General features: G+C 48.8%; 4 protein-coding genes across 7 annotated transcripts; 1 reads left to right on the forward strand and 3 right to left on the reverse strand.

Annotated features, from left to right (window-relative positions):
- Positions 1-4,168: 4,168 nt before the first annotated feature.
- Bcl7b (BAF chromatin remodeling complex subunit BCL7B) lies at positions 4,169-22,078 on the reverse strand. The gene is made up of 6 exons (XM_075976948.1): positions 21,854-22,078; positions 17,616-17,691; positions 10,052-10,148; positions 5,803-5,973; positions 5,385-5,464; positions 4,169-5,159 (listed from the first exon to the last, which is right to left on the reverse strand). The coding sequence occupies exons 1-6, from the start codon at positions 21,943-21,945 to the stop codon at positions 5,067-5,069; spliced, it is 609 nt and encodes a 202-aa protein (XP_075833063.1). The 5' UTR covers positions 21,946-22,078; the 3' UTR covers positions 4,169-5,066.
- Positions 22,079-32,239: 10,161 nt separating this feature from the next.
- Tbl2 (transducin beta like 2) lies at positions 32,240-44,684 on the reverse strand. 2 transcript variants are annotated; one of them, XM_075976961.1, is made up of 7 exons: positions 44,398-44,684; positions 41,354-41,475; positions 40,562-40,746; positions 38,401-38,552; positions 37,705-37,831; positions 36,139-36,291; positions 32,240-35,697 (listed from the first exon to the last, which is right to left on the reverse strand). In XM_075976961.1, exons 1-7 carry the CDS (start codon positions 44,525-44,527, stop codon positions 35,235-35,237), a joined length of 1,332 nt encoding a protein of 443 aa, XP_075833076.1. In that variant the 5' UTR covers positions 44,528-44,684; the 3' UTR covers positions 32,240-35,234. The 2 variants fall into 2 exon arrangements, with proteins under 2 accessions (XP_075833076.1, XP_075833087.1); XM_075976972.1 differs by lacking the exon at positions 41,354-41,475 and having other exon boundaries at positions 44,398-44,528.
- A 9,913-nt stretch (positions 44,685-54,597) lies between these two features.
- On the reverse strand, positions 54,598-86,941 carry Mlxipl (MLX interacting protein like). Of its 2 annotated transcripts, none has more exons than XM_075977001.1 (17): positions 86,613-86,941; positions 79,276-79,382; positions 70,431-70,513; positions 70,205-70,294; positions 69,931-69,975; positions 68,316-68,517; positions 68,153-68,233; positions 62,777-62,961; positions 58,654-59,203; positions 58,352-58,419; positions 58,120-58,276; positions 57,855-57,970; positions 57,646-57,765; positions 57,398-57,525; positions 56,601-56,724; positions 55,739-55,868; positions 54,598-55,279 (listed from the first exon to the last, which is right to left on the reverse strand). In XM_075977001.1, exons 1-17 carry the CDS (start codon positions 86,903-86,905, stop codon positions 55,161-55,163), a joined length of 2,598 nt encoding a protein of 865 aa, XP_075833116.1. In that variant the 5' UTR covers positions 86,906-86,941; the 3' UTR covers positions 54,598-55,160. The 2 variants fall into 2 exon arrangements, with proteins under 2 accessions (XP_075833116.1, XP_075833125.1); XM_075977010.1 differs by having other exon boundaries at positions 55,018-55,279; positions 58,120-58,273; positions 86,613-86,924.
- A 30,734-nt stretch (positions 86,942-117,675) lies between these two features.
- Positions 117,676-123,141, forward strand: Vps37d (VPS37D subunit of ESCRT-I). Of its 2 annotated transcripts, XM_075977026.1 has the most exons (4): positions 117,682-117,937; positions 119,367-119,538; positions 121,509-121,591; positions 122,042-123,141. In XM_075977026.1, exons 1-4 carry the CDS (start codon positions 117,800-117,802, stop codon positions 122,429-122,431), a joined length of 783 nt encoding a protein of 260 aa, XP_075833141.1. In that variant the 5' UTR covers positions 117,682-117,799; the 3' UTR covers positions 122,432-123,141. The 2 variants fall into 2 exon arrangements, with proteins under 2 accessions (XP_075833151.1, XP_075833141.1); XM_075977036.1 differs by lacking the exons at positions 119,367-119,538; positions 121,509-121,591 and having other exon boundaries at positions 117,676-117,937.
- Positions 123,142-127,573: the final 4,432 nt, after the last annotated feature.

Consider the following 127,573-nt stretch of genomic DNA (forward strand, 5'->3'; position numbering starts at 1 on the left):
AATAATAAATTTAAACTTAATGGCTGGAGAGATGGCTCGAAGTTAGGAGTACCGACAGCTCTTCCAGGGAACCAGGGTTTGAGTCCCAGTACCCACATTGTGGGTAAAGTCACAAAAGTCTGTAACTCCAATCCCAGGGGATATGACCCCTTCTCTTCTGGTCGCCATGGGCATTGCACACATATGGGGCACACACAGGCAAAACGTATATACCTGTAAAATAAAATAATAGGGATAAAAAGATAAGGATTTGACACTTAATGTTCATGGAAATCAGAATCCCAGCGCTAGGGTAGAGAAATAGGTAGATCCTTGTGAGTTTGAAGCCAAGCAGGACTATGGGGGGGGGGGGCAGGGAGAGAGAGAAGGAGAGGAGAAATTAAAGCAAACAAGGAAAAGTAAAGAAAAGGGTTCTTGCTGGGTGGTAGTGGCACACACCTTTAATCCCAGCACTTGGGAGGCAGAGGCAGGTGGATCTAAGTTTGAGGCCAGCCTGGTCTACAGAGCAAGTTGCAGGAAATGCTCCAAAGCTACAGAGAAACCCTGTCTTGAAAACAAACAAACAAAAGTTCTTCCTTGGCCAGGGCAAAATTTTGCTACCTTGCCTCAGACTCACGGGTGTTGCTGCCTCCGTCTCCCCAGCTGTGCCGACTTCACCTCTGTGCCTCCGATCACGTCATTCATTGCCTTCTGAATCCCATGTTTTAATGGTTCCAAGCACACCCCGTTTCACCCAATTATCAGGCCTTTTGATCAGTGCTTACTGTTAGCATATATTATTTACCCGTAATCACATAATAATGGGTTTCATCGTAACATTTAATATGTTTGTCATGTTTTTATATTTATGATTTCTTTACTTGTCGGGGGAGCATGGGTGCCACTGTGCACACGGGAAGGTCAGAGGGCAATTTGGCAGGAGTCAGTGCTCTCCTTCCACCACGTGGATCCTGGGGCTTGAACTCAGGTCCCGCTGAGCCAACTTGCAGGCTCATAGTATTTATTTCGGCCATATTCCTTCCCCTTCCCCTCTCTCGTCCTCCTCTGGCTCCCTCTGATTCTTCCTTCTGGACTAAAACCATTAACCACGCCTTTCGACTTTCGTGTTGGATTTTGTGTTGTTGTCGTCATCTCTGATTTTTTTTGTTTTTCGTGTTTCTGTGTGGTTTTTAATGCGTACGACACAATGAGGTTCATAATGGCTGCTTTCAGAAGCATGGAGAACTTACCAGTCACTGTATGTACCACTGAAGGTGCCTCTGGCTCACCCCAGCAGCCATGGACTCTCATAGATCCTCAGGGAGGGGCAGGGTCTTTGAGTCCCTCCCATCCATGACAAAAACACTGATGAATCCAGTCTTTTGAAGGTCTTATGCAGACAGCCACGACTCAAGGTTTGCTTTTGTTTTTGAGACTGGGATTCTTTTAAGTCAGGCTAGCCTCTAACTTACCAAGAGAACGACCTTGAACCTCTGGTCATCACCACCCAGAGCTGTGCCGTGCTCCGTTTCTGTTGTTCAGGGGTTCAGACACTCCACTTCATGCATGTTAGGTAAGCTTTCCACCAGCTGAGCTACACCCCCGGGCAAGACTTTTTTTTAAATCATAATTTTAGCATGATTACTCATGCAATGTATCCTCTCTCCCATTTAAATAAACAGATTAATAAAGGACAAAATTAAAGTTGGCAGTTCCCAGGCAGCCTCTTCAGACATCCTCCTGTGTCTACTCCAAGGCAGCAGTACCTGGTTTTCTGCTGGGAAAAGCACCATTTAGAGATGTCCATCCATTGGCTTCCTCATGCAGCCTCCTATAGGACATGGACCCAGCCTAGGGCTTGCCTTGTGCCCTGCCCCATGGAGTGGTCCTGTCACCCACTCATTCCGCATAGGTCCCTTCACGGATCCCTTCACAAACCTTCACCCAAACAGTTCACCTTCCACCTGGTCTTTTCAGTCTGTCCCATTGGTATCTCAGACTCAAAACATCGCAAACCTGGAGCTTGGTGGTGAGACGCTATACTCCCAGAACTTGGGACATGGAAGAAAGAAGATGAAGGAGTTCAAGCTTATCCTAAACTCTATTGCAAGTTGGCAGCCAGCCTGGCCTACCTGAGAATCTGTCTTAAACACAGCCAGGTGAAATGCACACACCTTTCACCCAGGACTCAGGAAACAGAGGCAGGCAGATCTCTGAGAGTTCCGGGCCACCAGGACTATACAGTAACTAGCCCAGCCAGGACTAGATAGTGAGACCTTGCCTCAGAAAAACCCAAATAGGACAAAAAGAACAAGACTGGGGGTAGTGAGGTAGCTCAGAGGTAAAGCGTTCTTGCCAACCCCAAGGTCTTGCATTCGCTTCAGTCCTTGGGACCCGCATATTAGAAAGAGAACCAGCTCTTTAAGCTGTCTTCTGTCACACACACACACACACACACACACACTAATGAACGATGAAACAAACCCCTTCCCATAGTCTATAATCTTTTATGCCTCTGCCCACCTTCCTCTTGATTCTATGGAAACAACACTGACCTCTTTCTTATGTAGTAGTTAGCAGTCGGGACAACCAGATGATGTCAGATGATGTCAAATCTACAGCCTTAAAATCTTGCAGCTAGCTCCTTTTCTTGCCTTCCCTACAGGCTCCTACTTGGGGCTGTTATTATTTCTGTATTAAACTATATTATAATGACTTTCTGCTCTAAGTTTTCTTTGGTGAGGGGCAGCAAAATGGCACAGCAGGTAAAGGCACTTGCTATGGAGCCTGAGGCCCTGAGCTTGATTCCTGGACCCACAAGGCAGAAAGAAAGCTGACTTTTGCAGGTTGTCCTCTGACTTCCACCATCACACTGTGTTTCATGTAAACACACATAAAAAATGTTATTATTATTACTTTTTATTTTTTGAGACAAGATTTCTCTGTGCAACAGTCCTGGCAATCACTTGCTCTGTAGACCAGGCTGGCCTTGAACTCAAGAGATCCTCCTGCTCCTGCCTCCTGAATGCTGGTGTACACCACCACTCAGGAAAACAACTACCTCTGAGAGAGCCTCATGTAGTCCAGACTGACTTTGATTTGACTCTGTAGCCAAAATGAAGTCTATGTTCACTTGTGTATGTGTGGGAGACCCAAGGTCAAAAAGTCCTCAGCTGATCTCCATCTCATTCAGAGGCAGAATCTCTGACTTGAACCCAGAGCTCACCAATATGGCTAGGCAGCTTGCATCAGGAATCCCTTGCCTGTGTGTGCTAAGTGCTTTTGAAGCAGAATCTCTCTTGTGTGGCCCTGGCTGTCCTGAAACCATGTAGACCAGGCCAGCCTTGAATTTACAGAAATCTTGCCTCTGCCTTCCAAGCACCGAGATTAAAGGTGTGTGTCACTATGTTAAGACTGGCCCTGAACGCCTGGTCTTCCTGCCTACACATCCAGCTCTGTGAGTACACTTGTGTGCCCTGTTTTACCTGGTGCAGAAGATAGAAGCCCTAGCTGTTGAGCTCCCGTGTGGGTGCTGGGAACTGAACTCGGGTCCTCTGCAAGAGCAGTACATGCTGCCCTTCATCAGCAAGCCCCATCTCCAACCCACAAATGTATTTAATATATATTTAGTTTATATAAATTACAAATTATATGTGTGCACGCGCATGTGTGCGTTCATGTGAGTGCCAGTACATGTGGCAGAGTTCATGTGGAGGTCAGAGGATTACCTCTTCACTTTCCACCTTGTTTTGTTCACCTGTGTGGTCCAGGCCAGCTGGCCCGTGAGCTCCGGGGAGTCTCCTGTTTCTGTCTCCCATCTCACACAGGAACACTGGAATCATGGACAGCACTCCTGCACCTGCCCACAGGTAGGGAGGGCTGCAACTCAGCTCCTCACTCTTGAGTCATTTCTGCAACCCTAATTTTTTTCTATTTTCCTAAGACAGGGCCTCCCCATGAAGCCTAACCAGGCCTTGGAAACACTGAGCAGCGCAGGCTAACCCCAAACCCAAGCTCCGCCCACCTCAGACTCCAGGCTGCCCCGACTCACACTAGTTTGTCAGAAAGGGCATCCATGGGAGTAGATGGCGGACAGGGTCAGCTCGTGAGGACTTCAAGCATGCACCATGCACCCACTCCACGTGTACTCCCACAACCTCGTAGGAAGAAGCAATCAGATACTAACAAGGCATATTTCAAATAGTTTAATTTTAAAAATACTCTATTCAGTGCTAAAATAGGTCTTCACTTGCTGTTGCCCATTTCCATTTTTTCTTAAACTTTTTTTTCAGACAAAAAATAAAATCATAAAGTTCAATTAAACATGCAGATTTGAAAGAAAAGGGAACTTTCTAGAAAGTCTGAGCTGAAGCAGGTACTGTGGTCAGAACCTCCATCCTGGCTGGGGTCTCTGCAGCAGATGCAGGGATGCTGGAATGGAATGGACAGTGAGAACCGGAAGCTGCGTGTGTGCGTGCAAGTGTGAGGAAGCAGGAGGTTCTGGCAGGCACAGGGCTGGGAGCAGCTGGGGCATCCAACAGAGAAGGCCTGCCTCAGGGACAGGGTGCCATCCCCCATGGGTCGCCTGCCCCCAGGTGGAGAGAGCCCGTCCCTCCTGGGAAAGCCTCCCCCACTGCTCTCCACATCTCTACCGATCAGCCCGTCTTCCAGCAACAGCCTGCAGGGCCCTGGCCCTGTGGCTAAGTCCATGACTCTACAGTCTCCGTTCAAGTTCAAGTAATCCTAGGCACTCTTCTCTAGGGTGCCTTCCACACCGTTCTCCTCACGGCAGCGCCAGCAGCTCCGTGCAGTGGTTCTGGAGGTGACAAATGAACCCTGATGCTCTGGCCTACTTGGGGGGCAGAAAAGCTGTGCGTGCTCCTCTGCTCAAGAGCAAGCAGACACAAGTGTCAGGGACAGGAAGATGATACAATGATCCCACGCCCTCCATCATCCTTCTAGCCCAGAGGGCTCCCCTACACAGGCTCTGGACCCTAGTGCTTGCCTGGACCCCAGCGTCAGAGCTCGGCCAGACCAGAATGCAATAAATAGAGGCAGGGGCCAGGAGGCGAGGGGCCGGGACGGTGCTAGCTTTCCAACGCGGTTTGCGGTACTGCAGGTTGGTCCACACAGAATCGCTTCAAGGGCGGGGCACCAGAGTCCTCTTCTTCCTCAGTGGTCTAGACAAAGCAGGACAGACTATGATGAGCCTCCCCTCTGAGAAGCCCTGCCCATTCATGACCCTGCAGCCTGCCCAAAGGTGATCAAACCCTGAGCCTATTTTAGAAATGGCGACTCTGTTTTGCCAGCAGACTCTACACCCTACCACAGCACAGCTGTGTGGTCCACCAAATCCCTAGGGTCTTTTTCCCTTTCTGGAAATGGGGAAAACAAGGATCTCTTACTTGTGTCTCTAATGGGACCGGTTCTTCCTTCGTGAGGGTGGGAGGTTCATCTGCAACTTCAGACGCAGGCAGTGATGGCTCTGCAACAGCAACAAGGTTAGCCCAAGGATCTAGCCTGGCCTTGCCTGGGGAGAGTTATGGCAAGAAGGTGCAGGCCTGGCTGAGGATGGACACAGTGTGACCAGCCCACAGAGGACCACCATCCCAGCCTGGGTGACAGACATGAAGCTCACCTGCCACTCCCTCCCTGTGCTACAACATTAGAGAGAACAGATGGAAGGAGCTAGAACAGCACATGGCTAACAGCACGCATGCACCCAGTATCCACACCAAAACAAGTTCAATTTTGTGGCTTACTGCTAACAGGCCAGAAGCTATCAAGGGCCAAAGATGTATATGAGGCACCCCCACAACTCACCCTCGAGGATCTCCTGGCCCAGGGTAGGTGGCTGGGAGTCATCAGTGCGGAAGTCTGAGGTGTGTGCAGGGCTCAGAGACTCGCTCTGCTCGGGGCTGGGGCTTGAGTTGGTGCTGCTGTCCACTTTGAGTTGGTAGACATCCGACACGGAACTCTGGTTGCTGTTCTCATCTGGGAACCAAACAAAGTAAAGAAACAGCTGGGACGGCACTGCCCAAGGCGCTTGGCCAGAGTCACCAACAGTTAGCACTGGTGCAGATGCCTCTAAGAAGGAAGCCTGAGTGGGGTTCCTGGTGCCCTGGGAATTATCTCGGGCCTAAGCTGATTTGTTTGTTTTGAGAGAGGCGTCACTACATAGAGGAGGCTGGCCTCCACTTACGTCAATCCTCCTGGCTCTGTTCCCCCAGTCTAATTACAGGTGTGACTCTGCACACTTGCAAGAATCACTATGAACTCTGATCTTCCTGCCTTCACCTCTTGTGTGGAGCTCAGAGGCGTACACCTGCTTTGTGTGGTGCCGAGGATGGAACCCAGGCTTCCTGTGACTGAGCGAGCACTCTACCAACTGAGCCATATTCCCAACTCCAACATTTCCTTCTTGACAATATACAGTACATGCAGCCATGTAGGAACCTATGAACACGCCGGGAGGTGGTGGCACACGCCTTTAATCCCAGCACTTGGGGAGCAGAGGCAGGTGGATCTCTGTGAGTTCGAGGCCAGCTTGGTCTATAGAGTTAGTTCCAAGCCAGTCAGTGCTGTTATAGAGAAACCCTTTCAGGAAAAACCACAAACAAAAAGCCTATGAATACACCATTTCTACCCCAGTAATGCGGAACTCTGCTTATATAACCAGGTTTTCTATTGCCTACCAATTACAGCTCAGGCCTGGTAGCTTCTCGCTGCACAGCGGGAGGTGGGGTGCCATCTGTGCTTCCCCTGGCACACAGAATGGTAGCACCACGTGTCTGGCCCTCAGGGTTCCTGAAGGAAGCTGTGGTATGTGGAGGTGGTCACCTCAGGCCCTCAGCCACCTGACTGCCCCAAGGGTGAGAGGTTACCACTTGGGGGCTCTGTCTAAAGGCTTAAAGTCACCAAGTAAACTGACAGCAGAGACGGAGGCGAGGCGTGCACAGCTCCTCCTCCAGCATCGCCTCCAGCAGTCACTGTCCTGGTCACCCGCACTTCAGACTTCTTGGTAGCCTCGCTTGATGTGACAGCCTCGAGCCTCATGGCCTCACACCAGAGACAGAGTGAGCACTTCAAGCTTGCAAGGATCCTAAGGTGGAGAGCGCTCCATGCCCGGCACTTCTTAGAGCAGACGGAAGATGATCCCATCCTCAGGCCTCACGGTCTGCCAGTCTTTAGCCTGGAGCCTGGCTCCAGCAGCTGGGAGCTTACCAAGCGTTACTCCATGAACCGTATCTCTGCCGGCCTTCCTGCTGCTAGCTGAAGACTCCTCTTCCCAGACTCCCTGGAAAGCTCCTATTCTATACATTTGCAACACTCTGTATCAGTATCACTCACTCTGTGGAGCCCCAGTGTTCCCTAGGGTGGAAAGGCATCCCATGAGCTCCGATGCTTCCACTGGCCCTTGTGCACACATTGGTCACCAGTTCTCACGCTCTATGGGCAGTTTCTGGAGCTGCCGTGTCCCCAACATCCCAGTACCAGGTACAGGAAGTACAAACAGGCTGGTGCCTCCTGCCTCTAAGAGCATTCTGATCAGTGTACATCCTTTCCCTATGTTCTCCTTCCTCTGTGACACTGACCTTGGTGGGGAGGAAAGAGAGCAGGAACAACTGCATGCTGGGTAGCTTCACATGCGGTTCCAAAGAGACAGCGTAAGCCTTCCCTCTTTCTAAGACCACTATCCTCTATACTAAAATGGCAATTTTTTTTTTCAAGACAGGGTTTCTCGGTAGCTATGGAGTCAGTCTTGAAACTCACTCTGTAGACTAGGTTGGCCTCGAACTCAGAGATCTGCCTGCCTCTGTCTCCTGAGCGCTGGGATTAAAGGTGCACCACCACCGTCCAGTGGCCATTTTTAATGAAAAAATAAAGTTCTGATCCAGGGCTGGTGGCACAGACCTATATATAATATCAGCCACTCGGGAGGCTGAGGTAGAGGGATTCAAGTTCCAGGCCAGCCTGGGAAACCTACAGAGAGCCTATCTCAAAATTAAAATTAAAACAGGGTTGCAGATATAGCTCAGAGGCAGAAGCTTGCACTCACGAAGCTGTAGATTCAGCCCCAAGTGCTGTCCCCCCAAATGCTGTCCCCCCAACAACAGCAGCAGCAGTGTTCTGTCACTGTGCACTCTGGGTCTGCGGATGCCAGGGTCTCTAATGGGGATGACAACAGCCTCACGTTTGTATCACGGACTGACAGGGTGAAAATGAGTAATCTATAATTACTTTATAGATAAGACGCTGTGTAGGTGAAAAAAGAATGAGTGGTTCTCAGCCTTCCTAACGCTGTGACCCTTATACAGTTCCTCATGTTGTGCTGACTCCCAACCATAAAATTATTTTTTTTTAAATATTTATTTATTTATTTATTATGTATACAATATTCTGTCTGTGTGTACAGCTGCAGGCCAGAAGAGGGCACCAGATCTCATTACAGATGGTTGTGAGCCACCATGTGGTTGCTGGGAATTGAACTCAGGACCTTTGGAAGAGCAGGCAATGCTCTTAACCACTGAGCCATCTCTCCAGCCCCCATAAAATTATTTTGTTGCTACTTTATAACTGTATTTTACTACTGTTGTGAATTGTAATGTAAATATCTTGCTTTCTGATAGTCTTAGGTGACCCCAGTGAAATGGTCATTCAGCCCTCAAACAGGCCAAGACCTGCAGGTTGAAAACCGACGCAAGAAGGCAGAGCTATAGGTGCAGGGGTCACTGAGGCTGGCTGTCTCAGGAGGCAGCAGCCTAGGCTGTGGGTGGCCTACTCTGAAGCATCATGATAAAACAGACACCCTAAAAAAGAGACAGCTTCTAGTGGGCAGTGGTGGCACAAGCCTTTAATCCCAGCACTTGGGAGAAAAAGGCAGGTGGATCTGAGTTAGACACAGCCTGTTCTACAGAGCGAGTTCTAGGACAGCCAGGGGTGACACCCACTGGTTACAGAACTGTAGATACCTGGTATCCTCAGCTTCTAGCCTCACTCTCCAACACTGGACAACGAGAACATTAACATCTACCTTGCAGGGTTATCATTATGATTAATGGAAAGGCTCTCTGAACTAAAAGCCAACCTATAGCACAGGACTTGACTGCTATGTGGTAGTTTTCCAGAGAAAAGAATTCACTGTGCTGGGGTTGGATCCCAGGACCTCGAACATGCAGGCAAGCACTGCTGCTGAGCCACACTGCCAGCCCAGGCATCATGTTCTTTCTTTCTTTTCTTTTTTTTTTTTTTTTTGGTTTTTCGAGACAGGGTTTCTCTGTGGTTTTGGAGCCTGTCCTGGAACTAGCTCTTGTAGACCAGGCTGGTCTCGAACTCACAGAGATCCGCCTGCCTCTGCCTCCCAAGTGCTGGGATTAAAGGCGTGCGCCACCACCGCCCGGCCTTTCTTTTCTTTTATACACACACACACACAAAAAAAAAAAACTTTTCATTGCATGTATGTGTCTGTGTGTCTGTGTGTGAATGAGTACCGGCGGCACCCAAGGAGACTAGAAGAGGTCAGATCCCCTGAGATTAGAATTTTTTCAAGTAGTTAGTTGTGAGTGAGCTGCCTGATGTGGGTACTGGGAACCAGTGAAACATTGCTCCAACCCACTTTTTAGTTTTTCCAGACAGGGTTTCTCTATATAACCCTGACTATACTGGAACTCATTCTGTAGACCAGGCTGGCCTCAAACTCAGAGATCCGTCTGCTTCTGCCTCTGGAGTGCTGGGATTAAAGGCATGCAACAACACACATGGCTCCAAGGTATGTTCTTATTCCTGTGACTTCACTAAGGTTTTCTGATTTTTTTTTAAAGATATTTTTATTTTATATGGTGAGCATTTTACTTGTGTGTTTGTATGTGTATCACTTGTGCCTGGTGCCTGAGTAACTCAGAAGGCATCAGCAGCCCTGAAGCCGGGTCATGGATGATTGTGAGCAACCACGTGGGTGCTGAAAACTGAACCTAGGACCTTGCAAGAGCAACAAGTGCTCTTAACCACTAAGCTATCTCTGTACCCCCAACTTTTCTTTTTTCTGCAAGGAAGACATATAGAATCAACTCACCCTGGAATTCAAGAAGGAGAGAGGAATTGGCTGAGGCATCAGAGGGAAAGCCATTGGTTTCCCGGGTTGCTGAACTGTTCGATTTTGACTTTTCTTTCTATAAAAGGAAAAACAAAAAAGAGGAATATGACAGAGAGCTAAGCAAGAGACTCACAAAGGACAAGGGCACTTGCTATGTGAAAGCCCTCAGAGGTCTGAGCACGAGTAATGGGGAAACTGGGAGCCCAAGAGGAGCATGACAAAGAGGGACCTCTAGAACCGAGCACTGAGCAACAGGGCATGTAACTTGGCCTCTGCTATGGCTCCATGGTTCCCTTCCGCCCTGACTGAAGCTCTCAGCCAGACCCTCTGTGTGGAGGAGTAACAAGCAAAAAAGATCCACCTGCCTCTGCCTCCTGAGTGCTGGGATTAAAGGGGTTAGAACTATTTCTTTTCTTTTTTTAAAAAGATTTATTTATTTATACAGTATCCTGCCTGTAGGCCAGAAGAGGGCACCAGATCTCATTACAGATGGTTGTGAGCCACCATGTGGTTGCTGGGAATTGAACTCAGGACCTCTGGAAGAGTAGTCAGTGCTCTTAACCTCTGAGCCATCTCTCCAGCCCATAGAACTATTTCTTTAACTGATTTAAATTACATTTAATTCTTTATTTTTTTATGTGTACATATGTGAACTTGTGTGTTGGTCAGTGGACAATTTAGGGCAGTAAGTTCTCTCCTTCCTGGGAATTGAGCCTGAGCCATCAAGGGCCTTTATCCATTAAGCCACTGCCTGCCCATGCAGACTTAAATTTACCACTTAACTATATAAACGATATTCTATATGCCATGATTCACCCCACTGTTCCCCAGCTATTGGATATTTAGCTTTAAGATAGTTACAACTATGTTTATTACTACAAAGAACAAGATCATAATAACTTCACTTTTCCTGATATTTTTATTTTGTTTTGTTTTTTGCTTTTTGAGGCAAGGTTTCTTTGTATAACAGTCCAGGCTGTCCTAGATCAATCTATCGATCGATTGATCAATCTCTCTCTCTCTCTCTCTCTATCGATCGATTGATCAATCATCAATCTCTCTCTCTCTCTCTCTCTCTCTCTCTCTCTCTCTCTCTCTCTCTCTCTCTCTGTGTGTGTGTGTGTGTGTGTGTGTGTGTGTGTAGACCAGGCTGGCCTTGAACTCACAAAGATCCTCCTATCTCTGCCTCCCAAGTGCTAGGATTAAAGGTGTGTGCCACCATTGCCCAGCTCTGAATTTTCTTTACTCAAATAATTAAAAAAACAAAAAAAAAGGAAACAAACAACCCTATTCATTTTAGGTCCAAAAGTATAACCAGACTATTACTATTTTTAGAATGTCTGTGTCCCATTTTCTTTTCTGCATTTCTGCAGCAGTGGGGCTCAAACTCGTGATCACATGAACGTTAAGCACTCAAGCACTTACCATGGCGCCAGTTGCACTATTAAAAAAAAAATTCTCAAAATCATCCCGGTAAATGAGCGTTTGAGTTAAAGAGAAAATCAAAGAACTTAAGAAAAACTTGTAACAAAAACTGTGTCAGAGGAAGTTTGACAACCATGTATGCCAAAACTTGGAGACAACTGTACTGGACAACAAAGAAATCAAATGGCTTTTTAAAAACACAAGAAAAACCCAAAAACCCTCCCTTTAAAAAATGGCTGGAGATTGGTGAAATGGTTCAGTCATATGGTGCTTGTCACACAAGCCAGAGGATATCAGTTCATATCCTAAAAGCCAGGAGTGGAGGCATCCAGGTGGTGCACAGACGTGCACACACACACACACACACACACACACACACACACACACGGTAGTTCAGTGGCAGAATGCTTGCCTAGCATTGTGATGCCCCAGCTCCATCCTCAGCACTGTGTGAAGTCAGGCGTGGACAGTGTAGGACTGGAATCCCAGCGCCTGGGAGGCAGAAGTTCAAGGTTGTCCTTGTGTTCACTTAGGAAGTTTGACACCAGCCTAGGCTACGCGAGACTATCTCAAACAATAACAAACAAAAAACAAACAGCGACTGAAGAGATAGAACAGCATTAAAAACACTGGCTTTCCTTTCATAAAACATGGGTTCAGCTGGGCGGTGGTGGTGCACGCCTTTAATCCCAGCACTCGGGAGGCAGAGGCAGGCGGATCTCTGTGAGTTCAAGACCAGCCTGGTCTATAAGAGCTAGTTCCAGGACAGGCTCCAAAACCACAGAGAAACCCTTCTCAAAAAACAAAAAAAAAAAAAACAACCAAAAACATGGGTTCAGCTCACAACCATCTGTAACTCCGCTTCTAGGGAATCTGATGCCCTCTTTTAATCTCTGCTGGCACCAAGCATGCACGTGGTACACAGGCATACACACAATCAGAATACTCAAACACAAAAAATAAAATAATTAAACAAACAAAAATGTCCCATGGGATCAAACACTCAATAAAGTAGAAAAAGAATAAAGAGTAAACAAATGAGCCGGGCGGTGTTGATGCCCTCCTTTAATCCCAGCACTTGGGAGGCAGAGGCAGGTGGATCTCTGTGAGTTCAAGGCCAGCCTGGTCTACACAGTGAGATGCCATTGCAAAATCCCCAAAATGAATAGATAACACTAAACACTTCTATTACTCAGGATACTACAGAGTATTTTTTTAAAAAGCTACAAATGTAAAGACACATGGATAGCATAATGGACAATAAGCAGAGTTCCCAAAATTCATAAGAAAAAGACTATGGGGCTGGAGAGATGTTCAGTGGTTGAGAGCACTGGCTGCTCTTCTAAAGGTCCTGAGTTCAATTCCCAGCAACCACATGGTGGCTCACAACCATCTATAATGGGATCTGATGCCCTCTTCTGTCAAGCAGGCATACATACAAATACAGCACTCATATACATAAATAAATAATTTTTTTCTGAGACAGGGTTTCTTTGTTAACAGTCCTGCCTGTTCTGGAACTTGCTTTGTAGACTTAGCTGGCCTCAAACTCACTAAGATCTGCCTGCCTCTGCCTGCTGAGTGTTGGGATTAAAGGCATGTGCTGCCCCTACCACCTGGCTATAAATCATTTTTAAAGAGAAGAAAAAAAAAAGGAAGAAAAAGACTATATAAGGAAATTGCGAAACACTCAGAAGGTGAAGGCAGGATGATCAGAAACTCAAGGCTATCCTCTGTGGGTTGGGCCAGTCTGAAACCCTGCCTCGAGAGAGAAGACAAGAAAACGACGCTGTGAGCAAACCAAAAAATGGGCAGAAGACCTACACAGGCCCTTCCCTAAAGACATCCAGATGGCGAGGAATCACTGACAGGGCTTCTGCTCCAGAGAGAAGTCACCAGGGAATTTATGCTAAGTCTGGCAACGCTGCACTCAGTCTAGGGAGCATAGCCATATTCCCACTGCAACGTGGTCCTGCTGGAAACAGAAACTGGCACTCTGGAAAACAGTTCCGTAATAGTTCCTATAAGCCAAAAACTACAGTGGGGATCCATTGTCTGGAATGCTAGGAATGCTACTAATCTCTACATTAAACATAAATGCTCTAGCGGCACTCAAACCAGGAGCAATCTAGACATCCACATGCAGGACCAGGACAGAGAGAGGAACGAGGAATGAGAAGATGGTTCTATAGATAGCATTGCCGTGTAAGCAGGAGGGAAAACTGGGCAGATGAGACAGCCCTTCCTGCCACCCTAGTGCTAGGAGACAAGCTTAATTCAGAGAGCCTACCTCAGTAAATCAGGTGGAGAGTGACAGAGACTCTTGTCATCAACCTTTGACCTCCCATGTACAAACACATACATGTACACTACACACATGATGAAGAAGGGAGCAATTATGATCAGGCCTGATGCTTGTAATTCCAGTACGCTGGAGGTACAGAAGGAATATCAAAAGGTCAACCTACAATTCAGAGGGAAATTCTTTATCAATAAAACAAAAATGTAGTCAGACATAATGACACACACCTTTATCCAAGAACTCAGGAGGCAGAGGCAGCAAATCTCTGTGAGTTCGGGGCCAGCCTGATCAATATAGCAAGTTCTAGAATATCCAGGGCTACATAGAGAGACCTTGTCTTACCCTTCACCCCCACAATAAAAAGTTGTAAACAAAGAATAGAAAGAGAGAAAAAAGAAAGTAAGCTCTATACTGCAAGAAAAAGAAAACCAGGACCAAAGGCAGCATGAACTGATATAATGTATATACAGTGCAAGGCAAACCACGAAACAAACAAAAAACAACAACAAAGAAAAATCATACACAAAAATAGACACTTTATGATTTCTTTTTTCATTTTTATTTTGTGTGTCTGGGCGCATTGCCCGCATTATGTGCTGTGTACCACACGTGTATCTGGTGTCAGCAGAGGCCAAAACAGGGTATCAGAGCTCTTGGAACTGGAGTTACAGAGGGTGGGAGCCACCATGTGGGTGCTGGGAACTAAACTCAGGTCCTCCGGAACAGCATCCAGGGCTCAAAACTGCTGAGCCATCTCTCCAGCCCTATGATTCGTTTGTATAAAGTTCAAAATCCCTAGAAATGATCAGAGTGATAGTAAGAAATACGCACCAGAGTGATCACACCTAGAGAAGAGGGCAGAGTGGCCCAGGGTCTTCAGAGTCAGTGAGGCTCTGTTCTTGGACCCCAGTGTTTCCATTCGTCCACTTAAGACAGGGACTCACACTGCAGCACAGGCTGGTGTGGCATTCCCACTCCCACTTAGAATTCCTAATCCCGCTGCGTGCAGGGATTACAGGGGAGGATCACTCACCCAGCTGTATCTAGATGTAGATTATAAGGACATTGGCCTATATGTAATTAGACTGCAGTTCTGTTTCAAAAGTTTCTATACACACACACACACACACACACACACACACACACACACACACACACACACACACTTTTTCAGTGCCAGACAAGGAACCTAGAGCCTCAAGCATTAGGAGAGACTGATCACAGAGCTACACTCAAGCTTTCTCTATGTATTTTTAAAAGGTTTGTTTATGTGCACGAGTGCTTTGCCTGCATGCATGTCTGTGCACCATGTGCATTTCTGACATTGGATCCCTGCAAGTGGAGTTAGAGGCTGTCTGTGAGTCACCAAGTGGGTGCTGGAAACTGAACCCAGGTTCTCTACAAGAGCAACAAGTGCTCTTAACCACCGAGCCATTTCTCTGGCCCCTCATCTCGTATTTTTAATACATATAAGATGGACAATATATGCAATAGGATGCATGCAGAGGTTAGAGGACAATTCTGTGGAGTAGGCTCCCTCCCTCTACCTCTACATGGGTTCCAAATACTGAAATAAGGTCGTCAGCCATATGCAGCAAGAGTCAATACTCTATGTTTGTCTTTAAAGATTTATTTACTTTTTGTTTGTTTGTTTTCGAGACAGGGTTTCTCTGTATAGCCCTGGCTATTCTGGATCTCACTCTGTAGACCAGGCTGGCCTTGAACTTAGAGAGGCCTTGGCTTCTGCTTCCTGAGTGCTGGACTTAAAGGCATGCACCACCATCACCCAGTCTAGATTTATTTTACTCTTTGTGTGTGTGTCTATATATAAGAGCATCTATGGGGACAGAAGATGGAATCAGATCTCTAGGAACGAGAGTTACAGGCATATATAAGTTGCCTAAGATGAGTTCTTGTATCTGAACTCTAGTCCTCTGGTAGAGCAGTAAGTACCCGTAACCTCTGAGCTATCTCAACCACTATATATGGTTTTCTGAGACAAGGTTTCATGCAGCCTAGGCTGACTTTGAACTAACTAAGGTAGCTGAATCTGGCTTTGAATTCCTTATTCTCCTGCCTCTACCCCCAAAGTGTGAGAATCAGATGTGCACTAAGATGTCTAGCTTGAACTTTATATTTGAATCTTAGTCTAAAGATTAGGAAAGTCTATAGACAATGAGTATTTTATCACCCTGAGAACTGTGTGACTGTGGTCACTGGAAATAAAGCAGTGTGAGACTCAAAAGCGAGAGCTCTTTCTGTAGTGATGCACACATGTGGGGTCCTCAGAAAGAGCTGAGAGAAAAACCAGGAAGGGAAAGGGGCTCATAGTCCTATGCTATATGTATTTCCCCAAAGCTGGAATTGGAATCCAAGGCCTTGGACACTCTGCAAAAGTTCTACCTCTGAATCATCCCATCCCTAGACAAAGGTTTTGCAGAGAGTCTACATATTTTTCATGAACACGTGAACACCCACATGAACCTAGGGGCAATGACTCAGACAGGCATACGGCACAATTAGATGTGTAAGTGTACTGTTTACACACTACACAGAGGGCTAACCAGATCACAGCAGGAGGCAACCAACTCTTGTTTTTAGGACGGGTCTTGCACATGTGGCCATGGCTGGCACTGACCTTCAAACACTCCTCCTGTCTCTACCCCTCAAGTGCTCAGACTAAAAGTGCATGCCAGCACATCTGGCTGCAAATTTTCTTCAATGGTCCGATAGTAAATACTGTTTAAGTTCTGTGAGCTAGTGAATCTTAAAGCAACTAACTGCTACTGCAACTCAAAACCAGTCACTGACAACGAGGGAACCATAGTGTGTCCACAAAACCAGACTGACGCTTGGCTGTCAGCTGGAATCCCTGCACTCCGGAGGATGATGAACTCAAAATCAGCCTGGGCTACACAGAGACACCTGGTATAAAAAGCAAATGTGGGACCACAGTGATGGCTAAGCACATCTGGTACTTTTCCAGAGGTCTCAAGTTTGACGAGTCCCAGCACCCATATGGTAGCTCACAACTGTCTGTAACCCCAGCTCCAGAGGGTCTGGCACCCTCTTCTGGCCTCTGCAGGCACTGCACATGTATGGTATGCAGGCAAAACATGCGTACACATAAAATGAAAATAAATAATGAATATTTTTCAAATGTGGAGAAGTTGGAAAGATGGCTCAGAGTGAAAGAGTGCTTACTGCTCTTGCAGGATATAGGTTTTTATTTGCAGGACTTAGTGATTCACAGTCACCCATGACTCCAGTTCCACGGCATCAGATGCCTTCTTCTGACCTTCCTGGGAATCAGGAAGGATATGGTGCACTTGTGTACACTTAGGTAGAACACCCAAATGGAAAACAACAACAAAACACTATGCTAAAAAATACAGGAATGGGGCCTGGCGGTGGTGGCGCACGCCTTTAATCCCAGCACTCGGGAGGCAGAGGCAGGCGGATCTCTGTGAGTTCGAGACCAGCCTGGTCTACAAGAGCTAGTGCCAGGACAGGCTCCAAAGCTGCAGAGAAACCTTGTCTCGAAAAACCAAAAAAAAAAAAAAAAATACAGGAATGGGGCTCAAGCTACAGTCTGGCCATAGAAAGAACAAAGGAGAGAAAGAACAAAGGAGAGAAAGAACAAAGGAGAGAAAGAACAAAGGAGAGAAAGAACAAAGGAAGGTCTTATGCAGACCATGACAGCGACTGAGGCATTGTCAACTCAGTGCCATTGAAATAAATTCCTTTATGATTAAAAAGAGGCAATCAATGAAAGTAAGCAAATGGTATCTTTTCTGGTTGTTTTCCCCCACTCACCTCCTTGCTATCTGTCACAGGCACCCATTTGAATATCCTCAGGGATGTGTCACCTACAGTCACCCACTTCTTCTCCCTAGAAGAGGAGCATTAAATAGAATAAAGCACATTTTTTTTTTTTGCTGTTGTTATTAACTACGATTACTGATTTTCTTTTTTTTTTCTTCCTCTTCCTCCTCCTCCTTTTTTTTTCCAAGATAGGGTTTCTCTGTAGCTTTGGAGCCTGTCCTGGAACTAGCTCTTGTAGACCAGGCTGGTCTCTAACTCACAGAGATCCTCCTGCCTCTGCCTCCTGAGTGCTAGGATTAAAGGTATGCGTCAACACCGTCCGGCACCAATTTCTGATTTTCAACAGATTGCTCCTTTGATCTGAAATGTCCTCTATATTTCTCTATCAAAATCACACCTGAAAGCCGGGCGGTGGTGGCGCACGCCTGTAATCCCAGCACTTGGGAGGCAGAGACAGGCGGATCTCTGTGAGTTCGAGGCCAGCCTGGTCTACCAAGGGAGTTCCAGGACAGGCTCCAAAGCTACAGAGAAACCCTATCTCGAAAAACCAAAAAAAAAAAAAAAAAAAAAAAATCACACCTGAAAATAGGTTTGTACGACAGGATGTAAATGTAGTGGGGGTGAAAGCCAGGCATGGTGGTGCAGGCTGTAAATCTTAGCACTTGGAAGGCTGAGGCAGGAAGACTGACACAAACTGGGGGGAAGGGGAGGCTTTGAAAGGAAGTGAGTGTGGCTCAGTCTTAAAGGGCTCCCTTAGCATGCACAGATCCTGATTTTGATCTCCAGCAAGCAAAAGTCAAAGAGGACCGTGGAGATAACTTCTAAGCCTCTCCAGACTGGTTTTGTGCATCTTCCAGTTAAGGGTCCCTCCAAAGATAGACAATCGCAGGAAAGGAAAAAGCAGCAGTTGCATGCTGAGTAGTCAAGGCTATTCACAGCCAAAAACTACACTGAAGAAATTTGCAGATTTCAATCTTGAAGTTCAAAGCTTTGTAGCTACCTGTGTGACTGGGAATACAAGACAGTGGGAGGCACCAGTATAGCAAGGCCAAGGCTATGAGCTCCATCCCCAGCATATGAACAAAATCAATCCTCTCCCCAACAGTCTTCTCTGTCCTGGTAAGGTAGAAATGGCAGAATTCCCACCATTCTAGCAAAGCAAGGTCACTTAAGTCAAACTATTAAGGCCTCACATGTATCTAGATTCAACTGAACCAGGTGAACCAATCAACTTTCAGCATTACTCTTATTGGGCAGCAGGGATGGGGACAGGGAGTGTGGGGGGGGATAGAAGAAGGAAGGAGGGAATCTAGGCTTTGGTCAAGTGCTCTACCATCAAGCAATATCCCTAGTCATTCAAAATGCTTCTTTTGTTTTGGTGTGTGTGTGTATGTTGGGACTCTTAAAATTGCCTAGACTGGCCTTAAATTTGTGAACCTCCTATAGTTGGAATAACATGTCTATCATAGACATCAGGCCCATTCCAAGATTTTTTGTTTGTTTGTTTTTGCAGTGTTGGAGACCAATGGTAGTCAAGAGCTCTACCACCTAGCTCTACCCCTAGTCCTTAAACTCTTTAAAGTATGGAGCTCTTAGCCGGGCGGTGGTGGCGCATGCCTTTAATCCCAGCACTCGGGAGGCAGAGGCAGGCAAATCCCTGGAAGTTCGAGACCAGCCTGGTCTACAAGAGCTAGTTCCAGGACAGGCACCAAAGCTACAGAGAAACCCTGTCTCGAAAAAACAAACAAACAAAAAAAAGAACTGTCTTGCAGTTCGACCTAACACAATTAAGGACAATTCTATGAAGGTGACCTGATCTAGAATTTCAAAATGTGGTTCTGAAGAGCCAACACTTAAAAAATTTATTTTGAATATTTTATTACTTTTATGTAGGTGGGTGTTTTATATGCATGTGTGTCTGTTCATCATGCACATACTGTGCCCACAGACCCTGAAGAGAGTGTGGGATCCCGTGGGACTGGAGTTACAGCTGGCTATGAGCTGCCGTGTAGTGTTGGGAATGGAATGCAGGTCCTCTGCAAGAGTAGCCAGCTGCTTTTAACATTGAGACATTTCTCCAGCATCCAAACTTAAAAAAGAAAGAAAAAAAAGAAAAGAAAAAAATTTTTAATTACGTGCTTGTGTGTCTGAGCGTGGGTTTATGCACCTTTGTGAGTAGGCTGAAAAAGGTGTTACAGATGGTTGTGAGCTGCTTGACATGGCGTTGGGAGTCAAACTTGTATCTTCTGCAAGCACAGTACTCCAAACCAATAAAACAATCCCTGGTGTAAGGTGTATGAGTTGTTAATGTGTTGCTTTCATTAGTTAATAAAAAAAACTGCCTTGATCTGTTGACAGGCAGGGAAGATAGAACTGAATGCTGGGAGAAAGAAGGGTGGAGTCAGGAGATGCCATGGATCCACCGCTGCTAGAAATAGACATGCTGAAACTTGGCTGGTAGGACACCACCTCGTGGTGATATACAGATTAATAGAAATGGGTTAAATTAAGATGTAGAAATTAGCCAATAAGAAGAGAGCTAATGGACCAAGCAGTGATTTAATTAATAGTTTCTGTGTGATTATTTTGGTTCTGGGCAGCCAGAACAAACAAGTGGCCCCCTCCTCCTCCTACACATCCCTTCAGCCCAGACTTTTCAACAGAACTAGAAGTTAACCAGACACAAAGGAGGCCTGCTTCATTATTTTCCTTACCAGTAAAAAAAATTTCAAAAGGGGCACAAGCCCTTAATCCCAGCATTCGGGAGGCAGGGGCAGGCAGATCTCTGTAAGTTCGAGGCCAACCTGGCCTACAGAGCAAGTTCCAGAACAGGATCCAAAGCTACAACAGAGAAACCATCTCGGTAAACAAAAACAACACCACCACCAATAATAATAATACAAAAATAAAGGGGTGGTGGTGGTAAGAATTACATAGTTAGCAGAGGAATGTCATGAGATTTGGATTTGAAAAAAAAAAATCTCGCCGGGAGGTGGTGGTGCACCCTTTTAATTTCAGCACTCAGGAGGCAGAGGCAGGCAGATCTCTGAGTTCGAGGCCAGTCTAGTCTACAAAGGACAGGCTGTTAAACAAAGAAACCCTGTCTAGAAAAAGTAAAGAGAAACAAAAAGAATAGCCTGTGTGCTGGCTAACACATGCCTTCAGGTATAGCACTTGGGAAGCATGGGCAGGCAGATCTCTGAGTTCAAGTTCTAGTCTAAGAAAACAAAATAGTAACGAAATTACTAATCATTAAATGATGGGGAATAAGCTCAAAGAGTTGGTTCAGAACAGTCTAATGCAATGAGATCCTGAGATCCTGACCTAAACGGTTCGCTCAATCTGGTTTTTTTTTGTTTTGTTTTGTTTTTCGAGACAGGGTTTCTCTGTAGCTTTGGAGCCCGTCCTGGAACTCCCTTGGTAGACCAGGCTGGCCTCGAACTCACAGAGATCCGTCTGTCTCTGCCTCCCAAGTGCTGGGATTACAGGCGTGCGCCACCACCGCCTGGCTTCAATCTGGTTTTGCAATAAATATTTGCAGGGCTGGCAAGAACAAATGTGTCGCGGGGCGATGGTGGCTCACGCCTTTAATCCCAGCACTCGGGAAGCAGAGGCAGGCGGATCCCTGTGAGTTCGAGACCAGCCTGGTCTACAGAGCTAGTTCCAGGACAGACTCCAAAGCCACAGAGAAACCCTGTCTCGAAAAACCAAAAAAAAAAAAAAAAAAAAAAAAGAACAAATGTATCAAAAGTGCACTAGAAGAAGGCAGCTGATCTACTGATATTAAGAATTTCTGTTCCGACAGCCACGTGTTTGCAAACTCTCACTTAATTTCAACCACTTATCCCACAGAAAACTTGGTAACAACCGACATCACTGGGCAGTTGTGATGCGCAGGAGCGGAAGCCGAACCGAGAAACGCCAGGCACCCTTCCGCGAGGTCCTGTAATCCGCAGGAAGTGCAACTCTGCAGCGCCAGGTCCTGGCCAGCCACAGCGGCCGGAAGCGAACAAATGAAAGATAGTGGGCGGGGCCACAAGCCGACAGTCCTTTTGATTGGCTACTGAGAGCGCGGACTCTGACATCACACCGACGCCGGCGCGCCCTCCTTTCGCTTTCTTGCTCCGGCCCCCTCCCCCCAAGGGCCAGCCTCTTGGTTCCCACCCTGCTAGTACGTGTCTGGCGATCCCGCAACCCCACGTCGGCACCCCTCCGCTCCCGCCCCTCACCATTTCCGCACTTTCTCGATGGCCGCCATCACCTTCTTGATGTCATCTTTGGCCCGGCTACGGGTCTCGGCCCGGACCGAACGGCCCGACATGGCGGCGGCGGGGAGTGGCTTGGAACCGGGACACTGCTCCCAAGACGCGGGATATCACGCGCTTCACGCGCAGCGGTCCACCCGCCGCCGCCACCACCGCAGCACGTCACCGCGACCGTCGCCCCCCCTCCGAGCGCGCGTGCGCGAGGGACCGCGCGCACCCGCCCGCCCCTTGGGCCCTTGAGACCTCAGCGCGCTTGCGCACCCCGCCCGGGGCGTCCCTGCTGTGCGCCTCGAGAGACCCTTGGGTTCTTGGGTTCCTCTCTGGCCGACCGAGCCTAATGTAGCCTGCACATGGTGTGTGCCAGGCGAGGCTGCGATGTAGTGGTGGGATGAGATCTCAAAGTCTCCACTTTCCTATTCTACTACTTCAGTGAACTTTTTTTTTTTTTTGAAACAAGGTCTCATGTATGCCCTTGAACTTGCTATGTAGACCAAGCCAACCTGGAACTCAGAGAGCCACCTGCTTCTGCCACCTGAGTGTTGTGTACCACCACACCTGACTGAGGAAAAACAAGTGTGTGTATAGAACAGAGGACAACTTGTGGGAGTCGGTTGTCCCGCGAGTCAGATTTTGTTGCCATTTAACCCCCTGATGAACCTGGTCCTTCGTGGAATTGTTTATGCTCTTCATGTTCATGGAACCGAATACCTGTGTCCTTACCGGTCAGAACATCTTAGCTCCTCAGCTAAATAACTGTGTCCCAGAGTCAATTTCACACCTTTCTTCATCTTGACTTCATCGTTGTTTTCATCTGTTTCTTCTGATTGGATCAACTACTTTTCCAAAGATACAGCTCAAACTGCAGGTTTTCTTGAATATTCTGTACCAGACTCATACCTAGCACTCTATTGTCATGGAATTCAGCGATTCTGGATAAAGCAATGCCTATTTTCTATGCATTGTACCAGCTACTGAGGTCCTAAGTGTTTCTCCTTTGAAAGAACTTCTGGACCAGGGATTGTGACAAAGGAACACTTTTCATCCCAATACTTGGTAGGCAGGAGCAGGCAGATCTCTGTGAGCTCAAGGCCAGCCTGCTCACCTAGGGAGTTCCAGGACAGTCAGGGCTACAGAAAGAACAAATGTCTGATACAGTAGAAGATGCAGGCTAGAAAACAGATGTGTGCTAACAGAAACAACAAAAGGAAGTACACACAGTGTGATCTTGCAGCTGACATTATATGCTTCATAGGTACTTTGTTGAATGGAGATAGAACTTTACTTGGAGTTCAAGGTCATCCTTAGCTACATTGAAAGTTTAAGGCCAGTTTGGGTTACATGAGACCCTGTCAAAGGAGAGGAGAATGAGAAACATCCTTCCATGTGCTTCCCAGATAAATCTGTAGGTAACCCTGAACTCGACAAACTTCTGATTTATGATTATCAGGCTTTCAGCTAACAGAGTATGATGTTGTTTGCTGGTAAGGGATTCCTGAATAGCTCCTGCTTGGTGGGTGGAAAAACCTAAGTAGCAAGTGCAGGCAAAGGTGATAAATCTGTTCCCCAAACCTAGCTGATCCAATCTAAGTAAACCCAGGCACTAGGTAAACCCTACAAATGATATCCTGCACTGAAGGACACAGGGATGAGGGAGATCCTCTCACCTCTGAGATGAAAGTACACAAGAGAAGAATGCAAGGCAGAATAATCTGGTAAGCTTCACCAGTTTTGTTCATGGACACCTACCCCACAACCCTGAACAAATACAAGGCCCAACACCTGACAGCTATGTCTAATTTCTTTCTTCCCCTAAGTTCAAGCCATTGCCAACAGGAACTTGCTTTCCTCTGCTCTTCTGCCACCTTCCTTTAAAAAAAAATTGCATTTTTGAGATAGGGTTTCCTTATGTAGCCTGGAACTGTACATTGCCCAACATGAGCTATATAGTGTCTGGTTGGGGGCTTTACCCTAGCCCCTGGTATCCTTTTTGGAATGTTGGGTGGAATGCTCCATTTCAAGTCACCTACCCTGGAAGTTGCCACAGTCCAGACTCCACCTCCAAGAAAGCCCGCCAAATAGTAACCCCTCAACAGGGAAGGTCAAGACCACTCCTCTAGGCTATTTAAACTGCACCCCCAGAGAATGAACACGTGGTCTCCCCTTTTCCCTCTCTGTGTTTTCCTGGGGGGCCCAGCCCGGGAGCACTAGCATCCATTAAACCTGGGCTTCTTCTAATTCTGTCTGATTAGGTTTGATTTGGATTAGTGCATTGGCAGAGAAGTTTGTTGGTCCAGAAGAACTTAACACATAGCAAGACCCTTTCTCAAATAAGCAGGACATAGTGGCCTATACCACTAATCCCAGCACTCAAGACATGGATTGGCTACTTCAGGAATTCAAGGCCAAGGCCAGATTCAGCTGCACTATGGTTTCAAGACAAGTCTGGGCTCCATTAAGACCTGGGCTTTGAGGAAAAAGGAAAAAGGTAGGCTTGGAACTAAAAGATCCTTCAGTGATACAGCACTTGCCTAGAATCATCCAGTAAAGAGATGGAGTGTGGCTCAGTGGTTAAGTACCTGCTAGAAGATGCCAGTGAGGGGCTGGACATGTGGCTCTGCATTAGAACATATGGCCTTGAGTTCTATCCCAAGTATCACACATGAACACTTATGCACATGAACACATACAAATGGACTCCCAAGACTCCTACCCTTAAGGGATCACCTCGTGGATGGCAAAGTCAAAGGTTCTACAGAGAAACACTACAGGAACAAGTTTGAGCTCTATGCTCAGACTTTGGATTAAATCTGTGCTTGCTACTTCAGTTAAGGAAATCTCCATTTCTCCATCTGCAGTGTGGTCAGTTCTGTGATACCTCAGAAAAACTAATACAAAGAAAAAGTGAGATGACTCTGGAGGCACATGCCTGTAGTCTTAGGACTCGGGCTGAGGCAGGAGGATCTCAAGTTCTAAGGCAGCTTAGGCTACACACACGAGGAAGCGGCTATGACTGGCTATTTGCTGTGATGCTGTGAACATGAGTTCACTGCCCTACATCCCTGGTCTTCAAAGGTTAGCACTGCATCCAGTATGTGTTACTCATGTTTAGCAAAAGGCACGCTTATTGTAGAAAATACATATTACACAGAAACGAAACTTGCTGCATCATTCCTAAGATATTTGAGTCTGAAAAAGTGTTTTGGGAAGTGCCTATAGGCAAGTCACTCTCTCGAGCTTTAAATGGTCAGCATCTCTGTGTAAATTCATATGCAAAGCCTTAAAGGTCCAGCCACTAAAACTTCCTCTCAGGGTTCAAAATAAAGATGCCGCAGTAAGTGAAGGAACTAAATTCTGAGGGTTAAGAAGTCCATTCACAACATGTTCTTTCTATCCATGTCTCTTTACTGTTCTCTTGCTTGAATTCCATCCTAATTCTTCTGCCTGGCTATAATTTCTTAGCTCTAATTCTCTGTCTCACTCTTAATTCCAATTCTCTGCTACATTTTTTCTTTTTTTTTAAAGATTTATTTATTTATTATGTATGTTTGTATGCCAGAAAAGGGCACCAGATCTCATTATAGATGGTTGTGAGCCACCATGTGGTTGCTGGGAATTGAACTCAGGACCTTTGGAAGAGCAATCAGTGCTCTTAACCTCTGAGCCATCTCTCCAGCCCCCTCTCTGCTACATTTTTTCTTCATTTTCCTATCTTTGCTAATTTCTGGGATGCTTTTGCTTCTGTTTCCACTTCTCTCCACTCTCTTTGTTCTTACCCATTTATACAGACCCATACATTGCAGGCATAGGTAATCAGGCAACCTATGCAACAAACAAGGGACGTTTATGACCCTTGGTTTATTAGCATTTTTGTCAAATGTTAGCAGGCTTCAATGTTAGCAAAGTCTTAAGCTTAATGCTTATCAGAGGCACCCATGGAGATCTGTCTTCCTCTGGGCTGTGGTTAGATGGTTAATTATCTCTCCTGAGAGTAAGGCACAAATAGTCAATCTCCTGAACTAAAGTCATCAGTAAACTGAGGTGATTAACTTTGGGCATGTAGTATTCCTATGTCCTTGGATATATGGGAATGACTTAAATGAGGTGCTTTTGCCTGGATCCTAAAAGCTGACCAAATAACTGTCAATAAAGATAATCCCCGGAAGGAAGGCACATCTCTATATTTACATAGGAGAGAGGAGCAAAGACCTGGTAGTGGGAAGCACGTTTCTTGACTGTGTCAAGACTCAGCTCAAATGGTGCTGAGCTGTGGAAGATAAATTCCAAATTTGTAACTTCTGTTACAAGGGGATTCAGCTACAGTGAAAAATCTTAGAACAAGAAACAGCCACAAGGCAATAATTCCAATACGTCCTGCATCTCAGTTTAAACCTCCACCAAAACCCTTGGCTCTGATGAGTCGCCTCATGAAAAGACGGCTGAGTGATTACAGTATAATGTTGTGGCTTGTAGCACAAGCATCCCCTTGGCATCAGGGCCTAACCATATGTTAACTGTGTTAAGTCACAAATAGGAAATACCCAGACTTGGAGGATAGCTCAGAAATAGTGCATGAGTTTAGCATGTATAATGCCTATTCCCAAACCACACACACACACACACTCGTTCATATGCGAAGTATCCATATATCTACTGTGAGATACTGAAGGGTTGAATTCAGGTGTACTGCTTAAGAATGGCTAATACGAGGGCATGCTAAAGGAAGAAGGGAAGCCTGGGCTGGTGAGAGGGCTCAATAGATAATGGCACTAGCTATGCCAATCTAAGGTCCTGAATTTGATACATGGAACCCACAGTGGAAGGAGAGAACCTATGCCTGAAAATTGTTCTGCCACATCCGTGCTAGAGCACATGTGCCCACGCGCACATATATGCTTTTAGGAATATAACAGGTCACTGATACACAGTATCACTATTTTTATCTGTGTTCTATAGTTGAAAAGACTGGATATGTTGAGTGTGGTGTCATATGCCTGTAATCCCAGCTCTCAGGAAGCTGAAGCAGCCAGATTGCCAGAAGTTCTGGGCCAGCCTGGGCTATAGAAGTTTGGAAGTGGTATTTCACTAAATAGAAATAGATGTGTAGAGCTAGGTGGGAATGGTGACTCACTAGCACTTAGGAGGCTGAGGCAGTTCAAAGCCTGCCTGGGTTACACAGCAAGGTCCTGCCTTAAAACTCTAAAACTTTTGGCTAGGTGTGGTGGCACATGGTGGTATATGCCTTTAATTCCAGCATTTAGGAGGTAGAGGCAGGCAGATCTCTGAATTTGAAGCCAGCCTGGAATACAAAGCAAGTTCCTAGACAGCCAGAGCTATACAGAGAAATCTTATCTTTTTAAATTTATTTATGCATACAAATGCTCTATCTGCATGTATGCCTGGACACAAGAAGAGGGCATCAGATCTCACTACAGGTTATGAGCCACCATGTGGTTGCTGGGAATTGAACACAGGACCTCTGGAAGGGCAAACAATGCACTTAACCTCTAAGCCATCTCTCCAGCCCTATACTGACCATTCTTAAGCAATGTTCTGTATTCAGCCTTTCAGGAGCACACAGTAGATACATCATCACGTGTGTGTGTGCATGGTTCTAAGAACTGCAAGCCATCTTGGAAAGGAAAGTTGGTACATCAACTCACCAACTCCAAGATTAGGCTGTGAAACAAAGAAAATGGATAGATGGTTCACTCACATGTATGATTACTTGTGCTTAAATAAAACCACAAAAACTGCAAGCAGCAGCATTAGATACTTATAGACTAAAAGTAGAAACCATACTTCTTTCCTAAGCCTAAACTGCCCTGAACTCTGGAAACAGCCTGTGAAACATGAAAGGAAGACGACTTTGGGGACCAGACCAATAGCAGAAGACAGGCACAGGTTGGTGATAAATCACGTGTTCTTGCAACTGCAGATTATGCCAGTTCTCTGTTCCATGAACCTCAGTCCCAAAAGCAAGCAAAGGAAGACCTGTTTCCTTCTGTTATTTGTAGAGAACCTGAGTCTCCAGATTAAGTTTCTAGATATTGGGACAAGTGGAGACAATGCTGGGTAGATCTAGCACAAATGAAGCTGCTCCCCAATCATAATACTTTGTCTTCTCTAAAGATATATGGTCTAGGGCTGGAGAGATGGCTCAGCGGTTAAGAGCACTGGCTGTTCTTCCAGAGGTCCTGAGTTCAATTCCCAGCAACCACATGATGGCTCACAACCATCTGTAATGAGATCTGGTGCCCTCTTCTGGCCTGCAGATGTATACATAATAAATAAATAAGTAAAAAAAAAAAAGATATATGGTCTATATTAATCAGGATGTTTTTGAACTTGTAGACTCATGTGACCCACCTTGGTTACTCCAGTGCTGAGGCTGCATGTGTGGCTACAATAATCTTTTCTTTTTTTAATTTTTCAAGAAAGGGTTTCTCTGTATCTTTGAAGCCTTTCTTAGAACTCAATCTGTAGATCAAGCTGGCCTCGAACTGCCCAGCTACAAAAATCTTTAAAACAAACAAACAACAGACAGTAGTGGCACACGCTTTTAATCCCAGCACTCAGGAGGCAGAGGCAGGCAGGTCGATAGCCAGATTGTTACACAGAGAAACCCCCTCTAGAAGGCAAAGACAAAAACAAACCAAAAAGAAAAATAAAAAACACCAAAACAAACCAAATATCATCTTTTATGTTGGAGTTGTTTAACTCTGTAAAGCTGTGATACTTTGTCTAAAATACCTGATTGGTCAAACAAAGAGTTGAACAGCCAATAGCAAGGCAAGAGAAAAAATAGGCGGGGCTAGCTGGCAGAGAAGAATAAATATGAGAAATCTCCTCTGGGAAAGAACTGAGGAGCAGCCAGGCAATTGGTGACACATGCCTTTAATCCCAGCACTTGTGAGACAGAGGCAAGCAGATCTTTGTGAGTTCGAGGTCAGCCTGGTCTACAAGAGCTAGTTCCAGGACAGGTTCTAAAGCTACAGAGAAACCCTGTCTTGGAACTTCCCCACCCCCAGCAACAAAAAGAAAAAAAGAAACAAAAGAGCAAGAAAAAAAAAGGCCTAGCCATCCAGCCACATAGCTAGACACAGAGTAAGTAGGAAAGAAAGACATACAGAAATAGAGAAAAAAGGCGGGCGGTGGTGGCGCACGCCTTTAATCCCAGCACTCGGGAGGCAGAGGCAGGCGGGTATCTGGGAGTTCGAGACCAGCCTGGTATACAGAGCTAGTTCCAGGACAGGCTCCAAAGCCACAGAGAAACCCTGTCTCAAAAAACAAAACAAAACAAAAAAAAAAAAAACAAAACAAAAAACAAAAAAAAGGGAGGGACGGAGGGGGGGGGAGGGAGAAGGGAGGAAGGAGGGACGGAAGAAGGAAGAAAGGAAGAAGAGAAAAAAGAAAAAGCTGGCTAGAAATAAGCCAAGCTAAGGCCAGGCATTCATAAGTATAGGTTTTGTGTGCTTATTTGGGACTGAGTGGCAGGCCCCCTATAGAGTAAAGAGCAAAGGATAAAAAACAATCAACTACACTTGTTGACCTGAAAGCTTGCTGACTGGCCAGCAAGACCCAGGATACTCCTGTCTGGGGTTATAAGCATGCATCACTATCTCTAGGTTTTTTTATTTTTGTTGTTGTTTTTTTATTGTTTTGTTATTGAGGCATGGTTTCTCTGTGTAGCCCTGGCTGTCCGGGAATATGCTTTGTAGATCAGGCCGGCCTCAAACTCACAGAGATCCCTCTGCCTACCAAGTCCTGGGACTAAGGGCAAGTGACACCATGCCCAGCTCCTCCAGGTTTCTTATGTGGGCTTTTGAGATTTAACTCAGGTTCTCACACTTGTGGAGTAAGTGCTATACTGATTGAGCTATCTCCCAGCAGACTTCTAAGCATTAAAAAATTGTTGTGTAAATATACACATACCACACTTTGCACATGTGGAGGTCAGAGGATGACTTGAGGTTGTCAGGCTTGGCAGCAGGCACTTTTACCTACTAAGCCATCTATCATCAGCCATTTTTGTTTTCCTTGAGACAGGGTGCCACTGAATAGCTCTGACTAGCCTTCAACTTACTCTATAGACCAGGCTGACATTGACCTCAGAGATCTACCTGTCTCTATCTCCCAAGTCCTGGGATTAAGGGCAAGCAGCACCATGCCTGGCCCAGCTCCCCCCACCCCCTTTTTGATAAAGGATCTTAATATGTAGCCATGGATAAGCAGGAACTGGCTATTATACCACAAGTCTTGAAATGATTCTTCTGCCTTTGCCTCCCAAGTGCTAGGATTATAGGCATGCACCACAATGGCTAGAGTACTTTTTTTACATACTTTTATTACCTGTACATATCACTAAGAACCAACAGGCCTTTCTATGTACTTTCCCAGGTTTTCTTCCATTTTAAGTGAGTGCAAAATAGGTTACACACTGTCATTTTTCCTTTTTAAAAAATCATTTTATTAGCTGGGCAGTGGTGGCACACGCCTTTAATCCCAGCACTTGGGAGGCAGAGGCAGGTAGATCTCTGAGTTTGAGGCCATCTTGGTCTACAAAATCTAGTTCCAGGACAGGCTTCAAAGCTACAGAGAAACTCTGTCTCAAAAAAAAAAACCCAATCATTGCCGGGCGATGGTGGCGCACGCCTTTAATCCCAGCACTCGGGAGGCAGAGGCAGGCGGATCTCTGGGAGTTCGAGACCAGCCTGGTCTACAGAGCTAGTTCCAGGACAGGCTCCAAAGCTACAGAGAAACCCTGTCTCGAAAAACCAAAAAAAAAAAAAAAAACAAAAACAAAAAAAAAACCCAATCATTTTATTGCTTTGTGTTTTGCCTACATGCATGTACATCCAACATGTGAATGTCAATGATGTCTGCCTAGGCCAGAAGAGGATGTTGGGAATTGAACCTAGGTCACTGAAGGAGCAAGTCCTTTTAACTACTGAGCCAACTCAAGTCAGTCATTTTTCCTTTATTTAAAAAAAAAAAATTATTGCCGGGCGGTGGTGGCGCACGCCTTTAATCCCAGCACTCGGGAGGCAGAGGCAGGCGGATCTCTGTGAGTTCGAGACCAGCCTGGTCTACAAGAGCTAGTTCCAGGACAGGCTCCAAAACCACGGAGAAACCCTGTCTCAAAAAACCAAAAAAAAAAAAAAATTATTTTTGTGTTTGCTTGCATATGTAGGTACACACTGTACCTGTGGAGGTCAGCAGTAGACATCAGATCCCCTGGTTACAGTTGTGAGTCACCATTGTGGATGCTAGGAATTGAACCTGGGCCCTCTAGAAGAGCAGCTCCTAACCACTTAGGCATCTCTCTAGCTTTTAATTTTTTAAAAAATATTTATTTATTACGTATACAATGTTCTGTCTGTGTGTATGCCTGCAGGCCAGAAGAGGGCACCAGACCTCATTACAGATGGTTGTGAGCCACCATGTGGTTGCTGGGAATTGAACTCAGGACCTTTGGACGAGCAGGCAATGCTCTTAACCGCTGAGCCATCTCTCCAGCCCTCTAGCTTTTAATTTTTTAAAACTATTGTGTGTATGCACAGTAAAAGAACAGAGTCACTGCTCTCTCCACCTTCACGTGGAACCTGGGATTGAACTCAGGTTACAGGCTTGTGTAGCAAGATCCTTTATCCACTGAACCATCTCTCTGGTCTCAAACTTTGCTATCCTCTTACCTCAGCTTCCTGAGTGATGGGGTTATTAGGTAAGTACCACCATGTTCAGCTCCCCCCACCCCTTTGTTTTGAAAAACTAAAAACCTTCAGAAATATTATTAAATTTTTAGACAGTCTATGTAGCACAGGGCAAACTCATGATACTTTAACTACAACCTGCCAAGTACTAGGTTACAAATATGCACCACCACACCCTGTGTAAAATCAATGTTGCCTCTACTCTTGAGGATCATAAAAACTTGGCAGCCTCTGTTGAGAGCCAGACACTTTTGTTCTACCCCTGAGCAGTCTGTGCAGTGACCTTTTGTAATGATCACTAGTCAGAAAGTCTCAGCTCCAGGCATGATGTAGGCCTGTAGTGTCAGCCTGCTGCTCAGAGGATCAAGCTAGAATACCTCAAGTTCAAAGGCAATTTAGTGAGATACTAGCTCAAAGTAAAGGTAAAAAGAGCTTTATATGGTTGTACATGCCTTGAATTCCAGTACTCAGGAAGCAGAAGCAGGTGGATTTCTATGAATTCCAAGACAGCCAAGGTTACAACATGAGACCCTGTCTCAAACACACACACACACACAAATGGGTTGGAAAAAAACCACATCTAATCCCCAGTGTAATACACAAGCACACGTGTACACACACACAAAGAATCAACACAGTATGGTAGACAGGACAGCATTTATTCCCATTTTACAGATGAGGAGACAAACTCAGGCAGCCTCTGTCACTGACTTGGCTGATTCTGGAACAGACTCTGACTTCAGTGGCTCAGCATTCTTGGGTTTCCCTACCTTCCCTCCGCAGTCATGACACAGGCATTCAAAAGCAAGTGGAAGCCTTTTATACTGCTTCTGACAGCCAAAGGAGACATCTACTAGACCCCACATGCACATGCAGCACGAGGCAGAGCTGTGTGTTCAGAAACCCAAACCTGCGTGTGACCATACAGGCCTCAATATGGCTGATCTCATCAGAAACCTGAATCCACAGTGGAGTGCAGAAAAACAAAAGAATATCAATTTTTCTGTCAATTACTTCTAGTCTGAGTTCTATTTATTGAGAGCTTACTCTGTCCCAGCTTCCTGACTTGGGACCCAGAACAAAGCAGACAAACAAGGGTCCTGTCTTTGTGAAACTCGTGTTCCAATGCATTCTTCAGCAATTCACAAACTAGTGCTGGAGGCTCAGTAGCAGAACATTTGCCCAGTGAGGGACTGTAGCTGTGGCTAAGGAGAACCTTTGCCTAGAATCTCCCAGTGAGGGGCTGTGGCTGCGGCTGAGCAGGACAGCCACGGTCTTAGCCTCTCCTAGTGAGGGCTGAGGCATGATTCAGCAGCGGAATGATGGTCTCCCCTGCAGGAGGCTCTGGGTTCCATGCCCAGGCTTGCAAAATGAAAAGCAAGGAACAATCCTTAAGTGCCAATGAGACTGGTGAGCTGATTCTTCCTACATCAGTGCTGGGTGCAATTCACAATGGTGCCTCCTTTCAGAGTAAGGCGCTAACATCTAACTTCTCTGAAACTGGCAACTCTGGGGAAACTATTAAACAATACGTAGCAGCTACCAACCACTGTGCATCCAGGGCACAGGTCTACCAGCTCATTGCAGTCTCTACCATTTCCTCCCATCTCACAACCAGGCAACCCACCTAATTCCTACCTTTACTACATACACAACTGCCCCTGTCACGGCACTGGAGCAAATACATATCAAACAAGATGGCTTTAGAAATCATCTATTCATACAAAAGAAAGAAAAGCACCAACGTAAACAATAGGACGGGATTGGTGGAAAGGGCTACTTCGGATGGAGTGTTTGAGGAGGCAACTGTTTGAAATCAAAGTTACCAAGGACTGAATCACATTGACAAGTCTGCCAACAGAAAGGAAAAATGCTTGCAACAAGAGGGACCAGCCCATACCTGGAGCCTGTGAACTGCTTGGGTTAGTAAAGAAACAGGAAGAATGGGGTGGAAGCGACCTTCGCAAAGGAAGACCACAGGAGGAACTAAACATCACTACACTATGCAGGGCACAGAGAGAGATCAGGGTTTTTAGTCTAAGAGTAGAGAGAAGCCTCTGAAGGGTTTTTTTAACTGGGGAATGGCACAACCTGTTTTATGTTTTTCAAAAGCTGGCTAAACTATGTAGAAAAGTGACTTAAAGTAATGTGATTGGGAAGAGAAGTACTATACATATAGTATGCTCAGTGTCCAAGACCAGGATAGTAACAGAAGAGATGGGGAGACAGCAGATGCTGCAGGGCATCTGGATATAGCAGTGGTGGTGCGAGAGGGTGGCGACAAGGGAGCCATCAAGGTCAACTTCAGGGTTGTGCCTTATTCCAATATTCTGTACCATTGAGGATGGCTGGAAGAGGATCTACTTTTAAGCAAAAGATCAAAACTAAATGGGACGGATACTTTTTGGTAGAGTCAAGCCTTCCTAGATTCCTGACATTTTCCACACTCCTTGGATCCAAGCAGTATTCGAATTCATGTCTGAAACCAATCTCTCATTGGATATATTATGTTTCATCCCCATTATACTCCTAAATTCATTACTGTCAAGCCCCATGCCTACATCCCCTGCAGCTGTGACTGAACAAACAGCACTTCACAAATACCAGCCTGTAGGTTCTTCCCACTAAGTTTTATCTTTGGCAGCAGGCCCAGTCTTGTGTTAGCCAGCATCACTAGCTCTTCCCATGAAGCAGACACCGAAGTGATGAGCCCAAGAGGTCTCCAATAGAGGAGTTGCCATGCGAAGATTGCATTACTTCTCAAGGCACATGAACCAAACCACCATATGCATCCAAGATGAATGAGCAAGCCTAGTTTCAGAAGACTGGCCCTCCCAAGGGCTGTGTTTCCTTCTGATTGGGTTGCAGACCACAATTTGAGTCCAAAGTATACCTGACAGTTAATGATGTTGGACAGCACTGTTATGCTACATGTGTGGAAGCTTTGGAATGCTCTTAGCCTTACAACATCTTTTGAAGAAGGCCACAGAGAGCATCGTTCCCCATTTTACAAATAAGAAAACTGAAGCCTGGAGCAAAAAAAATCTCTAGTCAAGGTCTTTCTCCATATGGAGCCCAGGAAGTCCTGGAATTCACTATGTAGTCCAAGCAGGACTTGAACCCCTGATCCTCCTGCCTTTGCCCGTTGAATGTCTAGTTTATAGACCAACACAAACAGAAAGACCATTCTTTAATTATTTCTTGCTGGTAACAGGAGCCTGGTCCAGGTGGAGACTCATCTTGCAGCATTACAAAACACATTCTGTACCTTACTCTCTGGTATCCCTCAGGTTTTACCTTGACACTCACTCACAAACTTCTTTGGGTGTCAGGGTCTTTTGCCACACAGTCAAAGGCTTTGCTTTTTCTGTCTCTCTTCTTTCTACCCCTCTTCTCAGTGCTGGGTGAAGATAGACTCCACCCTTGGACTTGTGAGAAAACAGCACCTTTCATTATGGGAGGAGTCAAACAAGAAGAGAGAGAGAGATCTAAGTATGCAAGAATAGCTTCAATGGGAAAAAGTGGAAGCCAACAGGAAGAAAACTGGGGGGTTCCTCCAGGTCTCTACCCCAGGGACAGCTGGGAATAGAATAGCAACCATTGTGGCAGGCAGTCAGACCCATCCAGAGCCAGAGTCACTTCTTCAGGGCACCCAGGCTCTTTAGGGCCTCCTGGGCCTGGGCCAGCTGTTGCTGCAGCCTCTGGCGGGTGCTCTCACTGGTTGCCCGCTTCAGGAGGCCCTGCATCTCCTCCACCACAGCCCGGTGGCCAGGGGTGTTGTGGAAGAGCCGCACTGCACGGTCCCCACAGGAGGCCAGGAAGCGGCCAGTGATGTCAAAAGTCAAGTCAGCAATACATTCCCCGTGGACACTCTCGAAGCACTCCTCCTTCTCCCCACGCCTCGTGTTGAAGAGATGAATACTGGTGCCAGAGGCCAAGGCCAGGACATGGGTGTCAGGGGAGAGCGCCAGGCGGCAAGGCATGGTACACGCCTCTTCAAAGCGGCCTGTCCTTAGCAAGTAGGGGTCCTGCTGCTTCTTGTATTCCACATCTGTGTCCCACAGCTTCCATGTGCCATCCTTGGAGACAGAGGCCATCCTGCAATGTGGGAAATCACAGCTAGAGCCTCAACAACCCCAGCTTGGAAAGGCGCTGGAGCAGCCCAAGAGGCTACAACTAGGAAGCCAAGTCTACATTCTGCAGAGAATCAAGTCCTCCACCCTTTCAGACCTGCAGCCCAGGTCCACTGCTAAGCCTAGCTTGCCTGTTCACACCTATAACCCCAGCACTGGGGGCTGAGGCAAGGCAGGAGGATCAATCTGAGTTCAAGGCCAGCCTGGGCTACCAAGGTGAGACTGTGTCTCAAAAAACACAAACAGAACAAAACAATAAAAAAATGCCAGGCAAGGTAATATACACACCTATGTCTCAATACTTAAAAGAGAGGCAGGTGGATCAGGACTCCAAGGCCAGCCTTGGCTATCTGAACTAAATAAGACCAAACAACTAGAAGGAAAGAAAAGACACTGATAAACTCACCTCCGAGAGTCGTTGGAGAAAGCGAAAGAATGAACGGATGCAGAGTGGCCCTTCAGTTCAAAGGCTCGTAGCACCTCCTGGAACTCCCCTTTCTTCCCAAAGCAGACCTCCCAGACCTTGACATCTGGGGTGAAGCCACACGAACCCACAAACCTGTCACATAACCCACACTCTTAAAACTCAAATTTAAAATACCTTGTTTCTAACAAATCTTAGCGCTCTTTCCTGAGAAACAGTACCTTTCGATAATGCTAAGCATGGATGTAGGGTCTCATAAATACAAGGTAAGCGATCTACAGCTCCAGTTCCAGCCTAAGGAATCTTTTTAAAGTGTTCCAGCCGGGCGATGGTGGCGCAGGCCTTTAATCCCAGCACTCGGGAGGCAGAGGCAGGAGGATCTCTGTGAGTTCGAGACCAGCCTGGTCTACAGAGCTAGTTCCAGGACAGGCTCCAAAAAGCCACAGAGAAACCCTGTCTCAAAAAAAAAAAAAAAAAAAGTGTTCCAGTGTCAGGCATGGAGGAGGTATACCCCTTCAACCCCAGCTAGTCTGGAAGCTGAGGCAGAAGGACCAAGTTTAAGGCCTTCCTGGTCTAACAGAGTAAATAGGAAGGCAGTATGGATAATTTAGCAGGATCTTATCGCAAACTAACATTAAAATTAATATAGTAACACCGGGTATTATGCATTTTTTTAAATTCCAATGCTCAAAAGGCAAGAACAGGTGGATCTTTTATGAGTTTGAGACTACCCTGGTTTATAGAGTGAGTTCCAGGCTGTTGAAGGCTACTCACAGAAAGCCTGTCTCAGAATAAATAAAACCAAACAATCATAAACAAAAAAGAAAAGAACAAAGAGAACCAGATATTGTGGTACATGTCTATAATTCCAGTACTAAGCAGTCAGATGCAAGAGTATCTATCACAAGTTCAAAGCCAACCTGGTCTACATAGCTAGTTCTAGGCCAGCCAGGACTCTACAACAAAACTCTAAAGAGAAAACAAACAAAGCAAAACTCTCTGGGTGGTGGCTGTGCACACCTTTAATCCCAGCACTTGGGAGACAGAGGCAGCTGGATCTCTCTGTGAGTCTAAGGCCAGCATGATCTACACAGTTAGTTCCAGGACAGCCAGGACTACATAAAAGGACCCTGTCTCAAAAACCAAACAAAGATTTTAAAAAGGCCTGGCACGGTGGCACACACTTTTAATCCAAGCTCTCTGGAAGCAGAGGTAGGCTGATTTTATTGGGTTTCAGGCCAGCTGATCTACATAATGAGTTTCAGGCTAGCCAGAGATATATAGAGAGCCCCAGGCTCAAAAACAAAACAAGTAAAATGAAGCCCATAGGTGAGGGAGGGGCTTCTGATGTTGTATAGTGGTCAAGTATTTGCCTAACATGTACTCTCGTTAGTACTGCAAAAATAAACACACCATAAGCGAAGAAACAGACACTAAGGACTATGGAGCCCTGTGGGAAATCCTTCCACTGTTTCGAATGATATCCAGGAGTCCCCTACCCACTTCTCAAAACTGCTTCTGCTCTGTAGCTATTCTCTTCCTCCTTACCTGCTACATGGGGAGATAACAGCGTGAGTGTTGTTCATCTGGTTGGTGTTGATTGTGGACAGCACCTGACCTTTCAGATTCCAGATGAGGATGGTCGTATCACTGGAGGCTGTCATGATGAACTTCCCTGATGAGGAGAGGAAAGTTGTGAGGCTGGGGCCATGACAAAAAGAATAGTTACTTCCCAAGGAAACAATGAGGCCCTGCTCCAAGAAGCATGGCTCTTACTGTATAGCTTGTGGATTCTAGAGAAGCAAAGGGCCAGACTTCCATGGTCACAAGGACACCAGGCAAAACTCAGGCAGTATCAACTCATTCAACAAATACAACTTAGAAAGCTGGCAAATTGGTCTAGTGAGTGGAGGTACTTGTCACCAAGTCTGATGAACTAAGTTCAACTCCCACGTGTTGATGACTCTGCAGTTAAGAACACCGGCTGCTCTTCCAGAGGATGTGTATTTAATCCCCAGCACACATATGGCAGCTCACACTTGGCTGTAACTCAAGTCCCAGAGAACACCATGCCCTCTTTGGCCTCTGTGAGCACTGCATGCAAGTGGTGCTCAGACATACATTCAGGTAAAACACCTAATACATAAAGCAAAAATAAATAAATCTTAAAACAAAACAAAGAGCAAGTTATGACTCGGGCACTTTCTCATGCTGTAAGTTAGCTCCATCTACTGACTTCCCTACCTGTGTCAGCAATGCCAATGTTGACAATAGGCGCCTTGTGCTTTTTAGGAAAGTCCTCTGGGGTGGCTGTGAAGGTAAAGCTCCCATCTTCTCGTTTCGTCATCTTAAAGACACGGAGGGTGTCCCCATTGGCCAACCAAACAATGAAGGCTCTAGAGAGCAAAAAAAGAGGTCATTTCCTCACCTATAAAGAGGTCTACGTGTTTTAGATGGGGAGGGGGGATCAAGATTGTGCCTCTCACCCTATTTTATATTCCTTGGTTCAAACTTTTTTTTTAACCTTAAAATTTTCTTTTTTTTTAAAAAAGATTTATTTATTTATTTAGTACTGCTGGCAAGGAAGGCACCAGGTATCATGACAGATGATTGTGAGCTACCATGTGGTTGCTGGAAATTGAACTCGGACCTCTGGAAGAGCAGCCAGTGCTCTTACCCTCTGAGCCATCTCTCCAGCCCCTAAAATTTTCTTAATGTTTATATACCACATGCCTGGTGCCCTTAGAAGCCCGAAGAGGGCACTGGCTCCCCTCAGACTGGAGTTACAGACAACTGTGAGCTGACATGTGGGTGCTGGAAATTGAATTCGCATCCTATGTAAAAGCAGCCAGTGCTCTTAACCCCTGAACTTAACTCCAGTCCCTCAAAATCTCATAAGCGCTATTCAGAGTGCCAATGAGATGGTTCAGCAGGTTAAAAAGCACTTGCTTGCCGGGCAGTGGTGGCACACGCCTTTAATCCCAGCACTTGGGAGGTAGAGACAGGCGGATCTCTGTGAGTTCGAGGCCAGCCTGGTCTACAAGAGCTAGTTCCAGGACAGGCTCCAAAGCCACAGAGAAACCATGTCTCAAAAAACCAAAAAAAAAAAAAAAAAAAAAAAAGAAAAAAGAAAAAAGAAAAAAAGCACTTGCTTGGCAAAACTAATGTGACTTGAGTTCAATACACAGGAACCCATACAGTAGGAAAAAAGAAAAACCATCCCAACTTCTGCTGTCGGCTGGCCCGCACACACACAAGAGCAAAACAGAATAATTCAGAGATATATCTCAGTGGTAGGCACTGGGTTTGCCCCTTAGCACTAAAACATAAAATATAATACCCTTCGTAGATGGGAGCTTTGAGACTTAAATAAGTAGCAGGAAGCCCTGAAAGTTCCAAGACTCATAAAACCCCCCTTCAAGGTTATAGAAATAGCAAACAAGTACTGGGAAGAGAAGACTGTTGGAGGTGCCTTAAAGTCCAACACACAGCTCCAAGAATGAATACAACTTTTGTGAGTCATTACCTACGCAGGGGTGGGCTTTTTATGATTCAGCTCCCAAAGAGTTGTCCATGTTTTTGTTTGTTTGAGACAGGGCTTCTCTGTATAACCTTGGCTATCCTGGAACTTGCTCTGTAGACCAGGTTGGCCTCGAACTCAGAGATCCACCTGCTTCTATCTGGGGTTAAAGGCGGGCACCACCACCGCCAGGCCTGTCCATGTTCTTTTATGCATCCTTTCTATACTCCTGTAAGCAACCCCAATAACCTCACTGGTTCACCAGCGTACACATGGTGTAATCACTCTTTGGTCTGTTGCTGATGCTGTCTCTATGGTAAACATTTGCTTGTATATCCCTGAACAAAGGCACACAAGGCCACACTGAATCCCAGCACTGGGGAGACTGAAGCAGAAGGATCACAAGGTCAAGGACAAGCTGCTTTACACAGTGAAAACAACATAGCAAGTCTCTGTGTCCTATCTCAAAACAACCAACAAACTAAAACCCAAAGCAAGAAAGACTGAGGGTGTAGCTCAGTGGTAAGGCCTTGCCAGCTTATGTGATTCCCGGAGTTCAGTGCCTACACTACAAAAGAAAAGAAAGAAAGGATCCTCATACTTTGGTTCCTTTCATTTCTAGAGCCTATAAGTCATAAGAGCTTCCAAAATTCATGGTAAAGCTAGATTTGGGAACATCCATTGTAGGATCAATCATCCCTTCTCTGCTTCTTCTTGTAGAGCAGAACCTCCGAGGGGTCAGAGCCCATACTGTATGGATGCTCTCTTTACGTCATCCCAAGGTAGACTCTTGGTCCCTCCTCATTAACCCCCAACTGGACTTGGGAAGGCCAAAGCCAAGAGCTGGGCTTTTGCAGGCAAGCCTTAGGCTCTGCCCTGTCCCACCTGCAGTCTGGGCTGAAGCGCACCAAGGTGGCATGGTCCAGCTCCACATTGGCTCTCATGCTGCGGTGTTCCCGCTGAAGGAAATCTTTGGTGCTCCAGATTCGGACAGTGCGGTCATCCGCACAGGTGGCCAGATACTTGCCATTGCTACTGAAGTCCATGCAAGATATATTCCCACTATGGCTCTAGGGAAAAGAATATAGGAAGTATAAATGAGATACTCTCCAGTGGATTGGGAGGCTGAACCTAGAGCTGTAACTCTGTGGCCCAAGAAGCTGAGGAGAGAACAGGATAAGATAGTCCTAGTAGTTCAGTTCTATAATCCCAGCTACTTGGAAGGCTGAAGCAGTAGGATCTCAAGTTCAAGGTCTGCCTGGGTTACAGAGAAAGTCTGAAGCTAGCCCAAGCAATTTGGTGAAACGATCTCAAATTTCAAAGTAGAAAAACATAAATAGAAAGTAGAGTGGGCTAGGAATGAAGCTCAGCAGTAGAGTGGCTGCCTAGACTCCCCAGTAAGATATTCAGCTGCAGAGCACTTAGGTAGACTCTGCCAATCAAGGACTGGAGGTGTAACCCGGTGGTAGAGAGTGGTCTAACATGCACAAGGCCCTGGATTCATTCCTCAATACTACAGGGGAGGAAAAAAAGCCAAAGGGCCAGAACGGGGTATGCCTACTCTCTTGGTAAGAGTTATAAGTGTATGTAATATGCAGATTAATACAAAGGGCAAAGTCTGGGGTGTGGGTCTTCATGTGGGTCTGCAGAAGTTCAGTACCCAGGACTACCAAGTACCTTTAATGCTGCAGCTAGAAGGCGGTGGGTGAAGGTATGTTGCTGAGGCTTCTCCTTGCGAACCCGCTGATTCTGTTTCTGCTTCTTGGATCCTGACTTCTTGGATTCATTTGCTTTTTGGCCTAGAAGGAAGGGTCCTGTCATTTACCCATGCGCTCACACACAAGTATCTACTGAGTACCTAGGACTACCTAGGCTCTGGGTAGAGCACCAAGACATAAGGACTTTGTCCTTGAGGAGAGAAAGTGATAGCGCTATGTGGGGAAAAAAAGCCAATTATGGTGGCATATATTTGTACTGGGACTCTCTGGCAAACCAGCTGGACCTACTCATGAGCTCCAAGTCAATATGAGACCCTGTCTCAATGGAAGTAATCAGTGTTCCTAATGATACACAAGGCTGTTCTTTGATCTCCATGTTCACAACTTGTTTGTACATCCACCGTCACACCCATGTTCATTAAAAAGGGGGGTGGGGGCTAGGGATATAACTTAATGGTAGAGGGCTTTCCAAGCATATGCAAAGCCTCAAGTTCAAACAAACAACAAATGGGGCCGGACAGATGCCTTGGTGGTTAAAAGCATATATTGCTCTTTCGGAGATCCAATGTGGCTCCCGGTACTCACATCAGGTGGCTCACAACCAACTAGAACTCTCATTCCAGAGGATGTGGTACCTTTGGTCTCCAAGGACACCTGCACAAACATGGACAAACCAGAGACATATACACATAATCTTTAAAAATGTTTAAGCTTTTTTTTTGAAAAAAGATTTAGAAATCAGATTTGAGTTGGATTCGGTCTTTATCACTGAGTGACCTTTTTTTTTTTCCACACTGAGGACTGAAACTACAGTCCCATGCATGCTAAGGGTTCATATTCTTTTTTTTTTTTTTTTTGAGACAGGGTTTCTCTGTAGTTTTGGAACCTGTCCTGGGACTAGCTCTTGTAGACCAGGCTGGCCTCAAACTCACAGAGATCCGCCTGCCTCTGCCTCCCAAGTGCTGGGATTAAAGGCGTGTGCCACCACCGCCCGGCTAAGGGTTCATATTCTACATCCCCAGGCCTTAGAGTGATCTTGCAGAGGCTGCTTGCTCAATCTGCACAGCACCTCTCTGAGCTGACACAGCTGGGTGGATTCTAGCCACACATCCCAACATAGGGAATACTACAAACAAGGGAACCTGAAGGACCTGGTCTTGGGTAAGTTATTTAATTGCTTCAAGTCTTGGTTTCCTTAAAAAGATATTGAAACCAGGGCTGGAGAGATGGCTCAGAGGTTAAGAGCACTGGCTGCTCTTCCAGAGGTCCTGAGTTCAATTCCCAGCAACCACATGGTGGCTCACAACCATCTGTAATGAGATCTGGTGCCCTCTTCTGGCCTGCAAGTATACATGCAAGCAGCACACTGTATACATAATAAATAAATCTTAAAAAAAAATATTGAAACCAGGCTTGGGGGTGTATTCTGTAAGGCAGGAAGATTAGGAGTTCAAAGTCAACCTGGACTTCCCTTTGTCAAAAAACAAAAAAGCAAAGTAAAGGTTGAGAACTGAATGAGATAGTATAACCAAGATACAAGCCAAAAGCACTCCTATATTGATGAGAAACTTGAGAAGTCACTTACAGTGTCATACACTAGTAATCTCAGTACTCATGTGTGAGGCAGGAGAATTGCAAGGACTGCAGACTAGCCTGGGCTACATAGTGTTACCCTATAATTAAATCAACCATCAGTTTATCTGACAGAAACAAAGTTCAAGGCAGAGCTGGGTTGGAGAGATGGTTCAGTCACTAAACCAATAACCCTGACCACCTCAGTGCAAATCTACATGGTAGAAGGTCACTGACTCCTAAAAGCTGTCTTCCAATCTCCACACCGGCACGGGAACACACAATAAGCTTGGAGAACTGGGTGACACATAAAGCTGATGTGCTAGGTGTCAGTAGGTACCCCCTAATTCTTACAGGAACAAAGCCTACTGGACTTGCTACATACAATCTGCCTCTACGTTATCTGTGCTGACCTTTGGAGCCACACCAGATGCTGTTCTTTTATTCTTTCAATTCAGGGATAAAACTCAGGGCCTTAGGTACCTCAGGGAAGACCTCTACCACTGAACTCTGCTGCTGGCCCCTCACTGGGGAGGATTCTAGGCCTAAGGCCAAGCCATGTCCACAGTTTTGGAATCTGCCTTCTTGAGTTTTGGCACTGGCAGAACTTTCTTCTGTGGCCTCCCTAGCAGAAGTTTACACTGGGGCGGTGTAGCTCAGGGGTACAGCAACTTGCATGAGACCTGGGGTTTCACATACCCAGAAGCCAACAAAGCTAGGAATAGGGGGCACAGACCTGTACATCCCAGTGCTCCAGAGAGACGGAGGCAGGAGAATCTGAGAATTTAAAGCCAGGCTGGTCTATAGTGAATATCTGTCTCAAAATAAACAAAGAAACCCACCGCGATGGGCTCCCTACCCTCAACGAGGAGTTCCAGGATCCTCAACTTTCATCCCCCTCAAAGAGTAAAATAAATAAATAAAATAAAGCATAACCATTCATATCCCCGTTCTTGTTCCCTTTCTAGTATGGACTCTTCTGTGAATTTAGCACCCTGTATAATTCGCTTGCATTTTCAGACCCACAGTGTAGACGTGCGCTTTTACATGCTTCTCATTTATTAAAGGAATCCGAAAGACCCCGAAGCTCATCAATAGTTAAGAGGAGCTCCGTGAACGCTCCCGCCAAATGACCCCCATTTTCCAAGAAAGTGAACACACAGCAAACTTCGGGAGTTAACTGAGTCTTCGGAGCCGACCCGGGGACGGGGAAGGTGTGTGGCGGAGGGGTGTCCCAGGAAAAGTTATCTACAACCTAGGAGCGTAGCACTCGGGGTCCAGAGAGTCCTGCCCCTGAGGTGTAACCAACCTCCAACGTGCAACCCGATATCTGCACGCGCATCTCACGACTGGGGAAACTGAGGTCGGACCACGCGGCGGCTGGGAGCAAAGTCCCCACAGAGCTCCCGCTATCCGGTTCAGTCTACTTACGGACGGGAGGGCTGGCCTTGTCCTCCTCGGTCCGCAGCCAGCCCCGGGCCACCGCCGCCGTGGCCACTAGGGCCAGCAGCCCCACCAGCAGGGACAGCCCCATCAGCTCCGGCATCTGCGGCAGCTCCATGGCCGCAGGACTACTGCCACCTCAGCCTACCACGCCGGCGTCCTCACGTCTCGGCGCACGAGGGGCGGGGGAGGACAGTTGGCGCGCCTCGAGGGGCGGGCCGGGCCGGGGTTGCGCTTTGGGGGCGTGGCCTGGTCCTAAGCGAGCCTCGGGAGGCGGGGCCTAGCCGTCACAGGGTCCTATGAGAAGGGACCTGGTGGTTGGCGCGCTCTGCAGGGCGGAGCTTGGTCTCCTGAGGGCCTCGAGGGCGGGGCCCGGTCGTTACCCGGTTTCGTGGGCGGGGCCGGGCGGTTGGAGCGCTCTGCAGGGCGGAGCTTGGATCCGGGAGGCGGGGTCGAGCGGTTGGAGCGCTCTGCAGGGCGGAGCTTGGATCCGGGAGGCGGGGTCGAGCGGTTGGAGCACTCTGCAGGGCGGAGCCCGGGCGGTTGCGCGCGGCTCGTGGGGCTGGGCCCGGCCGTTAGTGTTCTATGGGGCGGAGCCTGGTCGTTTGAGTTTCCCCAGAGGCGGGGCCTTTCCGTTGGCGCGCTCCCGACGGGCCTGGCCTGAGTGCACACACCGTAGGGCGGAGTTTAGCCTTTGAAGCGTCTTAAGGAGCCGGTCTTGACCGTTTTAGTGCTTGGGGGAATAAGAATTGGTTTGAGTATAACGGGGTGTACTACCGGACCGTTGGTTCGCCTTGCGGGGCGGGTCTTAGCTGCTGGTAGGTCCGGGGGGGCGGGACCTGGCCGGTTTGAGTGACTTGCTTCATGTGCTCCGAGGGGTGGGGCCTTCCGGCTTAGTGATCTGAGGGGCGGGGCTTAGAGATTGACAGGACGAGGACTGGCTATTGGACTGGGTTTTTTCTTTTTTCGGTTTTTCGATATTGGACTGTTTTTGAGGGCGTGACGATTAAGAACTGATTCGATGGAAGCTGTGTTTCCCAGGTGTGTTCGGGCTCCAGACTCCGTCGATCATGCTCTCACCTCTTAATCGTTTATTAATAAAGTTTTTTAAAATCATTACCACACTGGATCCTTCCAAGGAACAGGGCAGAGGTTCTTATTCCCACTTTACCGGTGCTGCTGCTGGGGAAGAGAAAGGCCCCTACCGTTGGTGTGGGATAGCCCCTCAAAGACCTGATCAGCGAGGGTGTTGTGGAGAGGCAAAGGCGAGAGCATTAGAAAAACAAACGGCTAGTAAGGTCGGAAAGATCTGGAGACCCTTGAGTCTGACTTCATTCCAGCATGCTGGTTATCATAGGAAGGCACGGAGCAAAATCCATGCATGGAGTATTTTGCACTAATACTGAAGAAAGCAAGACAGGGCTATAAGCTTAATGGTAAAACACTTGCCTAGCTTGTACAGGCCCTGAGTTGGATCCCTACCACTGAAAAGAGAAACAACAAAACCAAAACATATATTGGGGCTGGGCATGTAACTCTGTTGGCAAGCTGTTTCCCAAGCTTGCAGGAAGCCTAGCTCTTCAGCATCCTATAAACCTGTAATCCCCACACTTGCTGGAAGCAGGAAGATAAGAAATTCAGGGTCTTCTTAGACCACATAGCGAGTTCCAGGGTATCTTGGGCTAAGAAAAAAAAGGCTAACTGGAAGTCCAGGGAGGATCCAAATGCCTGGATTTGGGGGTAGCCTGCAGAGTTGAAAAGAAGATACTAATTTTTTATTTTATATTATTTTTTTTTCCTGAGACAGGGTTTCTGTGTGTAACAGCTCTAGCTGTCCTGAAACTTGCTTTACAGACCAGGTTGACCAGATTAAAGGCATGCACCACCACTGCCTGGCTAATTTATTAATATTATTTGGCCATGCTAGAGATCAAATCTAGGACGTTCACTGTGCTCGGCAGCTCTACAACTGAAGTTGCTGTCTAGTCCCTAGAAAGATTTCTTTTCTCCCTTTTTTTTTTGTGCCAATCTTGGTGGCATATTTCTTTAATCCCTGCACTTGTAAGAAGAGACAGGTGGATTTCTCTTGAGTTCAAGGCCAGCCTGGTCTATTCAGTGAGCCCCAGGCCAGAGAAAGCTACATAGTGAAACTCTTGTCTCAAAAAAAAAAAAAAGTTTTTTTTTTTTTGCCGATGTACGTGTGTATGACACATGAGTGTGACAGATGTGTTTAAATGTGTGAGCATTCATTGTTTGGTTTGGTTTTTTGAGACAGGGTTTCTCTGTGTAGCTTTGGAACCTGTCCTAGAATTTGCTCTTGTCCTTGAACAGGCTGGCCTCAAACTCACAGAAATCAGCCTGCCTCTGCCTCCCGAGTGCTGGGATTAAAGGTTTGCACCACCACCAGCTGGCTATGTGCGTGCCTGTGTGTGAAGGCCAGATGTTGATGTAGTTGGTTTCCATGATTGCTCTCCACTGAGTGCAGGAGCAGAGTAAATCTGTAGAGTACAATTTCTGCTATTCTGGCTAACCAATTTTCTCCAAGGATTGTCTTTCTCTTCCTCCCGTGTGCTGCGCTTACAAGCAGGCTGACATGACACACCCACGCTGTGTTGAGGTTGGTTTCTGGCAGCCCAACTCCAATCCCCATACAAAGCAATGTTTTACCCACTAAAGCTTCATCTCAGCCCGAAAAGATTTTTGTTGTTTCCTAAAATAGGGTTTCAATATTGTAGCCCTTAAACTTGAGGCAACCCTCCTGCCTCAACCTTCTAGTACTGGGATTGCAGGAGGTTTTGTGTGTGAGGGGGTTAGTTTTAATTTAAGGTGTGTGTTGAGACAGGGTCACCATATAACCCTAGCTAGACTGGAACTCACTTTGTGGGTCAGGCTGGCCTTAAAGAAGCAATCCTTCTGCTTCAGCCTCCCAAGCTCCGTGAACACAGGCACGCACTATTAAGCATATTGTTCTAAAATGAATTGGAAAATAATTAGAGATTTACAAGGCACTGAAAGAAAAATAAACATCCAGGCATAATGGCACCGGCCTGTAATGTAATCTCAGCATTAAGGAGGTAGAGGCAGGAGGGTCCAGAGTGCAAGGCCATCCAAGGTGGCTCAGGAGATAAAAACACTCGCACCAAGCTTAACACCAGAGTTTGAGTCCTAGGGCCCAGATGACAGGAGAGAACTCCCACAAGCTGTCCTCGGACTTCACGCAAGCACTGTGGTATGCATGCACCGCTCCCTCAACACACAAATGAGTAAATGTGATTTGTAAAAGGGAGCTTCCAGACTGGAGAGATGGCTCAGAGGTTAAGAGCAGTGACTGCTCTTCCAGTGATCCTGAGTTCAGTTCTCAGCAACCACATGGTGGCTCACAACCATCTGTAATGCAATCTGATGCGCTCTTCTGGCAGGCAAACATGCAGCCAGAACACTAGCCATAATAAATAAAGTGTATCTTAAAAAAAAAAAGGTGGCCTCTAGAGAACAATGGACACTGCAGCCCTATGGGCAGTTCCTTCAGTCGCTCACAAAAGCGGAGCCAGATATACTCAGATTTCACCAAAAAACAGACATATCCTGAAAGATAGCGTTTGGATTAGACCTGCTTCATTGGAAAAAAAGAATCTTAGAACTGGCATATGCTGTGGGCTGCCTGGTCCCCAAGTCCACAGCAAGTCTATAAGCTCCCCCACTAATGTTCCAGGCCTCACAGTTCCAGCTGAGCTTGTCTGATCCTTTAAGGGCACAGGCAAAGACAGAAGCAGAGAGATGTAGACAGACACACTGGCTATCTTTAGTGAGGAACTACGTTCAGTCAGAGAGCAAAGGGAGAAGGCTCATTTCCTTCCCTTTTGCCCTTTTCTGGGAACTGGCATCAATTCAGTTCAGGACGGTGGGGTGGGGAGTGCTGGCCTCTCTGCTATCTACGGAGAAAGCTGAGTTTCTGTTTGTTATGCTGGTTAATTTTTGTCAACTTGACACAAACTCGAGTCACCTGGGAAGAGGATGATTCTCAGTTGAGGAATGACTCCATCAGACTGCCCTGTGGGCATGCCAGTGGGGCATTTTCTTGATGGATGTCTGGGGGTGGCGCTGGGGGTGGTTCCCATCCCATGCGCCTGGGTCTGGGCTGTATAGCTGAACAAGGCAGTAAGCAGCATCCCTCGGTGGCTTCAGCTCCACACCCCAGCTCCTGCTTTGGCTCACCTCAGTGATGAACTGGGGCATGGAAGTAAAAGCCACAAAAGACTCTTTCCCCTCAAAGTTGCTTCCGAGAGGCAAACTAGGATATTTGGTTTGGTGTGATTCTCTGAGACAGGATCTCGGTATGAAAAAACTTGCTTTCGATTCCCTAGGTAGTCTAGGCTGGCCTTGAACTCATGACTACCCTGCCTCAGCCTTACCAGTGCTGGGGTCACAAGCATTCATTACTACTCCTGGCTTGAAAGTTTTGCTTTTTTTATTCTGTTTGTTTGTTTATTTTAGGTTTTCGAGACAAGGTTTCTATGTGTAGCCCTGGCTGTCCTAGAAGTCACTCTGTAGACCAGATTGGCCTCCAACTCACAGAGGTCTGCCTACCTTGGCCTCCTGAGTGCTGGGATTATACCACCTAGCTTCATGTTTCACTTTCAAGAAGCATTTTCAGCCGGGTGGTAGTGGCACATCTTTAATCAGCGAGAAAACCAATTTCAAAACATAAACTGGATTTTTGCTAAGGGTCACATTGAGCTCACTCTAAGCAACTACCAGACTACCCTTTCAGGCAGCCACTTCCGAACCAGAGCCAGACCGGAAATTGCTGACGTAAGATCTGGCCTGGCTCCATCTTGCCTCTACTCTGTCCTCTGTCCTTCTCCTCGGGTAGTAAAGAGAGACCTGGATACATGACAGTCCCTATCCTGGAACCCAGGATCACAGCACAGCTACTAATAAAAACTCACTGAGAAGGGAGTAGAGGTCGACCAAGAAAGACACCTGATGCCAACATCTTGCCTCTACATACACCTACACATACAAGCGTGCACAAATCCACATGAACGTGTGCATACACCACACACACATGCATACACATTTCATTCACCAAGCCTTTTACATGCATTTGTTAAAATATTGAAACATTTAAAAAGTTACATTCATTTTATGTACACATACACATGGGTTGGTACACACACTCTGGTACTCTCCTCGAGGCCAGAATATAACTTGTGAGATGGGAGCTGGTCCTCTTTCTCCATCACTTCAGTCCAGGAGCTAAGATTTAGTTTGTCGGAGTTGGCAGCGAGCCCCAGAACGTGTGGAGTCGGCTTGCTGGCATCAGAAACTTTCTTGCTTCATTTAATCTTCCTGTAGGTCTCATCTCAAGATTAGGAGACAAACGCTAGTACCCAGTTAAGTGGCTCTATAAGAAACATTTAGAGATGGGGCCTGGTTCATGGAAGGAGGTTGCTATGGGTAGATGTTTGATGGTTAGAGTGTGGCTCTGGATCCAGCCTCTCTGCTTCCTGGTCAGCCGTGATGTGAACAAGCTCAGCTACGTGTCCGGAGCCATTCCTTCCCCACAATGGACGGCAATTATCTGAAACCATGAGCACAAACCAGTCTTTCCACAAGCTATCTCTATCAGGTCTTGTGGTCACAGGGATGCAAAAGTAACCAACTCAGTCAACAAGGAAGCAAGAGAGAGAACCCAGTAACAGCCTCTGGTGGGTCACACTCTAAGATCCATCTTTCTCTAACCAAGGGAAGGAGGAAGGCTTTGTAGAGCCATCCCTAACCATCATGGGTACATGGCCCAGTTTGAAGCCAACCCCAGTGTGAAGAACAGGTGGAACGAAGCAGGTTTCAGAACAGTAGGGCGGGTTATGGGGTGGGTTGAGGACACAGAGTGCCCCCTGTACCTTCTTCAGGGGCGGATGCGGAGACAGGTGGAGCCCAGCATGCCTTAGTTACTTTCTTATCGCTGTGTCAAAACACCAGGACCAAGGCAACGTATAAGCACAAGCACTGAATTGGGCTTGGAATTTCCGAGTGTTAGTTGGGAGAGTGAAGGCAGGAACAGTGAGAGTTCACATCTGTCAGTCAGTAGCAGGCAGAGAGAGAACACACCGGAAAAGAGCAGGTCCTCTGTTTAATTCTCAAAGCCCACCCCCAGTGACATACCTCCTCCAGCGAGGTCACACCTAATTCTTCCCAATCAGTTCCACCAACTGAGGACCAAGTGTGCCAACAGATGAGCCTTTGGAGGCAGGCATTCTCATGCAAATCACCACAGCGCAAGTATTGTATTGGGGTTTGCATGAATTCATATAGAGTGTGTGTGTGTGTGCCATGTTTATCCAGGTGCCTACAGAGATCAAGAGAGGGCATCAGATCCTCTGGAGTTACAGGCAGGTGTGCACCTCCCCATGTGGGTGCTGGAATCAGACTTGGGTATTCTCAAGAGCAGCATATGCTTTTTTTTTTCTTTCTTAAATTGGCTTTTCAAGAGAGGGTTTCTATAGAGCAGCTCTGGCTGTCCTGGATCTCACTCTATCGACCAGGCTGAAACTCACAGAGATCCGCCTGCCTCTGCCTCCCGAGCGCTGGGAACAGGTACTCTTCATTGTGGCAGGGAGGCCTGGTCACAGGTGGCAGGCATGGCAGCAACAGGAAGTGAGAGCTCATCTTCACACACAGGCATGCAACATAGAGAGAGCTAGCCGGAAGGAGGTGAGTCTTTAAACTCTTTTTGTTTTGTCGTTTTTAAGACAGGGTTTTTCTTCGTAGTCCTGGCTATCTTGGAAGTCGCTCTGTAGACCAGAGCTGGCCTCAGACTCAGAGATCTGCCTGGCTCTGCCTCTCAAGTGCTGGGATTAAAGCTGTGTGCCACCACCTTCTGACTAGAATTGGGGTTCTTTTGTTAAAAATTTTATTTATTTACTTAGTATGTATACAATGTTCTGTCTGCATGTATGCCTGCCCACCAGAAAAGGGCACCAAATCTTATAGATGGTTGTGAGCCAACATGTGGTTGCTGGGAATTGAACTCAGGACCTCTGAAAGAGCAGCCAGTGCTCTTAACCTCTGAGCCATCTCTCCAGTCCCTAGAATTGGGGTTCTTAACCTGGTTGTGGCCATACATCCATTCAGAACATCACTCATTTCTAAAGGGGAAGGGGAGGGAAGAGGGAAAGGGAGGGGAGGGAGAGGAGGGGAGAGGAGGGAGGGGCGAGTAGTGGGCTCCATCTATGCAGCTGTTGGGGAAGCCATCATCCCTGCTGGAGCAGATCTTCCCAGGTGGCTGCTTTACTGTCACTCATGTTCTGTAAGAAACCCTAATAAATTCATTGGATTACTCCGTGTAACAGCGCTAGCTGTCCTGGAACTCGCTCTGTAGACCAGGAGGGCCTCGAACTTACAGAGATCTGCCTGCCTCCCTAGTGCTGGGGTTAGAGTCATGTGCCACTGCCGCCCAGCACAGCACCATTTTAAAAAATTTATTCATGGGGCTGGAGAGATGGCTCAGTGGTTAAGAGCACTGACTGCTCTTCCAGAGGACCCGGGTTCAGTTCTCAGCGCAGCACCCACATGGCAGCTCACAACTGTCTGAAGATCCAGTTCCAGGGTCTCTAACACCTTCACACCAGTGTACATAAAATAAAGTAAATAAACATTTAAAAAAAATTTATTCATCTATTTATTAGCAGTTGCGGATTGAAGCTGGGGCTTCAGACGTACAAAGCAAGCACTCTCTACACTGAGGTACAGCTCCAGTTTGTGAGTGTGGGGGGGGGGGTTGGTTTTGTTTGTTTTGTTTTCTTTGAGCCAGGATCTCACTCTGTAGCTCAGTTGGAACTCTCTATGTAGATCAAGCTGGCCTGACCCTTACAAAGAGCCGCTTGCCTCTGCTTGGACTTCCCAGCCTCTCAGTCCCCAGAACAAGTGACAGAGACACCCATCTGAAAATCTCTGTAGAAGCAGTATCAGGCTTAAAGGCCAAGCCCAGTTGTTTACCATATTTAGGCTACGCTGGGGTCCATGCATGGCTTCAACAATCCCGGCACTAGGGAAGCAGAGGCAGATGGATCTCAGAGTTAGACACCAGCCTGGTCCTCAAAGTGAGTTCCAGGATGGCTAGGGGTCAGAGAGAGCCTGTCTCAAAAAAAAAAAAAAAAGGCCATACTGGACTACATGAGATCCTGCCTCAAAAAAAAGGAATTAAAAAAAGTTTTCCCTAGATCTGGGCCTCTTGGCACAGCCTCACCATACCAAACGAAGACAAGACAATTTAGGTTATATTCTCATTCCTTCTGTCTGGTACAGTGGCACACACATGCAATCTTAGCAAGAGGCTTGAGCTCAGCCTAGTATATACAAATGGACCCTGTATCAAGGAGAGAGCTCGCTGGAGAGATAACTCAGCTGTTAAGAGCCGGCCTGCTCTGGCAGAGGTCCTGAGTTGGTTCCCAGCACTCATATGTGGCAGTTCACAACCACTGTAACTCCAGCTCCAGGGACACCACGCCCTCTTCTGGCCGCTGCAGGTACCCACACTCACGTGCATACACACAGACACACATAATTTAAAAAAAAAAAACAAAACAAAAACCTTTTTCTAAAATAAGGAATAAACCAAACTTTCACTTGAGTTTTGTCTAATGCCAGTAGCGTCCATCACTCAATGAAAGCCAAGGTGGAAGGCTGGGAGATGCCTTATAGGTCAAGAGCTTACCGTATAAACACGAGGACCTGAGTTCAAAACCGCAGCACCCATGTAGAAGCCAGGAGTGGGGCTGGAGGGATGGCTCAGCTATTAGAGGCTAGACTTACAACCAAGGATACAAAAAGCCAGGCGTGGTTCCCCCACTGCTGGGGCGGCAGAGACAGGCAGATCTCAGGGGCTGACTGGCCAGGCAGTCTAGTGGAGGATTCTGTCTCAAAGAACAAGGCAGAGAGGCCGGTGAGATGGCTTGGCTAGTAGAGGCACTTGCTGCCAGGGTTGATGACCTGAGTTTGCTCCCCATATCTTGCATGATGAAAGGAGTGGCGTGTGTGTGTGTGCACACACATAAATAAAGGTAATGTAAAATATTTTTAGGCAGTCGGGAAGTGGTGGCACATGCCTTTAATCCCAGCACTCAGGAGGCAGAGGCAGGCAGATCTATATGAGTTCAAGGCCAGTCTGGTCTACACAGCGAGTTCCTGGACAGGTTCCAAAGCTACAGAGAAACCCTGACTCAAAAAACAAACTGACAACAAATAAATTTTAGGCAGAGGCAGGATAATCTTTATGAGTTTGAAACCAGCCTGGTCTACATAGCAAGTCCCAGGACAGCCAAGACAACAACAGAGAGAGAGTTCCTGCCTCAAAAAAAAAATCCCCCCCAAATATGATACATATATGTAACTCTGTATGTATGTATGCATGTTTGTATATATATATATATATATAAACTGTGTCTCAATATCTATCTCTGGCTGGCTGGGCTGGAACTCACTATATAAGCCAGGCTGGCCTCATTCATAAAAATCCACCTGCCTCTGCCTCCCAAGTGCTGGGATTCAAGGTGAGCATCACTATGTCCAGCCCTAAAATCTTTTTTGAAACATTTTAAAAGAAGGTGGAGAGCAATGAGAAAGATACCCAAATCAGCCTCTGGCCTGCATGTACAAGCATGGGCAACTTCATCTGCACCCAAGCAAACGAAAAAGCCCTCAAAGGTGGTTTATGGGCTGGAGAGATGGCTCAGAGGTTAAGAGCACTGGCTGCTCTTCCAGAGGTTCTGAGTTCAATTCCCAGCAACCACATGGTGGCTCACAACCATCTGTACTGAGATCTCGCGCCCTCCTCTGGCCTGCGGGCATACATCAACGCAGAATGTTGTATACATAATAAATAATTTTTTTTATATTTATTTATTTATTATGTATACAATATTCTGTCTGTGTGTATGCCTGCAGGCCAGAAGAGGGCACCAGACCCCGTTACAGATGGTTGTGAGCCACCATGTGGTTGCTGGGAATTGAACTCAGGACCTTTGGAAGAGCAGGCAATGCTCTTAACCTCTGAGCCATCTCTCCAGCCCCAATAAATAAATTTTTAAAAAAAGGTGGTTTATGACCCACAGGGCCCCTGTAAAGCCACCCGGGGCTGCTCCACGTTCTCTGTGTCCCACAGTTGTGCTGCCATCACACCAACATCCTTGCAGATAGTTTTGCTTTTATTGTTCAAGAATATTTTTATAAAATCCACATACGCACACACACATCTACATACATGCAAGATGCCTACCCTGCTCCGGTCGCCCCTTGCCCTGATGGCTCCTGGCATCAGATCTCAGTGGCCACCCAGGAAGCCACCCTACAGCTCCCCATGTCGCCAGTGCAGGGGCAAAGAGAGGGGATCTCCTGTTCTGCCTCCCTGCTCAGGAACAAAGGAAGGGTGATGCCCTTTGTCCGAAAGCAGGGAGTCATGAGGACACAGGTTGACCGCATCTCTCCTCGGAGCTCCCTAAGTGGCTGGCTTAGGTCCCCAGCGTCACAGCTGCTAATGCCTTTGGGGTCCTCTGTTATTAGATGGAGTATGAGTCACCAGAACGCACAGCATTCATATAGTGCGGGGATGGGAACTGGGTTCTTTTCCATCCACAGGAGGTGGTAAGTATAAACCCTGGAACCTGCTAGACTCCCAGGGAAGCAGTTAGCCAGGATCAAGAGGGGAGTGCCCATGAGTTAGCCCTGGGACGTGGAAACTTTCACCAGGATTAGAATGGTCTGCCCAGGGTACCCTCAGTGACTGCCCGTGTGGCTTGTTCAGGCACACGACTTGGATCGGTCAGGATGCTGGTCGATGTACTGAGCTGGCGAAGGGAATTCAGGACAGCTGGAAGAAGAGGGGGAGTTAGGGATGGAGTCAAGAACATGGGAGAAATACCAGTTAGCTAAGCAGGTGGCTGTTCCTAGGACCTTTCTTTAGGTATTTTAGAGACTCAAGGACCATCCAGGGTGTGATATAGTGGAATGGCCTCAAACCCTAAGCTGTATTCAAGATAGACAAGACTTGGGAACCAGGCAGGCTGGGTTTCAACTCTCTGCTCTGAAGTCCCACAAGTGTGAGTGTGTGTGTGTGTGTGTGTGTGTGTGTATGATACTGGAGATTGAACTCAGGGTCTTGTGCATGATGTAAGTGTTCTTCTGCTCAGCCAAGTCCCCAGCCCCTCACTGGGGGATTCTAGGCAGGTGCTCTACCACTGAGCCATGTTCCAGGCTCCTCATTGGTGGATTCTAGGCAGGTGCTCTGCAAGGTCTCACATGTTAGTAGGCAGAAAGATGGCTCACGTACTTGGTCGGAGAGCAGGCAGAGAACAGTACTGGTCTAGCCAAGCCAGTGAGGTCTGGCGGAGGCTGTGCAAGCTTGTGGTTGACACCATCCCATTGAAGGACTCAAACAAAGGCCGGATGAGGATGCTGAACTGGGCTTGGAGTCAAGGAACACACCAGTGGTCCAGACAGCACTCCACCAGCTCACAAACAGTTATGACACTGGACCCAAGTCAGTGACAAGAAAAGCCTGTCACTGTCTAAATGTGAATGCTATGGGAAGTCACTCTGCCCCCCTCCCTCCCTACCAAGGATTGTTCAGAATCTCTCTATCCTTCCGCTTAGTTCCTCCAGAGCCCTTATTCTGTATTAGCCCATCCCACATCTCTAGGCTCAGTCAAGAACACAAATACTAACCTGATGGCACAGGCTTGTAATTCCGGCCATTCAGAAGACTGGCGGCAGAAGGATCACAAGTTTGGGGCTACCCTAGCCAACTTAGTGAAAATTTGTCTCAAAATAAAAAGCTAAAAGAGAGCTGGGACGGAGCTCCTGTCCAATCTCTAGTATGGGAAATCAAACACAACTCAACCCTGGATTCAGGAAAAAGTGGATGCCCTGCCTTCTGTAGACCTAGCATGACTTGGACTTTCGATACTTCCAGACTGCCTTCAGGGACATCTCCCAACTACACTACCACCCCCACCCCGGCCCGCCCTGCTCTCCCTCCCTCTCAGCTGACAAGCATTCTTGCAATCCCAGGGCCTGACAACAGAGGGCAGAACCAAAGCCCATTTCCTGGGGTCTAATACATAGCCTGGTCTGACTGTAGCAACAGCAGCCATCACTATTACCCTCAGGCCATCAGCCCAAGTTAAGGATACTACCCAGAACTTCCAGTTGTGCAGTGTGCGGGTCCGGACATAGTCATCAAACATGTCACGCATCTGGTCAAAGCGCTGATGTGTGATGGGCACCCCAGTAGCTGGCAGCTGCTGCTGGCACAAGCTATGGATGGAAAAAATCAGGGAGTGTGAGGATGCGCCTCCTTTACCTCAGCTCTTAAGTACTTTTTGCTTGTTTTTTTTTTTTTTTTTTTTTTTGTTTTCTGAGACAGTGTTTCTCTGTGTAGTCTTGGCTGTCCTGGAACTTGCTTCGTAGACCAGGTTGACCTTGAACAGAGATCTGCCTGCCTCTGCCTCCCAAGTGCTGAGATTAAAGGTGTACGTCATTACAACCAGCTTTTTATTATTGATATTTATTGAGGCAGCCTTGCTTTTTTTAAATTGATATTTATTGAGGCAGCCTTGTTTTTTTATTGATATTTATTGAGGCAGCTTTGTTTTTTTTAAATTAATTATGTATTTATTTCTTTTCCTGTGCTTTCGTGTTTGCCCTACATATATGTCTGTGTGAAGTTGTCTGATCCCCTGAAACCAGAGTTACAGGCAGTAATGAGCTGCCATGTGGATGCTGGGAATTGAATCCAGGTCCTCTGGAAGAACAGCCAGTGCTCTTAACTGCCAAGCCATCTCTCCAGCCCCTTGTTTTGTTTTTTAAAGTGCTGGAGATAGAACCCAGTTCTTGCAGATGCTAGGCAAGTACTCTACCATAAACCACACCCCAGCCTCTCACTGGAGGATTCTAGGCAGGCGTTCTGCTGAGCTTCACCCCTGCTTACTTGATGGCGGCATTGAGCTCCTCTATCTCATCCCGCAGCTGCTGTGCCTCCTCCTGCATGGCCGCCCGTTCCTGCTGCAGCATCAGGATGTATTCGGCAGTCTTCTGCAGTGTTGTTGCTTTGCTCACCTGCGGGCGCCACCAGTGTGGGCCTCTGTGCTGGCAGGCCCTGGGATCTGGTGTTGGGTGTTGGTCCAAGGAGGGGCTCCATGACTCAAAGGGAATGTGTATCTCTGGCTAGGGGCTCACCTTGAGACTGGGCTGGGCACTGAGCGTGCTCACAAGTCCGTGGAGGGTGTCGAATCCTAACTTGATATTGAAACGCCTCTTCTGCTCAGCAGAGATGTGTGTGATGCGCCGGTTCTCCATCTTGGAAACAGAACGTGAGATGAGGCTAAGGGAAGCCGTGGGTAGGATTGGTAACAGTTGCATCTTGGCGGTCAGGAGACTGTACATACCTTGTTATTGTCTATGCGACCCCGGTTTAGGATAGGTTGAGGGGGAGATAGGTGGACACTCAGTGCCCCCGGGGGTGGTATGGAGTTGAGATCCCCTGATAATCGCCGCTCACTGCCTGTGGCAGGGACAGACCAGGACAGACAGACATACAAGAGAGAAGGTCCCCTTGCCCCGTCCCTGTCATTCCGATCACAGTCACAGCCCCCCTTATCTTTTCCCTCCCTCCTTCCTCTAAGACCCACAATCCCTCCAGCCCCTATTTACCGCTGGGTGCTGGGGGTGAGAGCCGCTCTGCTTTGGGGACAATCAGGGACCTGGGAGGGGCCAATGTGGCTGGGCCTGGAGGTGGCTGAGGTGGTGTAGGGGCCGGGATTGGGGGAAAGAAGGCACGGGCACGGGGGAATTCAGAGACTGTATCCTGCTGGGATGGAGAAGGGCAGAGAGTTGGGGTAAAGGCCCTAGAGTGGCCCTTACATCCCAGTGCCCACCATCTTACCGGAGACTCTGCGGGCCGGAGAAGGGTGCTGGGCACAGCTGGAGGTTCCAGTGCTTGCTCAGGCTTGGCTGGGTACAGGCAGTACTATGAGGACCACTAGACTGGCCCCATCAAGTCCATCACCAATTAAGACCCCGTCTTGCTCCCCAGCAGCCCACACACCCTATCAGATATAGCTCAAGTCTCTAACATCATTTCACCCTCTCTCTGTCCCCCAAGCTCACCCTAGAACCCTAGCCTTCTGCCCTAGTAGCCTGCCCACTCCCTCCCAGCACCTTGTCCACCTGCCTCCCCCATCTCACCTGCCCTGAGAAGCTGTGTAAGGCAGGGGTTGTTGTCTCTGGCAGTGGCGGTGGGGCTGGCAGTGGTAGGGGCCAAGGTAGGGGGGCTGGCTTTCCGGCCGCCTGGGGACGGGGTGGAGGGCTTGCATCTGGGCTGCACATCCTGAGGTATGGCGAAGTGAGGCCTAAAGGCAGGCTCTGGATACCCAGGGGGCAGATGGTCTACAGGGAAAGGGGCGGGGCCAGGGCTAGGGCCAGGCTGTGGCGGCCTGGGAACGAAAGTGGTAGGAGCAGGAAGAGTAGGCACTCCTGGAGCAGGTGGGACTGTGGTGAAGGGGAACCTGGCGGAGAAGAGGGGCTCTTCTGGCAACAAAGTGGGAGCTGGAGCCATTGTAGGGAAGTGAGCTGGGGTGCAGGACTCTAAGCCCTGCGCCTTGACAGGGGTGGGGTATGGAAGGAGAGGAGGAGGCATAGGAGTAGGTGGGATCTTGGTCTTTGGGTCTTCGGGAAGAAGGAAGTCAGAACTCATAAAGGTACTGGGGTCCAAGGGTCCAGGGCAGCTGTTCCGAGCCTAGATGAGGGGCAAGGGAGACAGAATGATACTCACAAGAGCAGGGGAGGGACCTGCCTGTACCCACCGGGAAACCTCTGTCCTGGCTATGTCCTGGACTGGGTACTGAGGACACAGGAGAACTGATCCACACACATGCACACAAGCGCACACACTGGAAATCATAATCTAGTGTACAACTGTAGCCTAGTACAAATTGTATGCACAAATTAGGCATGGCACATCAGTCTTACTGGTAATTTGTGATCCATTCACCCACCGGATAATTTATCCAATATAGCTATTAATCTAGTCTTCATTTACCTATCCATCTATTTGCCAATTATCTACCAGTCTTCCTTCCAGTTATCTGCTCTTCATTCATTAAAACACTAACTCATTCACCAATCTCATTGTTCATTCTTTATCCATCCATCCATCCATCCACCTATCTACCTGCTCACCCCACAAACTTGCCCATTAATCTATGTATTATCCACCTACCCACCTGTCCACTCATCCATCCATTTACATATTTATTCTCTCATCTATGAACTCACGCATCTCTCTATTCCACCCCCAGATGTGATGGCTAATCTGGATTGGTAGACCTGAGGAATGCCTAGAAGATTGGTGAGGCACACTGGTGGTTTGTGGAGGGCATTCCCAGAGTGTCTAAACAAAGAGGGTGGGGTGGGCTGGTTAAGTTCCATGGTCAACTCGATTCCATTAAGACATGGGCAGTGCATCAGTGAAACACAGCTCTCAGGTGTGTCTCTGAGGATGTTTCCAGGGAGGGTTAATTGAGAGAGAAGACTCCTGGGTGTGGGTAGAACCATTCCACGGGGATGGGATCCCAGACTTAATAAAAAGTGGGCCAGCAGGATGTCTCAGGAACTGAAGGACCTTGCTGCCAAGCTTGATGCGTTGAGTTTGATCCCAGGAACTCACATGGGGGAAGGAGAGAACCAGCTCCTGAAAGTTACTCTCTGATGTCCATATGGGCACCCACCACACACACCCAAACGCTTGTGAACACACACAAAATAAATTAAAGAGCCGGGCGGTGGCGGCACACGCCTTTAATCCCAGCACTTGGGAGGCAGAGGCAGGCGGATCTCTGTGAGTTCGAGACCAGCCTGGTCTACAAGAGCTAGTTCCAGGACAGGCTCCAAAACCACAGAGAAACCCTGTCTCGAAAAACCAAAAATAAATAAATAAATTAATTAATTAAAGAGTAGTAAGTAGGGGGACTAGTAAGATGGCTCAGTGGGTAAAACACTCACTACCAAGCCTTGACTCGAGTCCCTGGGGCCCACACGGTGCCACAGTGCAAGAGGAAAATTGTTACCTTCAAGTTGGTCTCTGACCTCCACATGTACACTATGTCATGCATACCCCTCTACATCATGCCTGTACACACACACACACACACACACACACACACACACACGCACAGCACCACCATCATCATTATCATCAAACAGAAGTAAGCATGCACGCCGGGTACCAGCATCCTCCTCTCCGCTCCCTGACCCAGTCCGATCAGCTGTCTCGCCATTCTGCTGTCATGCCCTCTCCACTGTATCCCTTAAACCATGATCCAGAAGAAAACTTTTGTGCTGGGCGATGGTGGCGCACGCCTTTAATCCCAGCACTGGGGAGGCAGAGGCAGGCGGATCCCTGTGAGTTAAAGGCCAACCTGGTCTATAAAGTGAGTTCGAGGACAGCCGGGACTGTTACACAGAAAAACCCTGTCTCGAAAACCACAGGGAAAAACAAAAAGAAAAGAAAACCTTTCATTAAGTTGCTTTTTGCCAGGTAATATGCCACAGCAAGGGACAAAGTAACTGATATGGGGGTGAGACACACCAAGAATGCCAGCCCACAGTCTGGGAGCCCAGGTGGAATAAGTGGGGTGGGGATTGAAGCCCTCTAGTGAAGGCTTTCTTCCTCCCCACACCACCTCTGTCGTTGCTTCCTAGCTTCTCTGCTCTGTCTCACCTCCTCCCCCATGACAGACTCAAGCCTCTGAACTCACAAGCAAAATCGCTCTTTCCGTGGGGTTGTTTTCCTAAATGCAGCACCGTGATGAGACTGGCTACTGCTCCAGCCCACAGGTAGCCAGCCACTGACCAAGAGATCCGACCACCTGCATTCTCTTAATTCTCCCATCAACCCATTCGTACTCCATCTGTCTATTCAGCAACCACCCACACATTCACCAAACACTAACGTAACAAATCATCCGTCCATTCACAAAGCCAGGTATCCCCAGCCCAGGCACCGCTAGTTCATTCAATCAATCTACCAAACTGTTTATGTGGGCATCCGACCACTCGCCAGCCCATTTCCTTTACATTCACTTACCCACACACGCAGGCGCCATTTTCTGCAGAGATCTTTCCATATACTGCCACACACGTCTCTCTTACTCTCATGCATTCGTTCACCGGGCAACCCTTTCCGTGTGTGGAAACCACTGCGTACAGAGAATGCAGCGGTGGCTAAAACAGCCCTTCCAGCAAGAAGCTGTCTGTCCAGTGGAGGAGACAGACCTCTTACAATCAACTACAAAAGCATGTGAGCCGTTCCTTGAGAGGAGAAAAGGACACGGTGGTGGTTAGGCTTGATGGTCGACGCGACACAACCTAGGACCACCTGGGAAGAGTCTCAGTGAGGGACTGCCATGTTGGGTTGGCCTGTGGGCTTGTCTATTGGGGAGTATCTTCATTAAGTCAGGTGATGAGGAAAGACGGAGCCCATGGTGGGAGGCGTCATGCCCTAGGCAGGGGATTCTGAACTGTGTCAAAGAAGCGGAGCCGAACATAAGTGAGCATGCTCGCCGCCACTTCTCTCTGCTCTTGACTGTAGATGTGCTGTGACTGTTGGAAGTTCCTGCCTTGACTGCCCCACACTGACGGTCTGTAACCTGGGGCTCCTACCTGAAAGAAACCCCTTTTCTCCCCCTAACTTGCTCTCCCTCGGGGTATTTTAGCACAGCAACAGAAATGAAACTAGAAGAGACAGCTAACAATTGCAGGGAAATGACTTCTGGACTGGTATGGGTATCGGAGTTCTAGAAGACGCCAACTCACAGTTGCCTAAACACACACACTCCCATCCTGCTTCCTCGCACACATTCCTGCCTCTCCCTCCCAGCTGGCTCGCCCTTCACCTGCCCATTCATTCACTCAGACCCAGAATGTTGGGCAAGCAGGGTGGCGCACACCTTTAATCCCTGCACTCTTGAAGCAGAGGCAGGCTGATCTCTGTGAGTTCAAGGCCATCCAGGGCCCTGAGACAGACCCTGTCTTAAAACCCAAACCCAAGCCAAAAAACAATGACAAGAAACCCCAAATCCTCTGGCTTGTGCCCTGTTCTATGGTTCTTACGCCCTCTGCCTTCCTCTACCACTCTCTCATTCAATTCGTCTAGTTCTGCTTTGTAGGGTCTTCTCTGGGGGCTGCGCTCTCCCAAGATCTCTTCTTTCTGGTTGCTCAAGAAAGTGTTTAGCTACCTCCTGGCCCCACACAGAGCCAGAGCTAGCTCTCAGACGTCCTGGAAAGGCTGCACAGAACAGGGTACACTCACCTGTAGGCGGGTAGTCCCTGAGAGAGGGGTCATCCCCGAGGAGGAGGAAGCGGAGGCTGGAGGTGGCATCTCTGGGCCCAGGATTCCACTGCTGAAGAGGGAGTCAGCCATGGGGCCAAAGCTGGGGGGCTCCAGGAAGTTTGAGGATGTGGGCGGTTGCGGGGGGCGGTAATTGGTGAAGAAATCTGTAATTGGGACGCACAAGGGAGCAAATGATATTAAGGACTCAGGCTAGGTCTTTGATACAGTCCCCATGTGGGGCAGAGGTGGGATAGGGACCAGGAGAGGTGGAAGGTTTCCATGGGAGACTGTGAAATGGTGTCTGTCACATTCAGGGGAAGCTGCACTAGAGACCGGTAGGAGATTGGCAGGATGGTCTTGGGAGAGATGCTGAGCTCTGGGAGGGAGGGAGCAGGGACCCCAGGAAGCTGCCCACCCATGGCGCCCCAGTCTGGGTTCGCTTCCTCTCCCTGTGTCTGCTCCTCTTTTTAGCACTGCTCCTCTTTTTGGCATTCTAGAAAGAAGAGGTCATAGAGAGGTTCTGGGAAGGAAAAAGGTGGGGTACAGGGGAGTTGCCTCAGTGTGTCAGGGATGAATCAAGGGTGAGCAGGTTCATGAGGTCAGTGGGTCAGGCATAGGTTAGACTTGTTGGAAGATCATTTAAGTTGAGACTGTAAGAGCGGAGCCTAGGCTGACATTTGGGGAACACAGAGTGGGCTCAGAGTTGGGGTGTGAGTGAGAGGTAGCCAAGAAGCCTGAAAAGTTTATAGGAGAGGCAGGCAAGGCAGCCAGATTGTTTAGAGTATGGGTTGTGTAAGTTCTGAGCTATTCTGGTTTTGGGAAGCAGGCTGCTCACAGCCTAACCACATCCCGGGCTGGGGCGACACCCGCCTACCCGCTCCCTTCCGGGCAACTTTCTCTGACCCTGAGCAGCATGTGTTTTGTGCCCAAGATCCCGGTCAGAGCAGAGCATGGTAGCTCTCCACAGGGTTTGGTGAGCTGTGCTCCCCCATTTTCCCTACAGAATCCCAAGCCAGACCTTTTAACACAAGCCACCTCTCAAGACCAAGTGAGTTCAAGAAGGTCATAGGGTCAGGGTGTGCCTATGTATATGCCTATATGGTATGTGTGTGTCTATGTTGTATGTATATTTGTGTGTATATGTCTATGTGGTATGTGTGTTTGAGTATATATGTATGTTGAGAGCGTATACGGGAGTGTAACATGTATATGTGTGCATATGTGTACATACATGTCTGAGAGCATATGTATATGTGTGAATGTATATATACATGTATATGCTTTGTACATGTGTATATGCATGTATGTATACATGTAGGCTTCTATGTGTGTGTGTTTATGGTATATATACATATATGCAAGTTGCCATGTGTGTACATGTATATATGCTTATGTGTTTACCCATGTGTATGAGCATGTATGAGTGTGGTAGTTTTGTATGTGTGTGCATTTGTGTCTGTATGTGGTGATATGTGTGTATAAATATGTGTTTGAGCTTGCAAATGTGCTGTGCATGGCATGTGTGTATATGTGTGGGTGTTTGTCTTAGGTGATTCTGCCTGGCCAGAAAAACCAAACAGGTTCTGAGTATCAGTATGCAGTGACAGGAAGCACCTGTCTACCTCATCCCTGGATGTCTAGATGTGACTGAGAACACGCCTGCCATGCCCACATCTCTCCCAGTATCAGAAGGGGTTTTATATTGCCCTGTGCCCCCACTTTTTACAAAGGGATCTATGGAGGGACCAGAAAGTGGTCACCAGAATTCCACCCCATCCCCTAAGAGCCACGCGACGTCCAAGATTAGAGCATTGTCCGGTGGCAAACACATCATGCCAAAATAGCCACCTTCCCCTTGTTCACACCTGTTCCAGGCGGCCTCCAGAGAGCTTCCCATCAAGCCCCAGTTCTTTCCGGGCCTGGTCCCCACACTAACCAACCACTCTCTGTCTCTGCACCTGCCCTTCCCCAGCCACCCCCCCCCCCCCGCCTCTGTAGAATTTTGCACCTTCAACGGGGACAGAATGGAAACCCTGGTGGCTCGAGGCTCTCCCTGAGCAGGGCCAGCTCCAGAGGGTCACTGTAGCCACCTGCTCTGGGAGAGCCATGCTCGCCCCCAAACATTGTCCACCTGGCATTGACTGAAAAGTTACTGCAAATTCCAACCCCTCTGCATTTTGCCCAGATGCTGGGTGGGCAGAGCTGAGCTCCTACCTGTGGTAGGGGTCTGTGGGACAAGATGGAGCTGCTGTCCTTGGGGGCAGGTCGGCTTCCAGGGCACTGCCATCAACACTTCTGCCCCTGGCAGACCCCACCCTCCCAGGACTAAGGCAGGGGGTGGGGGTAGGGGTGGTTCCTCATTCCCGAGTACCCGTGTGATTGGCCTCACCTCTTGAATGACAGGCCCAGGACCCTGTAAGGAAGGAGCTTGGAAGGGGACTTGTCACTGAATGAAGTTTCTCTCTGAGACTCTGCTCTTCAGCTCAGCCCTGTTATTTCCCTGACCCCCAGCTGACCCCCCAGCATGACTTTGAAGGCTCCAAAATGCACGCTGTGAGGAGCAGTGAGCTGGAAATACAGGCAGGCCCGGGCAATGGTGGCACACGGCACCAGCAACAAGGAGGCAGAGGTAGGAGGATATATCTCTTGAGTTCGAGGCTAGCCTGATCTACAGAACGAGTTCTAGGACATCCAAGACGACACAGAGAAACCCTGTCTTGAAAAACAAACAAACAAACCAAACAACAATAAAAAAGAAAGAAATACAATCAGCAAAGAAAAAAATACAGTACTGTTGGGAAGGAAGACCCCATTGGAAACAGGGAGCAAGCTGTACCAGGCCTTGTGACTCACACTGGGAATCCAGGCACTCAGGAGTCTGAGACAGAAGGGTCATGGGTTCAAGGCCATCCTGGGCTACTGGGCTACATAGTAAAATTCTTTTTTTTTTTTTTTTTTTTGGTTTTTCGAGACAGGGTTTCTCTGTGGCTTTGGAGCCTGTCCTGGAACTAGCTCTTGTAGACCAGGTTGGTCTCGGACTCACAGAGATCCGCCTGCCTCTGCCTCCCAAGTGCTGGGATTAAAGGCCTGCGCCACCACCGCCGGCCATAGTAAAATTCTATCTCAAGTAAGTGGGGTATGGGAGATGGAGAGAGAGGAGAAGAAGGAGAGGGCATACACTGTGGGCATGGTGATAAATACACACTCTAGTCTTCTAATGCGAGAGACAGAAGGATCAGAGTTCAGAGCAGCCTTGGCATCAGCAAGTTTGAGGCCAGCCTGAACTGCATAAGACCTGTGACCTAGTTAACTTTATCTGTCAACTTGATTGTTTACTAAAGTAACCTGAGAAGGGACCATAACCGAGGGATTGCTTAGATCAGGCTGTCTTGATTGTTAATTGACACAGGAGGTATCAAAATGTGTTGGTTCATTTTATGTCTACTCGAGGGAGCCTCAACTGAGAAAATGCTTCCTTAAGATCAGGCTGTAGGCAAGCCTGTAGGGCATTTTCTTAATTCGTGGTTGATAAGGGAGGGCCCAGGCCATTGTGGCTGGAGTCTCCCCTGGGCAGGGGACCAAACTTTCTGTGAGAAAACAGGCTGAGCAAGTCATGAAGAACCAACAATAGGCAGCAACCTCTTCATGGCCTCTGCATCAGCTCCTGCCTCCAGGTTCCTGTCCTGACTTCCTTCAGCAATGGACTATGATGCTGAAGTTTAGCCAGATAAACTCCCCTCCCCCCACAAAGCTGCAGTTGGTCATGGTGTTTCATGATAGCAACAGTCATCCCAACGAGGACCCTGGCAGCATACCTTGTTCCTCCATGGTTCCTGCTTGAGTTCCTGCCCTGACCTCCCTCAGGGATGGACTTCCCAGAAGGGAAGATAAACCCTTTCCTTCCCTAAGCTGCTTTTTGACAAAGTATCTGTTACAACAACAGAAAGAAAACTAGGGTGGACATTTGAATGAAATGGCCCCAGTAGGCTCATAGGGAGTGGCATTATTGGAGGTTGGCCTTGTTGGAGTAGGTCGGGTCTTGTGGGAGGAAGTGTATCACCGGGTGCGTGTGGGCTTTGGGGTTTCAGAAGTTTAAGCCAGGTCCAGTGTCACTGTCTCTTCCTACTGCCTGCAGATCCAGATGTAGAATTCTCAGTTACTGCTCCAGCACCATGTCTGCCTACATGCCGCCATGTCCATCATGATGACAATGGACTAAACCTCTGAACTGTAAGCCAGCCTTATTAAATGCTTTCCTTTATAAGAGCTGCCATAGCCATGGTGTCTCTTCACGACAATAAAACCCTAAGACACCTGTCTGTTTTTCAAAAGAAAAACCAGAGACAGGAGAGAGGAAGAAAGACGTTTAGTCCTCATGGGCTCATACTGACATGGATAGGATCTCTAGAAACACATCAGTAACTCAGTAGCCTGGGAAAAGAGAGGACCACTGTCTAAAATGCTTTAAGAGATGTACTTTTATTTATTGTATATACAGTGTTCTGTCTGTGAGTTATCCCTGCAGGCCTGAAGAGGGCACCAGACCTCATTACAGATGTTTGTGAGCCACTATGTGGTTGCTGGCAATTGAACCTGGTCCTCTGGAAGAACAGCCAGTGCTCTCTCTTAACTGCTGAGCCAATTCTCCAGCCCCACTTTAAGAGATTTGATGCTTCTAAGCCAGATGTAGTGGCACATGCTTTTGCTTCCTTCCAGCACTCAGTAGGCAAAGGTGGGCAAATCTCTATGAGTTTAAGGCCTTCTCTACATAGTGAGTTCCAGAAAAGCCAGGGCTACACTGAGAAACCCCTTCTCAAGAAAAAAAAAAAGACTCAGAGAGATTTGACGCTTGGAATTCTCTTGTCAGTCACAGTGGCTTATGAAGTGCTTAAAATTAAACCGAAGGACTCTCCCATGCTAGACCATAAAGGATCTGTAGTAGAGCCCCTGCCTAGAATCCCCCAGTGAGGGGCTGGGGTGTGGCTCAGTGGTAGAGCCCCTGCCTAGAATCCCCCAGTGAGGGGCTGGGGTGTGGCTCAGTGGTAGAGCCCCTGCCTAGAATCCCCCAGTGAGGGGCTGGGGTGTGGCTCAGTGGTAGAGCCCCTGCCTAGAATCCCCCAGTGAGGGGCTAGGTGTGGCTCAGTGGTAGAGCACCAGCCTAGTAGGCATAAGCTCTTGGGAACACTACATATGTATAAACACACACATAAGCACACATGCACATACACATACACATGATTACAACACCATTTATCCTCCCACTACACAAAGCCTTATAGTCTCCCAGGGTTTTTTTTTTTCTCTTAGACTAACCCTTTCGGTTTGTCCTTACTCCTGATGAAGGACCTGTCCCACCTGATATCTCCATGAAGTCATCCAGGCTGGGCTGCAGTGGCGTCAGGTCTGGCTGGATCATGTCAGCATTGCCAACGTAAGCTGAAGGGAAGATGGTGAGGTTGGAAGCGGCAGGCAGGGGAGACGGCTCAGCCCCTCTCCCCCTTCCTTTTTCTCTCCTCACCATCTTCTGAGGGCAGCTGCAGGGACGAGGGGCTGGGCTGTGTCATGGTGAAGAGTGTGTCGGATATATCGGACAAGAAGCAGTCGAGGTCCAGAAGCTGTCGAGCCCCGGGCTCCTCCTCGGAGCCTCCAAGCAGCACGGGCACCACGCTGGAGAAGAGCTGTTCGCACCATCGCTCTGGTGGCGGCCACCCACCTTCCACCTGGCAGGACACAGAGGTCACTGCCCTGCTCCTCCATGTTATCCCTGCCTGAGGATGAGGTGATTCCCCACCCTGGAGGGAAAGCCCTAAAAGACAGCACCTTGGAGGGCCTGGCTTACTGGCTGAAAGGTCAAGGTCATCCTATTGGCCCCTAACAACTCTAGGAAGCAGACCAGGATGGCCAGCCAAAAGTCCGTCCTGCTCTCTCGGCTGTAGTTTGGCTATTTTAGCCGCAGGCGGGCAGTCGAGGCACAGCTTTAATCCTAGCACTTGGGAGGCAGAGACAGGAGGATTTCTGTGAGCTCAAGAACAGCCTGGTCTACAGAGCGAGTTCCAGGACAGCCAAGGCTATTATACAAAAAATCCTTGTCTTGAAAAGCAAATAAAAAAAGACAGAGTCTCACTAGATAGCCCTAGTTGGCCTGGAGCTCATGATGTAACCCAGGCTGCGAACCCACAGAGACCCAACAGCCTCAGCCTCCCGAGCGCTGGTATTAAAAGCAAGCACTGTCACATCGTGCTGGCTTTAATTTTTGGAGGCAGGGTGTCATGTAGCCCAGGCTAGCCCGGACCCTCTGTGTAACAGAGGATAGCCTTAAACTCCCTACCTTACTGCCTCTACCTCCTTAGCGGCAGCACTGTTGGTATGCACCCACAAGCCAAGTTTCAGTTTTTTTTTTAATTTTCCTTCTTTATTTTCTCTTTGGGTACTGGTTATTTTTTTAAATATTTATTTATTATGTATACAATATTCTGTCTGTATGCCTGCAGGCCAGAAGAGGGCACCAGACCCCTTTACAGATGGTTGTGAGCCACCATGTGGCTGCCGGGAATTGAACTCAGGACCTTTGGAAGAGCAGGCAATGCTCTTAACCTCTGAGCCATCTCTCCAGCCCGTTTCAGTTGTTTTTATTTTTGTTCTTGAAGACAGCCTCCAAGCTAGCTTCAGAGCTCCTGAACTGACCTTCAGGCAACCCTCCTGCCTCTGCCTTGGCCTGGCTTTCCGTCTTCTGGTTTCTTCTGTCTGAAACTTCCATCCTGTGGATGCCTTTCCCTTAGGCCTCCCACCATCTGCTCGCTTTTCTTTTCTTTCTTTTTTTTTTTTTTTTGTTTGTTTTGTTTGCTTTTCTTAAGGAGTCCTCACTCTGCAGCCTACACTGGCGCTGGACTCATAATCTAACTCAGGCTGGCCTGGAACTCACTACAATCCTCCTGTCTCACAACAGATCTTCCTAAGAAGAGAAAGTTGAAGTCATCACCCGCACCATCGTGGAAGCCACGCCCATTCCTCTCACACCCAGTTTCCTCTCCCATTTTCTGTTCTAGTCAGCCAGGCAGCCATTTTCGATTTTCCAGTTTCCAACTTCCCAGATGCACTTCCTTGATGCCCAGCTAGACTTACTGAACACTCACCTGCTTGGGAGCCAGAAGATCCCCTTCCCTGCTGGACTTACGGAGCTGCGGGGAAACAAAATTGGACCCTGAATCCCTTTTCCCCACTGAGCCATGCCCCTTCCACCCCCCCCCCAGGACCCGCCCCTTTCCACAACCGGGGAGAGAAACTGGCCCTGGGGAGACCCTGTGGCTATCATGCTGAGACTTAAAGGGGTGGTTCGAGGATATAGGTTAGGGTGGGACCGTGGGATCCCCTCCAAGGGGACGCTCTGCCCCTGCCAGTCCCACTGACCCGCTTCTTGTAGTAGATTCTCCACTTGTGGTATTCGCGCATCACCACCTCGATGCGCCGCTTCCAGTAATTCCCCTCCAGGACGACAGCCTGGGGGGAGGGCAGATGTCAGGGCTCAGGGTGATGCCCTAAGTGGTCGGTCCTCCCATATCCCATATCACACCCAACCGCAAGAGGGAACCTCAGGGTGGATAACCAGAGGGATGGGCAGTCCATCAACAGCTACCTCAGGTTTCCGGTGCTCATCTGCTTCAGACCCCTGCAGAGGGGTCACAAAGCCACACACTGGGCTCTTCCTCCGCTGCACATCTGAGGGAAGAGGGTCAGGTCAGAGGCACCCAGACCTCTCATCCTCCACCCTAGGAGACTGGAAGTCGAGTGACACACTTTATAATCCTGCCTGACCCTTTTCTCTTTGCTTTTCTTTTAAGACATTGGTCCTTCGCTGGTCCCAAACTCATTAGGTAGCTAGGGAAGGCCTTGAACTCTTGATCCTTCTGCCTCAGCCTCCCAAGTGTCCCACCATGCCAATTCTATGCAATGCTGGCGAGGAAACCCAGGGCTTCCTGTGTTCTAGACAAGTTCACGACCTATGAAGCCAACTCTCCTCCCTCCCTCCGACTTTCCCATTCTCTCTCTCTCTGCACAAGCTCTACTACTGAATCATGCCCCCACCTCACAAATATCTGTAACTCCAGTTCCAGGGGATATGGTGACCTCACACAGACATACATGCACGTAAAACACCAATACATCTAAAAATAAACCTTAAAGATAAAAAGATTTATTATTAAGATTATGCTGTCTTCATGTACATCTGCACAGTGGATCCCACTACCAATGACTGTGTATATAGATGCCACGGAGATGCTGGGAATTGAACTCAGGACCTCTAGGAATTGCAGCCAGCACTCTTAACCACTGAACCATCTCTCTAGACTGCCCTCAATCTCTTAATCCGCCTGTTTCAGCTCCAGGTTCTTTTCTACCCCCCCCCTCCAGTCTTTCTGCCTTTCGTTACTCTAATAAATGAACATCTATTCTTGCTCCAAATTTTGCAGCTGTCACAGGTACTCACACCTCACCTCGCACACCTTTTCAGTCTGGAAACTCAGTATCTTCCCAGAAGGCCCAGCTCCATCCTTCTCGCCCCCAGGCATAGCCCCCACTTCCTCCATAAGCCCCAGGAGCTTTCTCCCTGAATTTTCTTCCTATTGACATTCCAGAACTGCAAAGAAGGGGCTGGAGAGATGGCTCAGAGGTTAAGAGTGCTGGCTACTCTTCCAGAGATCCTGAGGTCAGTTCCCAGCAACCACATGGTGGCTCACAGCCATCTATAATGAGATCTGGTGCCCTCTTCTGGCATGCAAGCACACATGGAAGGAATGTTGTATACATAATAAATAAATAAATAAATCTTAAAAAAAATAAAAAACCAAAACTGCAAAGATTCCTTAGCAGTTTCTGGCTTTCCGACAATCCACAGAACAGCCATGCCAACTCAGCAGGATCCCTGACAGTTCATCCCCGGCCCCTCCTCTCCATCCTTTCTCACACACCCCGTAGTCTGAGTCATTCTATGCATGGACCTCCCAGACTCCAGCCTCACACTCATCATTTCTGCTGGTATGGGTCTAAAACACTCCATAGCGCCCTACAGCCTCCAGACTCAGATTGGAGGTTTCCAAACGCCCCCTGATCTGGCGGCCCCAGCTTCCTGTCTCTGTCATGTATCCCAGCCATAGGCTACTGCCTCTTTTATTTGTTTGGTTTATGTGGTGGTTTGAAAGAAAATGGGCCCCATAGGGAGTGGCAGTATTGGAAGAGGTGTGGCTTTGTTGGAGCGGGTGTGGCCTTACAGGAGGAAGTGTGTCACTGTGGAGGGTGGACTTTGAGGTCTCCTCTGCTCAAGCTATGCTTAGTGTAGCACACAGTTGCTACCTGCAGATGTGGATGTAGAAACTCTCAGCTCCATCTCCAGCACCATGTCTGCCTGCATGCCACCATGCCACCTGACATGACCATAATAGACTAAACATCTGGAACTGTAAGCCAGCCCCAATTAAATTATTTCCTTTATAAGAGTTGCCATGGTCATGGTGTTTCTTCACAACAATAAAAACCCTAAGATAGTTGTGAAAAACTATCTTACATAGCTCAGGATTGCCTTACACTTGTGATCCTCCTGCCTTAGCTTCTTGAGTGCCAATTACCGACATGAGCCATGCCACCAGGCTCCTCTCTAGTCTTATTCTACAGGGAACATATTCCTCCAGGTCTTCCTGTGATTTCTTCCCATGCTACACATTGACAGTTATTTTTTTTCAGGGTCTATTGATTCAGCAGACCTTCATCACAGACAGTGCTGCGATGGCATGTGGCTCAGTGGTAGAGCCCCTGCCTAGAATCCCCCAGTGAGGGACTGGGGGTGTGGCTCAGTGGTAGAGCCCCTGCCTAGAATCCCCCAGTGAGGGGCTGGGGTGTGGCTCAGTGGTAGAGTACCTGCCTAGAATCCCCCAGTGAGGGGCTGGGGTGTGGCTCTGTAGTAGAGCACCTGCCTAGAATCCCCCAGTGAGGGGCTGGGGTGTGGCTCAGTGGTAGAGTACCTGCCTAGAATCCCCCAGTGAGGGGCTGGGGGTGTGGCTCAGTGGTAGAGCCCCTGCCTAGAATGCCCCAGGGAAGGACTGGAAATGTGGCTCAGTGGTATTTAGTGTTTGACTAGTAGTGTATGTGAGGCCCTGGGTTCCAGCCCCAGTATCACAAAGAGCAACAAGGAGGGAAGGAGAGAGGAAGAGAGAGAACCTAGAAACTCCAAACCAGTGAGTTGGCACATGCCTGCTTCCAGCACTTGGAAAATGGAACCAGAAGAATCAAAATGTCAAGATTATTCTTTGTGAGTCTGAGTTCAAATTAGCTTGGACTACGAGAGATCCAACCAAAAAGGAGGAAGAAGAGAAGACAACGGGATGGACCCGCGGGTGTGTAGATTACCAGGGTCCTAGAACAAGGAAGTCTTCCAGAGTATCTCCCTCTTGGCTTCCCAGATGAGGACGTGAACACCGGGAAAGATTATCTAGGAACGGCTGGACCCTGCCTGTCTCCTCCCCCGCTCAGGGACCCTGTGTTCTGTACACGGGGCTGTGTCGGGTTTCATTTAACACCAATCATATCCTCCATGCCGTTGCTCTACCACTGCACCTCGTCCCAAGCCCCTCACTTCGGGGATTCTGTGTTTTTTCCTTCATTTACCAACCCTTTGTACCTTTGCGGGGGGGGGGGGGGCAATGCCGGGATGAGAGGCTCAGGGATAAGTCAGAGGTGCTCACAGCAGCACAGATAAGGAAAGCAAATAAACCTGGGATAGATAAGGTAAACTGGAAAGTCCCTCCTGTCCAGGGAGAGGTGCAACGTGCCCTGGCAGCGCTGAGAAACCAAGAGGCTTTGGGAAACGGAAGGAAGTGCAGCCAAGATGAAGCGAGGGACCTGCGGAGGAACTGTAGCGCCCCCTGATGGGCGAGATGAGAATGGCACTTTCTACAGGGATGGAAGCCAAGCTTCCTCCACAAGCCTTTGTCCTTTTGTCCCCCACTAGGGATTGAATTTAGAGCCTCTACCGCTGAGATACATCCACAACTTTGCTACTATTATGATGTTTTAGATTTTTGTTTTGTTTCGTTTTTCAAGACAGGGTTTCTCTTTGTAACAATCTTGGCTGTCCTGGAACTAGCTCTTGTAGACCAGGCTGGCCTGGAACTCACAGAGATCCATCTGCCCCTGCCTCCCAAGTGCTGGGACTAAAGGTGTGTGCCACCACTGCTCGGCTCAATGTTTTAGATTCTTATTACATTTCTTTATTTTGTGTGCTAAGGAGGCACACGTATAGAAGTCAGAAAAGGACTTTCTGGGGTTGGTTCTCTCCTTCTATCTTCATATGGGTCCAGGGAACCCAATTCAGATCATCAGCCTCAGTGGGGAAAACACCTTTATCCACCAAGTCATTTAGCCTGCCCTCTTTTATATAGTTTTGTTTTGTTTTTATACAGTCGTCCTGTGCGGTTCAGATGGAATTTAACTGGTCATCATCCTGCCTCAGCCTCTAGAGTAACTGAAATTACAGGCCTACATCATCACAGCCACCTTTTAAGGAACTTAAAAATCTTTTAAAGGTTTATCTATTTTATTTTGCATGTATAAATGTCTCCCGTGTGTGTGTGTGTGTGTTTGTGTGTGTGTGTGTGTGTGTGCATGTGCACCTGGCTCCTGTGGAGGTCAGAGTGTTTCCCTTGTGTGTGTGTGTGTGTGTGTGTGTTTGTGTGTGTGCATGTGCACCTGGCTCCTGTGGAGGTCAGAGTGTTTCCCTTGTGTGTGTGTGTGTGTTTGTGTGTGTGTGTGTGTGTGTGCATGTGCACCTGGCTCCTGTGGAGGTCAGAGTGTTTCCCTTGTGTGTGTGTGTGCGTGTGCACCTGGCTCCTGTGGAGGTCAGAGTGTTTCCCTTGTGTGTGTGTGTGTGTGTGTTTGTGTGTGTGTGTGTGTGCATGTGCACCTGGCTCCTGTGGAGGTCAGAGTGTTTCCCTTGTGTGTGTGTGTGTGTGTGTGTTTGTGTGTGTGTGTGTGCATGTGCACCTGGCTCCTGTGGAGGTCAGAGTGTTTCCCTTGTGTGTGTGTGTGCATGTGCACCTGGCACCTGTGGAGGTCAGAGTGTGGTTCCTGTGGAGGTCAGAGTTTTTCCCGTGTGTGTGTGTGTGTGTGTGTGTGTGTTTGTGTGTGTGTGTGTGTGTGCATGTGCACCTGGCTCCTGTGGAGGTCAGAGTGTTTCCCTTGTGTGTGTGTGTGTGTGTGTGTTTGTGTGTGTGTGTGTGCATGTGCACCTGGCTCCTGTGGAGGTCAGAGTGTTTCCCTTGTGTGTGTGTGTGCATGTGCACCTGGCTCCTGTGGAGGTCAGAGTGTGGTTCCTGTGGAGGTCAGAGTTTTTCCCGTGTGTGTGTGTGTGTGTGTTTGTGTGTGTGTGTGTGCATGTGCACCTGGCTCCTGTGGAGGTCAGAGTGTTTCCCTTGTGTGTGTGTGTGTGTTTGTGTGTGTGTGTGTGTGTGCATGTGCACCTGGCTCCTGTGGAGGTCAGAGTGTTTCCCTTGTGTGTGTGTGTGTTTGTGTGTGTGTGTGTGCATGTGTACCTGGCTCCTGTGGAGGTCAGAGTGTTTCCCTTGTGTGTGTGTGTGCATGTGCACCTGGCTCCTGTGGAGGTCAGAGTGTTTCCCTTGTGTGTGTGTGTGCATGTGCACCTGGCTCCTGTGGAGGTCAGAGTGTTTCCCTTGTGTGTGTGCGTGTGTTTGTGTGTGTGTGTGTGTGCATGTGCACCTGGCTCCTGTGGAGGTCAGAGTGTTTCCCTTGTGTGTGTGTGTGTGTGTGTGTGTGTGTTTGTGTGTGTGTGTTTGTGTGTGTGTGTGTGTGTGCATGTGCACCTGGCTCCTGTGGAGGTCAGAGTGTTTCCCTTGTGTGTGTGTGTGCATGTGCACCTGGCTCCTGTGGAGGTCAGAGTGTTTCCCTTGTGTGTGTGTGTGCATGTGCACCTGGCTCCTGTGGAGGTCAGAGTGTTTCCCTTGTGTGTGTGTGTGCGTGTGCACCTGGCACCTGTGGAGGTCAGAGTGTGGTTCCTGTGGAGGTCAGAGTTTTTCCCGTGTGTGTGTGTGTGTGTGTGTGTGTGTGTGTGTGTGCGCGCGCGCACTTGGCTCCTGTGGAGGTCAGAGTGTTTCCCTTGTATGTGTGCATGTGTGCCTGGTTCCTGTGGAGGGCAGAAGAGGGCATCAGATCCTCTGAAACTGGAGTTGTAGATGGTTGGGAGTCACTGTGTGGGTACTAGAAACCCAACCAAGTCCTTTACAAAAGCAGCAAGTTCTCTTAACCACTAATCCATCTCTTCAGCCCCCAGAACCTTAAGAGGGGGCAAAGCCAAGCCCACCTGGCTTTCCAGCTCCTTAATTTTTCAAATTTATTTATTGATTGTAATGTTGAATATTGAACCTAGGGGCCTCTTGCATACTTGGCAAGTGTGATACTGCTAAACCCTGCCAACCACACACTCCAGCCCCTCTCTGGGGATTCTAAGCAGGGGATCTACCACTGAGCCACAGCCCACAACCCTTCATTGGGGAATTCTAGGCAGGTGCTCTACCACTGAGCCATACCCAACCATAATAAGATGTCATGCTCTCTTCTGGCCTGCAGGCTCACAAGCAGGCAGAACCCTGTAGGCATAATAAACAAACAAACAAACAAATAAATAAATAAATAAAAGAGGAGCCGGAAGAAGAGAAGAGAGAAAGGAAAGAAAACAGGTGTGGTGGTACTTCTCCGTTCTGCCAGCACTCAGGAGGCAGAGAAAGGAAGAAGCTCAGGAGTTCAAGGTCACCTTTGGTCACACATTGAATTCAAGTCTAACCCTGGGTACGGAGACCCTGCCTTTTTGTTTGTTGTTTCTTTGGGACAGGGTTTGCTGTAGCTTTGGAGCCTCTCCTAGAACTCACTCTGTAGACCAGCTGGCCTCAAACTCTCAGAGATCTGCCTGACTCTGCCTCCCGCTGGGTTTAAAGGTGTGCGCCACCACCGCCCAGCTAAGCCTCATCTACTTTGTTTGTGGCAATGAGATAGAATAACAGCTAAGGTAGGACCTTTGCCTGTATACACATGTGCACCTGCATAGACACACAGAAAGAAATAGAGGGAGGGGGAAGGAAGGGAGCAAAGGAAAAGATGAATTATCTTCTGTGGCGCCAACAGCGCACTTGTGCCCATTTAGTTTTAGCATGAAAAGAGAACATCAAGGTGGGGAGACTCCTCCCTCCCCCACCCTGGCTTTACAGCTTCCAAATTCACCCAGAGCCCATCAGATAACTTCTCAGTGACACGACAAAGAGCAAAAAGCTTGTAGTTCCCTGCGCATCACTGGGGGCATCTAGGCAAGTGCTCTCCTGCTGAGCCACACCCCCCAGTCCTTCACTTGGGCGTTCCCTAGTGGAGGATGCTATACAACTGAGAAGGGGGGGGTCTGAAAACTCTCCCCGGGAATGTGTCCTGATGCCCCCACATCTGTTTCAGATAGGATTTTACTAGCTCAGGGTGGTTTGGACCTTGCTACACAGTGGACTGGATGAAGAAGGCCCCTCTGCTATCGACCCCCAAGTTTGATCCTGCCACATCCACTGCCACCACCCCCACTGCTCCCTCCTCTTCCTTCTTGTTTGTGACAGGGTCTCACCATGTAGGCTGGTCTGAAACTCACTATGCAGACACACTCACCGAGATCCTCCTGCCTCTGCCTCTACAGTGCATCACCATGCCTGGCTGCTTTTGGATCTTAAACAAGATAATTTATTCAAGTGTTGGGCACATGAGTCAACAGAACCCAGAGTCTCACAGTCCCCTTCTGCTTGGATGGGATCCAGCGGGCCAGCAGAGACGACTAAAGCAAATGTATTTCTCTAGGACTGTGTTCCCAGCCCAGCACAGCCTATTATTCTATTGTCTTGCCACAGAGGGGCTGTCCCCAAATACACAACTGTAACCTCCTCTGGATATATTATTCACTGAACCTCATCTTAGTGCTAGGCCCTCTTGTATCTGTCTTTAGCAGATCCGCCATCATTGGATAGACAGGGACATGGTTCAAAGAGGCTAACCTATTGACTTGCTTGAAGTCAAACAGCCAAGAAGCAGAGACAAGACACTTGTCTGAGTGACATAAGTCCTGTTCCCCCCCCCCCCCCAACGTCTGACTAATCACACCAGGTACCTACAGGATGTTCAGTGAACAGCTGGTGGTGCTGGGCAGTAGTGGTGCATGCCTTTAATTCCAGTACTTGGGAGGCAGAAGCAGGAACATCTCAGAGTTCGAGGCCAGCCTGGTCTTTGGTGGAGTTCCAGGACAGCCAGGGAGGGCTACACAGAGAAAGGCTGATCTGTGCAAGATTTTCTCCATTTACTAAGCATTGTAATCGGACCAGTGAGGTATGTAAATGCCCCCACACGTACCCTTTCTGTGTTGCTGGAAATGGAACCCAGGGACTTGAACATTATAAGTAAGTGTATTACTGTTGACCCACATCCCCAGCCCCTCACTTGTTGATGGATTCTAGGCAGACATTTTACCACTGGATGACTCCCCTAGACCCACACTGGGGGATTCTAAGCAGGGGCTCTACCAATGAGCCCTAGCCCCTCACTGGGGGATTCTAGGCAGGTGCTCTACCACTGAGCCCCAGCTCCTCACTGGGGGATTCTAGGTAGGAGCTCTACCACTGAGTCACACCCCAGCCCCTCATTGGGGGATTCTAGGCAGGTGCTCTACCACTGAGCTCTAATTCTAACTGGCTTCTTTTCCAGAGAATCTCAAGTAGTTTACTTAGGGAAGGGGCTGGTGAATATGTCAAGAGTCTTGAATTAGCATCCACTGCCGCCTCCTTCAGAGCTTTCAAAGTGCCCTCGGCTGTATCTTGTCCTTGTCTCACCTTAGAAAGTGACCTTTGGGGGGCTGGAGAGTTGGCTCAGAGGTTAAGAACGTTGCCTACTCTTCCAAAGGTCCTGAGTTCAATTCCCAGCAACCACATGGTGACTCACAACCATCTGTAATGAGATCTGGTGCCCTCTTCTGGCCTTCACGCATACACGAAGACAGAATATTGCATATATAATAAACAAATAAATAAAAAAAAAAAAGAAAGTGACCTTTGGCTGGGTGGTGGTGGCAAATGCCTTTAATCCCAGCACTTGGGAGGCAGAGGCAGGTGGATTTCTGTGAGTTTGAGCCTGGTCTACAAGAGTTAGTTCCAGGACATACTCCAAAGCTACAGAGAAACCCTGTCTGGAAAAACTAAAGAAAAAAAAAGTGCCATTTTGCACAAGTTCCTCAAGACCCTCTGAAGGCCGGAGGATGCTCAAGGGTCCTTGCACTGAGATCTCACTTTCTCTACAATGCTGACGTCGTGCACTCTGCAGGAGCTGGCTCTGGGTTCTAGGAACGGAGCCCTCTGGCTTGAAGGAACCCTTCCAACCCCAAGGGACCCATGGTGCCCACTCACACTGAATGTACCAGGCCCTCCAGATGGCATTGTTGAGGCGGATCTTATCCCGACACAGCAATTTGAGGCCTTTGAAGTTCTTCCACTTGGGAGAAACCAGCTTGCCACTATTGGAGAGGGAGAGAGGGAGATCAGAGTGTGGCAGGGAGAGAGAAGATGGAAGCATTTCAACAGCAGCCGTCTAACTATGGCTGGAATGTCCCCAGAATCCCCAAATCCTGTCTATAATATAATAGGCTTGAAACCTTACAAATAGCCATCCAGACCCCACTCTGTGTCTATTGGTTATCTCCTCCCACTTCTTACCAACTGTCTTCAGAGTAATGCTGTCCATTGGCCTCAAGGAGGAGAGCTTTCACATCAAGCGCGCGCGTGTGTGTGTGTGTGTGTGTGTGTGTGTGTGTGTGTGTGTGTGTGCAGGCCTGTGCTTGCGCACGTGTAGACGAGGAAGGAGTTTTTTTTTTTTAAGATTTGTTTTTATTTTCTGTGCAATGGTGTCTTGCCTGTACATTTGTCTGTGTGAGGGTGTCAAATTTCCTGGAACTGGAGTTTCAGACAGTTGTGAGCTGCCATGTAGGTGCTGGGAAATGAACCTGTCCCTGAAAGAGAAGGCAGTGCTCTTGCCCACTAAGCCATTGAGTGCTCTTGCCCACTAAGCCATTGCTCCAGCCCAAGAATCTCTCTCTCTCTCTCTCTCTCTCTCTCTCTCTCTCTCTCTCTCTCTCTCTCTCCCTTTCTTCCATTCTTCCTTCCTTCTTTTTTTTTTGTCCTCCTCCCTCCCCAGACAGGGTTTCTCCTCCCCAGACATGGTTTCTCTATAGCTTTTGAAGCCTGCCTTGGAACTTGCTCTGTAGACCAAGCTGGCCTCAAACTCACAGAGATCCACCTGCCTCTGCCTCCCGAGTGCTGGGATTACCACCACTGCCCAGCAGCCCAACAATTTCTATAGATAGTCCAGATTGGCCTGGAATTAGAAATTACGGTGCCTCCTGGTCAGAGACCCTAAAGATCCCACCCCTCCCCAAGGAGGACTCTAGAGGCCCCACCCCTCTCCGAGGAGGACTCTAGAGATTCCACCCCTCCCAGAGGAGGATTCTAATGGCCCCGCCCCTCCCTGAGGAGGACTCTAGAGGCCCCCCTATAAGAATCTATAGGCAGTTGGCAGCTGCTGGTAGAGGGTGAGACGGTCTCTGAAGCTGTAAAGACACTGGTAGGAAGCCCATGCTCCTACAAATAACCCTTCAGTCATGAAGCTATAGTCACCCTAAATCCTCTAGATAACAACAGGAAAAGGCGTGAGGGCCAGTTAGACAGCTCAGCAGATAAGAAGGTAAGGGTGCTTGCTGTCAAGCCTGGTGACCTGAGTCTGATCCCCATGACCTACATGGTGGAGGGCTATAGAACAGACCCCAACAAGTTGTCCTGTGACCACCACGCCAAGGCATTCACTCCCCAAGCACGCACACAATAGTTATTTAAAATTGTAAGACTTGACGCTGCACAGTGGCACACGCCTTTAATCCCAGCACTTGCGAGGCAGAGGCAGGAGGATCTCTGAGTTCAAGGCCAGCCTGGGCAACAGAGTGAGTGTCAGGACAGCCCTGGCTATACAGGGAATCCCTCCCCATAAAAGTAAGACATGAAAATAGAAGGAAACTAAGAAGAGGAAGGGTGTGAGTTGCTGTGGGTGAGGACAGGAGGGTGTAATCCAAATACATTATACACGTGTATAAAATGCCATAAAGGTGTATAAATTCATATAGGCTAATAAAAAGCTTTTTAAAAAAGCAAGACATCCTCTGCCTCAGCACCCTTAACCCTCAGTACTGCAGTTATAGGAAGTATGCTCCATCATGAAAGGCTCGCATATCTCTCCCCTTCTTTTGTCTTTGAGAGGGGTTTCCTAGTCTTCAGATAGCATAGAGTAAGTGTGTAATGTTGGGCTTGATACCTAGCCAAGGCGGGCCTTGAATTCCTGATCCTCCTGCCTCTGCCTCCAGAGTGCTGGGATTACAGGTGTGCACTACTGTGTCAAGCTTCTCATACCCATTTTTTTTCATTTTATTTATTTGGTTTTTTGAGACAGGGTTTCTCTGTAGTTTTGGGGCCTGTCCTGGAACTGTAGACCAGGCTGGCTTCGAACTCACAGAGATCTGCCTGCCTCTATCTCCCAGGTGCTGGGATTAAAGGCGTGCACCACCACCGCCTGGCTTTAATATCCATTTCTTACATCTTATTTTAAAATAAGAGGTTTTATTGATATTTATTTTATGTGTATGAGTGTCTGCCTATGCCACTTGCATGCCTGGTGCCCCTAAGGGCCCTGAAGATGGCATCAGATTCCCTGGGACTGGAGTTACAGATAACTATGAATTGCCATGTGGGTTCCAGGGAACAAACCTGGATACTCTGAAAGATCGGTGAATCCTCCTAACCAACAAAGCCATCTCTCTAGCTCCAAATATCCACTTCTGAGAGACAGGATGAAATGGCCTTCCTGACGGTCAGGGAGGAAAAGAGTCATTCCCAAAGGGACATAGTAAAGATGTAGCCCTGGCTGGCCTAGAACTCACTATGTAGACCAGGATGGCCTTAAACTCACAGAGATGTGTCTGCTTCTGCCTCCTGAGTGATGAGATTTATTGTGTGTATCCCCATGCCTCGCTTCCAGTCCCTTTTTGCTTGCCAGTCACATGGGCTCCTATAGGTCTGTCTGCCCATAAGAGACTTAGGGGAAGAAGGACAGTTTGCCTGGATAAGAAGGAAGTGCCCGTGTACCCACAGCACATGTGTGGCCATCTAGAGGTCCACAGAAAGCCATGCCTTTCTCCCAGCAGCATAATGGAAAGAATCATTTGGCCAAAGGAAGACAGCATGGAAACAGAATCTTAATCTTGATCTTAACCTAGGGATCCACAGAACACACAGTGGGAAGGAGCTGACCGTAGGTAATGACTTCAGCTCCAAAGGTCCCTCTGAGAACAGGCCACATTATCACCGCCTGGAAGCTGACCCGAGAGGCCAAGATGAAGATGATAAAGATCTTGGACACCTCCCCACATCACCCTTATCCCTTCCTTCTTCATTGTCTATAAGCCAAGCTTGCATCCAAGCCATTTTGATCTGTTTTCACTTCTTGCTCAGGGAGGCTCCTAAGAGTTAGCCTTCCAGAGACTGGAGAGATGCTCAGTGGTTAAGAGCACTGGCTGCTCTTCCAGAGGACCTGGGTTCAATTCCCAGCAACCACATGGTGGCTCACAGCCATCTGTAAAGAGGTCTAGTGTCCTCTTCTGTCATGCATGCATACATGCATGTAGGCAGAATACTGTATATAATAAATAAATGAATTTTTTATATTTTAAAAAAAGAATTAGCCTTTCAGAAAGACAGGCTGGGTTTGGGGGTGTGACTCTGCTATAGAGGACTTTCTAGAATCCCCCGGTTAGGGGCTGGGGATGTGGGTCAGTGACGGAGAGCTTGCCCAGGAACTGGACAAGGCCTGGATTCCATCCTCAGAACAATATATGCACACAAAAAGTCAGGCCTACTCTCCTGGTGGCTCCCCTCATGATCTGGGTAAGCGGTGGGTAGATGGCCACCTGATTCGTTTTTTTCTTTCTTCCTGTACTACCCTGAGTACATGGGTCATTGGGCCTCCTCTCCTTTCTGGTCTCCCAGCTCCAGTATTTGTTTTTGGTTAATGGTGGCTGCAGGGTGTGGGATGTGGGGTGGAGGGGTTGCCACCTCAGAACACAACAGGCTTCATTACCCAAACAGGCCACCCCTAGCCTGATGACTGGTCCCCTACCTCCCAGAGCTAGATAAATACCATCTGTCCAGTAAGGCAACGTGATTGGGTGGGGGACGTGGATTCTTCCTGGGTCAGCTTCTTTGGTGGTGTGGGGTGAATGGGGGACACTCCTGAGTTTGTGGCCCCTGTCTGTAACCCAGCAACCGTTAGGTTTCGCTCAGCCTTCCGCTGTCCGGCCTCCAGCTCCCTCAGAGGGTTGGTAGCCTAGGCTGAGGGCGATGAGTCCGTGATAAGATCAAGCCAAAAGGAAAGGATTTGGTTGGGTGCATGTGAGGGGAAGAGACTGGTCTGGTTAAAAAAAAAAATTCTAGGGCCAAGGTTCAAAAGTTGTGAGTAATGGGGGAAAAACAGAAAATCTCAGAGGAGGGAAGGGGAGAGGAAAGGGAGGGTTAGGCTTTTGGAGACCAGAGGACTATCTTAAATATTGCTCCTCAGATGCTCTCCACCTTGGGGTTTTGTTGTTGTTGTTGGCCGAGACAAGAGTTTCTCTGAGTAGCCCTGGCTGTCCTGGAATTCACTCTGTAGACCAGCCTGGCCTCGAACTCACAGAGATCTGTCTGCCTCTGCTTCTTGAGTGCCAACACTGCCCGGCTCCACCTTAGTTTCTGAGACATTCTCATTGACCTGGAACTCACCCACCAAGTAAGCAAAGCCGACCGACCTTGAAGCCACAAGCATCCATCTGTCTCTGGGCTCAGGACCGTTAGCACACACTGGCAAGCCCGGCTCTTTTCTCTGTGGGTTCTGGGGACTGGACTCAGGGCCCCAAGCTCCCAAGGCAAACACTTAACCAACAGAGCTACTTCCCCAGTCCCTCTTTGTTGTCAGTTAGTTAAATACATGGAACTCGCTATGCAGCCCAGGCTGGTCTGGATCCTCATCCTCCTGCCTCAGCCAGCAGTGTTGGGATGACAGACCCGTGCGTGCCAGCACTCCCTAGACAAGAGCCTTCTTGAAAGTTTTACAGCTGTCCTCCCTGGGGCGTCCACCCACAGAACCAGGGAACACAGTGTGCCAGAAGTTCCTTGGCGAGGGTGAAGCACGCAGGCCTGTGCGGGCGCCCTTCTCCCTGTCTAACTGACCAGATCCACCTACCACTGGACCCCCTGCCTGCTTGCCTCAGCCCCACCTCACTAGCTGCTCTCTGGAGATTCTCACCCTCTGAAAACCCCTTTGCTTCAGAGAACCCCTATCATGGGAGGGGGGTTGTCTTTGGAAGTCTTTTTTTCTTTCTTTCTTTCTTTCTTTCTTTCTTTCTTTCTTTCTTTCTCTCTTTCTTTCTTTCTCTCCCTCTCTCTTTCTTTCACTCTCTCTCTTTCTTTCTTTCCATCTTTGAGACAGGATTTCTTTATTTATTTGAGACATGTATCTTGGGCTAGCCCCGAACCTTAAATTTCCATGCAGCAGAGGCTAACCCTGACCTCCCGACCTTCCTTCCTCAGTCTGAATTCTGGGATTCCAGGCATGCTCAACCACGAATGGTCTTTGAGCTTGAGCATGGGGTGTTTACTTTTGTTTTGGTTTTTATTCCTATTACTGGGAGGGATGTGCATGGCCGGCAGGTGGGTGGAGGTCAGAGGAAAGCTTCATGGAGTCCGTGCTCTCCAGCCACTTTGATGCTGCAAATACCGTCACTCGCGGAGCTAATCTCCCAGCCCGTATTCTGTGCTTTCCTTCACCAAGGGTGCCGAACCAAAGACTCCTGTGTACTTGGCCTCCCCCATCCTGGTGTTTAGAACCCCGTTTAAGAATATTTAATGTCCTGGCTCCTTGGGGAGGAAACACTGCGCTCTCTACCCTAGCCTCTGAAGGAGCAGTTCTGGGAGTGTGTTCTGTCCCTCCAAGTACCATTTCCCTATAACCTCTCCTGCTCATAATCTGACTGGAAGCCCAGCAAGCCAGCCTTGAGTGCTGTGTAGACAAAGCAGGAAGCCCGAGTTGGGAGTGGTTGGGAAATGGGAGACCCTTTGGGAGTACCTGAGAACCCTAGGCTTCTTGTGGGGTTCTCCTTACAGGCTCCACATGCCTGTAATTCCAGCTCTTGAGGAGGCCAGCTTCTGCTGAATAGTGAGTTCCAGGCTAGCTTGATCTACAGTGTCAAACCCTATCTCCACGAAAGAGGGAGGGGGAAGGATATTTCCTCTTCCCCACGTAACGCCAATAATTGGGAATCTTTGATAGATAAAGCACTGTCCCAGTGTGAGCTGCATCTGGTGGTATTCTGAGACCTTAAATGCCCTCTTCCCAGGGAGTCTCATGATGTCCAAGGGCGGGGGAGGGGGAATGGGACAAGGAATTTGAACTTTCCACATTGGTCTCAGCGCCCTGAACTATCAGGTTGCAACATGACCTGGGCTTGAGGCCAGAACATGTGGGCCAAGGTTACACTGCCTCCAGCCAGTGGGGTCTCGCAGCTCCGCCACCACGCGGTAGACCACGCTCTTCCGCAAACCCCATCCCTGCTTCAGGTCCTTTATGGGGCTACAGGTGCGGGTCTACGGCCAGGGGACAGCGTTTCTACGAAAGGGAGGAGGCTGGCTGAAGAAGCGTGGTATTTACAGAGAAAAGATCAAGGCCGGCCGATCCCCCTTGCTCGCCGATTGTTTTCGGTTGATAATTTATCCTGGTCCCTCTGCTCCCGGGAACTTTGCTCCAGGGCACTGGGCCAGGACCCCAGTTCGCTCCCTCCTCTAGGACATGTAGGTGGGGCTGGAGCTGGGTGCGGCCCCGGAGCTCTGAGCCGTAGCAGGGGGTTCCTGGCTGCGTTACAGTTTCCCACAGATCCCTGGTTCGGGGCGACCAGGCTTCCCCAGTCTCGACGCAAGGCGGACTGCAGCACCCCCTGCTGGCTCTGGGCGGGTCCCGCGCACCCTCTTCCCGCTAACCTTGATTTAGCGTTCTAAATCAGGCGTGGTGGCTCAAGCCTGTAAGCCCGGTATTTGGGAGGCTGATAAAGGAGTCTAGCCTGGGTTACCTAGCTCCATGCAAACCCAACCTGAACTTCAGAGTGAGACTGTCTCACCAAGCTAAATCAAACCAAACAGACGACGTACGGGCAAACGGGAAGCAGGAGAGAAACTGTTTCCATATGAGTTGACACTGGCTAGGAGGGCGATAACCAGAGAACTGCAGTGTGCAGGGAAGTGAGTGGAACTTTGCGGGGACTGCTGGGGATAGATGAAACAGTCCTGGAGTCACACGAATGGAGGGAGGGAGCGCAAGGGATGGCTCATAGTTTGGGGGGTGTGAGGGACACCTGTCATTTCTTAGGGGCAGAAGCAGAGAACCAGGGAGAGGGGCCCGACTGCAAGAGGCCCTGCAGAGTGGAGGGCAAGAGAGTGGCGCCACGAGCAGATAATAGAACGCAAATGATTCACAAGCTTGGGTCAGGAGAATGGCTCAGGTCCCGGGGAGGGGAAGAATACCTAGGTTGTGTTCAGAGTTCCCCGGAGCATCGTGGGAACAGAGCCCCAGTGCGCGGTCCCCCACGGAAAGCTGGGACTCGGGCTCCCCAGTCCGCCCTCACCTGTAAGCCAGGCTCAAGCACTCGAAGAGCCGGGTGAGTGTCGGATCGATGCTGCGCGGCCCGAAGTCGGCGACCCCCATGGGCCCCTCCTGGTCGCGTCGCCGGGTCAGCGAGTCGCTATGCGGCGAGGACACCATGAAGTGTCCGCTGTGGATGACCTGTGATCGGTGCAAACCACCCGCGCTGCGCCGGAGACTCGGATCCTCCGAGTCTGTATCCGAGTCCGAATCGGGGCAAGGGACGACCCGGGGCACCTGCAAATCCACTGCTAGATCCGCCAGAGCGCGCGCCATGGCCACTAAGTCGCCAACTCCCCTGCGCTCTGGGGAGCAGCCAGAGCGCCTAACGTAGCCAGCAGAGCCTTATTACCATGACCACGCTCCAGTCTTCCTGATAGGTCCTTGGGGTAGGCGTGTCTTTGGTGGTGGGTGGGGTTTAAATTAGTATAATCAATGAGCCCGGTATGAAACTACTGGTCCTGGCGTTTGGGCGATGGCCTTTCTTTCTGTTTCCTTTTTAGTCTCTACTTCTCAGGTCTCAGAAAAGATTGGCTGGGGATGGGGCTGCAACCCGGTTGATAGAGTGCTTGCCTAGCATGCATGAAGCCCTGGGTTCAATCATCCGCACCACAAATGTTTGGCATGATGTAGAAGGTCTGGGGTATCGGCACACAGGAGGTAAAGGCAAAAAGACCCTAAGTTAGAGCCAACAATATGGCTAACACGTGAAGATGTTTGCCGCCAGGCCTGACGACATGAGTTCCAGCCCCAGGACCCACACGGTGGAAGAAGATACTGGACTTGTTTACGCGGACCTTTGAACTCCACACGTGTGCGTGGCACACGCAGTCCCAAACACATAAACACTAAATAACTAAGTAAATAAATGAAATATCAGAAGTTCAAGATAGCTCCCTGCTTCATAGTGAGTTTAATATGTCCCTCGCCTGCCTTTCTTCAGTTTTCCAGCATCCTGTGTGGCGAAACCCCAATGTTAGCTTGCACCCAACTTCTCTTATGATTGTCCTATACCTCTATAACAAAGTTCAGAAGGGGGGGGTCCCTGAGAGTCCACCCTCTCTAGATCACCTCCCCTGTACTCAAGCAGGCTTCCTGCTCAGAAAGTTCTCTCACTGATTCTGAGATCCAGTTTCCGATCCTGCCTTTTTTTTTTTTTAAAGGACAAACACCAGGCTGGGCATTAATAACAGCTACCTAACTGAACAGGTAAAAGTCCTCTTCTGAGACACCAGCTAAGGACAGCTCAGTGGTAGAGTGCTTCCCAACCTTCCCAAGGTCCTGGGTTCAATCCACTGCACTGCACTGCACACACACACACACACACACACACACACACACACACACACACACACCACACAGTAATGGAAACACAACCAAGGATCTCAAAGCCTGATCTAGATGTGAAGAAGTTGGCTCAGAGGCTGCTTTCTGTGCACCAGGCCTCCTACCACAGGGGGAAAATCTCTGAGCTGTATTCCACAGACTCCACTCACTAGGGGAGTAGGGTGGAAGGATCCTCGGTGACCCTACTTCACACCCCGCCCCACATCAGTTGTTCTTCAAACAAGCAGCTTCATTTGTACCTCATTCTATTTCCCAGGCCCTGAGGAAAACCTTTAGAGACCTCAGCAATAAAAAAAGATAGGCTTAGAGTCAGGCGGTGGTGGCACACGCCTTTAGTCCCAGCACTCAGGAGGCAGAGGCAGGTGGATCTCTGTGAGTTCGAGGTCAGCCTGGTCTACAGAGCAAGTTCCAGAACAGCCAAGGCTACACAGAGAAACCCTGATTCAAAAAACAAGCAAATGGAAAAAAAAAGATAGGCTTAAACCAGGTGGTGGTGGCACAAGCCTTTAATCCCAGCACTTGGGAGGCAGAGGCAGGTGGGTCTCTGAGTTCGAGGCCAGCCTGGTCTACAAAGAGAGTTCCAGAATAGCCGGGGTTACACAGAGAAACCCTATCTCAAAAGAAAAGGGGGGAAAAGGAATAAAATAAAGATAGCTTGCTTATAAAATTCCCAGCACTGTGGAAGTTGAGACAAGATCATCACATTTAAAGGCCAATTTAGGTCTACATAGAAAGTTCCAGACCAAGGCTGGGCCTGTAGTTTAGTTGGTTACTCATCCATCAAGTAGGAAGCTGTGGGTTCAATCTCTCAGCGCTGCGTAAACCAGGTGTGGTATTCACCTCTGCAATCTCAGCACTGGGAAATAGAGGCAGAAGACCAGGAGTTCAAAGCCATGCTGGCTACATGCAACTCTGAGGCCAACTTGGGGCTACATAGTGAGACCCTGTCACTCCAAAACAAAACGGGGCCCGCAAGATGGCTCAGCGGGTAACGGTGCTTGCTGCCAAGCCCGATGACCAATCCTTGGAACCCACATGGTAGAAGAAGAGAACCAACTCCCACGAGCTGTTCCCCGACCTTCACCCAAGAACACTGTTGGCACATGGGCGTGTTCTCTCTCTCTCTCTCTCCTCTCTCTCTCTCTCTCTCTCTCTCTCTCTCTCTCTCTCTCTCTCTCCATCTCTGTCTCTCACGCACTCTCTCTCTTACACACACACTTGTATACACACACGTACAGAAATAAACACAATAAATGTCTAAAAAGTCAAAACAAAAACCTCCAAACAGCAACAACAAAAACCATCGTAGTGCGTAACAAATACAAGAGCGTCCCAAAGTTTTGATTTTGTCCACAGTGGCATGACATGGCATGACACGAGGCCTCTTCCAGGTGGCACGGTGTCAGCTGGCCTGGGTGACCTCTCGGTGCCTTTCTCCCTTGCCCTCTAGTACCCGATGCCCAGAGTTCACAGCCTCTAAAATAACTCAGTCTGGTTCACGGTCCACCGGTTGCAGGATGACTCCTGACTGGGTGTGGAGACCCAGTTTTTCCCAGCAATCCTTCCTGACGCCCTTTTAGCCTCCCAGGCTTGCCTCTTGAGGTTTCTCCCCCTTAGACTGCCCACACTGAAGTACCACCTTCTCTTTACCGTCCCCACGCCCTGGTTCCAATCACTACAAGTTGGATTTCCTTCTGCCGAGATTCACAGTGTGCGCACTGGCCTCTCTTTCCCACTAGGTGGCAAATTCCCTGGCAAAACCAGGAATCTTTTACAGTTCAACTTCCCCCTTAAGAGCAAATGTGACACTAATGCACATACAATCAAGATACATAAATTGTTCAGAAAAACATTTTGCCGGGTGGTGAAGCATGCTTTTAATCCCAGCACTTGAGAGGCAGAGACAGGTGGATCTCTGTGGGTTCAAGGCCAGCCTGGTCTACAGAGTGAGTTCCAGGACAGGCTCCAAAGCTACATAGAGAGACCCTGTCTCGAAAAACAAACAAACGAACATACAAGGAGCAAAGGTGGCCAGACTTGGTGGTTCATGCCTTTAATCCCAGCACTCAGAAGGCAAAGGCAGGAGGACCCCTGTGAGTTCGAGGCCAGACTGATCGACAGAGCTAGTTCTAGTGCAACCGGGACTATACAGAGAAACCTTGTCTCAAGAAACAGAAACAAAAGCTAATGCATACTTGCTGAATAGAGGAGTTAATCACATTTATCGGCTAGCTATGCTGTGTCCATCTGTCCATCTACCCACCCCTTCATCCACCCATCTACACGTCTGTCACCTGTGCATCCATCCATCATCCATGCACCTGTGTTCCAGCTGGACTGTTTGTCATTTACCCATCTCTCGCTCATCCATCTGTATGTATCCATCATGCCTTTCGTTATCTACCCATCCACCACCATCTATCTACCCGCCCACCAATCCAGTCATCATCTCTTTATCCGTTTGTTCGCACATTGTCCATCGTCTTAGTGACCGTTTCTCTTGCCGGGAAGAGTCACCGTGATTGAGGCAACTCTTTTAAATTCTGGTTTATTGAGACACGGTTTCTCTGTGTAACAGTCCTGGTTGTCCTGGAACTTGCTTTGTAGACCAGGCTGACCTCAGACTCACTGAGATCCACCTGTCTCTGCCTCCCAAGGGCTGGGATTAAAGACGTGCACCAACACCGCCTGGCGAGGCAACTCTTATAAAGGAAAACATTTAATTGTGGTGACTCGCTTACAGTTTCAGAGGTTTGGTCCCTTATCACCATGGAGAGAAACAGGGCAGCCTGCAGGCAGACATGGTGCTGGAGAAGGAGCTGAGAGTTCTTACATCTTGACTCACAGGCAGCAGGAAGTGGTCTGAGACACTGGGCCGTATCTTGAGCATATAGGAGTCCTCCAAGTCTGCCTCCACAGGGACACACTTCCCCCATCGAGGCTGTACGTACTCCAATAAAGCCACACCACCTAATAGTGCCACTTCCTTTGGGGGCAAATTTCTTCCAAACCACCATGGTATCCATCTAACCACCTACTGTTCATCTATCTGTTCGTCTATCCATCCAAGTGTCTGTCTGCACGTCCATTCACCCACCATCTGTCCATCTACTATCACCCCTTCATCAGCTGGTCGCTCTCCCTACCATCCATCCATTCGACGGTGCCTTAGTTACTTTTCCTGTTGCGGTAATAAAGTACTCCGGCAAAAGCAAGTTGAGGGAGGAAGTGTTGGCTCTGGTGCATAGTTCAAAGGCACCATCGTGCTGCGGAGGAGAGGGGAATGCAGCGGGAGCTCGGAACATCTGGTCACAGCAGGACACAGAAAGCAGGAAAGGTGCTGCGGCTCAAAAACCTTTCTCCATGAACGCTGTCCAGGATCCCAGCTAGGGAATGGAGCTGCCCACAGCGGGTGGGTCATATCTCAGTGAACAAAATTAGAAGAATCCCTTTCTGGACCTGTCCACAGGCTTATCTCAAAAGCAGCTCTAGATTCTGTTGAGATGACAATAACATCACTATCACATCAACTATCCGGCTATCTACCTTTCTTTTTTTTTAAGGCAGGGTCTCACTTTATAGCTCTGACTGGCCTAGAACTCACCCTGTAGACGAGGCTGGCCTCAAACTCAGAGATCCGCCTGCCTCTGCCTCCTGAGCACTGTAACTAAAGGCAGGCACCACCATACCTGGCCTGATCCACCAATTCTTGTACCCAGCCATGTATGTGACATCCAACCACCTCTCTATAAATATATCTACCTACCCATCGATTTTCTTTCTACCTATCAGTCTGCACACAGAAGGTGGGGAGAGAGAGAATCCATACTATATGCGCCTGTCTCATTTTTGGAGCATGTGTCTAAACATATGAATGGACCAACTGCAGTTAAACAACAACTTGGAAAAGTACCAGGTGTGAAGAAGTATGCCTGTGGTCCAAGGGGGCTGAAGGAGGAGGGTCAGGAGTTCAGGACCAGCCAGGGCTACAGGTCTAGACCCTGTCTCAAATGAGACAACAAATCAAAAAGTAATTATCTGGTACTTTGCTCTCCGCATGTCATAGAGATCCAAATAAATTAACAGACATCAAGATGACTCAGTCAGCAAAAGCACTTGCTACCTAAAGACCTAAGTTTGATCCCTAAGCCCCACACGGAGGAAGGGGCCAGCCAATCTCTATCTATAGCTATCTATAGCTATCACAATCTCTGACCTCCACATGTACCAGGCCACTCTCGTGCTTGCGTGCATGTGCATGCGGGGCTGGGTGGTGGTGGCACACGCCTTTAATCCCATCACTCGGGAGGCAGAGGCGGGCGGATCTCTGTGAGTTCGAGACCAGCCTGGTCTACAGAGCAAGTTCCAGGACAGGCTCCAAAGCTACACAGAGAAATCCTGTTTCGAAAAACAAACAAAAGCCGGGTGGTGGTGGCGCACGCCTTTAATCCCAGCACTCGGGAGGCAGAGGCAGGCGGATCTCTGTGAGTTCGAGACCAGCCTGGTCTACAAGAGCTAGTTCCAGGACAGGCTCCAAAACCACAGAGAAACCCTGTCTCAAAAAACCAAAAAAAAAAAAAAAAAAAACAAGAAAGGGAAAACTGGAGCTGGAAAGATGGCTCAGCAGTTGAGGATGCTTGTTCTAGTCCTAGCACCCATACGGTGGCTCACAAACACCTGTAACTCCAGTTCCAAGGGATCTGATGCCTTCTTCCCCGGGCACACACATGGTGCATGTACGTACATGCAGGAAAAACACTCATACACATAAAATAAAAATAAATCTAAGAAAAATGAAGTAAAAAAAATTAAGCATTGCCTTTGATCCCAGCACTCAGGAGGCAAAGGTAGGCAGATCTGTGTTTGAGGCCAGCCTGTTCTACAGAATGAGTTCCAGGCCAGCAAAGGCTACACAGAGAAACCCTGTCTCAGAGAGGAGGGGGGGTAGGGGGCAAGGGCAATGACAATGTTCATGGGCCGTGAGAGAGGGAATCAGAAGCTGAGAAGGTACAGATACAGTTTTCTTTGTTTTTGTTTCTTTCCGGGGAGGCAGGACTTTTGTTTATTTGATTTTTTTTATGATAGGATCTTTTGTGACCTAGAATGTACCCTGTAACTGTGGATGACTTTGAACTTCTGAGCCCCAGCCCCCACCTCTTGAGTACTGAGGATCACAGTGGGTCACTGCCACCGCTGGCACAGGGCACAGATGTGAGTTCCTTTTCCGCTGATGCAACTTGCTGGATTCGACAGTAGAAGAGGTTGTGCAACCCTGAACATGCCAAGAACCATTGAAAACATGGGCAGAAAAGGGGTGGGGCAGCAAGACGGCTCAGTGGGTAAAGGGGCTCACTACCAAACCTGAAGATCTGACTTTGAGCCCCAGAACCCACATGGGGGCAGGAGAGGACAAATTCCTAAAAGTTCTCCTCTGACTGCCATGTGTGCTTTGGCACACACCTACGCACATAAATAAAAGGAATAAATATAATTCAAAGTTTTATCAAAAAGAAAATAGATGAGCCGGGTGGTGGTGGCGCATGCCTTTAATCCCAGCACTCGGGAGACAGAGGCAGGCAGAGCTCTGTGAGTTGAGATCAGTCTGGTCTACAAGAGCTAGTTCCAGGACAGGCTCCAAAGCCACAGAGAAACCCTGTTTTGAAACCCCCCCAAAAAAAGAAAAAGAAAATAGATAAATTTTATAATACATAACTTATATCTCATTAAAAAAAATAAAGACTTGGGGGCTGGAGAGGTGGCTCAGAGGTCAAGAGCACTGACTGCTCTTCCAGAGGTCCTGGATTTAATCCCTGGCAGCCATACAGCAGCTTGAAGCTGTCTGTAACTCCAGTTCTAGGGGATCTGAGACCCTCTTCTGGCCTCTGAGGGTACCAGGCATACTGTGTGGTACACAAACATGCATGCAGACAAAACAAATAAAACAAAAACAAAAATAGGGACTTGTATAGGCGGGTCAGCCAGACAGGAAGTAGAGGCGGGTCAACCAGACAGGAGGTAGAGGCGGGGCAATGAGAACAGGAGAATTCTAGGAAGGAGGAAGCCCATTCTTCCGCAGTCCTGACCAGATCACCAAACAAGCACGATGTGAACTACCCTGTTGAAAAAGGTACTGAGCCATGTGTCTAACATAGATAAGAACAATGGGTTAATATAAGTTACAAGAGTTAATAAAAAGCCTGAGCTAATGGGCAAATCAGTTTATAACCTAATGTAGACTCTCTGTGTGATTTTCTTTGGGGGCTTACCAGCTGTGGGAATTGGGCATAAACTCCAATAAAGCAAGCCTGGAACTCATGTTACAGAATGGTGCCCAACGTGGGGCTACTGCATTCACATAAAGCCTGAAAGAGCTTAAAAAGTAATTCTAGACAAAAAAATAATAGAGTTAAGCATGGGCTTCGTGGTAACAGCAATTTCTCAGATCTGCTCTGCTTGCTAGAGGCAAGCAAGCACTCTCATATAAGAGAGGCTTCCTGACTCAGCTTTAGCTGTAAAACCTCACAGCTCTTTTAAAAGGTCCTGCCACAAAACACCTAAATGGTGTTAATAAAAAGATAAATGCGTGCTTTTTGGTCTTCAGCCTTAGCAGGAAAAAAGCTACACCATGTTAAAATGCCGGCTTTCTGGGCCGTCCTGCCAGGGCAAACTCTATCTCTTTCAGGCAGGTGGTCTGACTATGAAACATTTGTGTGTGGTTTGTGAGCAGAATGCTGCAGCTTGCTTGCTGTCAGGGACCTTAAAACGCCATAGAATTGTGACAATAAACATGGCTCCGGCTGGTACCTCTACCATGAGCCCAAAATCTCACAAAGCTAAGAAATGGGCTGGATCTAGCTGTCAAAGCCATGGCTTTAATCTTACCCATATTGTTTAGTAAATTAAAGACTCATGTGGTCAAAAAAAGAAAGATGTACAGTAATGAGAGATTCAAAGACAAAAAAACCCCTCTAAATGTTTTATAGTGTGTTAAAACATACACAGGCTTTTAAAAAAAAGGTTAAAGTTCTTAAAAGAAAAAAGAAAAAAAGAGAGTAGTTGGGTGTGGTGGTATATACCTTTAATCCCAACACTTTAGAGACAGAGGTAGACTGACTTCTGTAACTTCAAGGTGTGGTAATACACACCTTTAATCCCAATGCCTGGGGGGCAGAGGCAAGCAGATCTCTGTGAGTTCAAGGATAGCCTAGTTTACAAAGGGCATTCCAGGACAAAGATACACAGAGAACCTGTCTCAAAAAGCCAAAAGTTAAAAGTAAAAATAAAAGAAATAGAAGTTAAAATAAAGCCACATAAAGATAAAAAATACACAGAGAATCTTAATACTGTATGTTTTTGTGCTCTCTTTAAATTGTTTGAATGCTGAGGAAGGAGCAACAGCTGCTAAAAGATATTTGCTTATAAATGAGGCTGAATTAATCCAAGATAGATATTTTGAAAATACCTTGACTTCAAAATTGAAGTCAAAAGGTATGTTACTTTGGAGAAGAGATTTTGCTTTTGCTTCCATAGGAAATAAAAGACTGTGGATTTATTCTAAGTTAAGAAAAATCAGGTTTGAGCCGGGCGGTGGTGGCACACGCCTTTAATCCCAGCACTTGAGAGGCAGAGGCAGGCAGATCTCTGTGAGTTCGAGACCAGCCTGGTCTACGAGAGCTAGTTCCAGGACAGGCTCCAAAACCACAGAGAAACCCTGTCTCGAAAAACCAAAAAAAAAAAAAAAAAGAAGAAGAAAAGAAAAATCAGGTTTGATCAGGGAAGACCTCCTAAGAAATCTCTGGTAGGAACAGATGGCCCAGATGTCAGAGTTCTACATCCAGAACAGATTCAAGACTACTGCCTGAGATGATCAAGACTCACAGGATACTCCAGTCAAGACTCACAGGATACTCCAGTCAGAACTTGATGATAATTCTAAATTTTCTTTAGGTCCCCATAAGATTATCAGTGCCCCCAACCAACTGGTAGTAGCCTAGAAAACTATGCCCACATTCCCAAAAAATGGACTATGGATATTTTTCTTTGTTTAAAAAAAAAAGAGGGGGAAGTGGTGCGGGAGAATTGTCTGTCCATCATGTTTTAAATAAATGCTGATTGGCCAGGCAGGAAGTATAGGCGGGTCAACCAGACAGGAAGTAGAGGTCGGGCAATGAGAACTGGAGAATTCTAGGAAAGAGGAAGCTCATTCCTCCGCAGTCCTGCCCAGACCACCCGAACAAGCAGGATGTGACCTGCCCCACTTCAAAAGGTACTGAGCCATGTGTCTAACATAGATAAGAACAATGGGTTAATATAAGTTACAAGAGTTAATAAAAAGCCTGAGCTAATGGGCCAATCAGTTTATAACCTAATGTAGACTCTCTATGTGATTTTCTTTGGGGCTAAACAGCTGTGGGAACTGGGAAGGACAGAAACCCCCACAAAGCAGGCCCCCATGCTACAGACTTGAATACTATACGTGATTGTTTTCTGGTCATCCTCTCAATTGTAAGTATGTACTTAACAGTCCCATGCCCATTTTACAGAAGGGAAAGATCAAGGCTCCTAGGGGTGTCGTTAACAGAGAGGTGAAGTGAGGGCTGGTGATAGACGGCTGGTAAAGTCACTGGGGTGTTTGGAGGATTCGCTTTAGGGTTTTTTTCTTCTTTTTGTGTATTTCAATTAATTGGCTTTTTTTTTTTTTTGAGAAAGGGTTTCTCTGTATAGCCCCGCCTGTCCTGGAACTCACTTTATTATAGATCAGGCTGGCCTCAAACTCACAGAGAATCTGATTCTGCCTCCCAAGTGCTTAGATTTTTTTTTTTGAGACATGGTCTTATGTAGCTAGAAAGATTCAGGGCACAATGTCTTATGCCTCTAATCAGCACTTGGAAGGCTGAAGCAGGAGAATTATGGTGAGTTGGGAGCCAGTCTAAGCTACGTAGTGAGTTCCAAGTCAGAAAAGACTAAGGATGAGAGTCTGTTTCGAAACCCAGAGAGAGACTCATTGTGTGACTAACTGGTAATGAGAAGGGAAGCTACTTCCTTGTTTCTGTGTGAGCACTGAGTTCCTGCACGAGAGAGGCAAATGTCATTGACATGTGGGCTATTGAGATGGCTCAGCAGGTGCTTACTGCGTACTCTGCCAACCGAGTTTGATCCCCAGGTCCCACGTGGTGAAAGAGAGAACGAACTCCTGCAATCTGTCCTCTGACCTCCGACCTTCACACACTGATAAACATAACTGTGTTAAAGAAAGGCCGTCAGATTGGATTAATTTTCATAACAGAAGTATCCAATTGTCCTGTCAAACATATGAGCCTTAGGACTGGGGAGGGGGTTCAGTTGACTGTAGGCTTGCCTAGAACACACAAAGCCCTGTATTTGATTCCCATCACCACGTCGGTTTGGAAGAAGTGGCACAAGGCTGTAATCCCAACACTCAGGAGATGGAAGCATGAGGGTCAGAAGTTCAAGGTCATCCTCCTCAGCTACATAGCAGGTGCTAGACCCTGTCTCAAGAAAATAAAAGTTGGGGGCTGGAGAGGTGGCTCAGCAGTTAAGAACACTGATCGCTCTTCCAGAGGACCAGAGATCAATTCCCTACACCCACAGCTCACAGCTCACAACTGTCTGCAACTCCAGTTCCAGGGGCTCCAACGCTCTCACACAGACATATGTGCAGGCAAAATGCCAATGCACATAAAATAAAAATAAATTAATCAAAAGTAAAATAAAAAATAAAAAGTGACCCTGACATGGCGGCGCATACCTTTAGTCTCAGCCCCTGGGAGGCAGAAGCAGGCGGATCTCTGAGTCTGAGGCCAGCATGGTCTACAGAGTGAGTTCCAGGACTTCCAGGGCTACACAGAGAAACCATGTCTCGAAAAGAATAATAAAATAAAACTTAAAAAGTGTCTCAAGCCAAGAGTGCCGAAACACTAATTTCCTCGCTTGGGAGGCTGAGGCCGGAGGAGCCCGCGAGATGGAGGCTGCACAGTGAGACTCTGTGTCAAAACAACAATAACAACAAAACAGCTGCTACCCAAGCAGCTGTGACCGGTCCGTGCAGGCCGCCTCCGGTCCTTCCTGAGAAACCACTGATCTCTGGCTCCGAGAGGAAAATGGGTTTGAGGAGGCAAAGAAGAGAGGAAGAGGAGGTGGAGGAACTGGACGAGCACGCCTCCTGTGAGTTCTCCCATTCTTCTCTCCGTTGTCTACCATAGATATCCGCTGATTTATCTATCCATCCCGCGGTGATCAATGTGTCAATCCACCTGTTGTTCATCTATATCCAGCATCTCTCTGTCCACCCATCTGTCCATCCCATCCAACTCAGCCGTCGGTCGTGTTCATTCTCTCTCTCCCCCTCCCCCACCTCTAGGCCTCCTGAGTGCTGGAATCACAGGTGTGTGGCACCTCACCTGGCTTCACCTATCTGTTCATTCATCCACTGCCCATCTCCTACCAGCCACTTTGTTCCTGTGTTAAGCCGTATTTCCATATATATGCTCACCTACTTCTCCATTTAAAATTTGCTGCTATTATTGTTATTATTAGTGTGCATGCGCTTGTGTGCGCACACTTGGTGTCATGGTATACACAAGGAGGCCAGATGGCAACTTTTGAGTCTGTTCTCTCTGTCTATTGTGGGTTATAGGGATTAAACAGAGGCAGAGGCCACCAAGCCATCTTACTGGCTCCCTTTCTCCCTCACTCCTCTCTCTCTCTCTCTCTCTCTCTCTCTCTCTCTCTCTCTCTCTGTCTCTCGGCAGGTCTTACATAGCTGGGGCTAGCCTGGAACTCACCACGTAGCCAAGGATGACCTTGAACTCCTAATCCTACTGCCTCTGCTTTCAGAATACTGGAATTGCAAGAACTTGCCACCACAGCCCGTTTATTTATTCTTCCATTCCTTCATCTCCTTGCTGCCCAAACACCCACCCTCAGGCGTGTGATCTACTTGTTGTTATCGGACCCTCAGGAAAGTCGAGAGGGGAGCTCAAAGGCTCTGCCCCCTTGCATCTCAGCAGGCAGAAAGACGCATGCCCAGCAGAGATCAAGAGGGACAGAAATAATGCCACAGATGGTGGAGGTCAGTGAATGCAGGGGCACTTGCACCTGAGGGGTCACAGAGGACACACAACGAGAAAGCATGCTTGCCAAAGACTGAGTGGGAACTGGGTAGACAGATGTCAGAGAGAGAACCTGGGGATAAAATGGGGGTCGGGAGACTGGGGAACCGAAGTGGCAGGTCACTTCACTGGCTGGGCTGAGGTAGGGTCCAGAAGCCCACACAGCTGCTAAGCCCACTGGCTCACCCGGGCCAGGACATAGGTAGTCATATTCTAGTTCTGCCTAAAAGCCTGGCCCCAGTGTCCCTCATAGAGCAGCTTGGGGTGGGTCTGCCAGGAATCCCTCACTGAGAGGTTGAGGTGTAGCTCAATGGTAGATCCCCCACACATCCACCCACGAGTATTAGGTTCCACTCCAGCACCACAAAGGATAGAAATCAGTAAAGTGTGACCATTGATTGGATCATGGCTGGGTGGTAGATTCCAGCTTGAAACACGATCAGCTTATCTTCCAGGGGCTGGATGTGGTGGCATGTGCCTAGAATGCCAGCACTTGGGAGGCTGAGGCAAGAAGGGCAGGCTCGGCTACATAGTGAGATCTTGTCTTTAAAAAAAGGGAGTGGATGGGGCTGGGGCTGTATAGGTCAGCTCTTGCCATCAAGACTGAGTTCAATACCAGTAACAGAAGCAGAGAGCCACTTCCCACAAGTTGTCCTTCACATCCGCGCTACACTAAATAAATAAATATAAAAGAAGTGGGCACGGTGGTGCACACCCATGCCCCTTGACTGGTCCTTGTCCCACCACACCACTTCCTTCTTCATTTCTTTTTTAAAGCAGAACAAAGGAAAAAAATTCTGGGTTGTTTGTTTGTTGTTTGTTTGTTTTTTGAGGCGGGGTGTGTGTACAGGTCACTGGATAGCCCTGCTGGTCTCAGACGCCCAGAGGGCCACCTGCCTCTGCCTCCTGAGTGCTGGGACACATCTGATTGTTGCTGCTTGTTTATTCCTTGCTTTTTCCTTTGGAGACAGCATGTCATGTAGCCCAGGCTGGACTCAAACTCCAGCTCTTTCCCCCTCCCCAATGATGGGATCACAGACCTGGCACCATCATACCCAGTTTGTGCAGTGCTGGTGATGGAACCTAGGGCTTCATGCAGACTAGGTAGCACCTTTGCCACTGATCCCTACTGTGTAGTGGTTTGGTAGCGGCCGTATCATGCAAGCGTGGCTGACTAGGTTTGGGCATTGGTGACTGTGAGGCTTGATTGTGACTTGTTTCCTTGAGTTACAGTTTTTAATCACCAAAGTCACATGTCAATGGTATTATATTAAGAGGGTGGAAACTCCCTCCTCCCCTTATTTGGGCAGCAAGCTGGGTCAGCTGGTAAGGGTTGCCTCTCAAGCCTGGAGTTGTTTGATTCCCAGAACCCACGGAAAGGCAGAAGAGAACCAACTCCATAAACGTTGTTCTCTGACCTCCACTCCTGCAACCCCTTCAAAATCATGTTTGTGTGTGCAGATACACACACAGACATAGACACACACACAGACATAGACACACACACAAACATAGACATAGACACACACACAGACATAGACACACACACACACAGACATAGACACACACACAGACATAGACACACACAGACATAGACACACACATACACAGACACAAAGACACACACAGACATAGACACACACACAGACACACACAGAGACATAGACACACAGACATAGACACACACAGACATAGACACACACATACACAGACACAAAGACAGACATAGACACACACATATACAGACCCAAAGACACACACAGACATAGACACACACAGACACAGACACACAGACAGACAGACACACACAAACACACACACAGACATAGACACACACAGACACACAGACAGACAGACAGACAGACAGACACACAAACACACACACAGACATAGACACACACACAGACACACACAGAGACATAGCCACACAAACATAGCCACACAGAGACACACAGGCATAGACACACAGACACACACACAGACATAGACACACAGACACACACACAGATACACACACAGAGGAAGAAAAGGAGGAAGGAAACAACCACAACAAAAAAAACTATACTGGCTATGGTAGAGCACACCTCTAGTCTCAGCACTCAGGAGGCAGAGGCTGGCGGATCTCTGTGAGCTTGAGCCCAGCCTGGTCTACAGAGTGAGTTCCAGGACAGCCAGGGCTACACAGAGAAACCTTGTCTCAAAAATCAAACAAATAAAGGCAAAACAAAATAAGAATACAACAGCCGGGCGGTGGTGGCGCACGCCTTTAATCCCAGCACTTGGGAGGCAGAGGCAGGCGGATCTCTGTGAGTTCGAGACCAGCCTGGTCTACAAGAGCTAGTTCCAGGACAGGCTCCAAAACCACAGAGAAACCCTGTCTCGAAAAACCAAAAAAAAAAAAAAAAAAAAAATAAGAATACAACAATGTTATTTTAGTCCCAGCTAGTCTGAAACTGGAACTCACTATGTAGCCCAGGCTGGCCTCAAACTCACGCCACCCCTCTTACTTATGTCTCTTGAGTGTTGGGTGTGCACCACAACAAAGGGTTCAGATGGTGCTGGGAACGGAATCCCTTACTTTGTGCACATTGAGCAAGCACTCACCCAAAGGACCCACACTCCCGGCCCCCGCCTTTCTTCTCTATAATGTTAGATGTCTTGGTAATTTGTAACAAAAAATGCCTGGTACAGTGATTGAACTGAACCTCCAGTGTCCCATCCTGTCCCTCCGCCCCCATCCTGTCTCGCTTCTCCCCTCCTGCCCCCCACCCCCATGCTATTAGTTAGTGGGAGAGTTGATGAAAATTTAACCCTTCTCACCAGGCATTGTGGTGCACACTTTTAATCCCAGCACTCTGGATCTCTGTGATTTGGAGGCGAGCCTAGTTTACATAGTGAATTCCAGGACAGCCAGAGGTACACAGTAAGACCTTGCATGGAAGAGAGAGAGAGAGGGAGAGAGACAGAGAAAGAGACAGAAAGACAGAGAGAAAAGAAAAAGAAAAAAGTAAATAAAATATAACCATTCACCCTGGTCTCCATTAGCTACCACCTATGCTTAAACTATCTGGGTCACCAGTAATTTTAAAAAGCAAAAACAGCGGGCAGTGGTGGTGCATGCCTTTAATCCCAGCACTTGGGAGGCAGAGGCAGGCGAATCTCTGTGAGTTCGAGACCAGCCTGGTCTACAGAGCTAGCACTCACCCAAAGGACCCACACTCCCGGCCCCTGCCTTTCTTCTCTATAATGTTAGATGTCTTGGTAATTTGTTAAAGTAACAAAAAATGCCTGGTACAGTGATTGAACTGAACCTCCAGTGTCCCATCCCGTCCCTCCACCCCATCCTGTCTCGCTCCTCCCCTCCTGCCCCCCACCCCCAGGCTCCAAGACCACAGAGAAACCCTGTCTCGAAAAACCAAAAAAAAAAAAAAATCATACAAGTTCTGGTCTAGCCTGGTGTAGTGGCAAATGCCTGCAATCCCAGCACTCAGAATACCAAGATAGTAGGACCAGGACAGCCGGGGAGACATAGCGAGTTCCACACTAACCTGGGCAACTTAACAAGATCCTGTCTCGAAATGTCTTAGAAAGTAGGAAATTGAACATGTTAGCATGTTCCTGTCATCTTGGCTCTTGGGATGTCGAGGCAAGAGGGTTAGGAGTTCAAGGCTAGCTTCTGCTACATAGAGAGTTTGAGGCCAGGGCTTTGGGAGACACTTTCTTAACATCCCCTCTTAAAAATAAATACAAACCGCACCAAAACACCCATCCCAACACAAACAGATAAGTAAAGAAATAAACCTGGAGTGGTGGCTGTGACTCAGTGGTAGGGTTCAGCCACCCGGACCGAGAAGAAAAAGGTAAATACAAACAGTAACGACGGCCTCGGCCGTTAAAAGCTTGTACTGTCTCTGTAGAGGGCCCGTGTTCAGTTCCCAGCACCCTCAGCTCCAGCTGCAACTCGAACTCCAGGGGCATTTGCACTCACATGCACATAACACATATGCACACAAAATTAAGACTTGAAAAACAACAGGGTCTCACTGTATAGGACGCACTGAACTCTCATAGTCCTGTGTGCCTCGGCCTCAGACTGCCACCAATCACACCCAACAAAAAGAAATCTTTAAATAACAACAACTTGCTGAGCGCGGTGGCAAATGCCTTTAATCCCAGCACTAGAGAGGCAGCCACCTGTGGGTTCAAGGCCAGCTAGAGCGACACCAGGAGACCCCATAAACTGCCGCAGCTTCAGGGCTGTCACACCTGACAGTAATAGCTGTCGGGGAGAAGGAGGGTGACCCGTCTCTCAGGCCTCCTCTCGCCAGTACTGTGTGCCCAGTGAGTCTAGCAAGGCTGAACCCAACGGTGGGTACCTGCTGTTTACAGAGGGGCGGCCAGAGTGTAACGGACAAGCTGGGAAGACTCACTATACCGGTGCAGGTCTGGAAAGTCCCTGGCTCTGGTAGAGGAGCCGTGAGGACGGGGGCTCACCTACTGCTGTGAAGGAAGTTTGGCGGGTTGGACCAACGGAAAGTAGGCAAAGGAGACTGACCGGCCTCAGGGTTCCCCCCAGCAGTCTCCCCAGAGAACAGACAGTCTCCAGCCCTGGGCCTTGCATCATCTGAGGGGAGAGAGGAGAGACACACACACACACACACACACACACACACACACACACACGGAGGGAGAGAGGGAGGGAGGGAGGGAGGGAGGGAGGGAGGGAGGGAGAGAGGGCAGAGAAAGATAGATGAGAGAAGAGGAAAGGACAAAAAGATCAGGAGAAACAGAGGAGAGAGGAGAAAGAGACAGAGACAAAGACGGGAGACAAAGAGGAGAGAGAGGCAGATTAAAACAAAAAAGAGGGACAGGCAGAGAGATAGAGAGTGAGATACACACAAAGAAAGAAACACATCAGAGAGAGAGACACACACAAAGAAAAAGAGAGATCAAAGAGAGAGAGACAAAAAGAAAAAGAGATTAAATATAGAGGCATAAAGAAACAGAGAGAGAAATAGACACAGGGACAAAGATAAAGCTAGAGAGGCAGAGAGAAAGAAAAGGAAGACAGAGACACAGAGAGAGTGATGAGGGAAGAAACAAAAAAACCCAGATGAGGAGACAGAGGAAGAGAGAGAGAAAGAGAGACTGGGAGTCAGAAGGCACAGCACAGACATTGGTGGTTACAATCTGTCCATTTTTCAGGTGGAAAAGTTGAGGCCGCTCAGCAGATAAGTTCCAAAGTGTAGCCTCTCCCTTTGGGCATTATCGGAAGACATTACCTCTAGCTTCCTCATGTGCCTGGGTGGATTCTGTGCCCATTGCTTAGAAGAAGAGGGGGACCCTGGAGACGGGGTGACAGCCAAGTTACCATCTAGCTGGGGAGGAACAGGGTCAGACCCGGCCATGGAGTTAGATGATCGGGGCTTCCTGGGACAGATCTCAGGGGTGCAGGGCACAGACTGAAGCTTTCCTACCGCACGATCTTGGGCTCCACTACACAACGAGAAGGAGTACACGGCAGGCGCCACTCAGTGGCTTTGGAGGTTGGCTTGGCCTCCGCAGAGGCCACCACAACGCGACATGCCATTTACCTTGTATTGTCGTCACAAAAAGTACAACAGGGCCAGGGAGAGGGCTCACCTGGCAAACGCCAAGCCTGACAACCTGAGTTCAATCCCCGGGTCCCACATGGTGGAGAGAGAAACTCTGAAGAGCTGTCCTCTGACCGCCGCATGCATGTGCCCATACACATATACACGTGTCACACCCCAATACGCTGCCCATACACAGACAGTCACATACCAACAAATCAATATGTAAAATAATAGTAATCATAAGACATGGTAGAACCTGGAAATAAGGACGTAGAGGACGGACAGTCTCACTGCTTTTTCAAAGGGACTTAGGGATGGAAAGCTCTCTGACGCTGGCTGCGGCAGGCTTCTCCTCTCTGCCTGGAATGCCAGCCTTGTCTCCTCCGGCACAATACATTCACGCCAGCTCTGCCAGGGCATCAGGCCACTGGACAAGATGGAAAACGTGTCTCAGAGACAATTCATTTCGGGTCACACACCTGGTGAGTCGGATTGTGAAACAAAAGTTGAGGTGACCTCCCCCCACCCCCCGAGCCATCCAGTAGGCAACGGCTCTGGGACTGTCAACTCAGCCAGGATTCTGGTCTAGCTCCGGAGGCACAGCGGTAATTGATCAGCGTCACGACTAGCGCTGACAATGTTCTGTCCCTTGCCCTGGTCGGGGATCCCTCTTCTCCACTGTCAGGACCATCAGCTTCAAAGAAGAGAGGCAGGGACAGGCCACCTTGTCGGAGTCTCCAGCTTAGGGCATGTAGGTACGGAGAGAGGCAAGGTGGAGGAGGCAGGTATACGGCATAGGGACACTTAGGATCTGATCTAGGACAGGGTCGCCACCCACACAGCCTGCCGGGGCAAAGTAAGCACTTCCTTGCCTACAGTGTTTCTAGCCTCAGGTACAGCTGGGTGGAATGAAGCCAAAGGAAGACAGCGGAAGAGTCAGAGGGGGAAACAGCATTATGTATGATCAGGCTGCCAGGGTTCACTTCCTAGCTCTGCTACATCCAGGCTGTGCGACCTCCAGCCACTGCCTTGAACTCTTTGGGCCTCTGCTTCCTAAACTGCAAAGCATAGATAATATCCTTTCTGGCTTGGGGGTCATAAAGGAGGAACGGGGCCAGGAAAAGCCCCACATGGTATTTAGTTTGCAGTCAACGTAAAAGAGTTTCCCTTTCCTTCCAATTTGTTGTGTTTTTCGAGACAGGGTTTCTTTGTGTATCCTTGGCTGTCCTGGAATTCAGGCTGTATACCAGGCTGACCTCAAACTCACAGAGATCCATCTGCCTCTGTCTCCTGAGTGCTGGCATTAAAGGCTTGTGTTCCCACCACCTGGCTTCCAGTCCTTCTTTCTCTGGCCAAAGACAGCCCTCAGGTTTTTTTTTTGTTGTTGTTGTTGTTGTTTTTTTTGGTTGTTGTTGCTGTAATTATTATTGTTGGAGGTGGTGGTGGCGGTGTGTGTGTGTGCATGTGTGTAGTGTATTTTCGAGACAGGGTCTCACTATGTAACCTTGACTGGCCTCGTGGAAACCAGGCTGACCAGCCTTGAGCTCATAGAGATCTGCCTGCTTAGGCCCCCACGGTGCTGGAATTCAAGGCGTGTGCCACCACACACAGGCTGTTTTTACTAGTCTTTGTTGTTTAGTCTTGAGACTGGGTTTCGTGTACCTCAGGCTGGCCTCAAACTTGCTATGTAACCCAGGATGATCTTGAACTCCTGCCTCCACCCCCACTCCCCAATGCCAGCATTACAGGTGTGCACCACCACACCTGGTATTACAGTGTGGTATGGAACCCGAGCTTTGTACATGTTAGGCGAACACTCTATCAACTGGGCTATAATCCCAGCCCCCTTTTTCCCTTAGTTTGTTGTGAGACAGGGTCTCACCCTGTAGCTTAGGCAGACCTCAAACTCGTCAATCCTCCTGCCTCATCCATTTGAGCGCTGGGATCACAGGCATGCACTAACCCCTGCTATAGATCCATTTGAGCCTTCCTTTGGATATGGGGGCCCATGGCAGGCGTACAGACAGGCCAGTTGCTGAGATACCAAGCTCTTGGGTAAATTGGCAAACTGGAGTAGATCTTCACACCCCAGCTGACTTGGGACCTTTGATTGGATGGCCTGCCTTTCTTTCCCTCCCAAGGTGTCTTGGTTTTATCCTGGCCCTGTCTCTATACGGTGGCCCTGGAGGGAACTTCCAGTGTCACAGGGGAAGAACCAGGCCCCGAAAAGGGCCAAGGTCACAAAGCCTGACAAAGGCAAGAATCTAAAGACGGAAACACAGCCCAGCCCTGGCCACACGGTCCCCTCTCCCACCACGGTGGCCTCAAGAGTCACGGGCTTGGTGATAGAGTGGCTGGGAGCCAACAAGAAGCTCCAGCCCTTTCAGGCTTCAACCAGGTCCCTAGCTAGCCCCTGCCTGCAGCCAAGCTGGGTGACCGGAAATCCACAGGCCCCACCCTGGCATCTGTCCCCTCCCTCCTGCCTCCCTGTATCCGGTCAGGCCCCCCTTCACCAGGTCACCATTTAATCCCAGCCCAGTATGGGGATCCAGGAGGTGACCCCTGGGAGCCAGAGTGGGTAATCCTAAAAGGTCAAGCAAAATAGATTAGGATTCCTGATGCTCAGTCCTCCCTGGCATCTGAGCCTGCCCCTTTCCCTACTGGCTCCACTCATGAGCAAGTTGGGGGCGGGGCAGAGAAAGTGGGAGCCCCTACTCCAGCTGTGATTTAGGAATGCACACTGTGGCACCTGAGGTCTGGCGGGGCTCTGAGTCGTCCTGCGCAAGGCATCCAAGTCCCCCTGATACCTGAAGACCTTCCCTGCTCACCTGAGCTCCACGCGATCCTCAGGGGGAGTGGGGCTGGGCTCGACTCCTGAGCCTCGGGTCTCCGCGGGGCTGCAGATGCTCAGGCCGGCGCTGCCTCACCCCGCGCCTTCTCAGCGCCAGCGGCAGAGGGCTCTGTGCGCTGCGCCTGCACGAGGCCCGGCTTTTAGACTGGGGTGTGGACGGCTAGGCGCTGCAGGCTCCCCCGCCCTCCCTCTCCGAGGTGTCCTTTGCCCCTTGGTCCGGTGCCTCCTTCTCTCCTTAGCACGTGGATGGCAGCCGCTCCTCCGGCTGGTGGCCTGTGGAGCAGCGGTGGCGCGCGCCGTGGGTTCAGGCGCCCGCCAATCACCTTCTGCCGCCCCGCTCGTGCCCCGCTCACCTTTAACCGCCCTCTCCTCGGGGGCTTGATGTTTGGTTCCCAAACTGTAGACTGGGTGAGAGAAGGGAGGAGCCCCAGGTACCGGGCCAAGGAGAGCGTGGAAGAGTCTCAGCCAACCGCCCCAGCCGCAGGCCCTATTTGAACCGCACTTGGGGTTGTCGGCTCCACTTGTCTGCAGCTCCCAGATGCTCACCGATCCCTATTGGTGCCCCGGGGAGTCAGCTCCATCCTCCGTCCTCTGCTGAGGAGCCCCCCACCCCCCTGTTCTCAAAGCTCCCTTCTCTTCCCAGCTAGAACTCTCCTGGAACATCCTCCCCTTGGGGTGCTGGGAACTGATGGTGGGCCCTCTGCGAGAGCAGCAAATGCTCTTGACCACCGAGCCATCTCCCCATCCCAAATCCTCCGCTTTTGAAACAGGTCCTGAGCCCAGGCTGGCCCGCGTAGCTGAGGCTTGACCTTGAACTCCTGGTTCTGCTGCCTCCGCGTGTGAGTCACCACACCTGGTGACGAGGATTTGGTGTCAGTATGTCTGTTTTGAAAAGTTATTTCATGGGGCTGGAGAGATGGGCAGGGGTTCAGCGAACTGGTTGCTCTTGCAGAGAACCGTGTTTGATGCTCAGCACCCACATGGGTTCGCCATTATCGGTAACTCCAATTTCCGGGACTCTGATGCCCTTTTCTGACAAAGTGCACACATGGTGCATGCATGCAAACATGCAGGCAAAATGCTTTCATATGAAACGCAATATATAAATCTATGGCAAAAATAAAGAAAAACAATCTATTGCCTTTTACTTACTCATTGTGTGTGTGCCTGTTTGTTTACGTTTGAGCACATTCCTGCCAAGGCACACACGTGGAAGCCAGAGGGCAACCTGTGAGAGTTGGCTCTTTTTCTACCACGTATCAAATTCCGGTCCTCAGGCTTGGCAGAAAGCGCATCCACTATCCAAGCAATCTTACTGGCCCTATTCCTTATTTACTATCAAATATTATAACATTTATCTAAAATTCACATTTCAGTCAGGTAGTGTGGTGCACACCGGTAGTCCCAGCACTCGGAAGGCAGATAGAGGATGGTTATGATGTGCTCCGAGCCAGCCGGAGCTGTACATACCAAGATACTTCTGAAAACAAACAAAAAACAAAACAAAAAAAAACCCTCAAAAACAAAACCTCAAATTTATCTGGATTGGACATACTCATTCATAAAATAGTGGAATCAGGAAAGTTTGGGCAAGATATTGTCATCCAGGTCTTCTCCTGGCTCTAGCTCACCGTTGCAACAGCCTCGGGTGGATCCAGACGTGTACAGCTTTGTTCTCATTCATCTCGCGCAAGGCAAGAGGAGAGCAAGGTAAAGACGGGATGGGAAGCAGGGAGAACTGTAGTCACCGGAAGGGATTCCATCAGAGAGATGGGGTGGAGAAAGGCAGAAACTTCTAGAACCAGCCTATTCCTGGAAGGCTTATTGAAGGGGATGGGACACGAGTCTGGTGCGTGTTGGGCAAGTGCTACCCCTGGGGTACACTCCCAGCGCCTCACTGGCTTCACTGCTGAGCTACGCTCTAAGCCTCCCTTAGAAGAAAAATGTTTAGGGCGGCTTGGATGCTGAGGAATAAGGGGGTGGCTTAGATGGCTTCTTATGAATTATTCTCCCTTGCTCAATGAAGTGCGGGGAGATGGGAGGCGTCCTTGTGTGAGGGAGGCTCCTTAAGATCAGCAGAACCCATCTTCTAAAGACCCTTTTTGTTCTTGTTTGAGAGATGATTTAGGTTTGCAGCCCAGGATGCCCTCTAACCCACTACACCTGGCTGCTTCTCATTTCTGCCACTTGCCCAGCACTCGGAGCTTACTAGGGTCCCTCCCTCGCCTTCTCAGATCTTCATGGGCTTAGACTCACTTCGTCCAACAACAATCAGAGGTGGTGGGGTGACTGCTCCCCATTTTACTAGTAAGAAAAGACAGGGGTTGGAAATGCGGTTCGGTTGGTAGAATGCCATGCCCAGCATACCCAAAGTCCAGGATTCCAGCCCCAGCACCACACAAACCAACTATGGTGTTGCGTGCCTGCCATCCCAGCCTTCAGGAGGCTGAGAGAAGGAGACCGTGAGATCAAGGGAAGCCTGGGCTACATAGAGCGTTTAAGGCCAGTCTGGGTACAGGAAAGCCTACATAAAAGGGGAAGAACAAAAAAAGAGAAGGAAGAACCAAGAGCACATTGGTGCTTGGTAATTTATCTGGGGTCCTGTGGGTGGGAGGTGGTGGAGCTGGGCTTTGGCCCTTGGTGGTGAATTTCCGCCCTTGCAGTGTAAGAGATCCTGTGCCAGGGGCTTGGACTGGAGAGATGGCATGGACCCGGTTCCTTCCTTCATGGACTGTGCAAATCTTGAACGACTGTGGTACAGTCTAGGCACGTCTGAGGGGTTACAGAGGATGCCTCAGTCCTTCTGTAACTCAATCATAGGGTAAAGGAGGGAAACAGGGAGGGTTTCAGGTTCAGGGGTGCCCTAAGCAACAGCAGAATGGGTTGGGGAATAAAACCCAGGGAAATGGTTCAGGAGGTTCGGTGTTTGCTGCAGAAGCCTGAAGACCTCAGTGGGATTCACAGCACCAACATAAAAAGGCTCAAGCCAAGTGGTGGTGGCCCGTGCCTGTAATCCCAGCACTCAGGAGGCAAAGGCTGGAGAATCTCTGAGTTTGACGGTCAGCCTGTTCTACAGAGTGAGTTCCAGGACAGCCAGGGCTACACAGAGAAACCAACCCCTTAAAAAAAGAAAACAAACCAAGAAAAAGAAAAAGAAAAAAAAGAAGAGAAGAGAGGAAAAGAGAAGAGAAGAGAAGAGAAGAAAGTATTTCCTACTCTTGCCAAGGACCAGAGTTCAATTCCCCATCCATGTTGGGCAGCTCACAACTGTCTAAACCTCCAGCTCTAGGGGTCTTTAACACACTCTTCTGGCCTCTGCAGGCACTGGTACATGCATGGTATACAATCACGCAAACACATGCATACATATAAGTAAAACTTAGATAAACCTTTAAAAGACAAAAGAAAGAATATGCCCATACAATGATTCAAAATCCATGGCAGTTTTGTCTTTTTCAAATCTCATACTGAAAGCCATAAAAATACCAATCCACAGGCAAATGGATAAACAAATAATGGTCTAGCCATACAAAGAAATACTATACTGCCATTAAAAAGGAAACTTGGACCATGCTTGTTGGTGTATGCTTTTAATCCCAGCACTCCGGAGGTAAAACCAGCCAGATCTCCATGAGTTCAAGTCCAGCCAAGGTCACACAGTGAGACCTGTCTGATGATGATGATGAAACTTGGGACTGCATCTGCAACTCATGTTCACTATACCATGTGGACACACACATACACACACATGTCTACATCAAATAGTAAAAAAAAATCTTAAAAGGGAAGATGCTTGATAAATGTTCTGCTGTGAGTTTAAGGCCACATTGAAAAATATATATACCCATGTCCTTATCAACAACCCCAATAAAACTCACTGAATAACCAAAAGAGAAAGAGAAAGTAAATGGGGAACTAGTAGGGAAGAGGAAGTGGGTTGGGAAGAATAGGAGGGTGAGCACGATCAACATGCAATGTGCATGTATGCACCCATGAAAATACCATGATGGAACCATTATTATTATTATTATTATTATTTTATAGATTTTTTTTGAGACAGGGTTTCTCTGTATAGCCATGGCTGTCCTGAAACTCACTCTGTAGACCAGGCTGGCCTCAAACTCAGAGATCTACCTGTCTCTGTCTCCCAAGTGCTGGAATCAAAAGCGTGTACCACCACCACCCAGCTGAAACCCATTATCATGCATAATTGATAATGATTTTAAAAATATAATATAGCATGAATATATACAAAAAATCTAGAAATGCAGACTAACTAGTAGTGACAGAAGAGGAGAGGGTATGGAGTTAAGGGTTGAGAGAAGAAGCTAAGGAAGACACAATGAGGCTGCAGAGATTGTTCAGTGCTTAGAGCACTGTCTGCTCTTGCAGACGACCTGGGTTTGGTTCCCAGCACCCACATGGCAGCACTCAATCATCTGTAACTCCAGTACCAGAGGATCTAATTCCCTTCTTTAACCTCAGCAGGCACAAGGCACACATGTGGTGCATAGACATACAGGTAGGCAAACATCCATACACATAAGAATAAAATCAATAAATCTAAAGTGTTTTTTGGTTTGGTTTGGTTTTTTGTGTTTTTGTTTTTGTTTTTCAAGACAGGGTTTCTCTGTAGCTTTGGAGCCTGTCCTGGAACTCACTCTGTAGACCAGGCTGGCCTCAAACTCACAGAGATCCGCCTGCCTCTGCCTCCTGAGTGCTGGGATTAAAGGCGTGCACCACTACCACCCAGCTAAAGATAGTTGTTTTTTTTTTTAAAGAAATGATTCTTTTTTCTTTTCTTTTAAATAGTTCATGCTGTCCCACAGGTGCTGGGATTTGAACCTGGGTCCTCTGGAAAGGCAACAAGCGCTCTTAACTACTGAGCTCCCTCTCCAGGCCCTGGATGATGCTTTCTTTGTTGTCTTGGTGGTTTCACAGAACTGTTCCTGAGCTCCTGCGACTGCACTCTTTGAATATGAGTGACTGATGGAAACCGTGAGCCCAAACAAGATCCTTTCTTTGAGGCTTTACAGTAATGTAACAGACAGCACGTAACTGTTGTGTGCTGTGTGAACCCACTGAGATGTTGGCCCTGGAAGTGACCATGTCCTGTCCCACTTCAGACCCAAGCATACTGTTGATGTCAAGTGTCCTCCAAGGCCCCTTGTCTGGGGATGCATTGGGTCCCCCTAACCCTGTGACAGCTGGAAGGTGACCTATTTCCAACAGAGGTCACTAGTGTTCACCCCATGGTATGAAAGAGCTGGCTGGGTAGAGTGGTGCACGCCTTTGATCCCAGCACTCGGAAGGCAGAGGAAGGCGGATCTCTGTGAGTTTGAGGCCAGCCTGGTCTACAGAGTGAGCTCCAGAACAGCCAGGGCTACATTAAAAAAAAAAAAAAAGATACCTACAACGGAACTGCTGAGTGTTCTGAATGCTCAATTTGATGGTTTTTGCTCACTCTCTCTCTCTTCTTTTAATTAATTAATTGTGTATATGCACATGAGTGTACATGCCAGGAGCCCATGTGAAGGTCAGAGCAGAACTTATGGAAGTTGGTTCTCTTTCTACCTTGTGGGTCCGAGGGATCAAACTCAGATTGTCAGGCTTGGTAGCAAGTGCCTTCAACACGCTTAGCTATCTTACTACTGCTATTAGCAGAAGCGGCAGAATGATGTTTGCGTGATGGCGCTGCCCACATGCCACAGCAAGCTTTGGAGGGCAGAGGACAATGTTTTCGAGTCGGTTCTCTCCTTCCGCCTTTATGTGGGTCCTAGGGATGGAACTCAGGTCATCAGCCTTCCACATGGTAAGAGCCTTTACCCAGTGAGCCACCTTATCGGTCCCGTGTTTCTTCTTATTCCTGTTGCTTACAAGAGAGTGGAAGAACATGAACAACTTACCAGTGACTACGCCACTGAAGAAACATCCTTCCTCCCACAGCAGGCACAAACTCAGGGGCTTCCTGGGTCCCGCCCCATTCAGGGATGAAATGCTGGTCAAGCCAAACTTATTCAGGCTTTGGGAAGATGAAAAAGCTGCTGCGGATTCAAGAGCCCACGTTGTGCTTTGAACGACACTCTACCCTTTCCTCGGGATTCTGTTCGTTTGTTTTGTTCTTTGGTATTTGCCATGGGTGTTGAGTCACCTGGAACTAGAGCTACAGACACTTGTGAGCTGCCCTGTGGGTACTGGGAATTGAACCCAGGTCCTCTGAAAGAACAGTTAGTGCTCTTAGCCGCTAGGCCGTGTCTTTAACCCCCATTTTTGTTTTTTAACATCTATCTAACCGTCTGTCCATCCGTCCACCCATCTGCCCACCCGTGTCTGTGTCTGTGTATTATGTCTGCACACATACCATAGAGTCATATGCGGATCAATTTCCAGGAGTTGGTTGTCCTTCCACCATGTGTGTCCAGAGATTCAACTCAGATCCTCCTCGGGCTCAGCCACTAGTCCTTATCCATTGAGCTATCCTGCTGGCCCTTGTTTCTTTCATGAGCTGAAGTCTGGCTAGGTAGTCCCAGGGGAGCAGGAACTCATGTTCTTCCTGCCTCAGCCTCTGGAGGGCAGAGATTACGGTGTGTGCCCCCTCATGACACCTTTAGCTGACTTTTTTATTTCTGCCAACCCCATAGCTAATGAGACGCCTGGGCTCCAGCTATGTTGCCGGCAAAAAAGGTGGCCAATGGTGTGGAGTGTGAAATTGGCCCTGGCAGTAGGAAAGGGGGTGACGACCTTAGCCTTGGCTAGACCTTGGCCTTCCCTTTTGACTGCGGGAAGGGAGTGAGGAGTGAGTCAAGCCGAGGGAGAGGGCTGAGGAAATGGACACAGGAAACGACAGCCAGAGACAGGACTTTAAAGGTCTTGGTGGTACTGTGCAGTGGTGGCGTATACCTTTAATCTCAGCACTTGGGAGGCAGAGGCAGGAGGATCTCTGTGAGTTTGAGGCCAGCCTGGTCTACAAGAGCTAGTTCCAGGGCAGGCTCCAAAGCTACAGAAAAACGCTGTCTCAAAAAAAATAATAATAAACCCAATATTTTAAAAATATAAAATATAAAACAAATATAAATATAGAAATAAAGAATAGACTTTTAAAAATTTGAAATTTTTAAAAGTCTATTCTTTATTTCTCAAGTTGCTTATCACTTTTCTTTACATTTGATCTGCTCAAAAATAAAACACAAACAAGTATAAGAATCATGGAGCGAGACTTGGTGGCCTACACCCGTCATACCAGAACTCAGAGGAGAGAGCAGAAGATGGCAGCTGCAAGGTAGAAAATAAAACAAAAACCAGACTGAACTCTAACTCCGTGGTAGAGCAGCCTGTCTAGGATCCCTGGTGAGGGGCTGAGGGTGCAGCTCAACAGCAGAGCTCTGTAAGGTGAGCCCTCAGTCTCTAACCCCACTACCTCAAAGAAATAAAAGCCCTGGGGGTGGGTGACGATAAAAGGGAATCAGCGTGAAAACTGAGATGAACGAGACGGACAGAAGACATGAGGAACAGAGCAAGGGACTAGTCAGTCACCACAGAGGTTGAGAGTTGGCCGAGCCTCAAACTAAAGCTGTAGCTGCTTGTGTTGACCTCTGAATGGAAAGGTTGCTCTTCCTGGCGGCCAGAGGGAAGCTGGAGCAAAGGGCAGGCTCAAAGAGTATCCTCGGAGTGGGGGATGGGACAGACAGCTCTCTTTTTAGGAGGACACAGAGGGAGCAGTGGTCTTTAAAAAAAAAAGGAACTTATTTATTGTCAGAGATGGTGGCGCACGCCTTTAATCCCAGCACTCAGGAGGCAGAAGCAGGCAGATCTCTGTGAGTTCGAGGCCAGTATGGTCTACATGAGTTCCAGGCCAGCCATAGCTATGGAGTGAGACTCTGTCTCAAAACAACAACAAAAATTTATCTATTTATTTATTATGTACAGAACATTCTGCCTCCAGAAGAGGGCACCAGATCTCTTTACAGATGGTTGTGAGGCACCATATGGTTGCTGGGAACTACCAGTTCTCTTAACCTCTAAGATCAACTCTCCAGCCCTTGTCTACTTATTTTATGTGGTGTGTATGTGTGTCTGAGTGGATATATGTGCACCATATGTATGCAGGTGCCAGAGGAAGCCTAAGGAGGGCATTAGTTCGCCTGGAACTGGAATTACAGGCAGCTGTGAGCCACCATGAGGACTCTAGGACCCAAACTCTGGTCCTCTGCAAGAGCAGCAAATGTCCTTAAATGCTGAGCCATCTCTCTGGTCTCTGGGACTGGAGGGAGGGGAGAAGGTTGTGTTGTGTTACTGAGAGCATTTATGTGAGGCATGGGGGAGGGGGGTTGAATAAACAGACCAGAGAGGCGGGAACCTCCCCACCATCTCACTTATGGATCAAAGAGGACAAAGGTTTCCAGAATAGGCGGGACCAAGGGAGATCCGGACAGGAAGAGACCCCTGAAAAATTCCCACAAATAGCTGGGCCTAGGGAAGCAGAATAGGGGAGGTCAGCAGGGTGTGAGGAGACAGACTGTTGATAACTCCGGCTACTATGGTCAAGGGAGAGCCGAATTGCGGGTTCACAGGAAAACGGTAAGTGCCCAGGCTGTGGAGGTGCAGAGGGCTGGGGGTTGGGAGGAGACAGACGATAAGGGACAACACATGACGGGACTCGACGGGGGGTGGGGGTGGGGGTAGGGGGGGGACGGAGACACGGAATTTCATGTGAGTGGATTTCAGTTATGGGAAGGTGGCGGAAGAGCACACTTGCCGTCCTAGCACCCGGGAGGCTGAGGCAGGAGGATGGAGCCGGATGAGGGAGAGTCCCTAATGCTCTCTTGGTTCCTGTGCCTTGGTTTATGGTCTTTTCCAGCATTCCTGTTCAGCCTAGGAAACCCGGTTCAGGCATCGCTTCCTCAGCTAACTTTCTGATTGGCTGGTCCCAGTCACGTGTTCTCACAGTGCTGCGTGTGTACACTCAGGGAACACATTCACTCTGTGTGTGTACGCGCTTGGGGGAAATGCGCAGGTATGGGTGCGGATGGAAAATAGAAGTCAGGGGTGGCTGTCATGTGATTTGTTTTTGGACAGAGCCTAGACCTCACTGACCGTACTAGGCTGGCTGACCATCGAGTCCTAGGAATCCACCTGCCTCTGACCTACTGTGACTAGAAGCATGAACCACCATGCCTGGCTTTTTTCCTGACGTCAAGGAATTGCGCTCTGGTCCGCGTTCCCGTGGGGCAAGCATTCACCGGCTGAGCCCTTGCTCCTGCCATACTGATTATTTTGGAACAGAGCTTTACTATGTTGAACAGGCTGGCCTCAAACTTGGGACAATCCCCCTGCCTCAGCCTTCTTAGTGCTGGAATTACTGAAAAGTGCCACCGTGCTTGCCTCTGCTATTCTGTCTTGCACTAGATGCGGGGTGGAGACTCTGCCTTGACCTATGAACTCTCTGAAGGTGGGAAAGCGTGCCCCTAGGTAGTGGTTCAGCCTTTGTGCTCCGCGCAACGATTGTGATGTTAGGGAGCTGATGTCATCTCTAAGATTTTTAAATCTATTTTATTGTGTGTTACCTTTTATTAATTTATGTTTTGATGGTGTTGGGGAAGGCTAGGCAAACACACTACAGCCGAGCCACGGCCCCGAGCCTCTGTGGTACCTCGGTATCTCTAAAGTAACTCAGTAATCACTGTGCATGCTCAACTCCCCATTTTACAGAGGACAAAAACTGAGGCATGGAGTGCGGTGGGGACGATGAATGACGTGTCCAAGTTAGCAGCCAGACAGGGGCTTTGGCGCCCAGCCCAACTAAGAAAGCTGTAGGAACCCAAAGGGGAAATTGAAAGAGTCTTGCAAACTGTAAGCGCCTAGGGTGGGAAGGTCTGCGGTGAAGCGTGGCAGGATGAACGGGTGAGAGGAGAGGAAGACTTGGGTTTCCAGAGGGAGGAGAGAGGATGGGCTTCTGGTGAGAGGCCGCCTTGAGCGACAGGTTCGCGGTGGCTCCACGGCACCCCGGCGGGGGAATCTCCGGGTGAGGCCCGCCCCCTACCTGCCCCACCCCCAGTCCTGACAGCGGCGGCGGTCCCTTTAAGAGCGGTCGAGGCGCCCCCTGGCGGCGGAACGCAAACAGCGCAGCGCACGGCCGGAGCTGGAGCCGGAGCCCGGAGCCCGGAGCGGAGCCGGAGCGGAGCCGGGGCGGAGCGGGGCCGATCGGGCCGAGCCAGCAGCCGAGCTGGGGGCGCGGGCGGGCGGTATGTACCGGGCCCGGGCGGCGCGGGCGGGGCCGGAGCCCGGCAGCCCGGGGCGCTTTGGGATCCTCAGCACCGGGCAGCTCCGGGATCTGCTTCAAGATGAGCCCAAGCTGGACCGGATTGTGCGGCTCAGCAGGAAGGTAACGCGGGGGGCGCGGGCAAGAGGAGGGTGTTGAGGGGGGCGATGGAGAGGACGGGCCGCGGCCTTGCGGGACCCGGAGACCCAGCCAGCGGAGGCCACCCTCCTGGAGCTGCCAGGCCTCGGGATCATGGGAGCCTGGCACGTCCGAGTGGGCCCCGCGGAGCCGCCCCCGGGGGATGGGGGGCGCCCCGATCCGGCCTGGGGAGGGTGGTGCGGGAGGGGGCGCCCGGGGATGCACCCGTGCACCCCGGGATGGCCGCGAGGCGTGCCCTCCAGAGGATGCTCCGGGGAGGTGTGTTCTGGGGGGCGGGAGGTGGAGGGTGAGCTGTGTTGTTGGGGGCCCTGGCTCAGCACACCCACGTTCTTTAGGGCCAGAAAGGGGAGGCGCCTTGCTTGGGGGAGAACTGAAGGCCTGCTTGACACCTGGGGTGGGGAGGATAGCTGGGAAGGAGGGTTATGCTTTAGATGGGGAGGGGGCTTTGTGTCTGCCATTGGGGATGGGTCTATGAATACAGAGGCTTGTATTCCGTAGGCCACCATAAGAGAAAGTTGTATATTTCACGGGAGACATAGGCCCGGGCTGGTCGTCTGTTGGGAGGGGGGTGCAGAAAGAGAAAGTGTGTGTTAGAAGGAGCCAGACGAGGAGGGGCATGTGCTTGGATCAGGGGACAGATGGAGGGGAGCGTGTTCTCCAGGGGCGGGGAGCGAGGCTTGGCCCTCCTAGAAATAGGCTCAAAGAGTCTTCTTCAGGGCCCCAGTGCTGCCTTCTGCTAGGTGAGCAGCTAGCAGGTGCAGGGGACCACAGAAGCAAAGGGGGTGTGTATTGTATTCGTAGGGGTGTGTGGGGTTCCACTAGAGGGCCGATGAAGGGTTATAAGAGATGAAAGGGTGACCTGAGTCTGGGGGGGGGTGATGCTGGGAAGACACAGGGTGAAAACACCACTCCCCCAAGAGTCAGAACAGAGGGTGGAAATGTTTTCCACACAAACACCTGAGGAGGACGCGAGACAAAGGCCTGGAATGAGAGGCAAGCTGTCCAAGCATGGAAAATGGGACAGAGAGGGGAGGGGGTAGTCCTCGGGGACCTGAGCAGACATATTAATTGAAAAATTAAAAATTAACTAACATTTGTAGAGGCCTTCATAGTTTGGCTCACTTAGGTCTCACGACAACTCGGTAAGAGAGGCGGTTTTTGTTTTGTTTTTGTTTTGTTTTGTTTTTAATTGTAGAAGGAACTGGGGCCCAGAAAGAGGACGCCAGGCAAAGCCTAGGCCAACCTAGGCCCCTCCACCTGTTGGTCCCCACACCCCTGCCGGCTGGGGACTCCCGGGTGCCTTTGATTAGGCCTGTGATGTTGTGCTATGGTGGACTCCTGGGTGACCCTGGGCAGTTTGAGCCCAGGCCTCTTAGCTCTCCTCCACTGGCAGTTCCAGGGTCTGCAGCTGGAGCGGGATGCCTGCTTGGCCTCTAACTACGCGCTGGCTAAGGAGAACCTGGCCTTGCGGCCCCGCCTGGAGATGGGCCGGACTGCCCTGGCCATCAAGTACCAAGAGCTCCGAGAGGTGGCTGAGAACTGCGCAGACAAACTGCAGAGACTGGGTGAGGGGAGGCGCAGGAGACCTGCCTGGGGTGGGGTTGGCTTTCATTTGTGCTGGGCTCCTAAGGGTGGGGCTGGGACACCGCTACTTCCGGATGAAATCTGAAGAGAGCTGATCTGGGCCTTCTGGAAAGTGAGGCTGTGAGCTGTGGAGGAGCAGACTTGGAAAGCTGGGCTGGGTCCCCGTGTGTGTAATCCCCGTACTTGGGAGGCAGAGGCAGATGGATGGCAAAACTTCAAGATCATCCCTAGGCTCTGTAGTGAGTTCTGGGCCGGACTGTGCTGTCTCTTGAGGGGCCATCCTGCCTCAAAAACCAAAAACAAACAGCTGGGTTGAAGAGGCCTAAGGGAACCAGGCGGTGGTGGCACGTCTTTAACCCCAGCACTTTGGAGGCTGAGGCAGGTGGATCTCGGTATTCTGATTTTGAGGCCAGCTTGGTCTACAGAGCAAGTTCCAGGACAACCAGGGTTACACAGTGAAACTCTGTCTTGAACCCCACCCCCCTAAAAGAAAAGAAAAAGAAAAAGTAGTGGTGTGGTGGAGGTTCTGGGTAGTAGAAGAAAGGAGGCCCACGCTGGGTATGGAGGCATATGCCTATAGTCCCACCATTTGGGAAACAGGCGCAGGAGGATCAGTAGTTCAAGGCCAAACTTGGCTACCGAGTGAGTTTGAGGCCGGCCTGGGTTACCTGAGACACTAGAAAAAGAAAAAAAAGAAGAAAGAAAAAGGAAAAAGATCAAGTCTAATGACACGGATGGCATGGTCCACTGAGGAAAGACACTCGGTGCCAAGCTTGGGTTTGATCCCTGGGACCGACATGGTAGGAGAAAACCAGCTCCCATAAATTGTTCTCTGACCTCCACAGCTATGCAGTGACATGAGTATGCCCACACAGACTACACACGAGAAATAAATATCTATTTATTATTATTTATTAAAATAAAAATGTGAGCAGTTTTTAAAAAGCCAACACCCAAACAAACAGAAAACAAGAAAGGGGGGCTGGAGGACTACTCAGGGATTAAATGAGTGTACCGTGGGCTCTTCTAGGAGACCTGGGTTCAATTCCCAGCACCCCACATGGCAGCTCACGACTGCCTGGAACTCCAGTTCCAGGGGATCCAGTGATACTGTCTGATCTCCACGGGCACTAGGCACTCACGTGGTACACATGCATACGCACAGGCAAAACAAATATGCACATTAAATAAAATTTATAAAAAGGAAGAAAGAAAAGGAAAATGAGAACCTAACCTTGAACCCTGGAGTGCCCCCCCATCAGTCTCAACTTTATTTTTTTACTCTAGGGTGAAGGGCTGCCTCATGTCTGACCTAATTAATGGGTTGGGTGGCGGTGGCCTGGGTGTGGCAATGAAGAGGGTATCTGTCCATAAATGCCCAGCAGTGTCCACGTTACTGAAGAAGCTGAGCCAGGCATGGTGGTGCATGCTTATGATCCCTGCACTCAGGAGGCTGGGGAGTACCACATTTGACAGGCCAGCCTGGGCTGCACAGTGATGTGATGATGGTGGTGGCTGGAGAGATGGCTCAGCAGCTGGGAAGGACTGGAGTTGGCTTCCCAGCAGCCATGTTGGGCAGGTCTGACAACCTCCGGCCTCTCAAGTGCCAGAACTCTGTCAAGCGCACATACCCATGTGCAGATACATACTCACAATTAAAAACAAAAGCTTATTAAAAAGAAACAACAGTGGAAAAACAAAGAAAAAAAAATAAGCCAAACTTGTTTGTGCATGCCTATAATCTCAGCACTTTGAGGTCTAGAGACTGGAGGATCGGGGTCAAGGCTACACAGCAAGTTCAAGGTTAGAGGCTGTAAGAGACCCTGCCTCAAACAAAACAAACAAATAAAAAAAAAGTTGAGGATTTGGAGGCCACAGAGATGGGAACTGTAGAGCCACCTGCGGTCAATGGGAGAGTCAGAGTCCCTGTCTGTCCCCCTGTGGTCCTCAGAGGAGAGCATGCATCGCTGGAGCCCCCAATGTGCGCTGGGCTGGCTGCAGGCTGAACTGGAAGAGGCTGAGCAGGAGGCTGAGGTGAGGGGTAGAGGCGGCTGGGTCCAGGTGAACAGGGAGGGAGACCCATCTTGTCCCATTGGGGTTGTCATTACATCAAAGACTTGGGAGAGTCTCCTCTAAGAATCCCAACGTGATTTCCTACAGAACTTTCCAGAATGGCAGAGTTTGATGTCCTAGGAATGTCTACAGACATTGGAGGGCAGGGTCCGCTGAGTAGGAATGCCTTCTCCCCCCTCCCCCCGTTCCTCTGGGCTGGGTTGGGAATGAACACTAAATGAGGTTGAAAGGCCTGAGACAGCCCTTTACTGTGGAAAGAGGGTGGACTCTGTCCAGTCTGGGTAACCCAGAGGCTGGGCCAGGTTGGAAGCTCAGGGCCTCTGCTGGCTGGTCACCGTGGGGGAAGAAGGACTCAGTCTCTGGTCGGATTGCCTCCTCCCAACTTTCCCTTTCCCTCCTGGACACTCTCAGATCCAGATGGAGCAGCTGCTGCTGGGGGAACAAAGCCTGGAGGCCTTCCTGCCAGCCTTCCAGAGGGGCCGTGCCCTGGCCCACCTGAGGCGGACCCAGGCAGAGAAACTACAGGAAGTGCTGAGGCGTCGGGAACGCTCTGCCCAGCCGGCTCCCACTACTGCTGCTGCTGCTGCCGCCGCCACCGCCATGGATCCCCCGAAACCCTTCCCTGCTGCTGCCGTCCTGCCCACTGGGGCCGCCCGGGGACCACCTCCAGCCGTACCCCGGAGCCTGCCTCCCTTGGACTCCCGCCCAGTGCCCCCACTGAAGGGCTCCCCCGGGTGCCCTTTTGGCCCAGCCCCTCTGCTGAGCCCTCGACCCTCTCAGCCTGAACCCCCTCATCGGTAGGAGCCAGGGTACGGCCTCCCAGCGGGGGTCCAGACAAACTTGATTCGTGGCTCCTCCTCCTCCCCCACTGTCTGGGTGGGGGGAGGGGCAGGCCCCTCCCCCTAGCCTCAGGCAGGCCCAGGGCCCTGGAGGCTGAGCTGGGGAAGAGGGGCTCCCCGAAGAGGCCCGTAGAGGGCTAGGGGGTGGGTGGGCAGGGTGCTGGACCTCGGTCACCAAGGAAACTCTGCCTTTTTATTTTATTTTATTTCGTCTCCCCGGTCCTCCAGGGTGCCAAACCAGGTCCCCAAATGAAAAGAACTTTATGGGGGCCTGCTTCCCCCAGGGGGTCTTGCTTGGGGTGGGGGGCTGTCGCACCCTGCCACATTACTGGGCTCGAACTTATTGGCCAAGGCTTACTGGATTGTTCTCCTCCTGAGCTAACCCTTCCCGCAGTTTGGGGGCCCTCCGCCTAGGAGCCAGGTGGTCATGCCCCAGCTGCGGTCCCAGGGACACCCCCAAGGGCCTTGCAGCTGGCCCTGGGGCGAAGTAGGACAGAGGCTTCTGACCTGCCCAGGTGAGAGCCGGCCATCCCCAGGAAAGACCATTCTGTATTTTTCTGTCCCTGTCTCCTTAGAATGGAACCTTTTTGAGGGCAGGTCCTTGTCTTTGTATGTTCTGTCCCCAGCCCCGCCTCCTAGGGGCTGTCAATAAATGTGCTGATGGATGACGGTGATGATGCCCCGCCTCCTCTCTGCTCCTGCAGCCGGCCTCCACTGCTCCTCGGGCTCATCCTCCCATGGAGCTGTCCTTCTTTTCCCTGCCCATCCAAAACCCAACTGACCTGCAAGGCCAATAGAAGCCTCCTCCTCTGAGCTGCTTGGTTTCCAAAGAACCTTTTCTAAGCCTTACTTCTTCCCAGCCTGGCCAGAAGTGACACCGCCTACTCCACTGTCACCAGTAGCCTCACCTGGCTGCGCCTTCTCTTCTAGGATTGCTTGCCTGCTCATCTGGATGGTACCGTACCTTCTCCTGCCTCACCATAGCCTCTGCTGGTGGCACACCTTTGATGGGTGACAGAGGAGGGGCTCTGTTAGGAATGCAGGCATCTGTCCTCCACTGGGGACACATTAGCTGGCCAATTAGGCTGCTGGATGTGGGGCAAGAAGACTGGTGAACAGAGCGTCGGGGGAAGGGGCAAAACTGTGACCCCCCACCTAGAACGTGGGAGGCTGAAGCAGGAAGATTGGAAGTTCAAGACTCGGAGCTGGGGACCATAGCACAGTTGGAAGAATGCTTGTGTAATATGCAGAAAGCCCTCGGTTCCATCCCTAGCACCCCCTAAACCAGGCATGTTGGATGACACCAGTAATCTTGCAAGTAGGAGGTGGAGGCTGAAAGATCAGGAGTTCAAGGTCATTCTCCACCACCAAGAAGTGGGTCTGAAGCTGGCTAGGCTGCTGTCTCAACAAACAAACAAAACCGGCAAAAAACAAAAAACAAACAAAAAAAAACCACACATTCAAGGCCAGCCTAGGCAACATAGGAAGTTCAAGTCCACACTAAACATGTGGTGAGGCCCTATCTTTGAAATAATGCAGCAGCAGCATTCCTGGGGTCAACCAGGGTCAAGTCCACGCACAGGAAATTTGGCCAAGAGGCATAGACACATCTACAAACAAGAGTAGTCTGCCAGAGGCATGCTGGCTCATTCCCATAATCTCAGCATTTGCATGGCAGAGGCAGGAGGATTGCCTTGAGTTTGAATCTAGCCTGGAGTGAAGAGTTCCAGGCCACTGTAAGCTACAGCGTGAGTTTTTAAAAAATTTTTTTAAAGGTTTATTATTATCTATAGTGTTCTTCCTGCATGTATGCCTGCAGGCCAGAAGAGGGCACCAGATCTCATTACAGATGGTTGTGAGCCACCATGTGGTTGCTGGGAATTGAACTCAGGACCGTTGGAAGAGCAGCCAGTGCTCTTAACCTCTGAGCCATCTCTCCAGCCCTACAGAGTGAGTTTTGCTTCTTATTTGTTTGTTTGTTTTTGAGACAGGAGAACTCACTTTTTAGAAAAGGCTGGACTTGATCTCACAGAGGTTGCCTTCCTTTGCCTCCGGAATGCTGAGTAAAAGTGCCGCTACCACACCTAGTTTACAGAGTGAGATTTTGTCTCAAAGTAACAAGAGTGCTGTTGAAGTTTACAAAGCTAGTGTGGTGTGGTCTTTGTCCGTGTTACTAGAGATAGAATCATCTAGAATGTTGATGTTGAGTTGACTCTACTTTTCACTGAAGTTTGAGATACAAAAGGGACCCCACATGGCATCTTTGAAGTATAAAAGATGAGAGGGAGGCTTGGGACTAAGATCCACAAGGAAAGTGTGCAAATGCAGGCATACGGTGTTCAGTCCACTTTAAGTGTGACCCCAGGGATAGAGTCAAAAACAGTGGGGTGAGAATTTGGGGACCAGGTAGGGGCTCTTAGTGGCTGTTTCTGGAGGCAGGGATCCCTGTAGATGTATGAGAAGAGCTTAAAGATTTGATGATCTTTGGAACTTCACCCAACAGCTGGAGCACCTGGGGGGGGGGAGTGTCGAACCTTAGAGCTTTTTAAGCTCAGTCACCCCCAGAAGGGTGCAGGGGAAAGCACCCAACTGGAGAAACCCCATATGGTTATTCTCCCAGCCTCATTGCTGCTTGGGGCTGAGGGATACATGAACCCCAGGTGCCTGGGGAACAACTTGGGAAGACCTCCCTTGACTTCCAGCTCAGCCTGAGAGCAGACTGGATGCTCACATCATACACGATGCCCCATTCCTGGATCAACATTCTGGGCAGTTTTATTTAAGAATTCAACCAAAGACAGAACGAGGCAGGTGTGGTGGCCCACGCCTTTGATCTCAGCATTCAGGAGGCAGAGGCAGGAGACTCTCTGTGAATTCCACAGTGAAACTTTGTTGCAAAAGAGTGGAATAGGGGAGAGCTAAGGTTAGGCATGGCTACCTCTTTTTCCATCACCAGGACTCTGAGGAGTAGCTTCTAGAAGGGGTCAGTGTCCATGACTGGCCTCTTACCTAGGGCAGGTAAGACGTAGAGAAAGAGCCAGGTTGGGGATGTAACTCAGTTGGTAGTGTGTCTATCTCATGTGCCTGAGGGTCCTGGGTACCATCCCCAGCACCACATAAACTAGGTTTGGTAGTGCATGCCTGTAAGGTAATCCCAGTACTTGGGAGCTGGGGACAGGAGGGTCAGAAATTCAAGGTCATTCATGGCTACAAAGGAAGTTTAAAACCAGCATGAGCTAAACAAAACTCTGCCTCAAAAGCCTCAAAATTTAAACAAAACAAAAAATTCTAGTCAAGAGAGAGTATAAGAAGAGAGATAAATGTTACCATGGGAACCGGATGGGTCCTTCAAGTGACCTCCCAGTGAGGTGAGGTGTGGGTCACACCTCACCCACTAATCCCAGTACTCGGGAAGCAGAGATAGAAATATCTCTATGAGGGCTGGAGAGATGGCTCAGCGGTTAAGAGCATTGCCTGCTCTTCCAAAGGTCCTGAGTTCAATTCCCAGCAACCACATGGTGGCTCACAACCATCTGTAAAGAGGTCTGGCGCCCTCCTCTGGCATGTGGGCATACATGGAGGCAGAATGTTGTAAACATAATAAATAAATATATATATAAAAAGAAATATCTCTATGAGTTCAAGGCCAACCTAGTCTACGTAGTGAGTTCCAGGCCTGGCAGGACAACATGCTGAGACCGTTTAAAAACTAAGACTCATATGTCCCTGACTAGCAGGTGCATGTATGTTCTGAAGATTTCAGCCATGCTTACTTTCAATATTCTGCCTCTGGGTTCTAGGGATGAACATACCCAGGAATGATCCTGGGATGACTTTTTGTGAGGGAGGAAAAACTAGAGTAGGCAGCAAAAGGTCTAGAAGGAAAGTCTCACCTGGGGCCTGTAGGTCTGCCTCAACAGTAGAGCCCCTGATTGCCTAGAGTGTGTGATTCCTGGGGTTAAATCCTGTTTCTACCTATTACAGACTCCTAGAATCTGCACTTAGCCCCGCAGCACACATCCATAACCCAGGAACGACTGTTTGGTTATCTGAAGAACTGGAAAATATTTTTAAGTCACATTTATTTATTTAATTTGTAGGGGAGGCCACAAGTCATGAGATACATTTTGAAGCCAGAGAACAATTTATGGGAGTTGGTCCTCTCCTTCCGCCATGTGGGTCTCAGGGATCACACTCAAGGTGTCAATCAGGTTGGCATCAGTGCTTTACCTACTGAACCAACTTGAAAAACCTTTCCTGGAGGGCTGTAGAGATGGTTCAGAGGTTAAGCACACTGGCTGCCCTTCCAGAGTTCAATTCTTAGTAACCACATGGTGCCTCATTACCATTTATAATGAAATCTGGTGCCCTCTTCTGGCCTGCAGGTGTACATGCAGGCAGAACACTGTATACATAAAAAATAAATAAACTTTAAAAACCCTTATAGGGGACTTTTTTCTTTTTACAGGGGCAGAGCATTGGGTTTGTAAACAATGTTTTGTTTTGTTGTATTTTCAAGACAGGGTTACTCTGTGTAGCCCTGGCTGTCCTGGAACTAGCCCTGTAGATCAGGCTGGCCTTGAACTCAGAGATCCACCTACCTCTGCTTCCCAAGAGCTGGGATTAAAGGAGTATGCCACCACCACTGTCTGGTATTGTTTTTTTGTTGTTGTTTTGGGGGCTTTCGAGTCAGGGTTTCTCTGTGTAACAGCCCTAACCATCCTGGAACTCGCTCTGTAGACCAGGTTGACCTCGAACTCAGAGATCTGCCTGCCTCTGCCTCCTGAGTGCTCTGATTAAAGGTGTGCGCCATTATACTCTGCCTAGCGAACACTGTGCTAATCAGGGTTCACCAAGCCAAGCAGTTGCCAACCAGCCTATGATCTCTACAAAGGTCTGGCTAAAAGCTTGCCCCTAATCACCAGGGAGGGAAACATAGGTGGTTTCCAGTATCTGGGCTGGCTGTGGGTTTATTCCACTTTATACACCAGTTTTACCCTCAGGGTTGAGTGGAGAAGTTGGTGTGACTGTGCCAAGAACTTCTGCATTTGGCTAAGCCCTTGCCGTTGTTAGGGATCCTTAAAGATCCTTAGTGTACCTGTAA

The sequence above is a fragment of the Microtus pennsylvanicus genome, chromosome 1 (genome assembly GCF_037038515.1).
Source record: "Microtus pennsylvanicus isolate mMicPen1 chromosome 1, mMicPen1.hap1, whole genome shotgun sequence".
Taxonomy (NCBI): Eukaryota; Metazoa; Chordata; class Mammalia; order Rodentia; family Cricetidae; genus Microtus; species Microtus pennsylvanicus.

Coding starts and splice junctions, on each gene's coding strand:
- Bcl7b (XM_075976948.1), bottom strand. CDS start 21,945: ATGTCGGGCCGTTCGGTCCGGGCCGAGACCCGTAGCCGGGCCAAAGAT. Junction 5,974..10,051: donor TCTCCTTCTTGAATTCCAGG/GTGAGTTGATTC, acceptor TTTGGTTCCCAG/ATGAGAACAGCAACCAGAGT. Junction 5,160..5,384: donor CGGTCCCATTAGAGACACAA/GTAAGAGATCCT, acceptor TGCTTTGTCTAG/ACCACTGAGGAAGAAGAGGA.
- Tbl2 (XM_075976961.1), bottom strand. CDS start 44,527: ATGGAGCTGCCGCAGATGCCGGAGCTGATGGGGCTGTCCCTGCTGGTG. Junction 36,292..37,704: donor GTTATCTCCCCATGTAGCAG/GTAAGGAGGAAG, acceptor GTTATGTGACAG/GTTTGTGGGTTCGTGTGGCT. Junction 35,698..36,138: donor TTCTCCAACGACTCTCGGAG/GTGAGTTTATCA, acceptor CCCACATTGCAG/GATGGCCTCTGTCTCCAAGG.
- Mlxipl (XM_075977001.1), bottom strand. CDS start 86,905: ATGGCGCGCGCTCTGGCGGATCTAGCAGTGGATTTGCAGGTGCCCCGG. Junction 79,383..86,612: donor TGCTTGAGCCTGGCTTACAG/GTGAGGGCGGAC, acceptor CCTCTCCAATAG/TGGCAAGCTGGTTTCTCCCA. Junction 58,277..58,351: donor TCCGGCCCGCAGAGTCTCCG/GTAAGATGGTGG, acceptor TCTCCATCCCAG/CAGGATACAGTCTCTGAATT.
- Vps37d (XM_075977026.1), top strand. CDS start 117,800: ATGTACCGGGCCCGGGCGGCGCGGGCGGGGCCGGAGCCCGGCAGCCCG. Junction 117,938..119,366: donor TTGTGCGGCTCAGCAGGAAG/GTAACGCGGGGG, acceptor CTCCACTGGCAG/TTCCAGGGTCTGCAGCTGGA. Junction 119,539..121,508: donor AGACAAACTGCAGAGACTGG/GTGAGGGGAGGC, acceptor TGTGGTCCTCAG/AGGAGAGCATGCATCGCTGG.